This window comes from Halichoerus grypus, chromosome 2, assembly GCF_964656455.1.
Source record: "Halichoerus grypus chromosome 2, mHalGry1.hap1.1, whole genome shotgun sequence".
In the NCBI taxonomy this organism is placed as follows: domain Eukaryota; kingdom Metazoa; phylum Chordata; class Mammalia; order Carnivora; family Phocidae; genus Halichoerus; species Halichoerus grypus.
In genome coordinates, this window is record NC_135713.1 from 113,769,812 (window position 1) to 113,913,990 (window position 144,179).

The 144,179-nt window shown below is 40.3% G+C and overlaps 1 protein-coding gene, 1 long non-coding RNA gene and 1 pseudogene across 6 annotated transcripts; 1 reads left to right on the top strand and 2 right to left on the bottom strand.

Annotated features, from left to right (window-relative positions):
* Positions 1-428: 428 nt before the first annotated feature.
* TCERG1 (transcription elongation regulator 1) lies at positions 429-61,131 on the bottom strand. Of its 5 annotated transcripts, XR_013445815.1 has the most exons (24): positions 61,004-61,131; positions 54,388-54,613; positions 51,968-52,120; positions 50,672-51,077; positions 46,144-46,386; positions 41,752-41,814; positions 40,388-40,588; positions 39,560-39,672; positions 38,717-38,805; positions 30,479-30,639; positions 28,524-28,580; positions 28,112-28,178; positions 26,968-27,018; positions 25,485-25,620; positions 24,571-24,660; positions 16,177-16,295; positions 11,919-12,069; positions 7,438-7,602; positions 6,997-7,179; positions 4,874-5,053; positions 4,115-4,198; positions 2,685-2,785; positions 1,778-1,871; positions 1,365-1,501 (listed from the first exon to the last, which is right to left on the bottom strand). XR_013445815.1 is itself a non-coding variant. In XM_036070011.2 (23 exons), the coding sequence occupies exons 1-23, from the start codon at positions 61,060-61,062 to the stop codon at positions 1,300-1,302; spliced, it is 3,300 nt and encodes a 1,099-aa protein (XP_035925904.2). In that variant the 5' UTR covers positions 61,063-61,131; the 3' UTR covers positions 429-1,299. The 5 variants fall into 5 exon arrangements, 4 of the variants coding, with proteins under 4 accessions (XP_035925904.2, XP_077923464.1, XP_077923463.1 ...); XM_036070011.2 differs by lacking the exon at positions 1,778-1,871 and having other exon boundaries at positions 429-1,501; XM_078067338.1 differs by lacking the exons at positions 1,778-1,871; positions 41,752-41,814 and having other exon boundaries at positions 429-1,501.
* Positions 61,132-81,637: 20,506 nt separating this feature from the next.
* On the bottom strand, positions 81,638-81,747 carry LOC118521456 (U6 spliceosomal RNA; annotated as a pseudogene).
* A 38,332-nt stretch (positions 81,748-120,079) lies between these two features.
* On the top strand, positions 120,080-133,352 carry LOC118521454 (uncharacterized). Its single transcript, XR_004910144.2, has 4 exons — positions 120,080-120,290; positions 127,549-127,697; positions 132,436-132,660; positions 133,114-133,352. It is a non-coding gene; the product is annotated as an uncharacterized LOC118521454 (long non-coding RNA).
* The last annotated feature ends 10,827 nt before the right edge of the window (positions 133,353-144,179 follow it).

A 144,179-nucleotide genomic window follows, 5' to 3' on the forward strand; every position in this document is an offset into this window, starting at 1 on the left:
AATGAGAAATCTATGAAGGAAGGAGACAGAGGAGTCTTTAAACTGGGGAGGTTCAGCTAGAAAGAGCAAGTGGGGGTCAAAGGTGGGTGTCATGGTATGATGTGTAGGACCCACTGAAAGGATGCCAAGAAGGCAGTAATCAGCCACATGTAACATAAAAAGACAAAAACGAGAACAACAAATCCGCATCTTCTTGCTACGAAGCAATAAGATATTGCTAAGAGACTGAGCACCAAAGTGGTTCTTTACATTCCTTCCCTTTTATACAGCAAATAATTTATTGTATTCAAGCCTTTAAAAACTACGTGATACTTAAGATGTAAAGTCAACTTTCTTTGTGCCAAATTACATTTGCTACTGCTTTTAAGAACAGGTTTAAAAGAAGTTTTTTTAAAAAATTCTTTAACAATAATCATATACAATCCACATATATAAAAAGGGTTGGTTTATTGTAGTTCAAATACATAAACTGAACATTCAAACATCTTAAAATTAAACTTTAGAAACAAAAGTTTAACATTCAAACAGGAGTATAGTTTACAGGGAACACCCAAGAAAGGTAATTTGTTGTCTAATCCAGAATATTGATAAAGATCACTTAATGGTAAATAAAATGTGTTTAACCAGCAGTCCTATTCTGGCCAATATGTTAGTTATGACCATGGTTCCATACCTGAGAAGAAATTACTAAATAAATCTTCTCTTAGGCTAAACAACAAGACTTGGCCTCTAATTCTGAGGGGATAATCAAAGCACGTAAGTGAACAAACAAAACTAAAATGTTCTTTAGAGACAAAGGTAAAAGTATGTCCATTATAATAATCTTAGCCTCTGGAAGATAAGAATTCAATTTTCAGTGTTTTCTCTTTTACCCGCTTTAAAAAACAAAATCAAAACAGAACAACCCCCAACTTAGGTTTTCTTGGAGTATGTGGTATTTGCATCTTGCAAGTTCAAACCACAAATGCTCTTACGTCTTGCATGTTTAACACTGCTAGAAAGAACGTCACCAAAAGTCACTGACTTCCACACCTCATAAAAGGATGATTTTTAGCTTCGAGATTTTAGATTTACTAGAGACAGCCTATATTTGAGTATGTATGTCAGTCATGCCACACAAAGAAAAGCATAAATTATTTCCAAAGTGTTCTCTGTTCAGAAACGGTTCACGAATGCTTCTCCTTCTGTTCGTCAGATGGTTCTGCAATAGTTTGACTAATGCACATACATGTAAAAACCTGAAAATTGGCTCATGCAAGCGTTTTGAATGAAGATCCCCCTGTGGAAGAGTACTGAGAATTATTTTGTTGATCGTCTCGTGGGCTCTGATGCTGTGGGAGGCGGGGGTGGACCCCGGCGGTCCAGGTCGTCCACATATGCCACAATCAGTTTACGCCTCTCCTCGGGCACACAGTCTAGTACTAGATACCGTTTGTCGTTCTGCAAGATTTTTTCTACATCTTTCAGGTGCTGATCAGATTCCTGGATTAGCTTTTTGGATCTGAAATAAGAAAAGAAGTCCAAGAATTACTGACTGCTGTTCCTAGGTCTTTCAGAAATGAGCTGGAAATGTCCATCTAGTTCCTAATCGTGTTTCCATTTTATTTATTTATTTTTTTAAGAAAAATTTCACTGCAGTGGTCACCTTTGTAAGTCGCCTCAGCAAAGACTCCAAGGAGTGAAAGGGCCTCAGAAGCTGAATTACCCTCCCACCCCTACTGGTGGTCCCTCCAGATCAGGGCTGAGGGTGGGTGGGTAAATCTTGCCCGTGCTGTACCTGTTCTGTGGATGAACAGAGGACTTCAGTCTGCGGGGCTGCCAATCCCAGCATCTCTCACAAGCTTTCACTTTCACATCTTTCACTAAATTAACTATAAAAATGTAGAAAGAAGTCTTACTTCACATCTAATTTAAAAGCCCAAGCTGATGCAAAACATTAAGGATCCTGACCAAAAAAATCCAATGACAAAATACCTAAAAACCACACCCTCAGCACTATCTATCCTCCCGTGCACATACCCTTCATTAAGATGTTTCCAATTTTTCTCTTAAAGGAAGAAAAGCTGGAGCATGAAACAAAACTGTTTCCTGTGCACTGACTGCTAAGCAACGTTAACTTGTTTTCCTGATGGTAAACTGTTGGGAATGTGGAACTACTGGGCATGTTACAGAGAAATCTTGTTTCAAAACTCTGACTTTATCATTTAAAATTTTTAAAGTATCCAGCAAACTGCTATCATCTGAAAAAAGAAAATGTTTTTGCTGAGCTTAAGTAAGATGATTTTAAGCTTTCAAACTGTTTCACAACACTGAATAGTCTTCACAGGAAGCAAAGATAATGGATAGTGAAGGATTATTTTAAAAGTCTCTTCACGAATACAATTCTTAAATAATTAGGGGTACTCCTAAAAAAGCAGTGAAGTAAAAACAAAAGTGTGTTTAAAAAACTGGATGGGTGGGTAACACAAAATAAGAATTGACATCTGGGCCCTTTCTTTAAAAAAAAAAAAAAAAAAAGGTAACGTAGATATGGGCTGTATTTGGCCTTTGATAAAAGTTGGCTTCTTCTTTTCCTAAAAATTAATAATGTCAACATGTGTGTGAATGCAAAGAATGCTTTGGCCATTAGAGTAAGAACTAGTAAAGACAATGACTGCTGATATGAAACATTTCATTGCACACACCTATAGGTTATAAATTTGGTCTCTTTCAAAAGCGTCCTGAAGTCAGCTTTGGCTGTGATGTATTTGTCTCTGATGTATTCCTCAAATTCTCTTTGTTTTTTCTGCAAAAAGACATTAAGATTAGGGGAAAAAAAAAAAAGTCAAAATTAGAATCAATTATTTATTAAACCAGTTACTTATAAATATAAATTATTTATAAACCATTATAAATAATTCAAAAGAAAAAGGCACTAAGGTGCATTTTTGTTCATGTAACATTTACTAAAATGCAAAATGCACAATGTACATTTTTAAGGCCAAAAGAAACCACGAACAAGGTCCCATACACTGTATTAGCACTAGCTAAGACTCAAGGGGCTTGCTCGGTGCGACACGGCTGAGGGTTTGATGAGGCTATCTCCTTTCATGTTCCTAACAACCTCAAGTGGTAGACACTCTTAAAAATAAGAGATTAAGGGGTAAACGTGCCTTTCCTACAGACTGTATTTATCTCTTCCAGCACCAAGACAATAATGTGGTATGACTTTTGGAGAACCCCAACTAACAGTCATAACTTTACTAAGTGATACTAAGCATTTAGCTCTTCTAGTAAGGGAACAGGAATGACGGGTATAAACTCTTTGGACAAAAAAGTAAATAAAATTAAATAAAATTTAAAAAGACCTTATTGTCAATTGTAAACAATCAGTGAAATTAGAAACTGAGACTGGACCTGTCAGCTATCTTTCCCAGTCTACCACTCTTTCCCAGCCGTATGTACTTTGTGGTCTGCACATCTATAACCCAACTTATTAAAGTAAATCTATGGGGCTGTGCACTCTAGACTCAGAGAAACCAACCAGGCAAAGAGAATGATGGGGACAGGAAGAAATGAAAGGCAAAGGGCTAAAATAAGACAGCAGTCAGCTACGTTTCCCTTGGCCTCATTCACTATTTCAGAAGCCAGCTGAATTCGCTTCCCACACAGGAGGCAGAGTGCACCAGAACGAAGCTCGGCTTCTAAAACTTCACTCGTCTGATGTTCCTCTACTCCAGTTTCTGGAGCATACAGGAACAAGAGGTGGTGTTGCGGCGTTCTGCTAGCATGGCTCAGGGGCTCTGACAGTCTGGTACCAGCATTAATGTTATCTACCTAGTGGGACCTGACTATACAATGAATAAAAACTACAGCTTCATTAAAGCTCTAACATCCCCAAACACAGGCTTGACCCCAAGGATTAAATTTTTAAGTTTCTCCTGTGCTTTCTTGTTTATGTATCGTGCAAGACAGAAAATATGAATTTAAACTTCAGATTTATTTCTCATACACTTAGAAGTTATTCACTTAAAACCATCAATTTCATTTTGGTCAAGATCCTAGACGTACTGATTGAACACCCAATTAATATTTATAAACTGACAGTAGTAAATCTCAGACAAAATCCTCTTACCCTGTCACTGGAGGAGAACTTAATGCACCGAGGATCTTCTTTAATGATTTTTTTTACTTCTTTCCATGTGGATGTTAAGGTAATCTTTGAAAGGCAAGTGAATAAAAAACATAAATACAACTCACTTTTATTGAGAGGGTTAAACGGCAGCACATATGGTACGTGATATCACACACTGACCTGCCATCTCTTGTAATGCCCAAAAGTAACTGGACAGGGAAGCAGCTTTAATGCAATTTCTTTTTGGCTTGCCACAAGAGTTATTTTCATGGCCACATTTCAATGTGGCCTGAGACTATCACCTGCAAACCCTGTGTCTCCATAGGTAACACCATAACTTCTAAAGAAACCATCACCAAAAAGAGATTACATAATCAGGAGAAAACCTGAACAACAGAGGGTACAAACTGCCAAAGGAGGGAGCCATGGTGCCAAACTGAAAATGGAGCGAAAGATGGAATCTATTAAATATCTCATCAGGAGGGATCGATGATTACACAGCTTGGGACATTACGAACTACCACAGGAGCAGATACGAATGTTGAAACTGCAGAAGGAAGTAATCTCTACATAGTAAGAATGCCACGAACATTTTACTTTAAAAAGGAAAAATAAAATCAAAGAAGAAAGTGTCATAAAACTCATGAATTCTAGTAACGGATCTAAAGACCATGACGCTAATAATCACATCAGTGTTTTACTTTTGGAATTATTCATGAAGGCCCATCTAGATTAAAACAGGGAAAATAAGGGACTTACTGCAGAAGTTTCATCCAGAAGTTGCCTAAAGTGCTCCCTCTTCTTTTTGGTAAGTGCTTCAATGTGTTCATTAAAAAGCTTCTCTTTCTCCTCTCTTTCCAACAAGGATCCAGATTCCCAACGGTGATCTTTCCGCAGAGTCCTCCGAGTATCAGACCATGACACATCTGAAGAACGTACCTAAAAACGTACCAAAAAATTGTATCACCAGAGACTTATCTTCTCATATTTCAACAATAAAAGGCTTATTTACTTAATTTAGGAATGATACATTTAATAATAAAAGCAGCTTCTGGTGATTCCACCTTAAGCAGTCACTGAAAATCTTTTTTAAAGCCAGAAAGCCCACCACTCAGAGCTTCCCTAAGCTGTCAAGTATGGATTTACAGGTGGAGAAGGATGAAGAGAAGAACTTCTATTTAACATCTTACCAACTTTCAGTAGGAGAAATTCCTATTCTATTCCAAATAGAACAGGAAATATCTTACTGTAGTACTAAAGAGGTCACAGGAAAAAAAAAAAAAACACTCAACAAATCTTGAGCTCCAATGTGTACTTATCAACTACATATGGAAAGTGACACTTCCGAGTATAAGCAAGAAATTAACATGGCTAAGGAGAGAAGACATGGCGGATCAGGCTGGTTCAACAACCAGCAGAAAGGTACGCTTCATGGCTTCAAATGGCATCACCAGTTATTGCTAGTCACACTGCTGCCAATGCTAAAGAAATATGGAAGGCTGAAAAGATAGGTAAGAAAAAAGAAAAATACGAAAACATTTATTTAACCAACATTTATCAAGCATCGATCAATGTGTCAGCTGAACACGGAGCTTGATACTGGAAAAAATTAAGACACTATCCCTTCCTTCAAAGGACTCACTTTTTTAAGGGGAAAGAGGTCTATAAGCAAGTAATTGCAACTGCATGTAGTAAGGGCTGCAGAGGTGTATGCTGACCACAGGGTGGCCAAGGGGAACAGGAAAAACAAATCCGCCTTAGATGGGTCAAGATCAACCTCACAAAAGAGATCTGAGTGTGATCTTGAACAATGAGTTTCTAACTGCAGTGGGAAGCATCCTAGCTGGAGGGATTGGCCTGAGCAATGACAGGATTCATTAATGTTAAGTGTGGTTCATTAGAGGTAAGTTCAGAAAGGCTGGAGCATAGGGGGCAAGAGAGGAACCAAAGAGGGTAACATAATATGAAGGTGGGGGAGTCAAGAAATGAATAGCCTTATGTATTATGCTAAGACAGAGTTTTAAATGTAGGCGACCACTAGAAGCACAGAGAACCTTCTCTCTGCAAGCCACAGGGAAAGTGACAAAATCATTTGGTTTTTATGATGACTTCTATGACTGCGATAAAGAGGATGAACTCGGGGGAAGTAAAAGCAGGGAGAACAATCAGGGAACGACTGTAACTGTCCAGAGAACAAAAAGAGGAAAATGAAAACAGATCATCAGAAGAAAGGGAAGAAATCAGAAGACATGACAGTAGTAATGAAAAGGGCCCTTACAAAAGAAGAGAACAGAAACAGCAGGAGAGACGGTGACAGGGAGAAGGGATGAAAAAAGTAGAACAGCAGAGCAGCCTTGGGCACTCACTGTACAGAGAAAACCCTACACACCTCAACAACCCTGGGTGATGCAGAAAGGTTTGTCAAGAAAATTCCAGGGTATCTCCTGAGGTCAGTACACCTCCAGTCCTAGATCTCACACCATCTACATGTACAGTAATTCATCATCACAGTGATGACCCTAAATCATCAAGAAAAAGGTTTAATTATGTTCAGCACATTTTATTACTATGGCATGTCAGTTTGTGATAATTTAAGATGACTTCCATCAAGAATAAAGAAGTTATCTTTGAGACTAAAAGATTACAAATTTTTATATATACGAAACATCTAACCTCTGAAAATGTTAAATAACTAGGGTTTTCCTATTCTAATGGTGCTAATGCCAAGAACTCCATTTTAAAACACCTTATAAAACAAATTAGCAAATTATATCTCTCAGAGTCAATCTAAATATGAAAATTTTCACTAACGAAGTAATATAACAGATCTCTCATGTCCAGTACTATAAAGGGGTGAGGGGGAAAGCAAGAGTAATATATACCATGTCAGACAAAAGAGCCTTGAAATTCTGGATAGCTTCTTCTCGTTTGTGTTGCTCTCTCTCTCGATCTATTTCTTTTGTTTGTTCTGAACGAGCCTTCTGAACCTCTCTTTCTCGTTCTCGAAGGCTTGCCTCAATGCGGGCTTGCCTTTCAAGCTCCTTTTCTTTTTCTGAGTCTAAATTCTGTAAAAGTAAAATTACAGGATCAAAATAGGTTTCCACAGAATAACTAGTATGCCAAATAGAAAATTTCAAACCTGGTTTTTAGCAAGAAAATTCCTAAACACTATACCTCGTTTCCATACCAACTACTAGAGATCTTATATTAAGAATACCAACAAGAAAAATTCCAAATCCCAAACAGGAGTGAATACCTTTATAATATAGCAATTAAGAATTTTATTATTCCATGCTTTCAGTACAAGTAAACACGATGGTTACCTTGGCTATTTTTTCAATATACTGTTTGAAAAGGTCTTCTCTCATTGATGAACTGTCCACTGCTTTGTAACGTGGATCACTTTCTACTTTGTCTTTCACTTTGCTCCATCGAGACTGACTGTCCAAGTGATGATTTGATAACAATTCAAAGAAATCCGATTTAATCTGTATTTCAAAACATGGAATGGGATGGGGGGAAATGTGCCATGAGAAATTCCTCCTATGCAAATGTTTGTAACCAGAAAAAACTATTCACTTACCTTAAAGATGGGAATAGTAATAACTTTTAAATGCATTTATTTAGAGTGGAATAATTTTTAGAATCGCTCTTTTAGGAAAAATATAAAGGACAACACACATATAAGCTCTCATTTAAAATCTACCAAGTTCAAGATAAATCATTTTCTCCAGTGAAATTATTCAAATGCAGAAAAAAATCTTAGGTTGTTTTTAACTTTTGCATTTCAGAACTGCCATTTTTTTATAAGAAATAAGAACTCACATTTATTTTTAGGTAAGATTCAGGCTTATGAACTGACAGTAAACTATACTTTAACATCAAGACACTAAGAATGACTTATTTTAAAAAGTACATGAGTAACATTTTTTGTTTGTTACAAAAAGGGGAATTTAGAGCTGAGCACAAATAAGTCTCATTCATTCGAAACTTGAAACTATACTGTCAAACGTCTAAAAACAGGTAAAAAACGGTAAATTTTTGTATTTTAGTTTAAAAAAAGCAATGTTTGCACCCTTACATGTAAATTACAGAATTTCTATGGTCATAATCAAGCATTACATAAACTATATTTAATTTTTTGTATTTAGCCATTAAATATGTATGCCTTTACCATTATACAACTCAAAATAAAAGTGTTAATGAATTTAACATTCTTAACCAATCAAGTACCAAGTTAGTAACATTATACCAAGGGTATGAAATGGTATTAATCCTTTAGTGTCAACATATACAATACTTAGAATCCCTCTCCCAAACTGTAATTCTCATTTTTTAAATAGGGAAGAAAGGGATAAAGAAGGCATTTATTTTTATGCACCTTTGAGGACCTGTTTTAAAATTCAGTCTCATTTAAATTATCTTGTACTCCTACCAGGGGGGATACCTGAGGTAGCAGTCAATTCAAGAGGATTCTGGCCATGTCAAGAACCTCTCCTCCCCATAGGGGTTAAACATGCTGGCTTCCCACCTGACCAAGGGAAGGAGAAATTAGGAATGGAATCATTCCTTCTGCCTATTCCAACCCTCATTTCCCCTATGAGAGGATTAAAAGGGAGGATGATGTCCTTTCTGGAAAACATGGTAAGGTTGTGAAAAAGAGTTTCCCTATTAGAGATTTTTTTTAAAAAAACAAGAGCTAACCAACTGTGGATTTCTTTACTACTGAACTTAGCTCTTGCCTTTGTTTGGAATAGTAAGAAATACTCATAAACCCAGTATTTCTAGACAGTGAAAAAGAAACTACTTGATATAGTGATTTAACAATTTTTCTGTTCATCTTGTCTACTTTGTATCTGACATGATGAACACCCAATTCCTAGATGCATATAACTACAAAGCAAAATTGACAAAATTTGTATTAAATAAAGCATGCAAGCTGTATCAAATAGGAATCTTTCCAAGCCACAGGAATTTATATTGATTTAAGACAATTTTCACATATTAGACACGAAACCTATAAAGTAAGGATTATCATACAGGTTTTAAAAAATGTGTGATGTATAAACAAAGTGAACTTTAAATGAAGTTAAACTTCCTTTCACTATGGATACTACCATGACAGGCTATTACATGGCTTACCAAAGCTGCTATTTGTATGGGAATTATTTAACAACTGAGTAAATGTCAAAAAAAAAAAAAAATGTAAGTTACCACTAGCAGCAATTCAAGGCCCTGTATCCCCTATTTTCTTCTGTCTCCAAATGGAAGTACCTTACCATCTAGGCTGTTCAGTTTAATAGGGAAAAAAAGTCTCCCTAGACTAATAATGTACTGTAACAAAAATATTTAATTTGTTCAAAATGAAATTTAAGGGAAGGTAGAGAGAAAAATGCCAACTTTATGAGAGGATTAACTCTATTATATGCAACTTCAAATGTGTTGTTCCAAAAGGTATGTTACTTGAACCAGAATTTTATAAAAACTGGTTATAATAAAAAATTGTAATAAAATAAACAAAAACTTGAGGGTAGCTATTTTGGCAAGCAAAACAGCCCAGTAAAATAAGCAGAGTTTTAGGGACATTTTTTTATAAAACTGAAAATAACCAGTAAAACCTCCATGAAAATGATTTTACCCTTTAGCTTAAAAATGTCTACTGAAGGAAAAAAGCAACTTCACCAAAAATCAATGTCCTTCATAGGTTTCTGACTCAGCAAGTAATTACCTTTAAACCTTTACTATTCAGCTATTAATTGCATTATCTCAATGCTACAAACAGCAGCTAGAGAATCACAAGAACAAAGAAAGAAACTCCAATATACCAGCACCATGCTACTAGTACTAATCCTACCATTCAATTAGTTAAAATGTGATTTTTAAAAAACGGTATAGACAATATACTTCATAAAAATAAATATTTACTGTACAGTAAAAGTCATGAAGTGGTAAAACTTCATTAACCAGCTACTTCTCCGAATGTGAATATAAAATATACTATATTTAAACCCTTACTTTAAAGATTTTTGTTTCCATGGCCTAGTTAGTAATTTTGCATTCTTTAAACTGGCTGAGAAAGTTTCACTTTAGTAATTTCCGGCCTCTTTTTAAAAAATTAAGTAATGATACAAAACCAAACCTGTAATTTAGAGAATTTTATAATCAAAAAAAAAAAAAAGCTGAATATATTAGGGTTATTTAGATGTAATGTCTATTTAATTTATTTCAATTAACACATTGTGGGCACAACTCTCATCACTTCATAAGGAAAAAGACTAAAAAAATGTAAAGTACCGGAACTGTGGGAGGCTAAAGTCACCACAGAGAGATACCAATTCTTTCCTCACTAGGGAATCCCATAATACTTTGCGTATCAGTGATTGACAGCTGTCAGACTGAACTGATTGAAAGGCAGCACAGCACAAAACTGTAAAGTCTATCCACTTGTTATAAAACAGAATACACAAAAATAGTGACAAAAAAAGTGTTTAGAAAAAGAACATTAGTTACAAATGCAAAGACAAAAACATTCAATTTGTATAAAAGCAATCACACAGTAGCATTCATTTATTTACTTGGTTTTCTTTAATCAAATAGGTTATTACTAAAAGTCAAAAGTAGCAAACAATTCACTAACATGACTCTAACTGAACACTCAATTTTGCACATTTCCTGAGAAGCATAATCATTTGAAAAAGAAAAAAGTTGACACTGAAAAATTTCTGGAAGGATCTACACAGAAGCCCAATGTAGCATATAATCAGGAAGTTTCAGGTATTTCTGACAAAAGTCATTTCACCCAATACTATTACTATTTACAGTGAAAAAGGCTTCTTCTCGGTAAGAATGGTATTATTTCCCTAACAACATTTCTTAAAAGAAGTTGTGATGTTTTAACTTTCTGGAATAACGGGCCATTTTAAATGTCAAAAATGATTAGGCTTCAGAGGTTCTTTTTCTCCATTCACAAAGCACACAGGGACACTAAGGAGAGTGGCTGCATGTTCTGACGGTTCACGCACCACTGGTGCCATCTCCACCACTCTGCTTCTCCAGTGGTGGGCTCCCCTCCATTCCTGACACTGCTATCAAATGACATTTGGAATTCATTAATCTTTAATAGCTGACCTTTATTTCTGATAAGCAATAATTTATACGTAAGATATGTTTACTAAAAGATTAGAAAGTCACTAAAATGCTATCTTTTAGAAGGCAAAAAAGATAAGAAACCTTTTTGAAATTTAAAGGTTACTGCTTATTAAGAATCTTGAAATCTTAGCAGGCACCAGTGAATAAACAGACCTAATAAGTCAGTTCTGGGTTTACTGGGCATCTCAGTATTAATAAATTGTAAATGTAAAATAAAATATAAAGCAAATCTAAGTAGTTTAGTGAAGTTATTAAAATAAACATCATGGAGCACCTGGGTGGCTCAGTTGGTTAAGTGTCTGCCTTCGGCTCAGGTCATGATCCCAGGGTCCTGGAATGGAGCCCCAACGTGGGGCTCCCTGCTCAGCGGGGAGCCTGCTTCTCCCTCTCCCTCTTCCCCTCCCCTTACTTGTGCACGCTCTCTCTCTCAAATAAATAAATAAATTTTTTAAAAATGAAAAATAAAATAAACATCATGGAAATAAAGGGACAATTCACACATATAAACGAATATAAAAGTTAACTTATAAAGCTAAACAGTAAATGTGAGTCCTGTAATTTATGCCCATGAACAAGATTAGCAACACAGCCCCACATTAGTCCCTTCCTATTCACACTCCCATCAATCACACCACCGGAACTAAAACCATCTTACCTTCTCACCTCTGGTCTTCGAATCTTCTTTCTCTTTCTTCCTTGCAGCTGCCACAAATTCATTAAACAAGGCTTCTCGATCTTTCATCTTTTCAATTGCTTTGAATCTTGAATCTTTAGCATGCTTGGCTGCAAATTCACTAAAAGTAGCTCTGTAACAAAATGGCAAGTGTGCTAACTTTGGTAGAGCTATTTCTGCTTGTAGAAAGGTATAGCAGAAGATACCATTTTTCCAGCAAGAGTATGTGCCAAAGAGCCATTGAGCCCCAACATCTGCCCAAACAGTAAACAATGAGCAACAGAAAAGAGTAAAAAAGGGCTAAAGGGTGAAAATGTGGTTAGCGATTTGTATACTATCAGCAAACGGTGGGATAACACATCAGAGAGCAAAAAATGTATGTGCTCCAAGAGACTTCAGAGCTCATCTATTTTCACACTAAGAAGAGGTTCAGTCTTGCTTCCAGCTGTGGAGGAGTAACTTTATTGAATTAGCTCTCCTTCCAGGAGCAACTATGAAACAGGACAAAATACACGAAGCAACTGATTTCAAAACAGTAGACAACAGGGAGAGTACTAAGACTGAGGAAAGCCCCACTGCCCTCTGCGTCAGGACAATTTCCCAAGAAATTGTACTCCAAGCAGAGTACAGTGGCCTCAAAAGTCAGAAGCAGTGAAGATCAGAGTTTGGGTGCTAAAATGGCAGAGGAAAAAGCTATAGGAAGAAAGTACCCCATAAGTACACCAAAAAGCAATTCCCCGTGAGTGTATGGCCAAGGCTGGACTGCAACAGCACGCCCCCCACCAAAGTGCTACATGGTTAAGAGCAAAAAACAGATCTTAGAAGTTGATAGTACAGAAAAAGAACAGCATTAGGACAATAAAGTCCACAAAAGATGAACAAGGGAGACAAAGCTGGACCGCTGAAAAGCACCTTCCACCTTCTGAGATCCACACTAACAAAGCCTTAAATCAAAACAATTAAATTAACATAATCAGCCTGTAATAAAGTGAACTGCCTGTGAAAACAAAAATCCAGAATTTCCAATATTCAATCAGAAAACACTAAACACACCAAGAATGCATAATCCATACCAAAAAATTTTTAAATCAACAGAAACTAAACCCAAAATGTCCAGATGTTGTTCTAGGCAGAGACAAATCCTTTAAAATTATTATAATTATACCAAAAGGATTAAAGAAAAATAGGTTCAAAGAACTAAAACAAGGTCTTAATGAATGAACAAAAAAAGGGAGTTTCAGCAGAGATACAGAAAATAGAAAAAAAGAACCTAAAGCTAACTGAAAGTAAAAATTCACTGGATGGGCTTAAAAAAGGAGGAGACATAGAATAAAGAGCCAGTGACTCCAAGTTAGATCAGTAACAGTTATCTAATCAAAAGAGTACACAGAAAAAAAATTAGGGGGAGGAGGAGAATAGTCTCAGAGACATGCGAGATAATACCAAACACTTTAAAATAGGTGTAATTAGAATTCTAAAAGAGAAAAGAATGAATCAGAGCAGAAAAAATGCTGATCAAAAATTTTCCAGATTTGATGAAAACATCAATGTACAGATATGCAAAAAGCACAGCAAGCTGCCAAGCAGGCTATATGAAAAGATGAGGCCTATGAGGGCTAATGAGGCTCAGCATAAAAAAAATTTTTCTTCACAAATAAAAGGCATTTATATAGTCTTCATACGTTTGAATATACCTCAATATTTGAAGCTTTCCCCTTACATAATGATAATTTGCTCTTGTAATAAATACTCCCACATTTAGCATGTTTTTAGAGGGGAAAAATAAATCTTACTTTCTCCTTTTAAGAACTATTTAACTATTTCAACGCACACATAAAACTACATCTTCTCAGGTGTTAAAGGTTCTACTACAACTTTCATTAATAAAGAAAAAATTGGTTAACTTCGGAATTTAGAATTTAAAACATCAACTGAAAACTAGGAGTACCACTCCCAGCTAACATTTGTTATTTTTACGCTCCAGCAACCAAATCCAGATTATAAAAATCTTTTACATGCAACTGTTATTACTTAGAATACCTAATTTCATTAATTCAACATTTTTAACAACAGGATATATTGTAAACCTGGTCTGAATAATGGAAATGTAACTTTAATAAAATTTTGAAGTAAAAATTGCATGTCCCAGAAAAGGGATCACATGTAGCCCATCAAATGTTTCTTTTCATGATAAATTAAGCACCTTGCATTATAGTTTTAAGAAAGAAGAGCAATTACTACTATGATTAAAGAATAAACCTTTTTTTAAAATGTAAAATCAACTTATAAAAGTGAGAATTAAATAATTATTATTTTTCACCAGAAAAGACCAAGATGAAGTTTTAGCATTAGATTCAGATAGATTTTTATATGACTCCAAAAAGCACTGCTTGGTAACAGACATGTTACCCTTTTTTCTCAGGGAGAGTTGAGGGTGGACAGTAGTAGTAGTAGACCAGTAAGAGTAGAGTGACCAGGAGTTGACCCTAGGAGGAATGCCTTAAGATTTCCATCAAAATAGAAAAAAGACAGAGAATGGGTACTAAGGTAATTCTCCCCAGTCATTCTTTCCCTTAGAATAAACTCCAGGGCTTTTTATCTACAAATTCTACTAAAAAGCTTTGTTGATAGTAGTCTTTTTCCATTACAAAGTGGACTTAAGTTAATGGGCACTATTTTCTCCATTTTAAGTTTTTCCTCATTTTCTGCCACTCACTAAAATTGGTCCTGATCTCTATGCTAGTGTTGAATGTATTAATATAACAATACAGCACAATGTCCCCAGTGCCAAGACTTCTAGTTATGTACCTCATGGCTTTATTTTTTGAAGTAACCTGCGAAGTACAGATCACTCCAACAATTCTATGAGCCCCAAAAGAACACCAACAGGATACTGTGACACAGCAAGACTTTGTCAAATCCACAAAATGGAAATCTCTTCAGAGTCTCAGTTATTGCCAGATTCATACTGGTTTTAATAAATAGATATATTTTGCTGAATCACTTCAAAACAAGCTGCAGACATGCAGACATCATGAGACTTCACCTATAAATATTTCGGCATGTATCTCCCTCGGAGTAAACCTTTTCCCCTCCACAACCACAATACCCCCAAAAACTATGAATTCTCTAATATGTAATAACAAACCATGTTCAAATTTACTCAACTGCATCCCAGTTGCAAGTGTCTGACCCAAGAACTCACCCTTCTGATTAACCAACAGAAAGGCCCAAGACCCCTCAGAGTCTGAAACTCAATTACCCCCTGACAAATACTACATTCTTCAGAGCCACAAATACTCTGTTAGCTTTATTGTCTAAAGTGTATTAATGCCATAGGTTTCTCTTCATGTTTCAAACATAAAATTGTAATACCAAGTACACTTTCTCAAACAACATCACTCTTATCTCCAATGACAAAAGTAACTGTTTAAACAAGATGAATTTTTATAAAAACTACCATTTAACCCAGATGCTCCGCGATTCTACCCTATAGTTTTGGAAATTCTCCATATTATGAGGTGTTCACAGCAGCCTAAAAACACAACTGATAAAACTAAGCCACAAATAAGAAAGTAATTCTCCCTTGCCTAATCTGTGCTTAGCACCGGCATCTAATTGAAATCCCACATTCACTTGTGCAAGCTACCTAATTTACTCTTACTTTCCTTATCTGCAAAACAGGTATGAGAGGAGTCCGTTAATCATGCGTGTAAGTTTGTACATATATCTTTAAGTGCACATAAAATATCCACGAAATGATGCCATTACTGTTATGATGCTAGTCACATAAGTTTAAAATGTCTCATCTTCTTCGGCCCATTACACATACTCACTACCCATTAACAATCAATTGAAAATGTCAGACAAAAACATAATCTAGACAGAGAGGTCCTTAATCACTCCAATTCCATCAAAATAATGTCCCTGTGCTGCAAGTTATTAGGTGTAAAACTTTAAGATGGAGACAGATTTTTTTTTTTTAATCATTTACCAGTTTCTAGAGAAGGAAATTTATTCCCATAGGGAAGCTTTTAAAACAAAGGTACCCTTCTTGAAAACCAATGCCTCTCACAGGGCACAAGAGATTCCTCTAAAGGAAATATATTAAGAATGAAGATCAGAAATGCAGCCACCAATAATCAAATAATCCAATTATCCAAAAGATACGTATTCTCTTAGCTGGTCTTAGGAGAAAGCACATAAATATTTTGAAATGTTACAATAATGAACCATATACCTTGGATTAAATTTTGCTTCTTCCATCATTTTCTTGAAATCTTCCTTGGCTTGCATTATTTTGTTTTTCTTTTCCCTGCGTTCTTCCTCAGCCCTCGTCTTTACATACTGATCAAATACCTATCACAAAAATAAACCAATTTGACAAGTTAGTCTTTCATATAAATAATTTAATTACCAAACTACGGAATCTGTAAGAAAATACTAAGTCAATATCTTTGTCCAGAATGTAACAGAAAAATACACTAACTATAGATATCTCAATTATATGCAGACTATCTATAGCAAGTCTCAGAAGCCCTCTGTTTAGATTTCCAGAACAGAGTTAAAAGCCCCTGTAATTTTCATTTTCCCTGATTACAAATTGAATACATGTTTACTAAAAAAATTTCAGGCAATATAAAATGTATAAAAGAAATTACAGTCCTTCCAAATCTTTCTAGAAAAAAACATCAGCAGTATGGGTTTAAATTTATTTCAGTGGTTCTCTTTAAGGCATAACTATTTTCACCAAAATGTAATGCTTTACAGTTTAAATTTATTTCTGTGGTTCTCTTTAAGGCATAACTATTTTCACCAAAACGTAATGCTTTACATCTATCCTATAGTATTTTCCCACTTAGTAACATATAGACAAGGTAATAAACTGAACACGCACACCTATTTCCTGTTTTCTTCAAATGCCATAAAATGCCAATAGAGGATTTTTTTTTTTTAAATCACAAACCAACAAGAACAGGCCAATGGGAAAAAGAGAAAGAGCAACTCTCGATGGTGAAAAGCACATGGATAAGTAGTAAAGGACTTGGAGGACATGAGAAAGCAGACCCTAATTTAGCAGTCAAGAAAACAAAGAAACCAATTCTTTTTTTTAATTAGAGAATCCTCAAACAGCTCCACAGGTGACAGCACCAGATATCCATAGAAGTGAGGGTAGAGTATAGCTATAATAAGGTTCTTTAAGAATGAGTCAATCAGTAGATCCCCCTTGCCAACTTCATGTACCGGAGGGCACTGTCACTCCTGAACCTAAGTAAAAGGCAGGTGATTAGTCTCTAGAACAAGGGATGGCAACTCACAATCTGCCGGCCAAATCTGGCCTGCTGCCTATTTTTGCACAGCCCAAAAAAGTTTTAACATTTTTAAACGGTTAGGAAAAAACATACTAGAAAATTTCATGACATTTCATGACACATGACAATTAAATGAAATCCAAATTTTAGGGTCCGTAACTAAAGCTTTATTTGAACAGTCATATTCACTCCTTTACATCTATCTATGGATCCTCCTACACTAGAGCTGCAGAATTATACTATAGTGACAGGGACCAGATGGCCCCCAAAGTTACAATATTTATTATCTGACCCTTTATGTTAAAATTTTGCTGATTCTTGCTCTAAAAGGTAATGCGGTATCTCTGGCCTGAGTTGGGGAGGGGGTGCGGGGGAGGGACAACATGAATTAGAAATGGGGCATACCAGAGAAAACAGTGAATTAACCAGTTACATACCAAACATAAGACACAGTTCTCCCAGAACAAAAGCAGTAAGGACTCTGTCCTCTCATCAGGACACGAAAGGTTCTTATCAAGAATCTGACCAGCCTAAAAATTACCTGCACCAGGAGATCCTCAACAAACTGGCTTAAATCACCCTACAGCAGGGTTTTTCAACCTCAGCACTTATGGCACTTGGGCCAAATAATGTTTAGCAGCAACCGTGGACACCAGATGCCAACAGCACCCCCTCAGTTGTGACAACCAAAAATGTCTCCTGGGGCAAAACTGTCCCTGATTGAGAAGCAAGGCTTTACAGTAAAGCCAAGTCATGGGAGCCCAATTAGATGCTCAGAGTGCCCAAAGAGCATTTTAGTGCTTCATTCCTAATCATGAGAAGTCCAGGTCTCTTTAAAGACATCTAAGGAAACTCTCCAGCATGAAAAATAGAAACCAAAATAGAAAACAGAAACTGTGCATGAAAATGAAAACTTAAAAGAAAACAATCCTCAACAATCTCATAAAACTAAGATACTATAACCATAAAACAAGAAAGAAGAAATCCTAGAAATTAAATTATGACAGAAGAAATGAAATATTAAAGGATCAGACTATAAAAATGAGAAAGTCACCCAAAATGTTTTTTTAAAAAAGGGCAGAGGTAGAAAACAAGAGGGAAAAAAACTTTAAGGACAAGCCCACAAGGGCAAATTTAAACAGGTGGAAACAAATCAAAAAAGCAATACAAGAAAATCTCCCAGAACTGAAAGATACAAATTCACATACTAGAAGGGCCACCAAGGGCCCAGCACAACGGGCCCCTTCCACCAAGGCACATAATCACCATGAGATTTCAGAACTCCGTACACTAAGAGAAAGATCCTACATGCCTACGAAGGAAAAATAAACACGTCCATAAAGAAAGGAACAAGTAAAGATGGATTCAAAAACAATGAAAACTAGAAAAAGCAACATCTTCAAAATCCTGAAAAAGATTTCCAATTTCAAATATCTTAACCAAACAATTCCAAATTAAGGATATACAATAAAGGTGTTTTCAAATATGCCAGGCTTCAGAAATTTATTTCCCATGCATGTTCTCCCAAGAAGCTATTACAGGGATGAAATGCGTCAAAACGGAGTAAACCAAGAAAGAAAAGACTTATGATGTAGGAAACAGGTGAACCCTCCCCCCTCACACCCCCGGCCCACCAAAAAGAGAGATGAGGGAAATCCCAGGATGATAGTAAAGACTGGTCATCCTCAAAAATGACAGCAATACATCAGGTGTAGAGGGCAACCAGTCCAGAATGAAGCAAATCAGAAGGCTCTGGAAGAAATGTCTTCAGAAAGATAAAACTGGGGCAGCACTCTAATATTTTTCCTAGCATATCTTATAGAACTATTTGACTCTTTAAATGTGTGCATGCACATCTTCAGAAAAAGTCAAGCAAAAAATGTTTTCTTTAAAAAACTTCAAACTTCTTTCCAGGTCAGTCCATATATATCTACTAATCTTTAATAGCTAAAGAGAATTATCTACAATTATCTCACCAGTCTCCTGCTAGGCATGTAGGTCATTTTCAGTACCCTCTAAATATAGCACTGCAATAAATCCTGAAAGCATTTGCATGCTGACGGAAATGGGAAAGAGGGCTCTTTTCAACCCCTCTCTCCTTTCTTGGTACATACTTTCTTTTTCTTTTTTTCTTTTAAAAGATTTATCCATTTCAGAGAGAGTACACGGGGGAGGGGGAGAGGGGGAGGGGAAGCCGACTCCCCACTGAGCAGGGAGACAAGGAGGGTCGAGGGCCCCAGCCAAATGAGCCACCCAGGCACCCCCTTGGTATATACTTTCTTATTTGTAAAAGTAATAAATTAGAAATAAAACCCAAGTGAATTTATGTTAACTTTCTTTTCAGAAGCTCGAGAAAACTTCACATCCCCTCCTCTGGGATATCCCACACCAAGGTTAGGATTTAGGAGTTCTGTTATGCTTCCAAGTTTCTCCTAATTATTTGTGTCGTGCCTCCCAATACACTTGGGCTTTATGTTCCTACTTTAAGCAGTTATTTCTTACAACATCAACTTGTGAACAAAATGTTGTAATTAACACCATGACAGTTAGTAAGTTTTTAAAAACTTCCTAGTTGACTTTTATAGGTATAATCAAAACCATCCAAAATAAAGGACTATACTGTCTAAGCCAAAGCAGCTTCCAGGGTGCTGGTAATATTCCATTTTTTTGCTTTTTTTACATCACTTTATTGATGTATGATTGACATACAAAAAGCTATACACATTTAATGTATACAATTTGATAAGTTTGGAGATAAATATACATCTGGGAAACCACCACAGTCTATGCCAAAAACATATCCATCACCTCCAAAACGTTCCTCCAGCCCTTTTAATTTATTCTTATTTTATATGTGGTATTAAGAACACTTAAGATTTATCTTCTTAGCAAAACGTTGAGCATCCAATACAGTACCACTAGCTATAGGCACTATGCAATACAAACCTCTAGGACTTAGCTGTCTTGCATAACTATTTATGCGCACTTTGTGAAACTTGGGATTTTTAGACTTTATGTATATTTTTCTTCAAAATATAAATTTGTGAAAAGTATGGGTGTGATATTGTGTTGTAAGAAAACATAATAAAAGTAAAAAAAAAGAACAGAGAAGCAAAAAAAAGAAAGAAAAAATATATATATATTTGATAAAGAATGAAATATTGCCATTTGTAACAACACAGATGGAGCTAGAGAGTATTATGCTAAGCAAAATAAGTCAAGAGAAAGACAAATATCGTATGATTTCACTCATATGTGGAATTTAAGAAACAAAACAAATGAGCAGAGGGAAGAAAGAGTGAGAGACAAACCAAGAAATAGACTCTTAACTAGAGAGAACATGCTGATGGTTACCAGAGGTGGGGGGGGGGGAATGGGTAAAATGGGTGATGGGGATTAAGGAGGGCACTTGGGATGAGCACCAGGTGTTGTATGGAAGTATATATTGTGTACCAGGGACTAGTATTATACTATATGCAACCTAATTGGAATTTAAATAAAAAAGAAAATATATGTATTTGGTCTTCATCTTGGCTCCTGGCCAGAGTTCCTAAAACCCTTATAATTTCCTAAGTGTTAAGAACAATTTGATGTTATTCATAACAAAGCCCTTTCACCTATACCTAAGTTAGTGTCAGTGAAATGATTTCTGGAAAGCTTCTAGATAACCACAGGATGGCAGACAGTCGCCAGTGGAACCAACCATATCATTTGAGCATTGGAACTTCCAAGGGCTATGACTGAGTCCAATCACCAATGGTCAATGACTTAATTGATCACTCCTATGTCATGCTGCCTCCATAAAAATCATAACCAAAGGGGTTCAGAGAGCTCCCGGCTTGGTAAACATTTCCATGTGCCAGGAGAATGGCACACTCCCAACTCCACAGGGACAGAAGCTCCAGCATCCAGGACCCTTCCAGATCTCACCCTATGTACGTCATCTGCTGTTCAATTGTATCCTTTATCATATCCTTTCTTATATTGTAAACCAGTAAACGTAAGTGTTTTCCAAAGTTCTGTGAGCCATTATAGCAAATTATTAAACCTGAGGAAGGTACTATGGGAAACCCTGATTTGTAGCCAAACTCAACAAAAGGGTGCAGAACCTGGGAACCTACTACTTGTGATTGGCATTCAAAGAGAGGGCAGATCTTGTGAGACTAAGCCCTTAATCTGTGAGATCTGACCCTAATTCCATGCAGACAGTGTCAGAATTCAACTTAATGGTGGGTCAGCCAGCTACTGTCAGAGAACTGATTGATGTGGAAAAATACCTACACATTTGATGTCCAAGTATTCAATGTGTAAAGGAAGTTTTTCCTTTTCAACAGGTCTCTATTATTTGATTCTCACTTCAATTTAATTCAATTTATAATTTGATACTGACTCAGTAAACAGTGGCCAAGACGGCCAGTTGACAGTCACTAACTATCCTGGTAATGTATTACCATATTCTAACACTATCAATCTTAAAAAGCTCTCAATAACACATAACTATATTAAAATGTTTATTTTTGAAATAAGGTTAACAGACAATTTATTTTAAAGTGTTAGCCTAACTGGTCTCTACATCAGAGCCTAAAATCCTGCATGGAAATGCTATGATTCTGTTGAAAAATGTTATTCACTTTTAAACTTGTCAAAACAGGGGTGCCTGGGTGGCTCAGTCATTAAGCATCTGCCTTCGGCTCAGGTCATGATCCCAGGGTCCTGGGATCGAGCCCCGCATCAGGCTCCCTGCTCTGCAGGAAGCTTGCTTCTCCCTCTCCCACTCCCCCTGCTTATGTACCCTCTCTTGCTCTGTCTCGGTCAAATAAATAAATAAAATCTTTTAAAAAAATAAATAAAATAAACTTGTCAAAACAAATACAACAAAAATATTTGACTCCTTAAGTGATCTTTTATCAAAAACAAGATTATATAAAGAAAATCTTAAGTTAAAATTTACGGTTACAATTATATAAAATACTGCTTTTATAATGATGTAAGATATACATAAATCCAAAGAAAACTAGAAAAGGACAGAAGTGAAAGATGTACTTTTAGGTTATCAGACATTTTCAATGAAATTGTTAGTTTTTTTTAAATCAAAACACGTATTTCAGAAATGAAGTTATAAAGTGCAAATATGTAACCTAGCACTTAACTGGTTTCTCCCTGATTTTATACTCTTATGCAAATAATAAAACTAAGTACTGAAAAAGTACATGGATTAATGCCAAATGTTAGCTTCCCCTTTCATTTCTTACACTGCAGTTGGAAGAATTCCACTCAAACGGCATGAGAACCTTTAAGTAAAATTTTTATTTAAATAAAACAATGCTTGGTATTTTTCCTCTTTTTAACTATTACTCCTATAGGAGTAATAGGAGTGTAACACCATCAGCTTACAAAATGCCTCCTAAATTGGGAAAGAATTTTAGCTCTCAATACAAGCTTGTAATTTAACTCAGTAAGAAACTATAACACTCAGTAGCATGACGAGAAAGTCTCAAAAATTTTAAAGTACACCTCCAGAGATATTTAGGTTAAGCATTGTTCCAGGCATTACACATACAACAATGAACAAAACAAAGTTCCAGCACTCAGAATTTATATTCTGCAGTAGGAGGAGACAGAAGATAAGATAATTTTAGATAATCAGAGCTATGAGTGCTATAAAGGAAAGAAGGCAAAGAGATACATTGATCAGAAGGCATTTGCACAAGCACCTGAATAAAATGATAGAGCATATACAGACACCTGGGGGAAGAACATTCCAGACAAAGAGAAGTACCAGAATATGCCTTACTTGTTCAAGGCATAACAAAGGAAGTGTGGCCAGAATGAATAAATCTAAGAAAAGAGCTTCAAGAAGTATGCAGTTAAGAGTGTTAACCATAAAGAATTTCAATTTTATCCTAATGAAATGGGAAGCCCTGGACATTTTTTAAGCAAGGGAACAGTAACAATACCTTAATCTGTCACTTAAACTTTAAAATTAGTGTGGCTGCCATGTGGAAAAAGAACTTGACTATAGAGAAAGCAAGAACAGAAGGAAGCAAAGATATCAGTCAGAGGCTACAAGGATGCTGAGAAATGATCATGGTGCCTTGAAATACAGTAATACTGGGGGAAATGGTGAATAAGAAGTTGTATTTACAAGCTTTTAGAGGCAGATTTTGCTGACAGACTTGAAATGTGCAATGGGGAGAAGTAAAGAATCAAGGCTGATTTATACTTCTTGATAGGGCCATCAACCCAGGAGAGAATGAGACCATCACACAGTTTAAAACAAACAAAACCAAAAAACCCTACTATGCTTGAAATGCAGATGCAAATATATCTGGAAGTCATGCTTTTCTATTACACATACAAAATACATGTCTGGCACACTATAAATGTCCTCTCATCATAAAAAGTTTGTGATGAGACCTACATGCATAATGGCACAAGCAGTGCAGAGAATTATTCCAACTGTTAAATTGTCAATATACAGGACAGACTACCAAATGAAATCCTGTAGCTCAACAGCCCTATAGCAAGTGGTCAACATACTCACCATTCTAAAGACATCACTGTCTGGGTGGTCCAGGTAATTCAGAAACTATGTAAGTTGAAAGTGTGCAATGCTTTAGAGGAAGAAGCAGTCATTGTGAGATGATACGTATTGCTGAGTCACCATGGGAATCAATGGCAACTCAATAAGAGGCGACTCTAATTCATGTTAACTCTAGTTCAGCAGACACCCTCAAGTATCCATCAACTCTTTAAGTGTATAACGAAAAGACATTTAACAGTTGCCACTTAGATGTAGAATGTACCCATAAAACGTAAACATGTCTTTGAATGTTGTCTATCTACAATATACACACTCTCATACATATATATACACTCTCATACATATATATTGGCACTAACAGGAAGGTTATTAACACCAGTATCCAATCATGGTCCCATCAGTTGGGTAAGATTGTAGGTGTTTCTTTTTCCTTTCCATTCATCTGTACTTTTCTTTTTCTACTCTAAATTTGCAGCATTTGCCCAAGAAAAAGTAAATTAATAAGCACAATGAAATGCATTTTGAAAACTTTAGATAAAACCTCAGCATGTATGAGGCATAAAGACAAAATGCTGATGAAGCAACAGCCACATCCATAATAAAGGCAAAACTAACTATTTAAATGTCCACATAGTCGGTAACTGTTTCTAAGATATAAGACTATGTTTTTAAAGTACTGTGTTACGGGGTGGGGGGAAGGATGGTATTTTATTCCTTACATTTTAAAAATTATGCTGCTAAGGGATATACATTTCTTAAATAATTATTTTCCTTTTACCTGTTTTCTCTCTTTAGGATTGAGAAGTAAGTACCGAGGATCAAAAACTATCTTGTGCAACTCCTTCTCCCATGTTGAAAAAGCAGACACCTTTAAAATAAAAATGTATTGCCTCATAATTAAGTTGGCTCTAAAAACATAAAGGTCATATAATTTTCCTTGAAATCTACAGGACATCTGCTTAAAAAGGAGACATAATAAAAACCATACTGAAGTTTCCATCACTAATAAATGACAAGCAGTGGGAGGCTAGCAACAGCAAATTTCCACACTAATTGGCTCTGAACATTTCTATATTATATAGAAATAACACACACTTAATTAGTCATTAAAATAACCACTACTGTGTGACATTTTAAAAATCAGTACATCAAAAAAAGCCTTGAAGATTTGCATTTTGATTTCCCAGGCTTTCTCCAATCTTGTGAACAATGTTGTGATTTTAAATTGAACAAATATACTTATTCAAATGAATATGTGAATATGTGAACCAAAAGGCTGAAAACCCCTCTCAATTAAGCTTTATTAATAATATCATAAAGTACCAGTTCTCCTTTAACCAAAACCATTCTGGGAAGTATTAAAGAATTATATATGCCTTACCTATCCCACGTAGTCCGCCATTCTGTAATGTTAATACTCTGTTAATACTCATCTTATATTACTCACCAAAATGTAATGACCCAATAAATGTTAAATGTTATTTGTATTTAAAAGGATAGTAAAATGGCATTTAGTTAAACATGATAGGATGGGCCAAGAAAAAGGCTGTTTGAGAGAGTACAGTAATTTGATAGGCTTCCCGTATCCCCCCCCACAACATGAGCACTAACCTTAGACTTGACCTTTTAGCAAGACATATTTATATTACTTATACAAAACAGAAATATCTCCCCCAAAGATTGTTTTCTGACCCCTCTCTCTAGCAGCATGTCCTTGAACTGCTTCATTCTGGCCTCCAGAGGGACAATGGCCCTTTCTCGGGCAGCTTTAATTTCAGCTTCCATCGCAGCTTCTTTCTCTGAATCAATGTCTTTATTATCGTCTCTCCTATAGAAAAAATAAAATATAAGGCATCAACTGACAAAATATTAATAAGGAATCTTACTAAAATCTTTACATCAATGGAATATTCAAGACTCACTACTGAGCAGCATATTTTTGGCAAAAAAAATTATATTGAGGGTTTCAAATGAACTCTAAGGGATAAGCAACTTCCATTATAATAATAATAATAAAGTTACAATGAGCTTCTAATGATGTTATAATGGCTATATTGTTGTGCTGTCTCTCCCCCTGATACACAGAATAAACTACCTTACTTTCAAAAACAAAAACAAAAAACTAACATTGCAGTAAAACTCTTTATGTGTTAGAAACAAACAGCACAAAATGTAATTTTTAGTTCTTGAAATGATATAGTATTTTCCAAAATGTTTTACATTATAGATGCATAAAAGATTTCTTAATCTAATAAAAATTGGATAAGTCTTAGTAATCTCAAATATTCATAATGAAAATATCTGCAAACTTGGCCATTTGGATATGTGAGATATATACCTTACCTACCTGCCATCTTTTTTACTCACTTTCTGGGTGGTAAGTTGAGATTTAAGTTGAAGGACAGGTCCCAGAGAGCAACATAGGCCCAGGAGTAGTTAGATGGAATTACAACTGTTCACCAATGACTAAACTACTTCTTTTTCCTCAAAAAATGCACCTCAGGGCTAAGGACAACGTTGCTGTTGCTCTCACTCAAGTGAGATTGTAAACATGAAATCGAGTCACCTCTCAAACATCTGCACTATGAAGAAGGCCCGTTCATGTGAATAATCCAAAACAGTAAGTAACTCAATAATATTCGGGTGTGTTTGAGCAGATCTTCCTTCTTAAATATGATCTGCTAAGTATAAAAGTAAAATTGGTTCATATTCCCTACACAAACTTAAGGGAATCAGGAAAACAAAACATCATCAATTTCAAAAGCATGCTATATAGGGAAGTGAAGGTAGCCCAGCAGATTTAAATGGAACTAAGGCTAACCCACAAATACATGTTAAGTGAGAGGTAATTAGCAACTTAGAGAATGCATCAAAAGAAATAGAAGACATAGTCCGTGACCTGCAGGAACTTAGCGAGATAGTCTGTGACCTAAGATATGCACAAAACAAACAGGTAAAAGTAATTTGCCAAACAATATACCCTCTTATAATAATTTATTTAAGAACTATTTAAATAAAGAATTAAAAGACATCCAAGAAATATAACTAATGAAAACAAATAACCTTTATAGAATTACACTAAATGGAAATGTCACAATACAAACTATCACTATCTATCTCAATAAAAGAAATAAAGAAAAACTAAGCCAGGAAAAATAGGCTTTTAACTTTGTACCTAAATAGAGAAGCTCGGGCAATCCACATAAAGGACTTCTTTGACATTCTCCTGATAAAAGCAGTTAAAAACCTTACAGAGTTGTCTATAAGAACAAACAATTAAAAACAACCTAAAAGTTTAACATTGTAGGAACATCCAAAATTATGGTTATATAAACAGAATGAATACAGTCATTTATAACTATTAAGAAAACAAATGTCTTATTCTACATTTTATTTAAGGACTCAAAATCAGTTGATTACAACTAATATTTACATATTTGGTCAAGAACTAAAAAGTCAACTGCAAAAATGAAAACAGCTATGTTACTTCGGTTGATTATGAGTGACTCTCTTTAATATCTTAATTTAACATTGTTGTTAACGATTTTTTAAAAACAACCACCCTTCCGAGGGGCTGTCTTACTGATTTCTTTGCCATAATTTGGCTGCATTCAATCTGTCCTTTTTAGATAAGGACTACGGTTCATCCAGTTCCTAATAATGTCGTCAAACTTTCCTTTTTGCTGCTAAATAATGGTCCCATTCCTCCCCCACCCACACACAAATACCGTCTACCCAAGCCTTTCATCCCCCATAATTAGAAACATTCATATTTTACCCAATTACAGAGCACTGGCCAACCTAATGCTCCTGCTTATGGCAATCTCTTTCTCCCAAAGCATTTTCTAAGCTCACAGGTTCCCTCTTCACCAGGTAGTAATGACACAGACTCAAGGACTGGCTAAGTGACAAGTACATAAAAAGAGAGAGAAGTCTGTGTGTCTATATTTACGAAATTTCTGGAATGGTGTCTGTTGGGGTCTATATTAAGGAGGAAATTCATTTTTTTATAAAATTCAGGCTTAATGAATGTCTGAAAATAATTTATCATCTAATTCCTAAAATGTCACTTGGCTTTATAATACTTTTTTAAGTAATCAAGTATTGAAGTAATCAAGTATTCTGCACATCTAGCAACAGAAGGGACACCATTTCTACATTCTAAAGAAAAGCTTTCTAATATTAGGCCTTAGGAAATCAAGACTTCTGTCTCCTAAAATACACATTACCTGTCCCGACCACAAACTGACTGGGACCTAATAACTTTTAAAATAGTATTATAATCTACCGGAATTACATGAACTATAAGTATTACTTACTTCCGTTTTTTGGCTTTAACAGGTTCATCTTCATTAAGTTCTTCCATTAATTCTTGTTCTTCTTTAACTGTAAGATCAAATTTAATTAAACCTTGTCAGAATAAAATTCAGCAAGCAACAATTTAAACATTTAAGTCTGAATCCTTCTAGCAACTACCAGAACACTTGCTTTAATAGTATTAAAAAGTAGCTACACGGGCACCTGGGTGGCTCAGTCAGTAGTTAAGCATCTGCCTTTGGCTCAGGTCATGATCCCAGGGTCCTGGGAATGAGCCCTGCATTGGGCTCCCTGCTCAGTGGGGTGCCTGCTTCTCCCTCTCCTCCCCATTCATGCTCTCTCTCCCTCTCTCCCAAATAAATAAGTAAAATCTTAAAAAAAAAAAAAGGTAACTACAATCTATAGTTTACTCACTTGCACTCATAGAGAATTGCCATTTTTGGATGGACAGCATTGTGGGGGTCGGGTGTCCTGGCAAAAATATATCAAATATTATTATGAATAGTTACATGCACATATTACACAATATTTTCTTTTTAAAAAGGTACTGTTTATATAAAATACCCATCCCATAATACTCTCTCCTTTATAAAATATTAAACAATTCTAAACTTCCTAAATTAATCTTCCCTTTAAATTTCCAATTCACTTTGAAATGTTTATTCATGAGACATGTATTTATCAAAAACTGAATTGAATATTTGAAAACAGTCATAAAAACAAAAGCAAATCTCATACCTCCTTGGCATAATTCAATACTAGGATTATAAAGTATCATCAATATCACAGCTATAAAACAGATACTGCTGAAGGGAAAAAATGGTGCCTAGTGACTTTACCACTAGGCAGGCAAAGTTTCACTGATTTGCAAATGACTTACAAGCAAAAAATGTAGCGAGGCGCCTGGGTGGCTCAGTTGGTTAAGCGACTGCCTTCGGCTCAGGTCATGATCCTGGAGACCCTGGATCGAGTCCCGCATCAGGGTCCCTGCTCGGCAGGGAGTCTGCTTCTCCCTCTGACCCTCCCCCCTCTCATGTACTCACTCTCTCTCATTCTCTCTCTCTCAAATAAATAAATAAAATCTTTAAAAAATAAAAAAAAATAAAAAAATAAAAAAATAAAAAAATGTAGCACCACATATATATAACCCATAAAGACTGCTCAATTATTAGGACATATATTTGGATTGATTTCATTGGAAGTATTAGGTGATTCATTTATGCTGCTACAGCACACGGGGGGGGTTCTATAAAAACACAATCATGTCAATATGAGGGCAAATTACCAATAAAAAATATGCAATAAAAATTATGTAAAAATATGTGTCCATTATATCTACTGAAATGCTGTCTGAACACAAGGTACCTTAAAAGATAATTTTTTTTTTTTTTAAAGATTTTATTTATTCACTCGAGACACAAGGATAGAGAGAGAGAGAGAGAGAGAGAGAGAGAGAGAGAGCACGAGCAGGGGGAGAGGCAGAGAAAGAAGCAGGCTCCCCGCTGAGCCAGGAGCCGGACGTGGGGCTCGATCCCAGGACCCTGGGATCACGACCCGAGCCGAAGGCAGATGCTTAACCATCTGAGCCACCCAGGCGCCCCAAAAGATAATCTCTTAATAAAGTTTGTCTATTGTCAGGAATAAGGCTTTTATTCCCTAAATTTCATCTACTTGAAAAGAGTACGCTTTTGGGGCGACGGGGTGGCACAGTCAGTTAAGCGTCCAACTCTTGATTTCAGCTCAGGTCATGACTTGGGGTCATGAGACTGAGCCCTGTGTTGGGCTCTGCACTCAATGGGGAATCTGCTTGGGATTCTCTTTCTCCTTCTCTCTCTGCCCCTCCCACCGCCACCCCCCACCACCACTGCATACACACTCTCTCTGTCTCTAATATAAATAAATCTTTAAAAGAGTAAGCTTTTATAACTTTACAAAATTTTGTATTTTGTAAAAACTTAGTAAACAATATTTTTAAAATACTCTGTATAGTTCTGATTATTCAAAAAATATATTACTAGTTATAAAAAGTGCTGAGAGACTCACTGAGGAGTGTTTTAATATTTTAAGTAAGCACAGAGCAAATGTTAAGCAGAACCAACATAACCTGGACTAACTAAAAATCTTGACAAGGACAGTAAGTTAAAAAAAATATACATGTAAATATTTTACAAAGAAATAATTGCCCAAACTTTCTAATTTTTAGTATCTCTACTACTGAACTCAAACTAGCATAACAGTCTATTTCCCATTTCTCAATTTCTTATATTCCTTGAAAACAGCAAGTCTTCTTCCTAAGTGGCCTCAAATTTTCTGTAAAAATATTAAAATAATAATAAAATTAGAGGATAAATTCCTAATTTAAAACTTACTTAGTTTCTTCACTTCTTCCATTCCTTTTTTATGAGGAGGCTCCTGAATAATTTTGTCAACATCTGCCCTTCCAATCAGATCATCAGGTCGGTCCCACATAGAAAGACGGGTGGTAGGATTATAAAAGAAGACCCGCTCATCACCAGTCCAAACAACACACCTACGAATTGATTCAAATATCAGTTTCTTCTGTTATGGAACATATTTGATAGGTAAGTCTTTTACTGACATCCTGCCTAAAGGAGAGGTGGAGGGGTGGTGAGGACACCTTCGTATTTAATAATAGTTACAGAGCCAAATACAATTTCTGGAGGAGAGAGCTGAGTGGCTAAGATTAGAACAGCAGTTCAATATTTTAATGGAGAAAAACCAAGAAAAGCAAAGTAATTCATAATCAGTGGTTAGAGTGCTCAAGAACTTGGTGTAGCTGGCTCAGTCTGAGAGTGTTATATTTTAACCTATCACAAAGGATGAATTCAATGGCAACAAATAAGAATGCTATTTAGCAGTTCTAAAACTAAAGAAAAGATCACAGCACAATACCTATTATGTAATACTTCTTAGTATTTCTTACCAAATCAGAATTTTACTTACTCAAATGCAACCTGCTATGAAGTCTTTAATATCTTACTATATCTGGTATAAAAAATAAGAAATATTGATTGCACTATGACACCAGAGCCCACTAGAGCTCATTGTTCCTGTTCATTACAAGAAATTCAGACAAAATAGAAAAAACGAGAATGTAAGGACTGTATACAGTTTTTTAAAAATAAATATAAGTATGGAAGAGAGTTAATATTTACAGCAGCAATTGCGAGGGTGTAAATTTCCCATTTTTCCTCCCTTACACCTCTGCCCTAAAGGCCACCAGTCACCCGGTACATGATGGTGGCAGCACAGGCAGTGAAAACTCCCGATAGAAACCAGGTACTTATGGCAAGATAATGACAAGTTCAACAACAGCTGCCAAGCCAAGCTGATCTAGATGTTGAAAATATCAGATAAAACCTCTATTGTTGAGAAAATCGAAGACTTTAAGGCAGCAATTATAACTAGAGTTCATGAGACGAAGAAAAAAAAATTTGAAATGAAAACATAGTTCTCATTAGAGAAACAGAAGCTGCAAAAAAACAAAACCAAACTCTTTAGATGAAAAACACACAACTGAAGCAAAGGAAAAAAAAAAAAAAGGAGACAAGCCAAGAAACAACTCTTAACTACAGAGAGCAAACTGATGGTTACCAGAGGGGAGGTGGGTAGGGGGATCGGGATTAAGGAGTACATTTGTCACAAGCACCGGGTAATGTATGGACGTGCTGAATCACTATATTGTACACCTGAAACAGTATCATACATTAAAATAAAATTAAGGGGCGCCTGGGTGGCTCAGTCGTTAAGTGTCTGCCTTCGGCTCAGGTCATGATCCCAGGGTCCTAGGATCGAGCCCCGCTTCAGGCTTCCTGCTCAGCGGGAAGCCTGCTTCTCCCTCCCCCACTGCCCCTGCTTGTGTTCCTTCTCTCGCTGTGTCTCTCTCTGTCAAATAAATAAATAAAACCTTTAAAAAAATTAAAAATTAAATTAAAAAATTAAAAAGAGAAGAAGAAAAATACACAACTGAAATTAAATTTCTTTAGATTGGCTCAAGAACAGAACGGAGATGACAGGGAATTATCAGTGAACTAAAAGTACATCAGTAATTATCCCACCTGAAGAATAAAGAGAGGAAAAAAAGAATCAAGAGGCTTTCAGGAAACCTAAGGGACTATATCAAAACGCCTTACATAAATGTCACTTACGTAGATGTTTAACTTTACTTAAAAAAAAAAAAACCTAACCTAAATTTTCTACGCCGGTTTCTAAATATGTCACACCACAAACGGGGGAACAAGTCCAATGACGTTGGATTTCTTACCAGAAACCATAGAGGCAAGAACAAAGTAAAACAACATTCTTAAAGTTCTGGGGCGTGGGGGGATAAGGGGGGGGAATGGGAATGAAAATGGCTAATGAAAATGTTCTAAAACTGAATATGGTAATGCCTGCACAACTCTGTGAATCATCTCAATATACTTGTCATATTTTTAAAAAGCAGCTAGACAAAAAAGTATATATGATTCTTGACATAACATTCTAGAAAATACAAAGTAATCTAAAATAACAGAAAGCAGAAGGATCCTTAGGGATGGGATTAGAAGGAGGGATGCATAACAAAGGGACACAAGAAAACTTTCAGGGTTACCGGAAATGTTTATTTTGATTGTGGAAATGAAGTTCAAATATTTCTGCTCATCATTCTTCAATTTTACTTAAGTAACACAAAAAAATGAGAAAACGGGGGCTCCTGTCTGGCTCAGTCGGAAAAGCATGCAACTCTTGATCTCGGGGATCTAAGTTTGAGGCCTAGGCTGGGTGTAGATATTACTTAAAAATAAAATCTTTTTTTAAAAGTGAGAAAATGTATAATGTACTACTAAATCAAAATCTTTTATGGAAATGGGACTAGATGCGGTTTTTTTGTCATGGAATCCAACAAAAAACCAAGGCTCAGTGATCGTCGGGAAAACAAAACACTTCTACTTTGGACCTCTCTTTACAATTAATTTTAAGCGCAGGTGTGGGGGCCCCTGGGTGGCAAAGTCAGTTAAGTGTCCTGACTCTTAGTTTCAGCTCAGGTCGTGATCTCAGGGTGGCGAGATCGAGCCCCACGTCCCGCTCAGTGCTCAGCACGGAGTGTGCTGGGGAATCTCTCTCCCTCTCCCATTGCCCCTGTTGCTCATGCTCATGCACTCTCTCTCTCACTCTCAAATAAATACATCTTTATAAACATAAATAAATAAAAGCAGGTGTGGGGTAAACATATGTTATATACTATGTTCCATCAGAATAATCCTGAGAGGGGTACATGGCTGGCTCAGTTGGGAGAGCATGTGACTCTTGATCTTGGCGTTGTGAGTTAAAGCCTCACATTGGGTGTAGAGATTAAAAATAAAATCTTAAAAAAAAAAATTAAAAAAAGAACAATCCTGAGATACTTAAGTCATCTTGACAGATGTTTAACTTTACTGGGGGGGGAAAAAAAAATGACCCTAAATTTTCTATGCCAGTTTCTAAAACACTATTTAATTATTAACAACAGTAACTACTTTAGGAAAGAGATGCTATTTTACTAATTCATGCGGGCTTCAAAACACCAAAGTGTGCTAATATACTCCATCAGTCCTAACGATAAATGTGGAGTGAGAAGCTGTCAGGACATTTCAGAACTAACAGAAAAATTATGAACAAAGAATTCTTGTACCAAAAAACTGCCCTGTGCTGGGGCACCTGGGTGGCTCAGTCCGTTGAGTATCTGACTCTTGATTTCAGTTCAGGTCATGATTTCACACGTCATGGGATCGAGCCCTACATCGAGCCCTCAGCAGAGCCTGCTTGTCCCATTCCCTCTCTGCTCACTCTCTCTCACTAATAAATAAATAAAATCTTAAAAAAAAAAAAAAAAAACTGCCCTGTGCTAATATGCATGTATGCATGAGAAAATGTTTAGGGATGAAGTGTACTAATATGTGCAACTTTTAACCTATCAAAAAAATTATTGGCAGATGCACTGAGAGATGGTAAATAAATAACGCAAATAGAATAAAATGTTAATTGTAGAAGCTAGGTCAGTATATGGTGCTCACTGTTCTAGAAAACGTTCTTTCAACATTTCTATAGGTTTCAACTTTTTCATAATAAAATACTGGAGCAAAAAGCTCTGGAAACAACAACAAAAACCTACAGAAACACGAGAGCTAATTAACTAGTGGTCCTGTGCCATTCTCAGTATATGCAAAAGTGAGTAAAACTTGAAAGATCAATTTTCCTAAGTTAAAAGCCAATACAGAGTATACACAAGGAAAGCACGGCAAATACAGGCAGCCCTCACTGTGCACTCTGCAGGACACTGTAAAAGTAACTGCAAGCTAAAGCTCTAGGATGCAATCTCAGTAAGCAATGGAAAAACCACAATTAGTCCATAACCTTTATTTTTTTTTAAAGATTTACTTTATTTATTTGTCAAAGAGAGAGAGAGCACAAGCAGGGGGAGCAGCAGGGAGCCTGATGCGGGACTCGATCCCAGGGCCCCAGGATCATGACCTGAGCCGAAGGCAGACGTTTAACCGACTGAGCCACCAGGTGTCCCAGTCCATAACCTTTAAAACTTTTCTCAAAACATTAAAAACTCTCTTAGACAAGAAACTGAAGTTTACTGATCCTAAGGAATAAAAAATGCTTCTAATTTTGATCTCTCTTTATTTTAAAGAGTCAAACTAATGCTGTAAAATACCAGGAAAAAAAAATCCCAATATTGGTAAGGAAAATATGAAACTTCATGTTTTACACTCAGCTTCTTAACTCTAAAGAAACAGTTACTTCAAGAACAACATTTAAAGCTATGAGGAGATAGAAACACTAATAAAAATCTGATTATCCAAATGAAGTGGCATAGCCTGCTTATTAGCTAAGAAATTTGTTGTGCCTCCTTTCTCTTTTTTTTTCTAAGTAATCTCTACACCCAACACGGGGCTGAAACTTATAACCCCGAGATCTAGACTGACATGCTCCACCGAATGTACCAGCCAGCCACCCCGAGTAATTTGTTTTGCTTAAAGTTAGCATTTACCCATTTTACGAGAAATAGAAAAAAATTAAGGAATTAAAGTTCTACTGACAACACATTTTTCTCTGACAGAACCTGGAAAATAATTTACACAAGCAGTTATCTTACATGTATATTCACATGGACTATAAAAGCACCAGGAACATATAGTTGCACTGGGGGGTGAGGGACAGTCCCTAAGAAATACCTAGAACCTAGAAGCTATAAATAAAAGATCAATAAATTTGATCTCATTGAAATACAAAATTTATGTGCGACAAGACATCAAAACAATAATCAACAGGTAGGGAGAAAGTATAATGTATGTAAAAAATCAAAGCGGTTAATAGCATGCATAAAAAGGTCTCTTCTGGGGCACCTGGGTGGCTCAGTAGGTTAAGCACCTAAATTCAGCTCAAATCATGATCTCAGGGTCGTGGGATCGAGCCCTGCATCTGGCTCCACACTCAAGAGGGAGTCTACTTATCCCTCTCCCTACCCCCTCCCCGAGCTATCTCCCTCTCAAATAAATAAAATCTTAAAAAAAAAAAAAAAAAACTCTCTCCTATCATTAAGAAAAAGACAAGTCCATAAAAAAGATGAGGGAAACTGTGAAGGAAGCAATCCACAGCCAATGAACATGAAATAAACTGAATTACACCAGCATTCTGAAAACACGTAATGGGAATCTTTTTCTCAAAAGGTTACCAAGGATTTAAATAGAATATGCCACACTGGTAAGAGGGAGAGAAAACTGGTACTGAGGCTACTGCTGGGAATATTAACTGGCACAGTCCAGCCTGCCCCACCCCGCCCCGCGCCAAAACCTTTCTGAGGTCAACCTAGCATTATCTACGGAAATATTAAATAACAGTATCACTTGATTCAATTTCACCTCTAGGAATTAATCCAACAGAAATACTTGCATGTGTTCACAAAGAAATATGTACAAGGATGTTCCAAACAGCAACAGCAACTTTTGTTAATGTGGGGGGGATGGGAGGACAACCTCATCATCCACTTATAGAAAAACTCTGCATTTACAGAAAACTATGCTATCACATAGATTTATATTTACAAAAATAGCAAAATTTGAGACATATTTAGTAAAAACCACTGACGAATACAGTTTTTGAGACACTTTAAGATGCATGCACACCACACATACAACTCATACAACTCTGTACACGTGTACACAAAACAACAAAGGGTCCAGAAGGCATATGTAACCAAACTTTCATTAATGAGGCTTGGGGAAAGTGGAATTCTTTAATTTTTTCCTCCATATAATTCTTTCATATTGTATGTTTCTATGGATTCACATATTCTTTTCTAATAATATCAGATTAATGAGAAAATAAATGAAAGCAGGACACAAAAACCATAGATATAAAATATACAGAAAGAGAGGTTTAGAGGGTGATAAATATAAGAGACTTGACATGCAGGGGCACCTGGGTGGCTCAGTGGTTAAGTGTCTGCCTTCGGCTCAGGTCATGATCCCGGGGTCCTGGGATCGAGCCCGGCATCGGGCTCCCTGCTCAGCGGGAAGCCTGCTTCTCCCTCTCCCTCTGCTCCTCCCCCCTGCTTGTGCTCTCTCTCTCTCTCTCTGATGAATAAATAAAAAATATTAAAAAAAAAAAAAAGAAAAAAAGAGACTTGACATGCAAATAACAAATGTCCCAGAAAAGGAAAAACAAACAGATAAAGAGAAGCAATAATTAAACAAATTCCAAAAGAAATTCCACTAATCTGGGGACAGACTCAAACCTGAAAACTGATGAGGGTCCACAAAGCTTCAGACTGGTGGGGTTTGGAGGTAATTACCAGCTTTTCATGTACAAAACTCAAACTCAGAAACCACAACCTAGGAACATATTCTTTAAATAGACTGTTTCCATAACTTTGATTTTGGATCCAGGTAAATATTTTGCTTACTTATTTTTTAAAATGAGGCTATGTATCAAGTTGGTGGAATGAAATATACAGAATACAATTATTCCAAATGCCTTTAAAACATAATATTTGACTACAAATCCCTGGAGTGACATACCCTGAAAATAAAAAAAAAAAAAACGGGGGGGGGAGGATAATAAAGGTTAAAAAGTATCTTCAGTATCACACTGTTAGTGACAGTGCTGGTACTATAATTCTGTGACTTGTGTGTGAGAAAAGCAAATGAGTAATTATGTTGCTATCACTCAGCAAAAGATTTTGAGCAGGAAAGGGGATGCTGAATTAAAATAGATAATGAGGTTCAGTAAAAACCTTGTAAATCTGAACTGCAAGTAATATGAACACATGATGTATCTTTAAATGTGTGCATCTTCAATCTGTGTCTACCAAAGAGGTCTAAAAATAATGACTTAATTCAGTAATAACAACTATCCCTAGATCCTATAAATGCCACGTCCCACAAAAAGCAAAATGGCCAAATCTAGGTCTGAGACAGGAAATACATGAGAAAGCCAGGAACATCTTTGTCAGAGTAGAAAACAAGAAAGGTATCAAAGACAGGGTTGCAACAAAAAACCCCAGTCAACCTTAAGAGGCTTCACCCAGGCCAAGATGAAACAACTGAACTTCAGTAATGATAATAACAGATGGAAGCAAAGAAAATGTATTTAAATCTATGAATTTGTATTACTCAAACCAACTCATTCTTGTGAAAACCTCAGCACTACTGACATTTTGGGCCAAATAATTAATTCTTGTAGGGAGCTCCCCTGTACCTGGTAGGATATTTAGGAGCATCCCTGCCCTCTAACAACTAGAGGCTACACGCTATTAATCCCTTCCAAGTTATGACAACCAAAAATGTCTCCAGACACTGCCAAACATCCACTTCTGAACTAGTCTTGCCAAAAAGATCACATGTGAATCTGATCAGGTCTCTACATATACTTGCTAGTTTGCAAGAAATTCAGGAACAGGAGACTGAAACAATACCAAGGGGATGCAACAATAACATTCAGACTGAGTCTCCATGTAACATATTTATTTTTTAAATAACAAAAACAGAAAGGAAAAAGCAATGAAAACACAATGAAGGGAAACCAATAGATCACAAGATGTAAGGAAGAACTCCCTGCAATATGTGGACTGTATACGGATTACATGGGCTGGAGCAGGAATAGGAGAGAGCACTGACACAGGGAGAAGAAGAAAAGGGAAAACCAAACCAAAGAAGAAAAGAAATAAATTAAGTAAATGAAGACTTAATAAAAAAATAAACTTAAATAGAGACTTTATACAGTTCTATAAATATAATCATGTATGTGGGCATATGTACAAAATTAACTTTTAAAATTTCAGTAAAAAGGAAATTCAGGATCTCACAGCAGTTCAAGTCTATAATTATGTACAATAAACATTAATGGACAGTACCATGAAAGGAGAAAGACAATGTAGCAATTGAGTTTTAAGAAATACAAACCAAAATATTCACTCATTAGATAAAAACACCTACTTAGCATGTATTTTTTTAAAGCACCTTTTCTTTCTAATATGATAAACCATGTAACAATCAAATATGGCAATAAATAAGCAAACAAGAATGAAATTAAGTAACTCACTAACTGAGCCAAGTACATACCATGGAGTACCAGGAATAGGGGTAGTAGCTACTGGCTTTGCCTTCTGGGCAGCCTTTTCTTCTTCAGTCATCTCCTCCTCTTTGGGCTCCTATGGGAAATGATGTTACTCCCATTTCATTAGTATCATAACACTATACCTGAATCTTACACAAATACAAGTAAAACTGTGAACACCTCAAAGTGCAACCAACATAAGGTCTGTTACTAGCATAGTGAGGACACTGAGTAGGAATTGCTAAGAAAGTTCTAAATCCTTGCTCCCTAGACAGAGCTGAATTCTACAACAGCCGACCCCAGCAACAGCAGATGGTCCTATCTTACAGACTCACTAACCATCTGCTTAGGAGCAGAAATGGAGAACTTAGGATAGAAAATCAGATGAGACCTCTTCATTTAAGGTTATTTCTTTCTCCTGCTAACTTCCTTACTAATAAAACATGACTACCATTAGTCCCTCACTGAATAAAGAAAGCTTCCAAAAAGCAGAGCTCTTTTAGTGCTCTATAGAGATCATTCCATGCCAGGAGAAGACAGATAAAACATCCCCCAAATATAAAATTGTACTTATAATTTTTACCATGTGCCAGTCTATAATCAGGAGGTTGGGATTGGATGCCCTGGTCCAAGGCCCTTTCTTTCTAGGGGCCTTGGTTTACTGTAAGAAGTAATTTAATGAAACTTTCACAGGAAAAACTGAATTACAAACTTCAAAGAACCCCAAAATTTCAGAAATCAGACTAAGGACAATTATCTAAAACTGTATCAGATGGGTTTTCAATTACAAGTAAATTGTACCCAGCAATTAATGCTGGCTCCCAGGTTAACAGGTCATGGCCCTTTACCTCCTTTATCTCCTTTATTGGCTCTTCTTTAGGGTCCTCCTCCTCCGTCTCCATTGGAAGAGGTTCTTCAGAAGGTTCTTTAATTGGCTCTTTAATCTTCTCCTCTAATTTTTCTATTACAAAGTTAAGACAATGTCACTCAATGGTCTTTGGTGTAATTTTCCAAGAACGTTCAAATACTAAGCAATTAAGACATTCCGTAACTAGAAGTTACTAACCACAAAGATAAAATGTTCTTCTTTGTATCATCAATTTCAATATAACATACTGGTCAACTTCAAATACCCTGCTATACCATCAGAAAACTGTCACTAGAAAAGAAATCACTGACTGCAGAGGGACATAGTCTTTCAAGTCACTCACGTATCCTTTGTAGCAATGATTCATTTTGCTCAAAGGGACAAGATACTACGATACTTAGAAACAGGAACTTGTGATACAGAAAATTATGAGTTTTCTTCATCCAAGACTCCAAGGGCCTACATTTCTTTCTTTAGAACAGATGCAATACAGACATCTCTTCCTGAGAGTACTATCAATCTCAGTAATTACACAGGAGAATAATTATGCAATTCCTAACACAAAAATATATGTGTACAGATGTGTAATTTAATTTCTCCAGATGGAAAAATCATGGACAAATATGTAAGTGGAACTGGCTTTTTAAATACATACGTATTTATCAATTTGATACAAATAATCCAACAACTATAGAATTAGTAAATCCTTCAAATGTGTTAAAAAAGGAATTAACTCAGAATTTCAAATAGCATTCTATTTATTGTATCATAGCTTTTACTACGTCTCAACAAGTCATTAAAACTATACCTTTTTCCTTTAGCTCTTGGGGTTTTTCCCAGGTTGATTCTAACGTTCTATTATTATAGTAATACGTCTTTCCATCCGCTGTTTTATACTCAGTCCACTCAGAAACTGCCGTCGCTCCAGCTAAGGTAGCAGGGGAAGCTGCAATAGCAACCTGGGGGTGTATCATAGGTACGATAGGAGGGGCCATGCCTGGCAACACACCTAAAAGAAGAATAATACAAAGTTAGGTCCAAGTATCAAATTGTATAGCAAAATGAAACTTTAAAATATGAGCTACATCTTTCTATTAAATATTAATAAAAGAATGAGCCAGTTGGAACAAAAACAACTTATTTAAATGTGATTTAATTAATTAACCCTATTTCCCTGGTTTAGTTCTAAGATCTAAATTCAATTAGATTCAGATATTCAACCCAAGAAGTACCTTAAGAACAGTCAAAAATTTGGATTGAAGTTATGATGAAGTCCTAACAATAATTATAAAAATCATGACACATTCTGTACATGTGATGAGAAATATATCTTTATAAAGAATTTCTCAAATTCTAATGAAATCAAGACAACAAACATATTTCCTGAGCATATTTCCTGAGGCAAATTACTTTCTAGTTCTAAGGTACCTAAAAGGGTATGAATAAAATTCTCAGTTTTAAAGTAAATGACTGAGTTTATTATCAAATCCACGTTAATATACTAAGTGATTAAGTTAGATGTCCCTGTTAACTCTGTCAGTTTAGTCTTTTCCTTAAAAAAAAAAAAGGCAGTTTCTTCTGTTTTTTAAAAGATAAGCCAAAATTAGTATTTTTTTTACAAGACAGCTACACAAGCTGACATTATACAAAAATAATTAAGGATATACGAATCCAAATTGAAAAAAAAAAAAAAACCCTCATATCCTATTCCAGAATTTAAGTTTCAGGTAGCTATCTTCAGTAGGTTTCAAATGTAAATTTATACTATATACACAAATATTCACACACATATACTCACTAGCATGCAAGCATAATCACATCACTTTACACATGGAAATGATTTTTTTATATTTAACTTAAAAACACACATCAAAAATAAAATTAAATGTTATGAATATGAGAATGAAGTTGTTTACACTTATTACAAAAATTAAGATATAAAGTGATCTGACCTTATTTGCTTTTGTGAACCAAAGAAGCTAATACTACAGGCAATTGGGAAAATTAAGTGTTGGCCAAATATGACAACTGCATTTATACTGCTCATTAAAAAGAAAAATATAAAAAAATCCACTCACTTGGGCAAAAATAAATAAATAAAAGGATAAACAACAACATTCACTACCATGCCAACTTACAGACAAAACAAACTAAGATGGTTTTAAAAATTACCGGTCTTGGTGGTAGCGACTGTCTTTACATACGGGCAGCTGACTATTTGCATCATTGCTACACCTGTAAAATGGATAAGCAAGCATACGTTGGAAAGCTGCCATGGTATGTCGGCTACCACTGGGATTCAGGGAAGTAATTTACCACTACAATTTAGAATGCTATTTCCAATGAAAAAGACCAGGAATGGAGTAGAATTTCTTTTTGTTTGACATTTTGTGGGAAGTGGTGCCAAATCCAATGATAACTAATTCTAAATTATAGCATCAATTACCTTTTTATCAAACCAGCTCTGATAATATTTGAAGGAGTCTTGAGAGTTTAAATTCAATGAAGGAAGCCCCTTCATTACAAATATATAACAAGTTCTCATGTGGGACATTTTCCCACAGGACATCAAACCCATGCTGCTGTTGCTTAGATACCAGTGAAAGGCGGATGCAGCATGACACTGACAAGACGCTTTCTCTGTGCTGCTGCTAAGTGGGAACTACATGCAGAAGCTGAGGCATGGAGCATAACCATGCAGAAGGAGAAAAAGAATAAAATAGGACAAAGAGGGGTACGAGAGAAAGGAAGAAAGTAAGGTATGAGATGGACTCAAAATTCCAACGCAAATAATATTTTAAATAAAAGGGCAGAGATGAAAAGAAGGGTAGCATTCAACTAATGACAAAATATCCATGTTTAGGACCTGCTCTATGGAATGTCACAGGCCTGAAACAGTGTGGAAGCAGGCTAACATGTGAAGAAAAATACAGCCCCTTTAGTAGCACTAATGACTACATGGGCTGATTGTTCAGAAACCTCTATTATTTAAGCCAACTAAAGAAGCAGCACTTGTATCAAAGAATGGAAATTACGTACAGTTCTTAGAAGAATGAAGACTCATCATGATGCATTACAATGGTGATAAAAAGGGAATGAAAGGAAAAGCTGGAAAACTAAGACTGATTAATTGAAGAAATCCAAAATTAAGTGTGAATTAGAAAAAAATTTTTAAAGGAAAAGGCTGAAGGCTGAACGCAGGAAGAAAAGGAGTTGGGGGACTTAGTTTTAATTTCTATTTGTTTGGCTGAAAAAACTAAACCTAGTTTAGTACCAATGAAAATTTAAAATAATATACTATTTTCCCCACTAAAGTATAGGAAAAGAAATTTCTCTTAGAGTTAAAAACTGAAATTAAACCCCTGGGTTTGTAATGTACCTAAGTTCACGCACACACACACAAAAATACTGCCAATTTTTGAAAAATGCCTTTAATTTCTTATTTACTATTTTAAGTAAAGAATATTAGAGCTAAACTTTCTATTACCTCTGAAACTAAAACAAAAGCACTGGATCATAAAAGCATGCTGAGTTAAGTCATATGTATGGTTCTGTTTTCCCTAATGTTAAAAGAAAGCAATGGAAAAATTCATTTGGTTAAAGAAGTTACACCACATATTAGGTTTAAATTAGTATAAATACTGCCATCTGCAGGACCACTGAACCTAGTAAGTCAGCCCTGGAAATTCAATTCTTAGAATACATGAACTTTTTTTCCCTCAAACAATGTTCTCCAAAACCACCCGCCAAAAGGTAATTTTAACTATTCAACTGAAACAGAAGAAAATCAAATCTATTCATATTTAGGCCTAAGTGCCATTGTTAAGGATCAACTGGGCCAACACAGAACTCCTATATTTGACTGACAACAAAGAGACCATACTGAAAGGTCATGTGTGTTTCTTCTCAAGCTAAAAAGATAAACTTAAGGTTTTCTTTGAGGGTAACTACATACATAAGACTCACAAAACTGCCACACATCCAAATTTTTAAACCTCTATTTAAAGGGAGCATCTGGGACGTCTGGGTGCCTCAGCTGGTTAAGCATCCAACTCCCAATTTTGGCTCAGGTCATGATCTCTGAGTCGTGAGATCGAGCCCCATGTCGGGCTCCATACTCAGCAGGGAGTCTGCTTGAGGATTCTCTATCTCCCTCTCCCTCTGCTCGTGCTGGCTCTTGCTCTAATAAACAAATTTAAAAAATAAAATTTAAAAAAATCCAAAGGGAGCATCTATTCAATCTTCCTGTAACTTTATTCTCAAGTTATGTTCTACTAGGAAATTAGAAAATTCCATTTAGCATTCTGAATAGTTCTGATGTCAATAAGTTTCTTAAAATTCCAAGTAAGATTTTATAGTCTTAGACTTAATTCTTCCACTCTTTTCCTTCATCTTATTTGATTATCCTTTCCTTAATCATCCTCATTAGAGCCATACACTGCTATTACAGAGAGAACTTAAAGCTCCAGGATAAACCACATCCAAATCTTTCCTGTTTACCTCACTGCCAAACTGATAAAAAGAAACAAAAAGAGCTGTGTATAAAAGATTTGGGGAAGAGAAAAACAAGTTGTCTTTTCCTTTTTTTCCTCCCACTAAAGCACCTTGGAGAACTGAGTTAAAAGGGAAAATGAGAAAATGAATTCATAATATCAAAGATGCCTTACCATATAAACAAATATTATTATTATTTTCTATAAAACATTAACTCTTTAAGGAATCTTGGCATCTTGGACAAAATTTTACAGATTATCCAACTCAAGCTCTCTTCCGAATGACCTACAAAATGACATTAGTGACTGTCATTTATTAAATGCCTTTTACTACTAAACTTCCTAAGTACCACCTCACTTGATCAAATGGTCACCACCATCTGTTTTAAAACTTAAAGATGGGGTGAGGGTCAGAGAAGACCATATCAAAACAGACCTATAAGTAAAGGGATTTTATTGTGATAAAATTCAACAGTCTATAGAAATGAATTTTGCTACTCTGTACCTTTCACCCACTGGTCTCTATTAAGAACCTCCAAAGCAAAACAAAAGTCCATTTACAAAACCTCTCAAATACTTCGGTAACATCACCATGCTATGCCTCAATCTTCTCTCTACAGAATTCACAACCCCAGCTCCTTCAGATGATTCAGAATCCAGTATATGGTCTGAATACTGTCCTTGATCCCAAAGCAGAGCAAGACTGTGAGAGCTTATGACCAGTGTCAACCTACTCTCCATGTATCACCTGGTTTTCTACCAAAAGTATATCCAGAGGCAATTATCCAGCAGCTTGGCTTAAAATTTAATTTAGAAAAAGGATAATCCCTAGTACGAGGAAACATTTTTGGTTTTCTGCTTACTTTTAAATGATCTGAGTTTCTTAAACATCACATATTGGGTATTTAATTATCTAACACTACATCAACAATATGCGAAAGGTTTTCCTTAGGGGAAAAAACCTCCCTAATTCTTAAAATTTTTGGTTTCTTTCTTGCTAAGGTGCAATACCTAAGTGGCTGCTTCTTTTCCAAGCAGTCACAAGGAAAAAGACAATTAGAACAATAGCGATATTTAAAATATGTACAGATCTAAGAAACAGCTGTACTACAACCCTATTCTTACATAAAAACTAGTACAATAAAACAGCAATAATAGATAGCATGAGGAATATGAAACTGGGAGACGAGAGGCCTACATTCTATCCATCTTTGCTACACACTAGCCCTGTGAACTTGAGCTAAGGTATAAAAGCTTCAAACTGTAATACTAGGAGAACAGACCATGGATTAAGGGTTAAATGTGTTTGCCAAAAGCATTCAAATTAGGATGCCCAACACTATCACTGTTTAATCCCTACAGGAAAAATTCTACGCCACAATCTCACTATACCTATTTAAATACTTAAATGATGCAAATTATACTTCACTTCACTTCATGTTACAAGGAAAAGTTCTGGTTTTGCTTTAGATGAATTTCTTACAGTTAAGTGATTCACATTTTCTTCCCAGTATAGCACAGTTATTAAAAGCATGGTATTCGGGTCTGGAGTGCTCAGCTCATATCCCAACATCATCACTTATCAGCTATGTGACCATGGGCAAGTAATTTAACCTGTCTGTGTACCTACCTCATACGATGGTTGCAAAAATTAAACTGAGTTATTACACGTAAGGTGCTTAGAACAGGGCACAATATATAAAATCACTCAATTTGTATTAGCTAGTAATGACTTGTAAAGTTCTCAACTTCACAGACTCAATCCTTTAAAGATATTGCATTTGAACATAGTTACATGAAAAGATGATCATTTTTAATTCACTGAGGCCATTATCCAAAAATGAGTGTAACTTCAAATGTGGCTCTAATTTTAAGACATGTAAACAACAACAAAAAAAGGACATTTACCAAAACTGAAGAGAAAATATTGCAGTTAGCCATGAATCTTTCAAAAAACATTTCAAACAGGTGAGATTCAAGGCAAATTTCAAATGCAACAGACACATGAGAACAAACTAACTGACAATATGAAAACATAGCTGGAAAGGACTATTAGAATCTATTGGTTTACCTGGAAGTGGAATTGGCATGCCAGGAAGGGGAACACGAAACGGAGGTACCATTACTGGTGGAAAAGCAGGTATTGCTGCTGCTGGCTGAGGTACTGAATGAGGAACAGCAGGAGGTAACGTCTGGGGATGCGGCTGGGGAACAGTTTGCACAGGTGTGGCTGTAGGAGCAGGAGCTGAAACACTAACTGTAGGCGTGGCAACTGAAACAGCAGAACTTGGGGTCTGATCTTGTGTTGTGGGTGCTGATAAAAGATAAAACAAAAATATGTATCACTCCTTCATAAACCATTTCGCTATATTCATTCATCATTCACTCATTCAGTAAGTATTTAAGGGCCCATTCCATGCACTGCAAGAAATTTGTAACAAGGTCTCTGTCTTCAAGAAGCTTGAAAATAGTCGGTTAAATGAAATACAAAAAATAACTAAAATACAAAGTGAAATGGGATAAATGTACAAGAGTGTAAATCAAGACGCAAAGACCATTTCTAACTGTGAGAGGGTACAGAAAATTGTATACTGTGATGACAGGCCTTGAAAGATTAGGATTTCAACAAGGACAATGACAAAGTAGGAGGAGAAAATAAGCAAGTAGTGGGAAAAGTGAGTAAAAGCAAAGAGGAGATAACAACAAGGAATTATTCAGAAAATACAAAGCAAGCAGTCAACTAGTAAAAACACTAGGCATATCAAAAGAACCAGTGAGTTATGGCTGGAAAGGCAGGCCAGAGGCATAAAGTACAAGGTTCTGGCAGAAGACTAGGGTTTCAGCACTTTACTGGGTAGTGAAAGGGAAGAACTAAGGTAAATGTACAAATCTGACCTAACAGAATGCACACCAAAATGTAGGTACTCACTACATCTGTGTATGCCTTTCACATTTTGCTACATATCCTTCATTAGAGCTTAAATTTTTTATAAGAATGCATTCATGTGTTATTCGTGTGACTTCGTGAGCATAAAAGAGGTCTAGGGGAGGCAAAATGAAGGTTTCTGTATGGAAGAGAATTAAGTAGTGTTCATTTGATGAATTAATCTGACAGACGAATGGGAAGAAAAGGAAGAACAGAGGTGGGAAAATCAATTTCAACCTATCTGGAACTATCCAAGCAAGGAAGAACAGTGAGAAAAAGATATGCAATAAATGATGACTGAGTATGAACAAATGGAGTAAAAAACAAGTTGCGTTTCTCTACAATTATTTCAAAATAAAAAGGTAAAAAAAGAAAAAATAAAAATAACTCATGTTTCCAGTGTGAGAGACCAGGAGAATATGAAATTCGGGATAATTTGATTCTAATACATTATTTTTAAGTACCAAAAATAAAACATTTCATCTCTATTTATCACATTTAAAATCAAATTGTGACCCAAAAAATAAAATTTGTATTTTATACTTTGTAAAAAGTTTCAGTTCTCAAGTATTATAAAAACATTTTTGTTATTTATTTATAACCCACTTAGTTCCAAAACAAAATTCATTTTGGTAACTCATTGGTAACAAATACTGCATTTTTAAACTACCTATACTGGACTAAGAATGAATTTATCAAATTAAATGAAAAGAACAGTGCATTCCCAATCTTTATGCCAATTTTATTCTAAGGGAAAGCACGCTATTGAATACAAGCCACCCAATAATCCACCTGACAAAATTTGTATCTTTTTTCAGCTCCTAATAATGAAAAACTCACTTAGGCTGGGAAGATGTGAGCAATTTCATACTTGTTAATGAGGGACTCACCTTGGCTAAATAGACAGCAGGGCCAAACAAGTATCTTCAGGGGCCCAGGAATGAATTGTTGGTCTAGCATAGACCTAGCCTTAGGGTACAGTATCATATTAATATAATTTTATAACAGTGTGAAAAATACAAATTACATGCAACATTTGCCCAGTCCCATAAATATACCACTTAGCATCTGTAATCTACTGTAATGGCTGAAAATATATCTAGTTATTCTTCCCAACTTCCCTGAGGAGGAGGATTTCATCAGCATTTTTCACAAACTTGCACAGGATAAAATGAGTTTATGCTGAACTGGGGCTAAAATATAAATTTTCTTAATTTTTATTTCCATTTACCCACAGGACTATACTGCAGTTCATACAATTACATTTTTTTTAAATGTTATGGTAATAATATTTAGATATAATCAGAAGTACGATAAAAAGTACTATACTCAGGAAAAGAATAGGAGTTACAAAATCATCAAATTTCAAATGGAAAGGAACACCAATGGAGATGGCAAAAAGTTATTCACTCAACCCACTCCTCCTGCTGACACAGGATTTTCTAAATCTGATTAGTGGCCATGAGTCATGAGAGGAAAGACATAAAGGCAATGAAAGAATTCAATGGGAAACTGGGAGAATGGGAGCTAGAACTTAATGGTCACTAAACTCCTACTAACACCTTTTGCTAAAATAACTAGTGAAAGGCTAGGCCCCAAATATACTCCTAATCCAGTCTCAGATCTTAATTAAAAAAGACAAGTGACTACAACAGATGGAGAAATACTAAGACTGTCGTATGACAACACTTCAGGATACTGAATCAAGTGAAATAAAAACAGACATCAGGAATACTCAGAAAGAACATCAAAAGTGATGTTTAAGGGCAGTAAAAAGAACATGTTTTTGCTACTCTGTTCTTAGAATAAGGGCCTCCCAATCAGTGAACGGCAGTGCAAAAAATGACAAACCAGAGTTCTGAATAGAATAGTTCATAGCAGCAAGACAGCTATGGACCTCTGGACAGACCACTGATACAGAAACGGAATACATATACGACAGTTAAAGTATTCTGCTACCAACCTTCTTTAAAACAAAGTACTACTACTTCTCCTTCCTAAGAGGGAAGGGAACAAAAGCATAAGCAACACAGAGCCTCCACACAGAACTGCAATGCTTTTACTAATCTCCTTCTGTCATTACCAGCACAGGTACCCCATAAAAACTGGTAGTTTCCTGCCTTACCACACAGGTTTTTAGAAACACTAGCCTATGAGAAGGGAAACCCCTCAGCCAGCTAGTAACTGTCAGTTATACTTCCATATCAGAATCCACCTTAGCTAATCAAGATGTAAAGCATTATTTACATCTTCCTACTAAGTGCATTTTCCCCCAACCTGTCTAAACTATATCAAGCACAGCTGTTAAAAAACTGTCTCTGTATTAGGTGTACCTTACTTCTTCAGTTACTCCAATCCAATCTGAATCTGTTATGATTTAATCTCTCTCACATATTTCTTATAGGATAAAAGACATTAATAACTCCCAAGTCCCTGAAGCCATCTTTTCTTATTCTCATCTATTATCCAGGTAGCAAAATAATCCAACTTCTAATCACCTATAGGGTTAACTATGTATCTTCATACCAGTATCAAAACAAAATAATCAAATCAATAAAATCCTTATTTAAATATTTTGGGGCTCAACCTCAGCCTAAAGATTAAGCAGTACCATATATATAAAAATACAAACAAAAGCCTCCCAAAACTAGTAGTGTTAATATTAATGACAATCTTTTAAGCAAATTAATAATTCTCTTCTCATTCCTAAAATCTGCTATAATCCCCTCTCATCTTTTTAGGAAAGGTCTAACCCTGGGGCCTCTGTGACGTTATACATGAAAATTCTCTTTCATTTCTGACTGCTTCTATCTCTGCTCCTCATACATCTGCCTGTATCCCATTCTAGGACCTACCTACCTCTACACGAAATTACTAAAAAGTTCCTAATAACTTTCCCTATTTCAATAACTACCCCCCCCAAAAAAAAAGAACGCCAGAAAAATGTTCCAGAACACTGCACTTATACTGGACCCCTGGAACCTACCTGCCTCACCCATATGGCTAGTTCTTAAAACTCTTCGTAACCTGGTCTCACTCTGAATAATGTGTTAACCAATATAAACCACCCCCCACCTCAGAAGACTTTCTTAACAATCCCATAAATTGCATTTATCCTCACCTCCTGACCTTTGTTTATGCTGTTCCCCTACCAGAAAGATCTCTCTTTACTTTGAAATCTACTCAAATCCTACCACACATCCTTCATGGTCAATCTCAATACCCACATAGTCTGTCCACCCATTACTCATCTCTCCCTTTTCTTAAATTCCTACCACCTTCTATTTTCACTGTATAACTGGGCACACTACTCCCTAATTGTTCCACATACATTATTCTCGCCTCAATTAGAAAAACTGAAAGTCCTGTAAGGCAGGAACAAAGACTTACACTTATTTTACAAACCCCACAGCACCCAGCATTACTGTTGGCCGAGATGGAATAGCTACCTCTGCACTTCCCACTTTAGCTTCATGAACGCCAACAGGACAAATAATTTCTTCTACTAATTTAAATTCCTGTTCTTTTTTTAACCCAGAAGTCTTAGTGTCAAAAATGTATTTTAAGTAACATCAAGGATCACACCTGAAACACTAGGATCATTTTGCAATGCAGTCCCTACTTGTCCATTTCTCTAGCCCCTAAATGAAAACACATGCTGGCTGGTACTCACTTGATACTGTCTGCGAAACCGAAGAGGCAGTTGTTGTGGTAGAAGTGGTAGAGGATGGGGTGGATGATGATGTTGAAGTGGACACTGCAGGTGCTGGGCTACTGGTTGTAGGGGTGGAAGCTCCTACTGCTTGTGCTTGTACTTGCGCCTGCACCTGGGCCTGCGCTTGGGCCTGCGCCTGAGCCTGTGCTTGTGCCTGAGCCTGGGCCTGCGCCTGGGCCTGGGCCTGCGCTTGAGCTTGTGCTTGTGCCTGCGCCTGTGCCTGGGCCTGGGCCTGGGCCTGGGCTTGGGCCTGAACCTGAGCCTGGGCTGCAAGCATAGGTGTCAGTTCTGACTGCTGAATAACCTTAACTCCATCTGGTTTGGTCCATGCAGATTCACGTGTCCGAGCATTATAATAATAAACCTGCAGAGGAAGCAAAATCGTTGGTATCCCAGAATCTGTCAACTATCATTAAAAAAACACTAATGCAACTATATCCTGTCTTAAAAGGTATTAAAAAAAAAAAAAACACTTAGAAAAGAGAAGTACATGGGAATTGGCTGTTGGTGTATTGATACTAGAGGTAATTTTCCCCTCCTTTCTCCCCTTCCCCTAATTTTCTATAATGAGCGCTCTGTATTTTTAACACAAAAAGGAAAACCAAGGTTGTATTTTGTGCACAAACTTAACTGAGAAGGCCTCAGACTGCTCTCCTTAGAAAGCCTTGCTTGCAGAGTTGGCCCTGACTGGCATTTGGACACCTGAATTTTAGAAGGGCTCCCACCATTCCCTGGAAACCCTCAACTCCTTGGCTCAGGCAAGCTTCCTTGGTAGACAACACTTCACACGTATTCTCACAATTCCATGCTGGAGGAATTAAATTGTTCAATGTGATTCCACTGAGGGGACTCTTGGAAGCTTATGCTTGGTTTCCTCCAGTCTTTGCCCCATACACCTTTTTTTCTTTGCTGGTTTTGCTTTGGATCCTTTCACTGCAATTAGTCTTAGCTGTGAGTACTACTATATGCTGAGTTCTATGAGTCGTCCTAGTGAACACCAAACCTCATTGACACTATTTAAAATACAAGCTTCCAGAATCACAGGTAAACATACGTAAGCACTCCAGGCAACCCTATGTCCGTGCAGAAATCCAATCCAGTGAGCCTTTCTTGGAGTTCTACCCTATCCGGTGCTTGTCTGAGACTCATTTTCATTGGCAAGGATACTGTAACTTATCTCCATTTGCCAGAACTCTTAACTTTTACTCTCTTGTCACCACCAAGATAACGACCTAAATACATTTTATAATTTACCTTCCCATCTGGAGTTTTATTTTCAACCCATATCTCCTCAGTAGGAGGCAATGCTGGAGTACCAGGAGCAGTCACAGGAGGCATTCCTGGTGGAAACATCATACCCGGAGGAGGAGGCATGGTTCCCATGGGTGGAGGCATAAAAGGTGGTCTCTGTCAATTAACAAACACAATAATGGTCACTTGTATTTATCTTTTTTTTTCCCCTTCAAATGACTAAATTCTACCCAAAAGTAAAGTACTATAAGAGAAACTAGTTTTATAGCCCATTCAAATACATTCACCTACATTGTATAAGACAAGTTTCTCTTTAACAAAAATGATACTCAAACAGACTAGAAAGGAATACATCAAAACACTAACAGAAGTCCTCTCTGTGTTACGGCATCATGGATGAATCAATCTTGCTTTTTCTTTATACTTTAACAGCATTATTTCATACACTGGGCACTGGATTATTTTCAAAGGGAAAAAACTGATTTATATATCTTGCTGAACACCAAGCACACCAATGCCTCCATACCTCACCTACAACAGGAACCAACCATAAAAGAAACATTATTTTATAAATAACACAGCAATAACTGAAAAACCAGCTATACATAACCCTTTATTCTCTTTTCCCATTAAGTAACTATAATGTAGGAAAATAGTCATCATTTCCTTTTTTTTCAAGTAATACTAATAATGTAGCTCAAACATACAAACATCAGGAAGTTTAAAAGACACGGTAAAAGAGTTGTCCATTTTACTTTTAGTGAAAATAAAAATTTAAATGGTATGTATTACAATTTTTAAACAAATTTCCTGGAACCATTACTGATCTAATCCTCTCTCTGTCCTTTACTGTCACTCTTTACTGTCACTCTTCAAAGATTGCTGACACAAGACCCCAAACCAAACAATTTAAGTGAAACTGCTATTTCTTACTTACTAAAGCCGAAATGTGGCCTGACATTTTAAAAACAGATTCTGAACAGGAATTAAAAAGATTTCCTCTATAATCTGTAAGTTACTTTAAAATTCAATTATCCAAAGCACCTTAATCTGTATAATGGTACACTATGCTAATAATACAAAATTGCATTTCCTTTTCCTAAAACTGTCTTCTTCCCATATTCCAGGTTTTTCTGGATTCAGTTTAGTCTTTCCAGCAACAGCACACAGACCCTCATTCTATGAAATAACTACCCCAAATATGTCTCATGCACCATTAGGTGGAAAAAATTTGGATTTAAAGTAAAACTACACACTTATCCATCAAGACCAAGAAAAGTATCAAAACATTAGAAAATATCACATTACAACAACTGATTTATTTCCATTCGAGGGTCACATTAGTCCGTTAACATTTTATAATATTCTACAAGTAGATTTAACTCTTAAAGGCACAAGTTAGAATAAATCCACCTATTATTACAAGTTATACCAGAATCAGTAGGTCAAAAACCTATTTCTTATTCTAATCTTCAAGGAAATATAAAACCATTTAACACTTTGTTGGGGGGGTAGGAACTATCCATTACTTGGAAGACAATATAATTATTAAGCAAAATATTAAAACTTTGTGTCTCTTCCATAAATATAACCCTGTCTAAACTGAGTTAACTTCACTTAAATACTACCTCATTACCCTTTTCTATTTTTAGTAAGTTCATTCTTGATTAAGCTAATGGAGGGCAGATGACAGCACTATATTTATTTGGTTTCAGAGGTATGCAGGCTGGATAAACATGAGAACAGATACATACTCAAACAAAAAGAAAGAAAACAATCTCAAAAGTAGACATTTGAGAGTTGATACCTTCATGACACCATTTCAGACAATAACTGAGTCTACATAAATGAGAGAGGAATATTATGCCTCAGGTTAAAATACCAGAAAAGTATTTATTTAAAGAAATCCCACAATAATTCCATTTCTAAAATTTTAAGATAACCCTTTTTTTTTCCCTCAGGGAGAGAAAATCCAAGTATTATACTTATGTCTTTTTTGTCACTTTCTAGATTCTATCCTAAGCATCACTTCTGGGGAGAATTGCTCAGAAATATATATACATATATTTACATTTATTGGCAACATGTATCACTGAAAATAAATTTCACCCACTCTATATATTAAGATTTCAAATTTCATATCCCATAAAGACAGATTACTAAACTCTCAAGAGATAAAGGCATGTAAGAAATACCTTGCTGAATCCTAATTTTATATGTATGGTTTTCTATCACCATCTAAATTCCCATTCTGAATTTCTATACTAATTATGCTTCCACTGCTTTTGGACAAACACATTAACAGAAGGATGTTCTCTTCAGCTCCCATTTTCCTAAACAGTGAAACGAAGAACTAGTTTTTAAGCAAAACTCATATAATACTGATACTAACACTGACAAACAGCAACCTCTACATTCTTTACCTGGAGGTGCGGAGGGCCCATAGGTGGAGGAATCCCTCCTGGAGGAGGCATTGGCGGCATATTAGGATCAAAAGGAGGACGTCCAAAAGGGGGCCGAGGTGGTGGTGGAGGGCCTCGCATCATACCAAAAGGTGGAGGAGGTCGCATAAGAGGTGGTGGGCCTCGCATCACTGCATTTGGTGGGGGAGCCGGGCCTCGGAACCTCAAGGCCTGCTGTTGAGCCATCCTGTGTGGGAAAGCAATGTATAAATTTTTCCTTCTCAAAATTACAAAATGTAGCTATTGATCTCTAATTAAAATCAAATTTAAAAGGCCCTTAAGAGCAAGTGGAGTTGGAAAGTCATCATTTTGCAAACATCATGATAAAAAGTGCATCGGTAAGAATGATAATTGGTCACCCAGGAGGAAATTTGGATGAGGATGATTATTTGGATGGTCTTAAAATGTCTCCCCACATGCTATTTACAATTGCAGGGTAGGATGAAGAACTACTAACTACATATTAAGGAAATTGGGCAACAGCCTGACCAAGTGATCAAAATTACTATCATCTCTAAAAAGGATAAATGGGTATCATGTGATGGAGAGGGACACAGTATCACCTATTCTGGGCAAGAATGTATAACCTCAATCTAATAATGAGGAAATATTAGACCAATACAAACTGAGGAATGTTCCATTTTTAAAAAGGGAGAAGAAAGGAGGGGTGCCTGGGTGGCACTGTCAGTTAAGCGTCCGACTCTTGATTTTGGCTCAGGTCATGATCTCAGGGTCGTGAGATGGAGACCCGCACTGGGCTCCAAGCTCAACACAGAGTCCGCTTCAGATACTCTCTCCCTCTCCCTCTGCCCTTCCTGCTCATGCATGTGCTCTCTCTAAAATAAAATAAATAAATCTTAAAAGAAAAAAAAGGAGGAAAGGGAGTGTATTCTTTACGAATGTCAATGTTATACATAAAAGACGAAGGAAGGCTGTGGAAATGTTCTAGATTTTAAAGGAAGCTAAAGAGAGGACAACACAATACTAACTCCAGACTGGATTCTGTACTAAAGAGATGAAATGTTATACAGGACATTTTGAATTAATGGACAACACTTGTGATATGGAGAATAAGTACTGTGTCAGTGTAAATTTATGAAGTTGATAACTATGTTGTAGTTAAGTATCTCCATTCTTAGAAAATAGACACAAGTATTTAGGGGTGAAGGGCCATGGTGTATGTATGTTACCCTCAAATGGTTCAGAGTAACAGAGAGCATGCATGTGTACAAATAATAAGGAGATAAAATATTAACACTAGGTGTATTACCTTCATTTCTGCACCTTTTTGAAATTACTTCCAAATACAAAGTTTTTACGGGAGAGGTAGGTAGCAGTTTAAGTGATCACAAGTATTCTTTAATTAAAGGAAAAGCCTTTTGCCACACTGCACCCCACCCCATCCCGCAATCTCTAAACACCCTGGTTTGTTTTCTCCATGGCACTTAAACAGATAGGTAGTATCACCTAAGATGGTATTATCTATCTCCTCTCACAAGTGTTTTTTAAAAAAATTATTAACTCTGCTTACTATGTGTCAGGCAGTGCTCTAAGCTCTTTTTAAGTCATTTAACCACCATAACAACCCTATGAGATAGATGCTATAGTTGACCCTGGAGCAATACAGGTTTGAATTGCACAGGTCCACTTACAGGTGAATTTTCTTCAATAAATTCAGTACAATATTAACTTATGTTCTCTTCCTTATGATTTTCTTAACATTTTCTTTTCTTTAGTTTACTTTATTGTAAGAATACAATATATAATACATATAACATACAAAATATGTGTTAATCAATTACTTAGGTTATGGGTAAGGCTTCCAGACAAGAGCAGGCTATTAACGTTTAGTTTTGGGGGAGTCAAAAGTTATATTCGAATTTTCAAATCACGGGGGGTTTGGGGGTCAGCATCCCTAATCCCCACAGTGTTCAAGGGTCAACTGTATGATCAACCTCATTTTAAAGATGAGGACAGACGAGATCGGGCATGTTTAGGGTGGTATGATCGTAGACTTAAAGATGAGGACATTAAGGCACAGGAAAGTTAAGTATCACTTGCCCAAGACCTCACAGCTGGTTCAGTAGTAAAACCAGGATTCGAACACAGGCAACTGGCTCTTAAACACTACACCATACTGTCTATATAAGGCCCTTTAGAGCAGGAATTCTGTCTGTCCTGCTCTCCTGTATATTCCCAGCACAGAGTTAGGTCTGCACACAGTAGGTCTCAGTATGTGTGGAATCAACCAATAAATACCTAGGTGATATCGTACCTAAGCTACCTTACAAGTAGGGTATGTAGAGTATTATAAAAATTATTTTTAATATAATTTGCCTTAGTCTTCCCAGTAGCTACTTCAACTCTCTATTTTATATATGAAATTTACATTTCTGTGCTCACAAGATTAATAGTTATATTCCTTATATATATTTGAAAATAATCATTTTTATACTCTCCTCACCAAGCTCTTCCAACTTTCCTACATTTTCAACCCTCTGCTTAAGATTATCCTTTGAACTTTCTCTAATTTTCCACAATGTAGTTCAACTGTCACAAAAAATCCTAAGAACCAAGATGGCTTCCATGAGAACACTAGGATTATAAACACATCCAAGAACTACTATACCAAGTGTATTTAACCAAATTTGCAAATGATCCTGCACTCAAGGTTACAAAGTATGATGTAAAAATGGTGACTACAAAAAGAAGTAAGGATTTTCTCAGAATGATCAGTCTTCAAGTTATATGCACTCCCCAAAGACAGATAGCCACTGTTACTGAAGGAAATCTTAACCTTTGAGCAGAAAAAAAGTTAAGCACCAAGGAAAAATACTCTGTTTCAGCACTGAGTTAATAATGTGCCTTCATCTTCTGATTTCCTTGGAGTCTGCCTCTCCCTTTTTGAAAAATTTACAGTAATTCTTTCTTTAGAATTTCACTTCCTAGTTATAGCTTGAAGTTAAGCATTTAGGCTCTAGAATGACAGAACAGTCAAATTAGGGCTCTGGCTCTTGTTGTAGGCTAGTTACATTTTTTCTGAGCCTGAGTATACTCAGATGTAAATTAGCAGGGGAAGAGAAATAAAACTTATCTCCTATCTCTCTGTTCAACGAGATAATGCCTGTGAAATATTTAGGATAGTTATCTGGTACACACTAAACTACTTTATCATTACTTTCCTTCCCCCACAAAACCTAGCAGAGTGCTCTACTTGAAAAGGCACTTCACTGTCAATTTGACTCAACAGCTTAGCTATGAAGTCTGCCACTAAAAATGGTGACAAAATTCACAGAATTTCCTCCATCAACAGCCTAAAGTTGCCATCTTCTGATGTCAGATCTGTATGGCACATGTGCTGAGCTCTCTATACCACTCTTTCATTCCAACAGCCTTACTAGAAACTGCAAGGTGGAATAAATGAGCTAATAAAGCACTTGGAACAGCACCTACCACCTAAGTCCTCTGTTAAGTATTAGCTATTATAACTGTGGCTATAACGTCAGTATAGTAAGATTAGTAAGTGTTAAATGGCATTAATATTAGAAAGTTAGCTATACTATAGTGTTAGCTATATTATTATAATTACTATTATCAGACTCCCTATAACCTGACCCCTCTATAATTGACCTCTCTATAGACTCCAGTCTTCTTTTTTGATCAAATAATTCAAAAGTTCATTACCTTGAAGCCTCTGCCTGGCATGCTTTTCCCAATATGTTTACGTAACTGGCTCCTCATTATTCAGCCTCAGTTCAAATGTTACCTCAAACTCTTTCCCCATCCCAAACCTCTCCTAGCCCCTCTCTGGCTCATTACGCAGTTTGAATTTTCAATTATGATAAATGCTATGAAGAAATTTCTCACTTGTTTACTTTTGTATTACCTCTACCCACCAGTATGTAATTTCCCCTTAGTATACTGCTGCAACCCAGTGTTGATAACTGTTCAAGCATTAGTCTTTTAATAATGATATTATTATGAAATGAAAACTGGATACTTTTTACATACCAGGCAAGTTATATGGACAGTATTTGTACTAACTCTTTTATTCTCACCACAACCCAATAAGGTTATAAGTTTGGCACCATTTTTACCAATTTTTTTAAGGCAGCTGGCCAGTGGTAGGACCACTGTATTCTTATTCACATTTTACAGTTGAGAAAATTGAGATTGCAAGTACCTTGTCGTAAGACATAAAGCATTAATAGGTAAGTAAACAAAGGCCTTGGATAAAGGATCTATACAAATACAACTCTATAAAAGTTTTCTTAATGGTCCCAACCATTAAGGGATGGATGGCATTTGGATCTCTGAATAAATTCTGTCTATTGTGGGTTATTTGTACCCCTATCACTTTCAACCTTTTTGGAACAGAGAAGGCTACTTACATGAATAGAAAAGCAATTTTTTTTTTTACAAGAACAAATGTACTTCCCTACAAGTATTCTACCCAGATATGCAATGTCCCCAGTGGTGAAGACAATGCTGCAATTCCTTTAATAGGAGCAAAAATAGAGAGATGCTATTGATGGGAGTCAAATTAAGTAGTAAGACTGTGAGGAGACCTAGACCCTGCCGATTACTCAATGACCCTGCATAAGTCTCTTCACACTTGCAGGCTGATCATCTGATGAGGTTAGTTCAATTAGGATTTAGATCAATCTTAATTAGCATGGAAGCTCCTTGAGGACAAAGGTTTCTGGTCTGCTTCAAGGCTCTACAGTACCTGCCAGCAGGTACAGAGGTCAATGACCGTCACAAAGCACACACTAAATATAGGTCCAAAAAGGAAACCATCTCTCAATCTCCTTTATTCATTTATTTACCATATATCCACTGAACACCTCATTTGCCAGGGACTATGACAGACACACCGTGATATACATAAAGGATACCAATACAAAAACTAAGCCTCAATTTCTACCATCAAAGAAGCCATAGAAACAGGTAATTTCTCTTAAACCCTGAGAAATACTAAAATAAATTATTTAAGTGAAATAGTTTTTACAGCACACTCTGGAAGCAAAACTTCCAATCCAAGAGGCCAAGGTATAAAATATGTGCAACAGAACACCTAATTAAAAACCCTATTCAAATCAGTTTTGCAACATCTAGCTATTATTAATAAAGTCTAAAAGGCTACTCATTGTAAAGCTCTAAAATGCAAAGTAATGTTCCCAATATGACTAGCTAAGTAACTAAGTAACTCGAGATCACAATCAGGAATAAACTTTCCATCACTAATATTGAACCACCCTGACAATGCACTTTGATCACTCATTACTAAAGTGTACATATGGGGTTTAAAGGATTTGAAATTCATTTCTGAAAGAAAACAAGATTTTATTCCTGTCAAATAAGGATTTTTGTGTGTGACAATTCAGAATTTAGAAGACATTTTTCCTGAAAACTTGGGTAACAATACCCATTTCTTTACACAATTTCATCTTGAGCTCCAGACAATACTAAAGAGTCCTCATAACCTACACTGCTCTTTTTCATGTTCAAATGCTGACAATGGCACAATTCAGAATGAGAGCTGAACATCTGAAATGACATTTTTCCCATGCGGGGGGTGGGGGGGGATGTACCAAATATACATAAAGCTCGGGACCTCTTGTCCCCAAATATCACTGACTGAAGAATTTTACTTTCTCAAGACACTTTTACTGTACCAAATCTTAATTACAAATTCCATAGGCACTGAGATACCAGAGGAAGAAAGGTCACTGCACTCTTTAGGGCAATGGCGTAAGCAGAAGAATGGAACAGCGATCCAGACTGCAGGCTCTGGAGCCTGACTGCCTTGGTTCAAGCCACTTCCTGGAGCCACAATTCCACCAATGCGACCTTGTCCCACTTCCTCAACCTCTACGGGGTTCAGTTTCCTTACCTGTAAGATGGGCAAGTAACTTAACCGAGGAGGGGCCTGCAAAATGACAATAGCAACTACTCCAAAGGCACACAGAAGCACGTAACAAACGGCTGTTGCTACTGCTGTGATTCACAAATGCGGCATGAGGAATAAAATGAGAGAAAGGAAGGAAACACACAGGAAGTTCAAAAAAGCAAGCGATGTGGGGATGAAGGCACAGGGCAGACGTGGAGACCCCCGAGGGCCGCGGAGGGCGTGGGGAATGCTGAACCAGAAGTGGCGAGGGGTCCCCGGGAATTCAGCGCGGAGTGGAAGGGGTCGATGAGGAAAACCGGCCCCGCGGCGGTGCAAAGCCCAGAGGAAGCTGAGAGGGGCCGAGGCGGAGGCGGCACGCGGCTGAGGCGGGGCCCCAAGGCGGGAACGCCGGACCCCGCCCGCAGGCCGCAGGCCGCGAGGGGCGCTGGGGACCCGCGAAAACCGCAGGGAGCACCCGGACAAGGCGCAGGAGGCCGCGGCCCAGCCCCGGGCCGGCTCTCTCATTCAAGCCACCTTCCCCTTCCCCCTTCGCCAACCCCATGCGGTCCTGGCCCCGAGCCGCCGCGGCTCCTCCGTCCACCTCCCACCGCGGATCTCCGCGCCACAGGCCTACCCCCTGGGACTCCACTGTGCTGAAATGTAAGGGAAGGCAGCGCCCCTTACCTGAGCTCCCCCGGGTTGAATCGCTCACCGTCCCCCCCGTCCCCGCCACGCTCCGCCATTACAGAGGGCCGCGTTCATCCACCCGCCGACTGAGCGTCCCCTATTGGCCGGACGGATCGTCAATCCCGTGCGAGCGGGGCGGAGATCGCGGAGATCTATGAGATGATTGGTGAAGCTTTCCATCAATCCTCAGGCTGGGGGCGGTATCTGCCTTACGATTGGTGAAAGGGCCCGCCGACTTTGAAAGCGGTATCGAGACAGCCAGTTGATTGGTCACTCGGAGGCTTTATGGGAAATGAGACTTGAGCACCGAGGAACCGCTGGCGCCCTCTCGCGGTGGGGAAAACTAGGTCCTCCCACGTCGTCCGGGCTGCGGTGGCCACGTGTCCGCCGGCTTCCAGGAAAGCCAATTGTGGAGCCATGTTGGCCCCATACTGGCAATACTGGCTCAGGCAGAGTCCCTTTCCGTGCGAGAGCCAATCAAAAAATCGACCTGGGTCGCGCCTAAGCCAATCGCAGAGTGGCTGTGGAAATAAGCTATTTCCCAGCTTTTCAAACTCGAGTCTTAAGCGATCACGCGATTATAGCCGCGTTATTAATAATAGATTACTAACTACAAAAGTACCTCCTAAATTGTATTGCCGGCTGATGAGTGTTATAAGTTGCTGTATTAAGACAAGTTGGAGGTGGCAAGCCTCTGCTCAGTTTACAGCATATAAAGCATCTGTCCTTCAGTTTGAAATAGGCTTATCTGAAATCAGCACACCCTGATACCCCGAAGGAATTCTGTTTATTTCTCTTTTTTATTAAAGGGGAAAAATCAAAAATAAACCTTTAGACTCAGATGTCATAGGCATAATGAAGATGAACCCTATCATTAAGGAACTCAAAATATTAAAATAATAGATAATTTTTATTCACACCCAACAACACGTACCAGGTACGGTCCTAAGTACTTTACATGTATTAGCTCTTTGAAGTCTCAGAAACACTGAGAGGTGGGTACTATGAATACCCACAGTTTATAGGTGAAACTGAGGTACAGAAGTAACTTCACAGAACTAGTGAATGGCAGAGCGTGACCAAGGCAGTGAGGGAGCAAAGCCCCATTCTTAAGCACCATCTCCAAGAAAATTGAAAACATACTCACACACAAAAACTTAATACAAAGTGTTGATAGCAGCATTATCCATAATAGCCAAAAAGTAAAATTACCCAAATGTCCAATCAAGTAATGAACGTATAAAAAAGTGCTGTATCTAATCTATACACAGGAATATTAGTCAGTCATTAAAAGGAAGTACTGATACATGATACAACATAGATGAACCTTGAAAACCTTTAGCTAAGTGAAAAAAACCAGACAGAAAATGCTACATAGTGTATGATTCCATTTATATTAACTGCCTGGAATAAACAAATCCAATACAGACAGAAAGTAGATTAAGGATTTCCAGGGGGTGATGGGAGTGACTGCTAATTGGTATGGGATTACTTTTTGGATGATGAATATGTTCTGGAATTAGATAGTGATGATTGCACAATTTGGTAGTATACTAAAATGCATTGAAATGTACACTTCTAAAGGGTGAGGTTTATTCGATGTGAATTATATTGCAATAAATACCTGTCATATTGAACCCCAGCAAAATATTCAAGATCAATTATGATAAAATGTAATCAGGACTGAACCGAGTTCCGAGGGAATCAACTGGTGAAGGAAAGAATGGTTAAAATTTCACTAAATATGTAACATTCAAACAAACTGGAGTCTAAGAGTGAGAGGTCAGGTCCCTTTTTCAACATCAGCCTGCATCCCCAAATCCTGGCAAACTATTCTGAGAATAACACTGGTATAGATGGCTGAGGACAAACTAATCCCCACTGCTGGGGGAGAAATAAAACACCTCAAAATAGTTACAGAAAGCAAATCACTGGCATGTATAAAAAGTGAAAACAAACTATCAGCTTGAATGAATGGAAGAAACTCTTTGCAGTTGTAATGAAAGTTTTGTCATTTGAGAGTTTTATTACTTGTCTATATATAGACATTAAGATATTTATATCTTACTGGATTATTCTCTTTTTAGATATTTAGAGCAGGCATACATGCAGATGTATATGTATCATATGTACATGATTATTCATATATATATTCATACATAATCATTTCATTGTTTCATTGCCACAGCTTATTCAAATGAACATGAGCTTGAAATTCAGTTATTTTGCGCTCAATAGTTACACAAATCATACTGCAAATATCTGATCTGAGCTGAAACTACAGTGAACCATTTTATTGAATCAATGTGAAATAATTAAAGGGACTCATTGCATCTTTCAAGAGACAAAATGCACTTTCCTATAGTCAAAGCTTGATAACTCAGGATACTGAAAATGTACATAGCTACACAGAACAGAAAAACAAATACCACCCTTGCCCAATTGGCAGCAGTTGAATTATAGACCCTAAAACTTACTATATCAAAGTGAGGTAAAGAGACAGTGTTTGTTTAAGACTAATTAATATCATCAGGGCTTTAAGTTTTAGCTATGAAGTCACTCTTCAGAAGTGACTCTTAAAAAGTGGTTCCAGGGCGCCTGGGTGGCTCAGATGGTTGGGCGTCTGCCTTCGGCTCAGGTCGTGATCCCAGGGTCCTGGGATTGAGTCCCACATCGGGCTCCTGGCTCAGCAGGGAGTCTGCTTCTCCCTCTCCCTCTGCCTCTCCCACTGCTCATGCTCTCTCTCTCTCTCTGTATCTCTGTGTCTCAAATGAATAAATAAAATCTTTAAAAAAATAAAAATAAAAATAAATAAAAAATAAAAAGTGGTTCCAGTGCAGAATCAGGCTTTTCTTTTTAATAACTACCGTTTTGGAACACCCGTCTTAAACCTATGGTAGGTACTTTGCATATACTCTCTTTAATCCCCTCAGCGGCCCTGCAAGGCAGACCTATTGTCACCATTTTACATATGGAGAAACTGAGGCTCACAGAGAGTATAGAACTGGCTCAGAGTGACATTCACACAGCTGATAAGAGGTTAAGCTAGGATTCAAGCACAGACGTATGCCACACCAAAGCCAATTGGGGACTGCTAAATCCCACATCTCACCCAAAGCAGAAAGATAGCAGAGCTAATAAACAATTTCTTCCTCTCTCCTCTAGACTGAAATACTTTGAAAGGACTCTGTTTTCTTCACCGAATCCCCAAGTCCTAGTAGAGTATTCATTCCGCTATAAGGTCAGTGGTATCTACCGTGCTGACAGCTATATTATTCCTTATTGGAAATACTGCTCTTGGAAACACTGAAAGAGAACTCAGAAATGGAGATACAGATTCTGAGTACCTACGAGGCCACATGGATAGCAGTTGCTAACAGGGTTCCCATCCTGGCTCTACTAACTACTGGCTGTGTGATCCTGGGCAAATTACGTGACTTCCCATAGCTTCAGCTTCTTTTTTTGGGAAAGGAAGAGTTGCTGTGAGGTTTTATAAGTAACCATTCACCATATTTATTGAGGCAGCAACTAACAGGCCTCAATAAATATTTGTTAACTGAGTTGCTCTGGGGTATTTTCCTAGCTAACGCTTTACCTAAATGGTTAAAATCAAGATAGACTTCAGCTTTTTTGCACCCGTACATGTGAAGACGTTGAGCTCTCAGCCAAGAACTAGAACAATATTAGTCTACGAATAGTAAATATCATACTAAATCAACATAAGGATCAGAGCAGAAAATAATCATAGTAGGTTACCTCTGCCTTTTTCCAGCCAGGTAACTCTTTCTTACCTGTATTAGTTATCTATTTCTGGGTATAACAAATTGTCCCACAATTTAACAGCTCAAGGCAACAAAATTTATTATTTCATGGTTTTCACAGGTCAGGAATCCAGGCGCAGCCTCTGGCTGCAGAACTCTCGTGTGAGGAGAATGCCAGGCTGTCAGCCAAGGGAGAAGACTCACCTGAAGTTCAAGGATCTGCTTCTAAGTGTTCTCATCTGGTTGTTGGCATGTGTCCCTTCCTTGTACATTCTTAACAGCTGAGGACACACCCATGGGTCTCTCCATGGGGCCGATGACAACGTGGCAGTTTGCTTCTCCTAGCATAAGCAATCTAAGGGAGAGAGAAAGAGAAATGGAGAGAAAGGGGGGCGGGGAGGGAGAGAGACAGAGAGGGAGGGTGAGAGAGAGAATGCCCAAAACAGAAGCCACAGACTTTTTGTAGCTTAATGTTGGCAGTGAAATTTCATCACTGCTGCCCATATCCTGTTCATTAGAAGCAGGTCAGTAAGTCAATCCAGCTCACCCTCAAGGGGAGATTACCCAAGAGTTGAATACCAGCAGGCAGGGAGCCCCGGGGGCCATCTTACCTGCCACACTATCTTTTTCAGGTCTCAGCTTCCACGTTACTTCCTCCAGAAAGCATTCTTCAGAGAGAAAATCGGACCTCCTGCTATGCCCATCTTGGTAATTTCCCCTATTCACCCTTCATGTCTCTTAACATTCTGACCACTCGTTACTACATATTGTAACACTGAGCATTATGTACATGACATGTTTTACATATATTGTCTTATTTCTTTTCCTGTCAACTTTTTTGTTTTTAATGCTGTGGTACTGTAAATGATGAACATCCTAACATTCCACGACTAAATACATCAGTATGTCTCTCTCAAAACAAAAAAAACCAGTTTTCTACATATCAAGAATAACATTTTCACACTTAACAAAACTAACAGTAATGCCAAATCCATATTCACATTTCCCCCACCTGTCCCTAAGATGTCATTTTCAGCTGATTTGTCCAAATTACGATCCAATTCAGAACCATGCAATGCATCTGGTTGCCATGTTGCTTACGTCACTTTTAACCTAGAAGAGTTCCTTTGGTCAGGACACTGACTTGCTGAAGATCCCAGGCCAGTTCCACCTCCTGGATCTGCTTGATCGCTCCCTCTTACCCTGGTATTTCTGTAAGATGGAACTTAGATCTGAAGACTTGGTTAGATAGAAATTGAACATTTTTATGAAGAGAACTTCAGAAGTCATACTGTTTATTTCCGTTATAAAACACCAAGAAGTACACGCGTACATGATGATCCTATCCTTAATGATGCTGAGATTGACACTGGGTTACAGTAATGACAGCTCTATCTTTCCACTGTAATCAGAATACTATCTGCAGTATGAATAGTTACATCTGGACTAGAGTCCAAAACCAGGACTATTTCTGGCAAAATTGGATGAATGGCCACCCTGCCTATCAACCATTAACTTAAATGGTTTAATGGTTTTGTCTTTTCCTGAATCAGTATTCTCCTTAGGGGGTGGCAAAATAATGAGTTTCTAATTATATGTTACCTTCTACATTTACTAGCTAACAATCCTGTAAATTAGAGATTTCCCTGAACAATAGTGGCTATTTAGTTACCCCAAAATATAGTTTCTATTTTAAAAGGTAGATAAATGCTTAATGCTTTCCCTTTATTTATCAGCTTTCAAAATAAAAAGGTGGTTTGATAGCCATCTCAACTAGAGACAAATTAGTTTTTTTCCCCTGACTCCTTTCTTTAAGTATTAGCATGGACTTGCAGGTTTTCAATAGATTGAATCCATTTCAATTAACTAAAATCAATAATCATTTTCGATGCTCGAATTTCCATAAATTATCCATTTGTTCTTCACAAGGATCTTTTAAGTAAGGTATCATTACTATCCACTTTTACATACCAAGAAACTGGGCCAAAGAGAAGTTAAGTAACTAAGAAGTGAAGTCACTAAGGTGGCTCGGTTAGTAACTTCAGTGTGCGATTGAATCTAGACTCCAAGAGAGCAGGGAATGAATTCATGTTTTTTTCTATTCATTTCTCTTGAATGTAGCTCAATGCCAGTCAATAAATAAGTTGATGAGCAAATTAATTAATTGATTATCATTTCTAGTTGACACCAAAAAACATTCTAATACCTACTGAAGACTTTCAGATTAAATAATGTAATACCTGGGATTAGGTTCAAAATAAACAAGAGTAGGAAGCTGCAAGGCAGGGGAGAGGGTTACAGATGAAACAAGGTTGACTGTACGTTGAGAAATGTTGAAGCTGGATCATAGGTACATGAGAGTTTATGATACTATCCTTTCTACTTTTTAATATTCAAAATTTTCCATTAACAAAGAAAATATTCTTTTTTTTAAAATTTTTTTATTGTTATGTTAATCCCCATACATTACATCATTAGTTTTAGATATAGTGTTCCATGATTCATTGTTTGTGCATAACACCCCGTGCTCCATGCAGAACGTGCCCTCCTCAATACCCATCACCAGGCTAACCCATCCTCCCAACCCCCTCCCCTCTAGAACCCTCAGTTTGTTTTTCAGAGTCCATTGTCTCTCATGGTTCTTCTCCCCCTCCGATTTCCCCCCCTTCATTCTTCCCCTCCTGCTACATTCTTCTTCTTCTTTTTTTCTTTCTTAACATATATTGCATTATTTGTTTCAGAGGTACAGATCTGAGATTCAACAGTCTTGCACAACAAAGAAAATATTCTAAGTCTTTGAAACATTGAAATGTAGGGAACTACATAAAAGTACTTAAACTGATACACAGCAAAATGTATCTGCTTACATTTTTAGTCTGTAGTCTAACAAAAGGTAAGAAAGTAAAGTGAACAGGGTGCCTGGGTGTCTCAGTCAGTTAAGCATCACACTCTTGATTTCAGATTAGGTTATGATCTCAGGATTGTGAGATCGAGCCCCGCATCCTGCTCTGTGCTCAACGGGGAGTCTGCTTGAGATTCTTTCTCTCCCTCTCCCTCTTTCCCTCCCCCCCCACTCATGCTCTCTCTCTCTTTCTAAAATAAATAAATAAATCTTTAAATAAAGAAAGAAAGTAAAGTGAACTGATGATACCAGCTATCCCAACACAAGCTAAATTAGATATGCAAAGAGTAATATGCTCCTTAAAGTTATAGATGGTAACTACACTTAACGTAACGAACATTGTATAATGTATAGAATTGTCAAATCACTATATTGTGCACCTGAACTAATGTAACATTATATGTCAACTATACTTAATAAAAAAAATTTTTAAGAGTAAGAGCATCCTATAAAACAGATTAAGATAACAGAAATCTCATGTTTGACTTTTTTGTTGGAAAGCTGACAACAATGGTATGTGTAATATTGTTTAAATGCCAAGACTTAGAGAAAATCTGATCACTACAAAAGGAATGGGGAAAGAAACCTGTGAATCTCTCTTCTAGAAGAAAAGATCTCAAGACAAGGACTTATCCCTGGTGACCAAGTTCAGAAGCCAGATAAAAAGATGCCAGGTCACAAAACACTCTGGGGTACAAATAGATATCCATTAAAAATATTGTTTCTAAGAAACATAGAAAGAATGAGAAAAATAAAATTACCATTAGAATACCACAGTAATTATGCTCTAGGCAGGTTCGTCTGAGGCATGCTAAAATTAGTAGATGAAACTGTAAAGAGAAACAGGATATTGTATAGGCTCAAAATATCTCCACCCAAAAGTTATAAAATAGTGTGGTGGTTTTAAGATACACCAATGAATTTGTTGATACTCCTCCCTCCAAAAGATGGAGCTCAATGTCCCTCTCCTTGAGTGGAGGTTGACGTTAGCGACTCTACCTAACAGCATTTACACTTACAGTGGAGAAATCTGGCACACACCATTTCAACCAAGTGCTGGGTTAATATCTTCAGTGACGGCATGCACTCCTGATACCACGTGACAAGGGCTCTTCCCCAAAATCCATAACATCAGTCTAAACCCGAGGAAACATTAAACAAATACAAATTGGGGGACATTCTACAAAATACCTGATCAATATTCTTCAAAAGTATGTAATAAGTCATCAAAGAAAGGTGAGGACTGAGAAACTGTCACCAATTTAAGGCAACAAGGGAAATGTGACAACTAAACGCAATGTGGTATGTATCTTGGATTGCATCCTGGAGCAGGAAAAGGATACTAGTGGGAAAAACTGAGGAAATCTGAATAAAGCTTATAGTTCAGTTAGTATTGTACCTCTTAGTTTTGATAAATGCACTATGGTTATGTAATACATTAACATTAGGGGAAGCTGGATGCAGAGTATCTCTGTACTTTGTGTTTCTTGTGTAAATCCGAAATTATTTCAAAATAAAAAAATTTTCAAATTACATCATAAACTTGCAGATAGCTAGCTCTCAGTGATGCCAACTAAGTGCAGAACATAAAACCACAGTCATTTTGTGATGTATGCCTTAGTTTGTCCATCTACGAAATGAGAGGACTGGACAAGATGCTTACCCAGTGATAAGGGCAAGCAGTGCAAAATGTCCCTAGAAAAGCCTCAGCTCCGTGAGTGCCAAGTGATCTCCCAAGGTACCCTTGGGAAATACTTGTGGTTAAGGATGGTATTCCCAGCTTTACAGTCTCCCAAATAGATTTCCTTGGCAGAAGAAGACCAAAACTGAAGTCAATAACACTCACTTTAAACTGAGCACACAAAGATCCATCTCCATAAACCAGAATGCCAATTTATTTACAGAGAATTACAGTAGTCAAGTGAGCAAGATGTCCCTGTCCTCTCTGTGGGCAAATTTACAGAGCTAGCAAAATTATCAGAAAACAGCTCAATGAGACCGGATGCAGAACAAGGGCAGTAAGTTGATTTGAATTTTTAATAACATTGGGTCATGACAGCCTGATAATTCACTGTTCCAAATAGAGAAATACCTTCCATTTAGACCATCTGCGTCTGCCCTTGCAGTGGGGACCTCTCTGCCCTACCCAAGAACCTCTTCTTCCCATGTATACCTAAGCTTACTTCCCTAGCTAGAAGGACATTTTTTTTCTTTTTTTTTTTTTAAAGATTTTATTTATTTATTTGACAGAGAGATAGAGAGAACAAGTAGGCAGAGAGGCAGGCAGAGGGAGAGGGAGAAGCAAGCTCCCCGCTGAGCAGGGAGCCCAATGCAGGGCTTGATCCCAGGACCCTGGGATCATGACCTGAGCCGAAGGCAGCAGCTTAACTGACTGAGCCACCCAGGCGCCCCTAGAAGGACATTTTAAAAAGAGATGTGTTCTTTTCTATTCTGCTCTATAGGAAACAAACAGAAAGGAAGTCATTTTTATCATTAACATCATTGGTTGATTCAGTCAACAGACAATAAATGGTTAATGAGCTCATGAATTTGTAGACCCTTAAGATAATTCCATGGACCACCTGGGATCTGTGAGCCACAGAGTGGAGTAAACTGCTTTAAGACAACCATCTACATTTTGTTTCCACAATTTTTCCCCAGTAAGATACCATGTGATTACTTAGGCCTCTACTCATTAAGTGATAATCACATTCCCTAAGATTACCCTAATTTGGATTTGTCCTGGAATAGCCACCCACTCATGTGTGAGCTTTTAGTTTATAACCCAGATGACTAGATCTAAGTCCACTATGTATATTCACTGTACTAGTTTAACTCTCAGAACCTTTGGATTTGTCCTCAAATACTCAATGACACATTTACAATATCTTGGTTATTAACGCAAGTTCGTCAAACCCATTGTGTAAAGTAAACATTATTTCTTTTATTGGATTGGTGGGAGGGAGCCTTTCTCTTTCTTTTATGAACAACAATCATGTCTTTTATGGCTCATTCCAGCTCCAAAATCATACTATCAAAATTTTTGTGTTTCTCAAAATTAAAGTGACATCATATCAGGAATCATTGAAAGATAATATTTAAGATTTTATTATATTGCATTTGTTTTATATACTACCTGTCATATGCAATTTCCCCAATTACTACTTTGACAAGTTACAAAAGAAGTTGATTGGAGAGCTGAAAGGAATCTCTGATATCATCTGGCCCAACATTCTTTGTCTACAGAAGGAAACAGAGACCCTGGGACTTAACTTTCTCATGGTCACATATCCAGTTAGTGGCAGAGATAGGGCTAGAACCCCGGTCTCCATGACCTTATGCTTCCTTAGTTAAATCTGACCAAAAGCTCTGTCTCTTAGAATTTATGAAATTCAACATCTGCAGTGTGTCATTAAGCAACCCACCAGTCTCGGGACAGAGTGAAGTAATAACTCACCATTTTAGAAGTTACTTGAACTCTTCTCCATTACACAAAATGTATCAGACCAAATGATTCAGAAGATAATTAACTTGTCCATTTGGCAAATCCACTCATTTGTCCATTGAGCAAACATTTAATGCACATTCATTTTGTGTGAGAAATTATCTTAGTTGCTAAAGATGCAAGAGTCATTGTACAGTCATGGAGTACACAGTCTAGCAGAGGAGGTAGATTAACCAAATCTCAGCCAAGACAACGACTAGTATTTACAAAGGGATTACTATATGCAAGCGTTTTACGTGGAACTTCTCATGGAACTCCTCATAACCATCATACATAGCAGCTACTTATTATCCCCACTTCACAGATGAGAATTAGAAAGGTTAACTGAATTGCCCAAATGCCTATGGTGTAAGTGGGCCACTCAGGCAATTCCACACATCTGCATTTGCTCCAAATGTCTATGCCATACTGCTTGGAACTCAGGCAGAAACACAGAACGGGGGTACTATATTTAGACTCCACTGTGGACACAGAAACTGAAGCCGCAAAAGAACTAGGAAAGGATGCATTAGGGACAGTGTTTTGGAAGCAATTTTAGGAACTCCATGATGAAAGGACCAATGTGCAGGGGAATGGCAGGATCAGATTTGCTTGGTAAAATGATCACTTGGACTACAGGGAGAATAAGGAGTTAAAAGAGCAAGACTGAAGTTAGGGAGACAGTAAAAAGCTTTTGTTATTCACCATGATGAGACTTTAAGCTAAGACAACGACAGGTAGATGGAGAAGAGGGGACAGGCTCAAGAACCATTTAAAAGATAGAATCAGGGCACCTGGGTGGCTCAGTAGATCAAGCATCTGACTCTTGATTATGGCTCAGGTCATGATCTCAGGGTTGTGAGATCGAGCCCCATGTCTGGCTCCAGGCTGAGCATTGAGTCTGTTTGGGATTTTCTCTCTCTCCCCCTCCATCTGCCCATCCTCCCCCCCCCGCCCCCCCCCGCCCAGAAAAGGATAGAAACAACAAAACTAGGTGATGGATTGGATTGCAGTGTGGGACAGGTGGGGAGTTTTAGGCAACGTTAGGATTTCTGACTTGGGCTGCCTGGCTAATACATAGGGATAACTTCTCCAACATTATAGATCAAATATAGAGTACAGTATGTATGTATGTATGTATCTACACACATGCATATATATACACGCAGTGCAGTACAGATACATATTTAAATAGACTTGTTCTGGTTTTAGACTTTAATTTACTCTATTACATTCAAATTCCCTTGCTAATGAAATCTGTTATTACCAGATACCCATAGGATTTTTAGAACAAAACAGAAAACAGTGGAAATTAAATAATTTCTCCCAGCCCAGTCACTTGCACCACAACATCAAAACTTCATGAGCTTTTAGTTAGGAAGTTTCCAGAACTGCCATGACAGGTCACAGGCCCCTTTATGCAGAAGAACTTGTCAGGCCAAAGTAATAACACTAAAAAGTAAATAATAAAGCAAATCACTATTAGTGGAATTCAGTGTTAGTGAAATGACATATTCATTCATTCAGGAAATTTCATAGCCTTTCTAATAATCTGTACCAGTCTGACACTAGGACATGGGAAAACATATAATGAAACCCAACTCCTGCCCTTAAGGAGCTTGTGGTCTAAGGAGGAAGATGAAGAAGCAAAAATTGCAAAATAGATGATAAGATCTCCAGCAAGGATTGGCTCAGATTCTGGGAAGCCCAATAGAAGGGCAGAGCCCCAGCCCTCCCCTGTGGGCAGTGGGCCCCTCCTCCTGCGGGCCAGGCCAGCTCCTCTACAGGAAGCATATGATTGCATTAAGTACAGACGGTGTGGGAGGGCATTTCAGGTTGCAGAAAAGCATGGTGTGAAAGAAGGACATTTTGACTCATGTCACCATTTTGTTCCAGAGGACGTTTTGATGCTGCAATACTGAGAAGACCCTTGTAGCTTCTCTGTCACAGACTGCCTAGGTTTGAATCCTGCATCTGCCCTCTAAGTGCTGTGTATTTGGGGACAATTGATTTCCAGTCTTTGTGCCAAAGCTTCCCCATCTTAAAATGGAAATAATAATTATATATCTGCAAAGAGTTATTGTGAGGGTTAAATAAATGTAAGCCCATTTAAAGTATTTAGAACAGGGCAGCTAGTAAGTGCTCAATCAACAGTAGCTATTACCATTACTGTAATTTTATTCTTTTTGCTTGATCTCAGCTTGTTTTATTTATGTCTCCATGTCTGGATCTTTCTCTCTGTTTTACCTCACTCTCTTGGTTGCATAAAATGCTCTCAACGTTCTCAGGGGTGACTAAGAAATAAATACAAACTATTAGTCTGGTGTCCAATACACAATGGATATTTCTGGTAAAAATAACCAATACGAATTAAAACCAAAAATGACTATGACTGCATGTGGTAAGACGTGGTTGCTGACTAAGAATTGCCTGAAAATCAGTGCGCCTGGGTGGCTCAGTCAGTTAAGCATCGGACTGTTGGTTTTGGCTCAGTTCATGATCTCAGGGTCGTAATCTCAGGGTCATGGGATCCAGCCCCACGTTGGGCTCTGTGCTCAGCAGAGAGTCTGTTTCTCTCCCTCTCCCTTGCCACCCCCCTCCTGCTGAAATAAACAAATTAATAAATCTTTTTTAAAAATTGGCTGAAGATCAAATCTTCCAGTGCATATTTGCAGAATTTGTCTCAGGAGAGTTGGATCTGGTAGAAACAACAGTCACTGAAGAACCCTCACAAAAACAATATAAAAACTGGTAAAATCTGATGCAAGCAAAGCTGCAGGATGATTCAAATCTTCACTCTGCAATTTAAATGAACACTTAATTCTGTCAGAAAGACAGAATTATTACTTTACTATTATTATTTATTATCATTACCTTAGTAAATAAAAAAGTATAGCAAAAATTGTAAAAAATATTTTATAATATAGAAAATTGATCCATAAATTTGTTGATGTTTTGGGAGGGTTTATTATTTGTTGGAGTTTATTGGAAGTTATTGGGGCTATTGGTGTTTGCTCCTGAAAAACTTTTCTCAATGAACATGTAATAATGTTGGTATAATTTTGATTCAATGTCAAAATGCACTAGGGTCCAAGAGTTGGGATGGGCATATAGATCAAGGTGTGTGTGTGTGCATGTGTGTGTGTGTGTGTGTGCATGCACATGCAGATGTGTAGAAGAATTAGGAAAAAAACAAAGGCAGCGTGGGACACCTGGGTGGCTCAGTCGGTTGAACGTCCAACTCTTGCTTTCTGCTCAGGTCGTGATCTCAGGGCTGTGAGAACTGAGCCCTGACTCTGGCTCTGCGCTCAGCAGGAAGTCTACTTGAGATTCTCTCTCTCCCTCTCTCCTAACCCCCCCAAATAAATAAATAAATCTCTAAAAAAAAAAAAAAGCAGCATGGCTTCAGAGCTGGAGCAGCATGCCGAATATCCCCCATGCCATTAGGAATCTCCTGTCATCCCAACTGATGGGCCAGAGACAAAGCAGTGCACAGGCTTCAAGATCAGGCCGACTTACATGGAGAAAGGGTTCCAGCACTCACCAACTCTTACCCTGCAATAGTCACCACCTCCCCAAACCTCCGCTTCCTCATATGAAAAGGAAAATAGCAATTGTACTCGCCTCCTCAGGTTATTCTGACGCCCCCCTGAGATAAGGCCCTTGGGCAGATGCCTGGCGTGCAGTTGGGCCTCAGTCCGGACGTTGACCACCATTATTCTGATCCGACTTTCTCGGTGTGTATGTGCTCCCCGAAGTTACTCGGCGGGCAGTCAGCTCGATGAGTACTTCCTTCTGAGCAGGGCCTTCAGATCATATTGCAGGCCCCTCAGCCCAGTTTCCAGGACCTCAGCACAATGCCATGCTTATCATATGATCCCGGGGATGTTGAGCCGTATGTTGAACTCGTAGTAAAGACAGAGAAATAAAAGGGGGGAAATAAAGGGCATTGGGGTCGCGGCTATTCGACATATGGGGTCCATCAAAGGGATGTCAGGCAGATGGTGAGCAGGGGAGTGGCTCAGGGCAGGAAAAACACCTGGGTAACGAGTACTAATTAGCTGACAGGTGGGTTGAGGACTGGAGGAGGTGGGAAGCAGTATGTTGTTTATTCCCCAGAATCAGAGGCTGCCCGAGGCCAGATTCCCCTAATACCCCTCCTGCTCCTGGCTGAGTTAGTAAGAACAGTTACAAAGAACCACTAGGAAGATTAACTCTAACTTCAGACTCATCAGTTAAAAAGTAAGAACAAGTTAAGAATGTGTTCTACTTCACCTTGAAGAAGCCCCAGGCCAGGTGCACGGAGGCTTTGCTGACAGGTTTGATAACTGGGCCTTTCAAGAGAGCCTGGGAGCCACTCTGGCCTCAGCCAGCACTCCACGGCCTCCGGTCATATCTTCCCCGAAACTAAAATACAGCTTGCAAAGACAGCTCGGTGCCCTCACAGTTGCTGCGGCTTCCTCAAGTCACGACACGCTTTCTCTTTTATGAGGTTGCGGGGCTGTAATTCTCATCCTCTGACATTTATGGGAGGCTTCATATTAGCAAAAGGCTTTACAGCCATTTTTATGAGGAATGCCTCCCTGAGACCTGCCAGGTATAATCACCCGGACTGAGCCAAAGGAAAGAGAGCAAAGCACATGAGGGAATGGCCCTCACCTGCTGGCCCACAAGGGGTGAGGGGCGGAGGCTTGCAAATGCCACTTCTCTTCAACCGCATGTCAGAGCTGACTTTTTTGCCCTCGTAGCCTTGGCCGCTCGCTCTCTCTCACCCTCTGCCACCTGCGACCCATCCCCAGGTCCTGCAGGTGCAACTCCCAAAGGCACCTTGGGTCCATCTGTTTCTGCCCACCTCCACGGCATCGCTCTGGCCCAGCCTGACTCCCACATAGCCCCATCCGGCTCCGCATCCTTGTCTTGTCCCCAGCCCTACCTTCCGTTATCCACACAGGAGACAAAGTATGTTTGCTCATTAGATATTCACTTATTTACTTAACGTATACTCCTTTGTAAACTTTCTGATACTTCTGGAAACATCTTTATTGATATCGCATAATAAATATGTTGCATCAAAAAGAATAATCTTTTAGGGGCACCTGGGTGGCTCAGTTGTTTAAGCGTCTGACTCCTGATTTCAGCTCAGGTCTTGATCTCAGGGTCATGGGCTCAAGCCCCGTGTTGGGCTCCACGCTGGTCATGGAGCCTACTTTAAACAAAACAGAACTAAACAAAAGAATAATCTTTTAAAAACAAAAATAGCAACCTTCAATAGCTCCCTCTACTGAGTAAGATTGATTCAGAATAAAACCCAAGTTCCTTTGCAGACTGCAGGGTCCCATCATGACCTGGCCTTCCCTCCACTCTGTCCCCTGCTCCACGCTGGGTTCAGGACCCACCAAGCTCTTTCCTGCATCCTGAGTTTACAGCCACTTCTTGATCTTCCTGGAAAGCCTTGGGTCCCGTTCTCAGCACTGCTGGCTTTGTCTCAGCCTTCCATCCTCAGCTCCTGTGTCCCCTCCCGACCCGTCCAATCTTAAATTGTCCCCTCTTCCCCAGTTACCCTGTTCATTACTTTCAGAGCATTTTGAACGTCCTTAAAATATTTCTTATTTCTTGACTAACAGTCTATCACCTTTGCTAGAATGTACATCCCATGAGAACAGGGACTTAGTGTGTATTTCTCACGACTGTATTTAATGCCTAGCCCAGCATCTGCGCAGAGTATAAGCTCCGTAAATACGTGCTGAAAAAATTCAATGAAGGGATGAAGCACTCTGCTGAAAAGCCTCTCTCCTTCCCTGAACCCCCTGCTAGTCTTCACTACTATCAGTAGAGGGCAGCAAAGACCCTGAGTTATCTACCTTCTGCCGTTTATGCTGGAAAAACTCCAGAGAGCGTATTTCCCTTTGCCAAAGAGTAGACGTGGTTTTATCAGGAATTTCAGGAAAATGTCCAGCCTTACAAACTCTTTCTTCTCCTTGTTCGTGAAGCCTTCTCCACTCTGTACCATTTGTAGAATTTTTTTTTTTTTTTTTAAGATTTCGGGCTGACAACACTCCTCAGGAAAGGAAAGCAGATGTTATACCGACTAAGCCAAAAAGAAACCCAGTGGCCTGGAGCCTCTCCCTTTCTGCCTGACAAGTTAGTGTTAGCTCTTTGGGACTTAAGGATTTCCAGCTCTCCCTTATGGTGTGTGGGGAGGAGCAGGTACCAGCTAGGCAGCTGCTGTTTGTGTTTGGAGCACTTGTAAGAGCCAAGTGTGTGGGTTTATACTTCTGTCTTCTGCTTGTATGTTTCTGCTTATTCCAGCTCCTTTTTTTATTGAACAGTCCCCCCATCCAGGGCAAGAACCTCACGGTCTCTTGCCTTTGTGGGCTCCTGCACCAAGAGTGCCCACTGAACCCAGGTAATCAGCCGCAGCATCAGCAGCCACACACATTCTAAGGAATGGTGTTTTCATTCACTCTCTGCCCCACAAATACTGCCTGAGCCCTATGACTTACCAGGCCTGGGTCTGTCCTTGGTGGGTACAGATACTCCGCTTGATTAAAAGAATAGTTGCTAGAATCAAAAGGGAGGCAGAGGTTCTCAATCTCGGCAATACTGACATTTTGGACTAGATAGTTCTTTGTTGTGGGAGCATCCTAGGATGTTTCACAGCATCCCTGGCCTCTGCCCATGAGATGCAGGTAGCTCCGACCCCCTAAGCTGTGATAACCAAAGATGTTTCCAGACATTGCTAAAAGTCCCCCTGGGGGGTGTCCAATTTCCACCCAAAGCTTGAAAACCACGATCTTAAAGATCATGATGGATAACTTTGGGGATATGTTTCCAGCCTGGGTCAATGACCCCTTTCTCCTAGCACTGTCTCTCCTCCCTGTCCCATGCCTGGCTGCTGTGACCTGAAGCCTATGGACTTGGTACATTGGTCATCTGACCCAACTTAGGCCTCTCAGCTTCTCTCCTGTGGGAATTTGAAACTAGGACCTAGGGGCTGACTACCACCTGGGTTCTTTTGGGGTCAAGACTTGAACGCAAATTTAGAAGAGTGGAAGAATGTAGGCTACCATCGGGCCAGCAAGCAGAGATATCCTACTGCAGAGATAAGAATGAAATAACTCCAGAGAAACACAGAGGAAGAGGCAGAAAGGAGTCACCTAGTTCTAGCATTTTCCAGACAGGCCAAACTTCCTGCCTTTGGGTCATTTAAAATATGCCTGTACAATTATAACTAATTGCTCTTTCATGCTAGGGCAGTTTCTTGTTTGTTTGTTTGTTCTGTAACTGGCAAATGAGTCCCAACTGGTATGTTCTCTGTGGCCTGGAACTGAAATCATAACCAGGAAACAAGGGATCTAGGCATCTGAGGGACAGTTTCTAGCCCTCAAGGCAGCCCCACCCTTCTCGGCACAAGTGCTATGTTCTCCTTTCCCTACCAAATGACGTCCTCACCCTCTCTGTAGAGTTTTCTCTCGTCCTAACCTTGGTCTGTACACAGCCTGGCATGCCATGGCCTAGACTCAGCTTCTTGTCCATTCACCAAGAGCATGAATGCTAACACCAAACCCAGGCCAGGTTCTTGGCTCAGATTCCTGGCCAAGTGAGTCTGACGGGCTCGTGTGGCAAACACGGTTGGCTGCCCATCCAACAACCATCCCTCCCAGTCAGTTTTGTTCAGGAGAACAACCCCAAATGGTGAACTAAATTGGTTTGGAAGGGCAAAGAGATGTAAGAGGAATCTTCAGGAAGGGTGGGGAGGTTTAGGGGAAAACATTTTATACTTGATCCCGGAGGGCAAAGCCTATGGAAGAGTCAGCCCGAGCGCTTCCTGCCGGCTTGGGACATGTCATGTGAGGACGTGATACTTGAAGCTGTGGTAACCATTTTGCAACCATGAAGTAAAGCCAAGAGAACTAGAGAGGAACTGACAGAGGGCTACAACATCCTTGGGCTGACGGATTAACCAACCCTGTAGCCATTTACTTTTAGACTTCTTGTTACATGAGATAATTAGATGTCCTTACAGTTTTAGCAACTTTGACTCAGGTATCCTGTTACTTGAAGCCCAAAGGATCCCAGCAGATACAGTACAGCTCATCTTTTCAGGCCAGGTCACTCAGGTCCTAGGTCACTAGCTGGCTACCCTGCAGATTTATTGCCTTGGAGTCATGCATCTATACTTCCAGTCCATGTGTTTATCCCCCCACCCCAACCTCTTATTATGAAAACTTAAAAACCTACAGAAAAGTTGAGAAAATCATACAATGAATGCTTATATAGGATTCATTCATCAGTTGTTAACATTTAGCTACATACGCTACATACATTGTACATATTCCCCTATATAAGGACATTTTTTTTTTTTTTTTACTGAATCATTTCAAAGTTAGAGACTTAATGAAGCTTCACCCCAAAGAACTTCAGGATATACCTCCTAAAAAACAAGGACATTTTTTTTTTTTAAAGATTTTATTTATTTGACAGAGAGAGACACAGCGAGAGAGGGAACACAAGCAGGGAGAGTGGGAGAGAGTGAAGCAGGCTCCCCGCAGAGCAGGGGATCCCAGGACCCTGGGATCATGACCTGAGCTGAAAGCAGACGCTTAACGACTGAGCCACCCGGGCACCCCAACAAGGACATTCTTCTAAATAACCAGTAATATCCTTTGGAGCTTTTCTGGGTTTGTCTTTTGTTCTTATCCAGGATTCATCAAGAATTAGACTGTTTTAAAGTCATCCTACAGTCTCTCCTTTATTCCAAAACAATTCTCCTGGTTTTTTTGTTTTGTTTTGTTTTGTTTTTGTCTTTCCTGTCATTGACTTTCAGGGCCAGTTGTTTATTTATTCATTTTTTTAAAAAGATTTATCTATTTATTTTAGAGAGAGAGAGTGCAGCAGGGAGGGACAGAGAGAGAGGGAGAGAGAGTCTTAAGTAGACTCCCCACTCAGTGCAGAGCCCGATGTGGGGCTCAATCTCACAACCCCAAGATCTTGACCTGAGCTGAAACCAAGAGTCAGATGCTTATCCAACTGAGCACCCAAGTGCCCCAGTCCAGTGTTTTTATAGAATGTCCACAATTTGGGTTGTCTGGTTGTTTCTTCATTATATCCAATTAAAGATTTTCAGCAAAAACTCTGCAGAGGTGAGGCTGGGTCCTTCTCAGTGCATCACAACAAAAGGCACACGATGCCATTGTGTTCTTTCATTGGTCACGCTAAGTTTAATCAGTTGATTGGGGTGCTGTCTGGTAGAACTCTCCGTCGTAAAGGCATCTCTTTCTCCTTTGGATTAATAAGTAACCTGAGGGATTGTACTTTGAAAATATGAGAAGATCTCATGCCCCCACAACTTTCAGCCACTGTTTTAATTAATAAGGCTTGCCTGAATCAACTATTATATTAGTGACTGCAAAAATCACAATTTTAAAAAATTCTATCATTTTTTTTCTACATTCATTACCTGGCACTCCACTGTTTAAGAAAGTTTTCTCTTCCCTCACACACACTTTTGCAATTTTCTTGAATATCATGATGAACTCAGAATATTCATTACCACTTTCTTTTTGATTTTCAGTTTGTCCCGAATTTGTCCCCTTCAAAGCGGGAGCCCTTTAGAATTGGTTTCTGTATCCTTCTGACACATCCCTATCTGTTTTTGAGCACTTCTTTGCTCTTCTAGCAAAGGAAGTCCCAAGCTCATCTTGTACTTTCCTTGACCCAGACCTGGGATCAGACCTGGTTCTTTTCAGTGAGAAACAGTTGTTAGAAACCAAGAACTGAGTGATAAGGGTGCTCATGGCAAATGGGGTGTCACTGGTTCTAAGCCGTTTTAGGGGACAGAGCCAGGAAGTGTATTTTATTTTATTTTATAGATTTATTTATTTGACAGAGAGAGAGAGAGTGCACAAGCAGGGGGAGCTACAGGGAGAGAGGGAGAAGCAGGTTCCCCGATGAGCAAGGAGCCCAACGTTGGGCTCTATCCCAGGACAAGGGGGATCATGACCTGAGCTGAAGGCAGACGCTTAACCAACTGAGCCACCCAGGCATCCCGCCTCTGTCTGTCACCAACATTAGTATATTTGCTCATTTACTGCTCTCTACAATACACTGAATAGTATCAGAATTACTATGTCTATACCACAACAAACTTACTGATAAAGTACAAGATTATTTACAGTTTTTATTTTATCCTGAGAATATAGCTCACTAAAGGTAATAGTGTGTCTAAAAGCCTCTAAACCTGAAATAAGTTCATTTGTTTCTCTTCACATTAGGGTTTTCCTCTCCATGTTGATTTTTTTTTTCTTTGTGGTAGTGGGCTTTTTATTATTTTTATTTTTTTTATTTTATTATTTTTACTTTTTTTCCCAATTTTATTGAGGTATAGTTCACACTGTGTTAGTTTCAGGTGAACAACATAATGATTTGATATATGTATATATTGCAAAATGATTATGACAATAAGTCTAGTTAACATCCATCATGAAAATATGGAACACCTCATGAAGTTACATATCATGTTTGTACAAGGACCACGCTATTCTTCTTCTCTGTATCATTCCACTGTTAGTATATGTGCTGCTGAAGGGAGTGCTAATATGATTTTTTAATATGTAAAACAGTACCATAATTCAAAAGTCAAAATCATACGAAAAGGTAACTCAGAGAAGTTTTCTTCAATCCCCATACATAACAAATTTTATTAGTTTCTGGTTTATCCTTTCTTATTTGCAAAAATAAGCAAATACATATATATATGCATATACATACATATGTCCTTATTTTGCCTTCTTTTTTATTCAAATGGTAGTGTATGGTATATACTTCTTTGCACGGTATTCTTTTCATTTCCTATTGTTCTATATTACATATATGCAAGTCTTTCATAGCACTAATTTTTCTCTGTGTGATCTATTTTATTTGCTTTCTCAAATATATTTGTACTTACTTTAATGATGAGTTTGTTGTTGTTGTTGTTGTTAAATAGATTCCACATCCAGCCTGGAGCCCAACACAGGGCCTGAACTCACAAGCCCGAGATCAAGACCTGAGCTGAGATCAAGCGTTAGGTACTTCAACCAACTGAGCTACCCAGGTATGCCTTTAATGGTTAGTTTTGTATTAAAGCTAAAATAACCTTAGTTTCTCCACACACACACACCATCTTATTTTTGTTATTATCTATTGGTTCCCCAACAATATTTAATTAGTTAATAATTTCTTTCCTGTCATCCCAATTTACCAGCTTCTCACTTGAATAAATATCCTTTTACCCCATCAGTAACTATAAAACAATCAACAAGTATATTCTGTTTTTCAAGTGGACTGGGCATGTACTTTTCTTATAACCATCATAGTTTTATGGGTAATTACATATTTATGCTCATCAATAGTCCTTTAGTCAATGTCTTTCCCTTTTGGTTGCCTAAAAAACATTTCCTTACGAAGGGCACATGGGAGCTATGTTCTCTGATTCTCTCATGTTCATAACTTTTAACATGTTGTCTAGATATAAAATCTTTGCCTTATGTTTCCCTTCTTTGAATATTTTCAATATGTTGCTCTATTTATTCTGGAATAAAGTCCAAAGACAATCACTTAAGTCATGATATTTTGACTAAATGCCCAAATGATTTTTTTTTTTTTTTGTAAACTCCAGATGTCTTTTAGGATATATCTTGACAATGATCATTCAGTACTGATTTCCTAGGTACTAGTGTCAAATCTCTATTTTTCAGGAAAGTTTTCTTAAATGTTACCTTTTTTAAATTTAAATTACTTTTTAAGTTTCCATTACTTTTTATTTTCTTCTTTGTAGGTCTTCTAATAGGTGATTATTCAACCTATGTGTATGTGTGTTGATATTCTTTGCTCACCTTCTATATCTACCACTTTCTCTTAAATCTCTTTGATTTGTTGAAATTCACTCCTTTCACCTCCTATTTATTTTAAGTCATTATCTCCTATATTTATTAACCTTTAGATGCCATTTTAGTCTCCATTTCTCAAATAATATTAATTCTGAGTTCTCCTACCTCATTCCTGAGATTTTCTAATTTTGATTATAGTCCTTTCTTATTTAATGTTTTACTAGTTTTTAAGCTCATCTTGAAATAATAAGTTATATTTTTCAGCTGTTTTATAAGCATGTCTTTCTGTTATGTTTTCATTGCTGGGCTGTTATGTTCTGTATTTTTTTTTTCTATGATAAATTAGTGTTAGATTTTTTTTACCAGTTTGAGATACAATTGACCTATAATATGGTGTAAATTTAGGGTATACAATTCAATGATTTTATGTATGTATATATTATAAAATGTAAAAATAATGTAAATGTAAAAAAATTTACAAAAAACTTGTAAAATGTAAAAAGTTAACACAACCAGCTTCATGTTGGATTTGAACACAATCTAATGCTATTGTTTCTTTTTATATGAATTCGGTTTTTCTTTATGAACAAGGGGTGAGTCAGGACAACTTTTCTGGCTTCAGTGCTCTAGGTCTTCCTCTTACAGCATCCTCTTTTTTAATGGCCTTACGCTTTCTGACATGTGGTTCCTCTGCTCTTTCATTTAGACTTCCTTTTTCCTTTCTTCTACCCTGTCCTTCCCCAATTGGATTCTACTCTCAGAACTCTCCCCTTGGTGTGAGACTTTCTCCTGAAAAGGAGTTTTGTAATTTTTTTTTTTTTTAAAGATTTTATTTATTTATTTGACAGACAGAGACACAGCGAGAGAGGGAACACAAGCAGGGGGAGTGGGAGAGGGAGAAGCAGGCTTCCCGCGGAGCAGGGAGCCCGATGCGGGGCTCGATCCCAGGACTCTGGGATCATGACCTGAGCCGAAGGCAGACGCTTAACGACTGAGCCACCCAGGCGCCCCAAGGAGTTTTGTAATTTTGAAAGTTCACAGAGCCAAGACTGTACCAGCTCCTTCAGATCTTACCTTGGACCCCACCCAGCCACAGCTTTGTTGGAGTGTGCAAAACTCCTCCTCATTCCAGTTGTTCTCAAACTGCTTCACTCTGCGTTTCATTGAGTCCTGTTGTCAGTTTTAGTAGTTCTCAGCTACCCCGCTGCTTCCTCCTGCGACATGGATAGACACTGTGTCCTTAGTTGTTGGTAGTTTTCCTTCACCTGCTCGTATTTTGGGGTTCATGAAGATACCGTGTTCATCTAGATTTTTTAAGATGTTGACATTGGGCCTTGGATTTTGCCATTAGAGTTTATGTCTTTTTTTTAAAGGGGATTTCGGAAGATTTAAAAACCTCACTGTCCCTGCTACCATCTTCCCATCATTTCCATTGATTTATTTGTTCATTCATTTATTCAACAAATAAGTTTGAGCCCTGAATTGTAACCTTATGCCTCTTCCTATTCTCTTGGTGCCATTAACTTCAGGATCCTGCTGCTTGTAATTACCTGATTCCACTTAAGCCCAGAGGTATCTGCCACCTTGGGCTGATCATTCATTACTGAGAGAAGTCAAGAACTCTCTTCCCCACTACCTGTGCAGCCAAACCGGAGAGCTACATGTCCTGTGTCTCTTGCTTCTCTTGCCACATCTGGACTTTACTATAAAAGCATAGTGTAGTGGGGCACCTGGGTGGCTCAGTCGGTTAAGTATCCGACTCCTGATATCAGCTCAGGTCATGATCTCAGGGTTGTGAAATCGAGCCCCACGTAAGGCTCCGAGCTCAGCGTGAATCTGCTTCTCCCTCTGATGAGTCTAAAAGTAGTAAAAACCTAGAAGGGTGAGCGTGCCAGGGGCTGGAGGGAGGGGAAAATGGGGGAGGTGCTGTTCAACAGGTACAAAGTCTCAGTCATGCAAGATGAAAAAGTTCTAGATCTGCTGTATGACATTGCACTTGTAGTTAAGAATACTTAACTATGCACTTGAAAAGTTGTTAAGAGGGTAGATCTCACGTTATGTGTTCTTACCACGATAATAAAAAAGGGAAGGGTATTAGTGGAAAATTTGATGAAATCTGTAATTTAGCCAATAATGTTGAATTAATGTTAATTTCTTAGTTTTGACAAATGAATGCTGGTTATGGAAGATGTTACCATTCAGGGAAGCTCGCTGAAGGGTCTACAGTAACTCTCTGCACTGTCTTAGCAATGTTTCTGTAAGTCTAAAATTATTCCAAAGGATAAAAGTTATTTTTTTTTACGTAATGAAAACCAAGTCACCCACACAAGGGTATTCGCTGTACGATTTTTATAATGGCAAAAATTGAGGTAAAAACCAGGGACACCTGAGTGGCTCAGTGGGTTAAGCGTCTGCCTTCGGCTCAGGTCATGATTTCGGAGTCCCGGGATCAAGCCCCCGCATCGGGCTCCCAGCTCAGTGGGAAGCCTGCTTCTCCCTCTCCCACCCCCCCTGCTTGTGTTCCCTCCCTTGCTGTGTCTCTCTCTCTCAAATAAATAAATAAAATCTTTTTTAAAAATTGGGGAAAAAACCATTTAAGAAGTATGACTAAAAAAAATTAGTGTGTATCATGTAGTTATTAACAAGATAAAGTTGATGCTGAGTATTATGTAACGACATGGAAAGCAGTGCATATTATATTGTTAAGTAGGAAAAGAAGCTTACTAAAGCTTTTATATTATGATCTCATTTGTGTATATGTGTATTTTCTGTCTTATGTAAAAAATACATATATCTATGTAGGTTAGTATAAAAGATGCCTAGAAAATTAAACACCAAACTGTTTACACGGTACTTTATTCAGGTACTGGTCGTGGAAAGCTATATCTATTCTATACACGTGGGTTATACGCGTAAGTTGTGTTGAATATTTTATCGAGCTCAGGACAGCCCTTACACCTGGCCAAGAGAGGCTCCTACCTCAGACCTCATGGGTTACAGTGTGTAAGTCACAAGCACACAGTGCAAAGGTAAATATATTAAAGAACCTAAGGGATCAGGTACTCACGGCTGACACAGAGCAGTCACACACTAGAGTCCACGCTGGGACTCACACCACATAGGCCACAGGAAGTGTTTCTCTGCATCTCTTGCCCTCTATTCTCAAAACAATTGGTGACTTTCTCCAATGTCGTGAGGACTTGTAGGTTGTTCTGCCAACAGCCAGGAAGGACATTGCTTAGGAGTGTGAGGAAGATTTGAGCTGTGGAAGCACTTAGGTAAGAGAAGAGACAAATTAATTAGCTTGTCAAATCCTTCTTCTCGCATATCATCAATGTTATAGATTCTTGCATAATAAAGTATCTTTTCCCAGGAGTACTTAGCATGTGTTTTCTTGCTTTCTTTAAGTTCCAGTTGACAGACCTATTAGTATTCACACATTACTGCAGTCTTAGCAATAGTACATATAGCAACCAAAGAACAGTTTGCAATATTAAATAATATCATTCTTTTTTTTTTAAAGATTTTATTTATTTGATAGAGAGAGACACAGTGAGAGAGGGAACACGAGCAGGGGGAGTGGGAGAGGGAGAAGCAGGCTCTCCGCTGAGCAGGGAGCCCGATGCGGGGCTTGATCTCAGGACCCTGGGATCATGACCTGAGCTGAAGGTAGACACTTAACGACTGAGCCACCCAGGTACCCCAAATAATATCATTCTTAATTCTTTTTTATGCATAGTCTAGACCTGGCATACTTGAAGCATGAAGCATAATCCCAATTTTTTGCATTAGCAACTGATGGTCATGCACACAGGAATTGCATGCAATTTTATATTTATAAAAATATTTTATAAAATATAAGTAAATTTTTTAAGGATTTATTTATGAGAGAGCGGGAGGGGTAGAGGGAGAGAATCTCAAGCAGACTCCCCACTGAGTGCAGACCCCCCCCACCCCCAGATGGGGCTCAATCTCATGACCCCAAGATCATGACCTGAGCCAAAATAAAGAGTTGGAGGCTTAACTGACTGAGCCACCCAGGTGCCCCAAGATATAAATTTTAAAACAAGTAACTAAGCTTTATTCGAATAATTTTTGTTCAGATTTTACTCTTCATTAATTATTCTTTTTTGCTCTTTAATAACTTTTTGAGACCATACAGGAAAAATAATTTTAATTTTTCAATATTTTAACATTTACTTTAATTACATTTTTGATGAAGTACAGGCAAAGTTGGAATATTTGACTATGATTACATTTAATCTCTTAATCCTATAGATCATAGAGAATGAGAACAAGCTGGTATTGGGATACAACCACACATAATGAAAGGGGAGCTCAGAAGAGGAAGGGCTGAAAAGAAAATGAACGAAAAAGTGGGCCGCTTCAATGTTTTTAAATTGCAGACAATGAAAGTAAATAGACTTCCACTAAGCATGACCCACATACAATTTACAAACATTACAAATTATTTACTGAACAAAGACTTACTGACTGAGCAAAACAAAATAAGCAAGGAAAGTATTCTTAGCAAATCTACAACCTGAACAGTCAGATAAAACGACTATGACTTTATGTTCTTTACTAAAGGGGTTTTTTTCCCTGATCAAAAGATGACAATGAAAAAGATAATTTTTTATATAAAATTCACAACTTAGAAGAAATAAATGCAATTCTGGCCTGCCCATTAGACAATAAAGAAATTACCAAAAAAAATTGGCAAATTGGATGAGAAAAATAAAAACTTTGAAACTTTTTTCTCACATTTTTTTATTTTATTATGTTATGTTAATCATCATATATTACATCATTAGTTTTTGATGTAGTGTTCCATGATTCATTGTTTGCGTATAACACCCAGTGCTCCATTCAATAGGTGCCCTCCTTAATACCCATCACCAGGCTAACCCATACCCCCCGCCCAGAACCCTCAGTTTGTTTCTCAGAGTCCATAGTCTCTCATGGTTCATCTCCCCCTCCGATTTCCCCCCCTTCATTTTTCCCTTCCTACTATCTTCTTTTTTTTAACATATAATGTATTATTTGTTTCAGAGGTACTTTGAATCTTTACCGTTTACAGGAAAGTGACCCTACAAAAAGTCTGTCGTGATCTTTTTAAATCATGAGGATGCTTCCAGAACAACATAAGCTGATTCAAATGGTTGCCTAATAATTTTCCATTGGAGAAAGATGGGGAAAATGTAATATTTCATATTATTATAAAATATTTTTTTCAAATGGAGGAACTGTAGAAACTCTGTTAAATTTTAAGTTCAAAGACAAAGTATTTTGTTAGCCAGTCTTCATAAGCAGCTCTGGCCAAGGAAAGTATTTGGGAGTGGAAATACTTAGGTTCTCAATTAAAAGAACACACAATGTTACTTACAACCAAAAATACATAAAGAAACAAAACAACACAAAAAAACCTGCCTATGCAAATACAAGAACTGTAAAAAAAGTCTAAAGTAACAGTAACTGAACAAGAATAATCAACAAGGAAACTCATAAACAAATAAATAGGGATATAAGATATTGCTGTGATATTATTAAGAGAATAGATGTTGTGTATTTAACCAACCTTGTGTGACAATAGCAGCACAATATTCATCGAGTTTCTTTTCTTTTCTTTTTTTTTGACAGAGAATGAGAGACAGCGAGAGAGGGAACACAAGCAGGGGGAGTGGCCAATAATAACTAATACTTATTAAGTGCTTATTATGAGCTAGGCACTGAGCTTGTTACCGCTTATACAATGGTTCACAACACCTCCATGAGGTAAACATTCCAATTTCACTTTACAGCTAGGACTATAAACTGAGGCTTGGAGAGGCAAAGTTGCTTGCCCAGATGCTGTCAAAGCTGAATCAAGTGTACATTCACTGTGCCCATCCTGATGGGGACTGGCTGCTAAGGGCTGATGGAACTCCAGGGAATGCAGGGCCTCTTCTGGGAAAGATCAGTCTCTCTACCCCTGGAAGGCCATCATTAGGCACTGATGGCTTTTTGTTTCAAAGACTTTCCAGTCTACAAAAGAAACCAGTGAAACCAGAAACACTTCCAGGGAGCCTAAGATGATAACATGCGAAGCCCGTGGTATTTCTCGGACTTTTTCCACCAAAATAACCCATCAGACCAAGAATGAATTCTTAACTCTTTGGGTTCAGCCCAAAAGATTCTGATCAATTTCTTGTGCTGTCTCTTTAAAATCATACACACAGGGACGCCTGGGTGGCTCAGTCGTTAAGCATCTGCCTTTGGCTCAGGTCATGCCAGGGTCCTGGGATCGAGCCCCGCATCAGGATCCCTGCTCCACGGGAAGGCTGCTTCTCCCTCTCCCACTCCCCCTGCTCGTGTTCCCTCTTTCGCCGTGTCTCTCTCTGTCAAATAAATAAATAAAATCTTTAAAATCATACACACATTTTTTCTCCATACTGTGTGTGTGTATATAATGTTTTTCTTCCAGATCTTCAAGTAAAAATGACACTTCAGAAGGGATTCTACATTCATCTTAGAGTTTAAGGCTCTTTGGCATTCTGTCTGCTCCTCTGGTTTGAATAGCAGAGCCCTCAACCGCCATCAGTGGCTACCTTGGTAGGGTTTACTTGGCTGTTAGGTGAGCTCAAAGCCCTGCAGGTAAAGGGGAAGCTAGATTAACTCCTTCCCAATTTAGTCCAGGACCTGTCCTGTTTGCCTTTTACTTTAATCATCCTCCTAGCCTGCCTCTGACAGTTTTGAAGGGACGTGAACTCCTTGCCGTTACAGTTGTCCAGTCTGCTTGCTTGGAGAGCTCTGGGGAGTAAGACATTGAGCAATGAATGAAGGAAACTTTCAAATTTGATATCCTATGATCCTGTAATTTTCTAAGTCTTCTACAGCAGCAATTTCAAGAATCAGTAAATATTTATTCAGCTCTTTTTAAAGGGCCAGATACTATATGAGGTAGTGATGAACAGCACAGTCTTCTTGAAACTCAGTTTCCTAGGAGAGATATAAACAAGCAGGGAACTATAATATAGCTCTCACAAGAGAAGCATGGAGGCTCGGGAAGCTCAAAGGAAGGTCACCAAGCCTGGAACAGTGGAGATGGATCTTAGCAGGCTTCTAGGAGGAGGTGCCAAGAGGTTTGAAGAATGAGCAGAAGTTGGCCCAGGTCCTTCTGAAAGGCCCTGGAGTTGAGATTCATTTCCGCGAGTTTCAGGTCCCTTCCCTGCCCTCCTGCTTTTGTTCACCCATTCTACTTGGCTGCTAGGATATTTAGGAACAAAAGTGCTAACTTTTTAATTATCAGTTGTAACCATGGACGTGAAGAGAGAATAAGGAGCCCATCCCATCACGCAAAACTACATCAGAAAGGGGGACTAGACTCCAGGTTTTTGGCAACAAGGTTACCGGGTAGATCCTACACTCGCTTGAGCCGGTCACGGCTGTTAACCGAGGGGAAGGGAGGGGTGAGTCGTGCTGCACGTGCCTCCTGTGAACACAAAGAAGATATCGTTCCGGGAAGAAGCAAGCTTCTCCTTCTAGTAGTACGTGTTTTGGTCATCACACAGTAGATAGCCAAGCCAATAATGCAGCCTGCAAAACTGCCAGCTCAGAAAAACCAAACCCTTTGAAGTGGCTAATGAATACACTCTTTTTAACTTACTCCCATCTCATTGCCCAGAGCTGTGCAGTTCCTCCTGGGCAGAAGCTTCACTAATGCAGGGATGTTGACTGGCCACCGCATCAAATATTTATCAAGTCACAGATGGGAATCTACAAAGAGTTTGCGCAGAGGTTTAGTGTCTCCCTTCGGTTCTCGGGGAAGCACGTCAGCACCGCAGAACGCGAGCCCACAACACACACCTTCCAGCCGATGCTGGTGGTCGCTGACCCATTTTAACCAGGTTAAATGAGGCCCCACTTAAAGACATCACTGTTTTTTCTTAAAGTAAAAGTAGAATATCTTCACCGTCACCATACGCACAAGTGCGTCTTTTAAATAAAACAAATGATACTGTATCCAACGTTTGAAAGCATTTCTCTGTTTCGCTTTTCTCATTTAACAATAGATTCTTAACATCTTTGCAGGACATTGAGTATTTTTCTACAGCGTATTTTTATATATTTACACAATAATCTAGTGTATGAATGTGCCATGATTTACCCAACCAGTTTGTTGGGGTTGGCTATTTAAGTTGTGTCCAGCTTTCCACTATGTAAGCAATGGTTTTGCTGAACATCCTTATAATTAATTATTTGCGCCCAGTGAGGATGTTTTCTCAGGCAAATGAGTGGAAAAGGAATTGCCAAGTCAAAGAGTTCATCTGTTATGCCAGCGTACATTTCCAAGATCAGAGTCTGAGAGGGGGTGGGGCTGGCACTTTTGGGGGCGCTGTCAGCTCACCCATCCTAAGCGGGTCACTGAGAGCTACAAATTAGTCCAGGAGTTTGGGGGTCGGTTGGTTTTTATATTTGTTTGTTTTTGTAACAGCCTCTTTGAAACTTGAACTTTTTTTCCTCTTTAACAGCTATCTTATTTTGCTATCTCCCATCTTTATTTAGTGACACTGGAGAGAAAGAAGGATCTCTTCAATGATAAACAGCCGCAGCTGGGCTCAATAAGGAGTTATGGATTGCTGTTCTGCATTACTATCAACCACAGTTATTATGCCAGGTCTATCAATATCTTTTTCCTCTAACAATAGAAGGCAAGCTGTTTCCTGCAATTGAAGTCTCCTTAGACCAGAGGTTCAGTGATATGTAGAAAAAAGATGAAGGAGTAGTTAAAATAAAATTGCCATCCTTTTGTTTGGCCAAAGATATTAACAATAAACAATGGCCATTTACTATCATCAAGTAATCACGAAAGAATGAGCATTTAACACACAGGCACTTGAACCAAAAAAAGGAGGAGGAGGAGAAGGAGGTAATTCCAGAATAAACGCATTCTTACCTAGGACTGAACAATTGGCATTCTTGCACTGATACTCACATTGTTCTTATTTTTCTTCTCACCAAGGATTTGGAGACAACCTTTTGGACTGGCATCAGCCTGTGGACCCTGGCTTGAGAATCGCTGTCTGACAGGCTGGCGACCATGTCTGCTACACGGAGCCCTGTCCTCTTCCGCCCTGGACAAGAGAGAAGTGAGAGAAACCCTCTATTCCTTCCAAGAGTCTCTTCCTCCTTGCTTGGTCTATATGGCATTTCCAGATGGCAGTAATTTGGGTATCATTTCCATAGCTTGTGCATCTCCACAAACCACCTATCTTGTTATTTATTTAGGATTTGTTTTAAATCAATACTTTTTTAACTTCAAAAATAAAATTTTGGTAAAGAAACTTTACAAATGTTAAAACCATTATCCTTTGTCTTAAATAAAGTGAAATGATGTTATTAGATTCTAGATCTGATTTACCTGCCAAAAATTCCAAGATTGAGTCCTGTATTTTCTTGGTTTCAAAAGAGAGAGAGCGATGAAAAAAGAGAAAGAGCGAGCGAGAGAGATTGATTAGCAAGTGAAAGGTGTTAAAGATACATTAGCACAGATATGAGACCCTGCCCTTGGCACAACTACAAGGATTGAAGGAGAATTGGAATGGAAATAAACTTCTCACCATGCGAGGTCATGTATTCACAGATGCTCTATCTGTGTGCCCCTAGTAGAGGTCCCACAGTTTGGAAAGTAGAAAGAGAACCAGACTTGGTTTGGAGGCCTGGCCTGGCTGTTTGCAGACTCTAAACCCTCAGGCAAATCACTTCACCTCTTCTTAAAACCTCAGCTTCCCCAGCTGTAAAATGAGATGATAATAATCTCCATCAGGGATATCTTGAGAATAAAGCATTCTGTAATCTCTAAAATGCTATACCTGTCATGGAGGATTAGCCTCACTTGTGAGAGCACTTTTATTTATGGGTATCAAATCTTTTCTCCAGAGGCCCAGAATACATTTCCAGGCTAAACATGTCACTACAGCCTAAAAGAAGTAAGTGGATTAAAACCTTTAAAAATGAAATACTTGATTCCGTATGATGTGGGATAGTCCCTAGTAGGACTGAACTAAGCATTTTTAGGAATTCTGATTACTTGCTCAGTGACTCTAATCAGGAGGGCAGGGACCATGCCTGTTTCTTTCTCTTCTCTGTCCATTGCACCTAATTCAGTGTGTGGCACATCAGGAACGTTCAGTACATGGTGAGTGCATGAATGAGATAACATCCCTATGTTGCACCTTGGTCTTCGTAGTAGATATCTATGGCTTTTTGCCACCCAGCGAGGTATTAATCATGTTTTAGTTTTCTATATTTTATGATGCTTTGCCATCTTGGGGCCTCACAGACCCAGCAAGGGACTGCCCCTCCCAGGGGTACCTAATTCCTAGAATTAACAAACAACTTGCCTGTGAGCACCCTTTTAATATGCAAACCAATCCATACCCCCCCCCCCATCCACCTCCTTTTTATCAGGCTCCTGCAGTGGACACTATCCCCCTGCCCTACATCACCCTAAGGCCAGGTATGAGATAGCTAGGGACCCCCCCTGTAGCCCAGAGCCCACTAAAATAATTCCATTATTTGAACTATCCAGTCCTAAACCTGGCCAGCTGTTGACCCTTTCTTGCCCATTCCTTCCCATGAAAACCACAACAAAGGCTTTGGCCCTGCTTTCTTTTCTTTACTCTTGCCCCTGCCCCCTGGTGCTTCCTCCATGTGGCCCTGCTTGGTGTGGCTGGCCCCCTCCTCTTGGGAACTGTGGGTAACAAACTATCGTTTCGGTGGCAATCCTCTCTCCCTGTGTTGGCCTGGCCTTATCGGAATAACCAACTCCAAGTAGACTTTAAAACAAGGATCAACCTTGAGAACACCCCAAGTGTTCTCAATTCATGGTTAAAGGGGAGTTAGTCTCCCCTCCCACTCAGCGGGGGGAGTATAAGGCTCAGGTCTGAGCCAACTGACTCATGGCATCAGGATAGTCTCAGAGATGAACACACGAGCACATTAAAGTTGCAACGAGTGTTTTGCTGGGACAAAAACTCTTGATTTTTTTTTTTCCTGCTGGTTTAGAAACTGGGAAAGCTTTAGGTCTGGAGCTATGCAGCCATTTTGCTAGCTGGAGGCAAACAGCCTGTTTGAAATGGAGCCAATCTGGGAAAGCAGTGCCAAGAGAGGAAGAGAAATCAGTTCCTCACAGCATCATTTGAACCAATCCCACTCCTGCACTTTCCAGTTCCCTATTTTTAAGCCAATTTAGTCTGGGTTTTCTGTACTTACAAATAAAAGCATCCTAACTTACAGGGCTTTCTTTCTCCTCTTCTTGATACCCAAAGCCACATTTGGGGATATTTATAATTGCAGTTTTAATTAATTCAGTTCCATAGTCAGTGCGTGCCAGGCGCTGGGCTGGGCCATGGTGACACATCTACTAAAACACTTGAAAGAGCTTCAGTGTAGAGAGGTGGAAAGACATGCAAACAACCAGCGGAGAGTAGGATAAGGGCTTTCACGGGGGCTCATGCAAAGGCTGCGGAGCAGGCAAGGAACAATGAAATCCGCCCGGACGTGCTCCCTCTTCTGTCCTGTATTAGTCACAGCCTTGACTCAGCCGTCTTGCGGGGTATCTCTCCCACTCAAGGAGCATCAGCTCTATGGAGTGCTAACACTGAGCGAGGGCTTCCTGCGCCACTGTGCCGGTGCCCATGTCATTCTCTCAGTTCCCTTCTAGGGCAGACAGGATCTCCATTTTAGAGACGAGGATTCCTCTCTTAAGGGGCTTAGCTAGGGTGAACAACCCTAGTCAACTCCATGGTAGAATCCGAACTCACATGTGGACTATCTGCCCCCTGAAGGCCATGCACTTCATTATCAAGCTGCTCAGTATGTGCCCATCAGGCTCCACCCCGTAATTATAGAAGAGCCTTCCAAAAATGTTCCCTATTTTGCAACAGAATTTGCTATAAGATTATTTTATATTATAGTACAGGGCAAAAGGTAGTCAATGTAGACAACTCTTTTTCTCCCCACACAAGTTATTTTGAGAACCCCAGCGAGTGAGTAAAACAAGGTGCACTTGTGTATGGGCACATCCTTGCTCAAGACCCCAAACTCTCATTTGAGATGTCTCTGTGCCTGGTGGTCCTCTGAGAGGTGGAGCAGCCAGATGCAGTATTAAGTGGAGAAGAAGCCCCTGGGCCCCAAGATCAGGACTGCCTGCGGTTGGAAGGGCGAAGCAAGATTTCCGACTGACACAGTTCAGCCAATGGTGTCTTTGCTTCCAGCAGAGCATGTGGGGCTTTGGAGAGTTTCACTGCGCCTGATGGAGGCACCGGAGGCGGCCGGAGCCCCAGGCATATTGGCCACCCTGGCAGATTTCCTTTTTAAGCTTCATGTTGGCTTGTCAGCCTCATCAAACCAGTTAAACAAACAATTTATTAGACTGGCAGCCTCTCTGGATGCTGCAACTTTTATTTAAGGGACTGTTGGCTTTTCCACTTTCAACTACACCGTAACAATTTTCTTTCCAGAGGAAACAGGGTGGATCCTTCAGCCCGGGTAAGAAATGTCTATTATACGGATGTGGACGTGGAATTCATATGCAGGCTATGAATATTCATAGGCTTTCCTAGACATATCACATCAAATCTGTGTAAGGGAAAAAGTATTTCACTTTAAAATCAAAGCTGAGTAGGATGTTTTTAAATCATCATTAGGTTCTTATTATAAATGAATGCATTTATATTAAATCTGGATTCGAATTAGGAATAATTCACACAATGCATAATTAGATAACTTGCTTTCTCCCCTTCGTGGTATATTCTCAAAGATCTTTTTATGATCATTTAATTTTGAGCCTTTTGAAATAGATGTGAATAGACACACTGGATTTTGTAACACATTACTGCCTCCTTGATTTCAAAATTGCTATTTTAGGTTTCTTGACAACTAAGAATGGCCTTATTTCTTTCTGACAGTTTTTCCAGTGATTGGTCAGGATGACTGGGATTTCACTGCCCTGTTTTGTTTTACTTTATGTATTCACAGATGTCCTTGCAATTCAGTTTTTACTCCTATGAAGTCCTGATTTTATTGTTCATTTTATTATTCATAAGAAATGTACAAGTCTCCACAATAGCAGTAACTGCCATCTGCTCAAGCTTCCTCCGGGCCATTCACTGTGCGTGTACGTCACAGCTTGTCTACCCCTCAGAACGACCCGGGGAGCAGGATTCCATCTTTTTCTCACGTTAGAGTTGAACAAACTGCAGCTCCGGAAATTCAAGATATCTTGCCTAAGAAACCCTGCTCATGAGAAAAGGAACTGAATTATCAGCGCATCCCAAGTCGGCACACTTATCCTGCCACTGGTTCTTTCTCTCCACACCGTCCGGAGCCCCTTCCAGCTCCAGCCACCGTTCTCAACAGTGGGGAGGAGGGCAGACAGAGCTCCCTGACACCGGCTGGCAGACTCCCCAGCATCCCGATTGAGGCCAAATCATAAATGTGGACTTCGGTCCCCACGGGTGGTACAAGGGCCAGGTCCTCAGCATGCCTGCAATCCCTGGCCGGTCTCAACCCACTGCGGAGCCTTTCTCCGTTTGGGGCTGGGATTTATGTCGATGTGGACATTCCGAGTTCTTCATAAATATTTGTAGTTGCTGTTGGACATTTGGGGGCTCCAAAAGAGGGAGAGGGAGAGTTGCTTCAGAGGAAAACAATTCATTTAAATATACCTTTAAAAGAGTTCCCGCTTTGATTTTCATGATGACCTGAATTTGCTCTCCTTCTGCAAGTGCCTGACATGACTCAGGGTGACTGAGAAGGCCCTGACATCTCGCCCCGCACACCGGCCTTTCCATCTTTTCTGAGGCCCAGGGCTACCCTCCTTCTGGCCTGAGCCCTCCCCTTTCACCGCTGCCACCTTCCAGGGGCCTGGTTGGCTTCCCAGCCCTTCGGGTCTCCAAGAAACAAGAGGGGAGAGAAAGAGGAGGGCTGCTACTGTCTCAGGCCTTGCCATCAGATGCATGCCCTGCCTCTTGATCAGCAAAGAGGGGCAGATGAAAAGACCCGTCAGCCCCGCCCACCCGCTCCTGTCTCTGTCACAACTGCTTTTTTAGCCTCCAAAGCATTTGGAGCTTTCCCACGGCAGGAAACGAAAATGCTCTTTTCCCAGACATGAGAGCCAAAGTTCTTCCCAAGCCATGGGACCTGTCTGTCTTCCGTTGGAATCTTTCATCTTCGCTTCCATTCCCTCCTTTCAGAGCTTCTTCAATAATTGATGGCGTTCTGAGTGGTACAGCCGTGGCATCTGCGTGGCTGAGTCAGGCTGGGCAGGATGGGGAAGAGGAAGGTGGCGCTGCCGCGGGCTCCTGCTCAGCGGCAGCCCATGCCCCCTTCTCCGCACCCCTCCTCCTCTGGCTCCCAGGCCCAGCCCAGTGGCGGACCCCGAAGAGAGTCCACTCGGGTCAGGTGGTCTAGACGCAGAGGCCGAGATGGGGATTCTTGTGCAAGTGCCTTATTGAGGGACCGCCTTCAGGAGAAACCTGTCATGGGAAGTGGGGGAGAAACAGGGCAGGGCGGCGGGGGGTGGGAAGTGTTGGACAAAGATGGGACTTAGGAAAATCTAGCCTAGACCTGATCCCCTTGCCCCACCCGCACCCCCCCCCCCGGAGCACTGCAGGATAAACTGCACCTCAGAGGTGGTCCTGCCCAGGGGAAAGGGCTGGGCTGTGACATTCCCCCCATCAGTCAGCCAAATGCCACACCTGCCCTTGGGATGCACGTGAACTCCCAGGCATGTCCCACCAAGAGGCTCTGCAACCAAAAACAGCCCTTTGGTGACAAGTCCAACAGGTGCAGCAGCAGGGGGTGGTGTGTGCGGACCTGGTCAAGGGACCCAGGCTGGGTACCACCAGCAGCTGCTCCAGGGCTCAAGAACTAGTTGTGAGGATGACTGAGCAGTTCTATTCATGCTAGACATACCTGGGCTCCCTCTCCCCTCCCTCCTTCCTCCCTTCCCTCCTCCCTTTCTAATTTCCCTTCTTCCTCCCCTCCTTCCTCCCCCACTACTCCCCTTCCTCTTCCACCTTCCCTCTTTCCTCTCCTCACTCCGTCCAACAGATATTTATCAGTAAACCAGTCCTGGGGCACCTGGGTGGCTCAGTCGTTAAGCGTCTGCCTTCAGCTCAGGTCATGATCCCAGGGTCCTGGGATCGAGTCCCGCATCAGGCTCCCTGCTCATCGGGAAGCCTGCTTCGCTTCTCCCACTCCCTCTGCTTGTGTTCCCTCTCTCGCTGTGTCTCTCTCTGTCAAATAAATAAATGAAATCTTAAAAAAAAAAGCAAACCAGTCCTCAGGGAGCTTATAGTCTCTGTGAGGAGACACATAGTGGACAAGCAAATGAAGAAACACACAAAATAATTCCAAACTGAGATCACTGCTCTGAAGGAAATAGAGTAGCACGAGAGAGGTTAACAGACAAGGCAGTGAGGGACCCATTTTTGGTTAGGTAGTCAAGAAGGCTTCTCTGAGTAGATGACTTGTAAGCTGAGTCCTGAAGTTAGAGGAGGCCCCAGTAGTGAGAACACAGGGCCAAGAGGGCTCCAGGGAGGGCAGGCAGCGATGCAAGTCCACAGGAAGGAGGTTTGCATGCTCTAAGAGCTGACGCAAGTCCAGAGAGGAGCTGGGGAAGTGTGACTTGGTCCAGACAATGCCAAGCCTTGTAGGCCATGGGAAGGGACCTAGAAGTGACCTACTTGCAGCTGAAAACCTGACTCAGCTGCATTCGGATGTGTGAGGAGAATGTAGTCTCTTTACTTCCTCTCATGGATCCAAACCTTAAGCTTCTCCTAACTCCAGGAGAAAGCTGACTTTTCAATATTTGTATCTCACACTCAGAAAATGCCAGAACACGTTTGTCCTTTTCTTCCCCAAGATGGCCTCTAGGGTATGGGGAGCTTACACACGATCCTCGTGATGGCAGGGGAGGGCCTTGGACCTAATGTGGGTCCTTCTGTGGCTCTCAGAGTCTTTTCAGCCCCTGCGGCACAGTGCTTGCTCTCCTCATCTGACCTCCCTGCTGCAGAAGGCCGTAACTGCTGAGCATGCCTGTTTTAGCCCTAGTTGTGTTCTCCATCCTCCAACACCCCAGCCTTGATCTTGCTGGTGCCGCAGACCAGCAGCCTACCCTTGATTCCCAGTCATCCCCAGACGCGGGGGTCAGCCTTGCATCCTCAGCTTTTCCAAGGTCAGTCACCTTTCCAAACATCTCCACCACATCCCTCCATGGCGTCCATGGAAGCTTCTGGACACCTTCCATGCTGTAAGGAGCCAATGCTAGATTTTTTACGATTTAGCTCTATGCATGCCATGACATCAGTTTTACCCTGATGTGACAATTTCATATTTGCCTGGATGGTACCCTGCAAAGTAGGGGCCCTCCCAGGGTCCAAATCAGAATCAGGAAGCCAGATGAAAATGTCCCGTCAAGCTACTAACAGGGGAGATCAAGCACACATGTTTCACCATCTCTGCCCCCTAATTCCTCCAGTGTGGATTTCCCACCTCACTTTTTCTTTCCTCCAGAATTGACATCACCATTCACTCTTACCAGACGCTGCAGTAACAGATTAGTTGTTGGAGACTGCTCTTGACAGGGAAAAGAATGATACCTTGGTTTAATATCTTCACATTATTATTCCTGTTATAAATGGTATAAAAAGAACCCAACACTTGCAGTATAGAAATTGAAGGGGCCAAGGATAGAGACAGAGACCGTCGGAAGCCAGAAGCTGGTATGTAGTTCTCCAGGGCAGATGTTAGCAGCTTGAACTGGAGTTGTAGGCAGGGAAGGGAACAGAAGTGATACATAGTTTGGGTGTAGACCTGGCCGATAGACTATGTAACAAGCATTTATTGAGCACATGCTCGAGGAAGGCCCTGGAAAGACACAAAGATGAGGAGGACACAGTCCCTGCACTCAAAATTCTTGCAAAATAATAGATAATAAGAAAACACATGGAAGCAATGAATGTCACACTAGGTTAGCACTGGAATTGTGGATAGGGGAGATGAGAAATAGGAATCCGTGAAAGTAAACTTCGTAGGTCCAGTACTGGTTAATGCACTTCAATACCATCATTCCCATAATAGTCGTGTGACCTCGAGTAAGTCACTTAACCTCTCTAAGCCTCAATTTCCTCAAGCCACAAAAAGACAAAATCAAACAAAGCAAAAAAAAAGGATGCAACAATTAAGTCTACTCCATAGGGGTGTGTGAGGACTCGATGAGATTGTATGTAAGGCACTTAGGATATCGACTGGCTCATAACATATATTTTTTATCATCCAGCAACTTAATCGAGCACCTGTATTACTTCACTTCCCTGAAATGCACTTCCCTGACTGTATACCTCTCTACATCCATGGGAGGGCTTCCCGATGGGGCAATCTTCCATGGCAGAGATACTGTTAATCAGCCACTAGTGTCCCCCCCGACACTGTCTGCCTAACACTTGTATAGAAGATGAGAGCGGCCCCACACCATTGGAGTCTCTGGTCTGATAGGAAAGATAAGGCATAAGTGTGTGAATAAGGCATAATACAAGACAGCATTTGAGTTAGTGATTCATACAACATATCACTTTTAAAGGTACATAGAGTGATAAGAGACTTACTCAATCCCCCCAGATGCCCTCCCAGGGAGGCATTATCAATCTATTTCACAGATGAAGAAACCAAGGCTCAGGGAGATCACACCTAAGATTAGTTGGTAATTCACCTAAGATCACACTGCTAGTAAATGGCAGATGAATGACTCCACAGACCACACTTGTATGTAAGCAGCATCAGCCGGTCAGTAGCTACCCCTTGAATGCCAGCAACCGAGACATTGTGCTGAGCTCACCATACTCAATTTGGGCTGGCTGCAGACTGCAATATAGACTTGCAGAAAACAGAAAGGTTAAATGCGTGCCTCCGTTGCTAGGAGGAGCACTGGGCATTGAAGAGGAGGCATAGGAGGAGCACTGGGCATCGAAGAGAAGGCATAGGAGGAGCACTGGGCATCGAAGAAGAGGCATAGGAGGAGCACTGGGCATTGAAGAGGCACAAAAGGACCTCCTCACTGTATGAAACTTCAGGTAGGTCTCATGACTTCTGTTTACTCTTCAGTAGCTTCGGTCACTTTAATTTATAAAACGGTGCCCCAATTTGGTAATTAAAATGGCCAGCCCCCGTGTTTTAATAAATATGTCTAGTATGACTTAAAGTTAAATGTTGTTAAAGGTCCCCCTTTGTCCTGGAGCTGGGGAATGGGATGTGACAGGCTTCATTCTCCACCCCCCACCCCAGCTCCTGCAGGGCCAGGAGGGCTGAGGAAGAAGAGGTAACATAAGTAACGTTCTCACTCTACAATGCTAATGTTAGACTTGGCAGAAGCGTAAGGCTGACTCTCTTGAGGGGCCTTCATGTGTTCTTTGGAGACTCCATCAATGTAGATTGCTCCTTCAGTTTCCTTGACGTGAATGAATGTATTCCTATTCTGTTTGATTGCTTACAGCTCCATCCATAGCCCTGGGTATCTTGGATTCCACTTCCTGTACCAAGCTCCCATTGCCTCTTTTGCTGGTCCTCTTGGCCAAAATCTAAGATGGTCCCACACTGATGCTCTCTTAAATGTGGTCCATATCTGATCACGGAAAACACTCACGAGCTCCACTGCACTCTAGCAGAGCGATGACTTCCCACATTTCAGCCCTCCATTCAGCACCAGAAGCCACTTCGACCAAGCTCAGGCTCTTAGATTTCTTGGGCACAGCTCATACACATCCACTGTACATCAGAAGCAGCAAAGGACTCATTTTAAGCTCTTTGAGTGGTCTCCTTTAAGTCTTTTTCCTCGTGCTCAGATGAAGTGTAGCCCCCCCTCCCCTAGGGGTGAAGAAATCCTCTTCAAAAATCCTCTAATCCCCAACTAATGGTGCTCATACACCCCTGAGATGAGCGAGGGGTTTCTCAGACACCTACTTTGAAAATGTTTGTATCTGGTTCCAGCACCTTACTTTAGAATGTACCTCAGCCAAAAGTTTCCTTTTAATGTCTTATTACACTTACAACTCGGTGAATGAGCTAATGACTCATTCTCCCTTGGGGTGGGTGGGAAGGCGCCCTTAAACAGCCATTACAAGCCCTTGGTTCTTCTCCTGACCTCAGCCTGGTCCCTCCAGGTGACCTTGGAGCAGCCCTTTCGTTGCTCTGGGTCTCAGCTTCTCCTCTCAGTGAAATGGAAATCAAATCTCTGTTCTCGCCCTCTCTCCAGGGAGGTATTGTGAGGAATAATAAGGCAATGCCTATAAAGTGCTTTAAGTACTTCGGGGAAAGACGTTGGCTAAATACCAAATGATAATAATAACACCGGCATCATCCTCCACATTATTATTCATGGGTCGAGAGGAGAAAGCGGTTGCTGATGGTGTCTTTGCTCTGTGGGAAGGAGGACTTGAGGCCCCAGGATGCGCTATCAATAAGTCAAAGCCAATAAACCCAGAGCACGGGAGGTGGGAGTTATCATAAAGGCTGAATGTACACACCCATTTATATTTGAAATGATAACCGGCTCCATTTCTCATTTTTTTATTTTTATAGTTAGAGCTCAGAGCAGCTAGAATTGAGAGGAAATTGCGCTCCTTTTCTGGGAGATGGGGGAGCAAAGAGACATTTTTTTTTACAGCTTCAATTTTGCCACTCATCCCTCTTCTTAACGTAGCATACACACACACACACACACACACACATACACACACACACACATTTCCCTCAGCTCTACTCTCCATCCCACTCATTTCTGCATCGAAGTTTGAACCAGCAGGCAGGATGTCAGTCTGGTGGGAGATGAGGAGCAGAGAGGGAGAGAGGACCAGTGGTGAGCCTTGCGGACAACCAGACTCAGCATGGGCAAAGGGAAGAAGGTTGTTCCCTAAAGTTCCCCTAGAGCTGATCAGAGTTCATTCATTCTTTTATTCCTCAAAAAAAGAGTGTCACAGTGTATCAGACATGTACTCCGTGCCACAGCCAAACCCAGAACAAGGGACAGCCAGTCCCTGCCAAAAGTTCATTCCCTTAAAATCCTGCAAAGTCTTCATGGAGGTCTGGTAGGACAGCACAGTTTGGAGAACATCAGCTCTTTACCCAGCAATGCATCTAACAGGGGTTGATAATGCATGACCTTCAGAATCCTTTGCGCCAAATGATTCCTGAGTTTACACTTCTGGTCCTAAAGGAAAGTTCCCCCCCCCCCCCAATTTGAGCAGGGTATGGTCAGGTTTTCACAAGATTGTTCCCAAATGCACACGTATCTTCAAGTATGCAGCGCTAAGTGTGGTGGACTTCAAGTCTGAAGACAAGCTTTCAGTCCAAGGCTACCACCTACCTCCTAAATGTCTCTGAGCCTCAGTTTCTTTACATTGAAATCGAGGGGAAAAAACGTGGCTGCTCTGTATACCTCGCAGAGTTGCTATGAGAGCACATGGAAGGACGAGATCGCTGGTGAACAGTGCAGCTCTATTCAGAGGGAAGCTCTGGTTACTGAGCTCTCGCTCACAATGTGCCCAGCACACTGCCAAGGGAGCTGGTCCCTGAGTCCTAGATAGTTGGAAATTTGAGCAATCAGCCCAGCTGCCTAGGCATTTGAGGACTTGTTACTTTCAATTCTAGGAGTCTGTGGGCACTGAGAGCACAGGAACCCATCTTTGTTACCTTTTTTTTTCTTAAGATTTTATTTATTTATTTGACAGAGAGAGAGACAGCGAGAGAGGGAACACAAGCAGGGGGAGTGGGAGAGGGAGAAGCAGGCTTCCTGCCGATCAGGGAGCCTGACGCGGGGCTCAATCCCAGGACCTTGGGATCATGACCTGAGCCGAAGGCAGACGCTTAAGCAACTGAGCCACCCAGGAGCCCCGCTTTGTTACCTTTTTAATTTTTGAATTTTACTCAAATAACATTTTTGTGTTTATGAAAGTAGTATGTAGGGTCTTTGCAAAAAAAAAAAAAAATCAGACAACAGAGAAAGACACAAAGGAAAACTTTAAAATATGATACAATCTTACAACTATGAATTTTAGGGGTATAGACTTCCAAACTTTTTGCTGTGCATTTACACACATAGTGTTTTTCCAAAGATGGCACCTTTTATATACATAGTTTCACTGAGCTTTGCCCTGAACAGAACTGGACAGCTGTCCACCTGCCTTTGTTTAGAAGGCTCTCTGACCAGATCTGGAGGTCTCTTCTTGAGACATAACATCCCCTTTGAGCTCTTTCAGCATCCCTGAGGGCCCCTTTCATGGGTAGAATCACTTTCAGTGGCCACAAAAAATGAGAAAGTAAAAAAACTTCTCCCCTGCTCAAAGCAATCCAGATTGGGTACATTTACAAGCCCTACTTGCTAGGTTCCGAGACATTGACATCTTGTCATTTTCCCCTCTTTTTCAAATTTCAAGTTGAAGCTTGATGTTGAATTAAAAATGTTGCCAGGGGCTGCCTGCAGGGCCCTCAGGCTAAAACAGTGGCAGCATCTGCCAAGGGAGACCCACAGGTCCTTCTTCGGACCATGGCAACCTGCAGTTGTCATCTGAGCCCAGCAGAGGCTGGGAGAAGTGTGCATATGAAGGGAAATTCAAGGATCACTACTTTTTTTAAAAGCCAACCTTGGCACATGCTTCTCCACTTTATTTGGTTTTTAGGACTAAATACCTGTGAGACATTTCCTGATTTTTCCAAGAAGGTGGAGAAGGAGCAGTAACTTGTGGGACAAATGCCAGACCTTGTTAACTGTCTCAGGGCCCCAGAGGAATGCTGTGAAGGGGACACGCATGGGGCTGATCAATAGATTTCTTCCATACAATTGGGCTGTTTGCTGAGAGATCAGAAGAGAAGGGCAGGGCGCTGTGCTCTGGAAACAGGAAAATCATCTATGGATGGAGCCTTAAATCTACCTCTATGCCAGTTTAAGCTGAGAACAGAGTGCAAGGACTCAGAGAACTCAAGACCAGAGTTGCCTCTAGAAAGAGGAACAGGAGACTAGAGAGGGATGGAAACTTACTTTTCACTCTACATCTGCGCCCCCCTCCCCTTTTAAATTTTGTACCATGTGCCTGATTTGCCTTTCGCCATCATAAACAAACAGACTCAAAGGAATCTTGGCTCCTGGGACCCATCCATGAGCAAAAAATACTCGTTGGTAAAGGCAGCCTTTCCTTCTCTCTCAAATTATGCTAAAGTCCACTGAGTCTTTTCACTAAACAGAACTGATGGCCTCATTCCTTCCTACAGAGTAGTCTTCCTTTGAAAATAAAAAAAGAACACTCAAATCAAAGAACCAGCAAAAAGTTTTTAATTATTATTGTCCTTATGATTTGGTGTGCTCTATATTTTCTGATTGTGGAAAAAAAAAAAAAAGAAGTATAATGGCCTCAGATGGCATTGATAGCTCTCAACTAATGAGACTGACTTTTGCATGGGTCTGTGATTGTACTATCTTACTATCCTTATTATTTATAAGTAATGTTATGTGTAATATACTTCTAATATACTTAAATTAATATGCTTACTATATTGTTTCAGCTCATTCTCAATCCCAGCTGTGCTACATTGGACAAATTACTTAACCTCTCTGAGCCTCAGTTTCTTCATACGGAGAATGGGGGCTAACAATAGGACCTGCCTCCCAAGGTTGTCATGAATTAAATGACAGCACATTAGACCTGGCACGTAAGTGCTCAGCAGACATTATTCTTATTATTAATATCTCCTTTATTACTAGTATTTTAGAGAGAACCAGATGTTGAAACTGATTCCTAGGTATACTGAGAAACAAAGATGGCTATAAAAAGGAAATGGAAGCAGTATGGGAAAGTGCTAAGTGTCCCAAGATCTAGAAATCCCATTGAGTAAATCCACACGACTCTCATAGGCACCATGCCTCTCAGTGTGACTTTCTTCTGATGCATAATTTTATTTTACTACCCTTAACTTTACACCTTTCTCCCCCACATGCCATCTTGCACAAAAACAATAATGGAGCCAGCCATTGAGTCTTTTGAGTACCTAAGATTTAGCTTTCCCTGCTCTAGGGTGAAAGCTGGTCCTGGTGATGACCATGGTGAACTATAAATGCTGGGAGAATCCTGGAGAAATAGATGGACCTAAAATTCCTCATCTTTTTTTTTTTCCTTTCAACAAATAATTATTAAGAGTGGCAGGCGCTCTTCTAGAACTGTTGTTCTCAGCTAGGGACTATTTTGTCCCCCAGGGGATATTTGGCAATGGCTGGGGACATTTTTGATTGTCACAGCTAGGTGCTACTACTGACAACTAATGGGTAGAGGCCATGGAGTCTGCTAAGCATCCTACAGTGCACAGAACAGACCCCATGGCAAAGTTCTACAGCTCAAAGGTCTTAGTGCTGAGGATGAGAAACCCTGCTCCAGAGGTTTGGGAAAGTTACATCCCCAAAACAGACAATGATCCTTGCCCTTTAGAATGTAAATTCTACAAGGAGTCAGAAAATAGACTATAAAAGTAATAAATAAATTGGAAAATTATTGATACTATTACAGAAAAGACAAAGTTGAGCAAGGTAAGGAGAATGAAGAACACTGGGTGTGGGAGTATTGTATAGGATGGTCAGAAGGTGAGTGGATGAAATTTGAGTAAATTTCAGGGAGGAGAGGAAGATAGGCAAACAAATAATCATGGAAAAAGCATTCCAAGCAGAGGGAATAGTTATGCAAAGACCCTAATTCAGAGAGGCCTGGTGTTTTTGCCTTACTGTGGAACAGTGAGCGAGGGGATAGTAGTAGAGGATGAGGTCAGAGAGGCAGCAGGAATCTAGATCATGCAGGGCCCTGTGGGCCACTATGAAGACTGATATTTACCCCAAGGGAACAGTTTTAAGCACAAACGTGACGTGAGCTGACTTATATTAGCAGTTTTGTTGAGAATGGATGACTGAGGGGCAAGGGTGGAAGCAGGAGGACCCCATTTGTCAGGAGGCTGTTGTAAGATGTAATGACAGCCTGGATTAAGGTGGTAGCTGTGGAGTCAGTGAGAAGTAGGCAGATAGACTTTGAAGGAAGAGCTAACTGGATTTGCTGATGAATTAAACTGAAGAATGACTCTGAGGTTTTTGGCCTGAGCAACTGGAAGGATGTAATTACAATATACTGGGATGGGGAAAGCTGGGCTAGAGAAGATTTAGTGAGGAAGATCAGGAATTCAGCCTTGCACAGATAGTTTCAGGTGTCTATCTGACATCTGAGGGGAGATGTCAACCAGCAGTTGGACATGGAAGTCTTGTAGAAGCTCAGGAGAGAGATGAAGGCTGGAAATGTACATGTGTGCATCACAGAACTGAGATGGGATTCAATGAGATGACCAGCAGAGTGCATGTCAATGGAGAAAAGGTCCAAGGCACTGCAATGAAGAGTTTGGAGAGAAAAGGAGAAACCTGCAAAGGGCACTGTGAAGGATTAGCCAACGGTATAGGAGAAAAACAAGAGGACGTGTCATCCTGAAAGCAAAGTGAAAAAGTCTATCAAAGAGAAGGGAGCAATCAACTGGTCAAATACTGCCGATATTAAGACTTAAGATGCTGAGGACTGCTTAGTAACCACTGGATTCAGCCAAGTAGAGGTCACTGATAAACCTGATAGAGCAATTAGAGTGGAGCTTGACTGAACTGGGTTCCAGAGAACTTGAGAGAAGAGGAATTGAAGACAGGAAGCATAGACAACTCTTGAGAAGTTTTTATGAAAAGGGAGCAAAGAAAGGGGGCCTTAGTAGCTGGTGAGGGGAATGGGGTCAGGAGATTTTTGTAAGACAGGAACAATCTGTTATAGAGAGCAAAAACTGATTGTGTAAGGAGACAGGACAAATTCGCTGGAGTTATGTCTTGAAGTAAGTGAGAGAAGAAAGGATTTAGTCCTGAAGCAAAGGTGTTGGCTTTAAGAGCATAGAAAGTTCATCTATGGTAACAAGAAGGAAGGCACATGAGGTGGGTGAAAGCGTTAGGAGGTTTAGGTTTGGTTACAGATGACTTCAGTTTTCTTACTGACTTACCAGTTGAAAATGGGGATTGTAGAGGGGGTAGTAGAGACTTTGAGAGGACATGTGTGAACAAATTGTCTACGTTACAAGAGGATGAATGACCAAAGACAAGTACCGTGGCTGCCTGAGGGCCACTTGAGTTTCAAAGTCACTCTTTTAAAGCGAGACTTTAAAGTGTGGTTATGGGATTTTCTCCAGCACATTCAGCTACATGGATATGGGCTCAGAGTAGGTTGGTGTTAGAAGGAACCAAAATTATGGTTTTCACTGGGTATGATGAAGTGAAAGAAGAGCAAAGGAGTTGAGGATATATGAAAAGGAATAATTATAATAATTCCTCTTAGAATTTAAGCTACTCACCTTCTAATAATACATGTTTTTATAATGTGGGTGTAATTTTGTAACACTTTGTTGAGCTAGCCAGATCCCAAATTTGGCAAGTTTTTTAATGAATTCGAAGGTCTAAAGACATCATCGAGTCCCTTCTTCTGCCTGCTTTTCTTAGCAGGTGAGAGACTTTTCTATTTTGTGTCTCCCAAGGAGATGCCACCATTACCACAGAGGAAGCAAAACTAATGTTTACTAACCCAAGCTTACAGAAATATTTCCCAAATAGCTTAATCAAACTCCCCTTGCTCCCATTTTCTCTTCTTGCGTTCTTGGTAGTAACAATGATTTGCCCACTTTTCTTATTCTCTTTTATGTTATTACTTCATTCATTCATTCATTCATTCAAGAAATGTCTAATGAGTACTAACTATGATGTACCTACTTGGTGCTGGTTGTAGAATTGTGGGAAACCATGGTCTTTTATCTTCCGACTATACAGTCATGGGCTAAAAACAGATGATTTCAATACACTGTAATAAGAGATATGATTGAAGAGAAACAGAGCCTTATATGAACACAGAGCACTGAGTTAGAGGCACTAACCCGGTCATTGGGAAGGAGGAGAGAGGAAGCTCATGGAAGTTCTTCTTCCAAGAAGAGATGTGGAAGTTGAGTGGGAGTTAAGTGAAAGTAGGAGAGACAAAAAGCATTCTAGGCAGTGTGAACATGTGTGAAAGGCTGATAGAGAGAAGGAACAGGATGCGGGAAGTTCACTGTGCCAGGAGCATAGGGAGGCAGGAAGAAACAAATAAGGCTGGAGAGACTGGCAAGAGACTCAAAGGAAGCGCTCGCCATTTATATCAAGAATTGGGGCTTTATCCTAAGGGAACTGGAAGCATTGATGGGTTTTAAACAGAGAGAGAGATCATCAATTTGTACTTTGGAAGGTTTTCTCTGGCTGCCTGGCATGGGTAAAGAGCTTCAGGATAGCATAACTATCTAGAAGCTATTGTAGTCAATGAGTAAGAGATGATGGTGGACTAGACTAGGGACATGGCAGTGGAGCAGGAGAGAAATAGATGGATTTAAGAGATGTTTTAGTTGGTTGAACTGATAGGTCCCGGTGATTTATTGGCTTTGGAGAATCAATGAAAGGGAAGAATCAAGGAAGAGGCTCCAGTTTCTGACTTTGAAAACTGGTTTGCTAGTGTTGCCATTTGCTGAAATATGACACACAAGGGAATAAATCAGTTTTGGAAATGTTGGGTTTAAAGTGCCCATGACATAGCCAAAAGAATATTCTTGAGGGATGTTATATATGAGCATCTGCCACTCAGCGAGTGCTGACAGAGAAAGACAGAGAGAGATGCACATTTAAGAATTATCTACAAATAGATAGTGATTGAAGCCATGGGAGTAGATAAAATAGCAATCGCCTCTGTGGAAAATAAAGAAAGGAACACCTAAGTCAAACCCCTGAAGAACACATACATTTAAGGAATGGGCAGAGGAAGGGCCTCCAAAAGAAGCGGAAAATAATCAGCCAGAAAAGTAAGAAAAAAACATCAGGAGAACGGGGAGTCATGGAAGCCACAGCAGGAAAGTACTTTAAGAAGGAAGGGGTGGCCAACAATGTCAAACACTGCCAAGAGGCTGGATAAAATAAGATTAAAAGGCCCATTGGATTTGACTATGGCAGCCATGAGAGCAGCAACCAGGTTGCAGTGAATTGAATAGGAGATGAGGAATTGTAGACGATAAACATAAACAATTCTTTGAAGAAGTTTGTTATGTCTACATGCAAAAAAAAAAAAAAAAAGGAGAAGTGGGTGCAAATCTTCACATGAATTATCTCTTAAAAAATACATTGGTCCAAGGTGTCAAAATATTTCAGGAGAAACATTTTCACATGAGTTTCCAGGATAATGTCCTCAACTCTCCATCTTTTTTTAAATTAACATATAATGTATTATTGGTTTCAGAGGTAGAGATCTGTGATTCACCAGTCTTATATAATACACTGTGCTCATTATATCACATGCCCTTCTTAATGTCCATCACCCAGTTACCCCATCCCTCCACCCCCCCTCCCCTCCAGCAACCCTCATTTTGTTTCCTATGATCAAGAGTCTCTTATGATTTGTCTCCCTCTCTGGTTTCGTCTTGTTTTATTTTTTCCTCTCTTCCCCTATGATCCTCTGTTTTGTTTCTTAAGTTCCAAATATCAGTGAGATCATATGATAATTGTCTTTCTCTGATTGACTTATTTCACTTAGCATAATACCCTCTAGTTCCATCCATGTCATTGCAAATGGCAAGATTTCGGTTTTTTGATGGCTCAGTATTATTCCAAGAAGATGTGATATATATACATCACATCTTCTTTATTGATTCATCTGTCAATGGACATCTGGGCTCTTCCCATAGTTTGGCTATTGTGGACATTGCTGCTATAAACATTGGGGTGTAGGTGCCCCTTTGGGTCTCTACATTTGTATCTTTGGGGTAAATACCCCGTAGTAAAATTGCTGGGTCATAGGGTAGCTCTATTTTCAACTTTTTGAGGAACCTCCATACTGTTTTCCAGAGTGGCTGCACCAGCTTGCTTCCCACCAACAGCGTAGCAGGGTTCCCCTTTCTCTGCATCCTCATCAACATCTGTCGTTTCTTGACTTGTTAATTTTAGCCATTCTGATTGGTGTGAGCTAGTATCTCATTGTGGTTTTGGTTTGTATTTCCCTGATGTCGCTCAACTCTACATCTTGTGTAAAAGCATAGACTCAGTCAAAGACAACTAACTCAGCTCAAATTTCCTTTCTTGGGACAGAATTGTATTTCTTTAAGAAGGCCCCACAAATCTATCATGTACTAATCATTCTTAGGACTATCCTCAGAATGCCTTCCAAATTCTTCAAATTTCTCTCCAGCCACTGAAGCATCATGAAGTGAAAAGTTTATATAGTAGGAAGTCATCAGCTAGGTGAAAGAAACTGACTGGTTAACTTAAGAAAAAAATGGGGAGGATTTATCAGAAGACTATGGAGGAGCCCACACAAACACACAAAGCCAAAGAACCAGGAAGGACAGAAACCAAAACAGCTTGGTATATGTCTATGTAGCAGGAAGTGATAAGAACTATCTCTCAAGGGTAGCACTCTCAGTGTGCAGTGTGGCCCACTTTTGGCCAGGAGAAGGAAAGATACCTTGATTGACAGTCCCATCAAGAGGGAGAATGGATGCCCACCACCACCACCACCACCACCCCACCCCAAGGAAAACTGAAGTGCTGGAACAGGAAATAGAACCTGGACAGTCACCACAGCCCCTGGAGTCCCTAGCTGTATGCAAGACCTCTTATAGTTGAGCCCTGAATAATAATCATTCAACCCGAGATTCCCTACAGTATAACTTTCCCCACCAGCAATATTCCTTCTTTGGCTATGCTTTTTTTTTTTTTTTTTTAGATTTTATTTATTTATTTGAAAGGAAGAGAGAGAGAGAGCACAAGCAGGGGGAATGGCAGAGGGAGAGGGAGAAGCAGGCTCCCCACTGAGCAGGGAGCCTGATGCAAGTCTCGATCCCAGGACCCTGGGATAATGACCTGAGCTGAAGGCAGATGCTTAACCAACTGAGCCACCCAGGCACCCCTTGGCTATGATTTCTATCTGGCTCTTCTTTCTCTAACTCCTTCATAGGCTTAACCATATAGACAAACCTTCATGCACTACAATAGAACATGCTGTTGCGATCTTTCTAGCCAATCTTCCCCCTTCCTCTGATTTAGAGTTTCAAATACCAAAATTCAGCCTAGGACATTGATGGATGGAGCATCTGAGCTCTACACCTCCCTTACCTGGCCCATTTGATTAGTGGCAACAGCTCAAATAGAAAATTCAGACCCCAAAGTATGTTTTGAGTCTGGATGATTCCATTTGGCTGAATCCCCAGACAGAGGAACTGGAGAGCTATCAAATACCCACTTTCCTTTGTGCTGGGCACATGCAGCAGGCTGAGAATCCTAATGCCTTTACAGGAAGTACCCTCACACACTTCATCGTTATCCCAGGCTACAGTTGTCCTTCATGCATCCCAGGCATCATTTCATCATGTGTGAAAAGAAGTATCAAGATCTTTCTCTTTTTAACACAATCATGGAGAAATAGTTGCTGACCAAAAAGGTTATAGGGAAATATGACTCTTCTTGAACAGGAGTCTTATTTTGCAAAACAGATGTGTTTTTGGAAAGATACATGTAAATAATTTGGGGATTTGTCTTGTTTTATTGTTGTTAGATTACCTAATACCCATTTCCCCCACTGGCAAATGAGTTCAGAATAGCTTCATTTCCACCTAAGCTTCAGTCTTTAGAAGCATGATAATGTGGCAGTTAAATGTTCTTGGCTCTTGAAGCAGCCAGCCTGAGTTTGAATTCAAACTTAATGTTTTCAAATCCCCCTTTTTTTTAACTGTTACACAGAGTCTGTCCTCTCAGTGAGTAATGCATGAGCGCTTGGCACAAAGTAAAAACCCCATGAATTGTAGCAGTTATTATTACTTTGAGCTCTTTAAATTTCTGTGCTCTCCAGCTATGTTAAACCCCACTTGAAAACAATTCTCTAAAAAAAACTTTCTACTATAAAATTAGAAAATGTTTGTTGTAGAAAATTTGAAAAATGCAGAATAAAAATAAAGAAAAACATACACACAAAAAATGACCCTTGGAGGTGCCTAGGTGGCTCAGTAGGTTAAGCATCCAACTCTTGGTCTCAGCTCAGGTCTTAATCTCAGGGTTGTGAGTTCAAGCCCTGTGTTGGGCTCCACACTCGGCATGGAGCCTACTTAAAAAAAAAAAAAAAAAAAGACCCTTAGTCCCACCTCTGACAGATAACCATCCCTACCATTCTGATGTTACATACGCATATAGATGCCTTTGCTTGTACTCAGTTCTTCAAAGTACTACAAGAACTGTTAATTAAAGGGACCCTGCTCATAAAGGTGTATCCTTTTTTAGATTGAGATATAATTCATGTACCATAAAATCCACCCTTTCAAAGTGTACTCTTCACTGGTTTTTAGCACATTTGTAAAATTGCGTGATAATCACCACTATCCAATTTCAGGCCATTTTCATCACCCCCACAAGAAACCCCACACCTATTAGTAGTCATTCCCTATTCTTCACTCCCTCTAGCTCTTGGTAGCCACCAAACTACCTTCCGCTATAAAGATTTGTCTACTCTAGACATTTTAAATAATGGAATCAGACAATATATGACCTTTTGTGTCCAGCTTCTTTCACTTAGCAAAATATTTTCAAGGTTTATCCATGTTGTAGCATGTATCAGTACTTCATTTCTTTGTATGACTGAATAGTATTCTGTTGTATGGGTATAATATAATTTGTTTATTCATTTGTTAGTTGATGGATATTTGATTTCACTTTTTGACTATTATGAATAATGCTGTTGTGAACATTCACGTACAAGTTATTGTCTAAACGTACGTGATAAAATCTTAAAAAAATCTAGATCTCTAAAATGCTTTCTAGAGAGCAGTTTAAATTCATTATTAAATATTTCAGGGGTGCCTGGGTGGCACAGTCAGTTGAGCAGCCAACTCTTGGTTTTGGCTCAGGTCGTGATCTCAGGGTCATGAGATCGAGCCCCGAGTCGGGCTCTGTGCTCAGTGTGGAGTCTGCTTAGGACTCTCCCTATGGCCCCCACCCTGTCTCTCTCTCTAAAGTGAATAAATAAATCTTTAAAAAAAATTTGATCATAGAGAAAAGTATAGAGAATGATATAATAAAACCAAGGACCTATCACACAAATTAATAAATTGTAGTATTTTAACATACTTGTCCCAGACCTGAATATTACACTGGGCATGACCTTTGAACTCATCTCACATCCCATTTCCTCCCACTCCCCCCCGAAGTGACCACTGAACTAAATTTAAAAGGTAGTTTTTCTATAAAAGTATCCTCAATGCTAGATTTTTAAAATTTACCTGTGTTGTACAGGTTGCGGTGGTACATTTTATTTAATCTGCTGTGCAGAACCCATAATAGATTTATCCATTGGCCTACTGCTGGAGTTTTAGGTTGTTTCCTGGGTTTGTTAACATAAATAATGATGCAGTGAACATGCTACATGTCTGCTAGTGACTAGACATGAAGTGGCTGGACTGTAGAATATGCACATCTTCAGCCTCAACTGATTCTGCCAAACTGCTCTCAAAGTCAGCTTTTCTGATTCGAGGCACACTTGTATATGGTCTGACTGTGTCAGTGTTGTTTATATGGATTGTAAACCCCTTGACTGCAGGGCCCATGCGGTCTTTAACACACTGAATGGGCAAAATTGGTTTGGGTATTGTGGGAAAGTATAGAAAGAACACAGATGACACCGTGTTATGGCTTGATTTGGGCCCTCCAAAAAGAAGTTGAAGTGCTAACCCTCTAATACCTGTGAATGTGACCTTATATGGAAACAAGAGCTTTGCAGATGATCAGGTTAAGAGGACTGTGTTCTTACTAAAAGGGAAAATCTGCACACAGAGACATAGACACAAGAAGAACACCAACACGAAGGCAGAGATTGCAGAGAAGCATCTCCAAGCCAAGGAACACCACGGATTTCCAGGAAACCACCAGAATCTAGGAGAGAAGCCTGAAACATATTCTCCCTCCCAGGCTTCAGGAGGAATCAACCCTGCTGACACCTTGATCTAGGACTTCTAGCCTCCCGAACTGGGAAGACAATGAATTTCTGTTGTTCAGAACACCCAGTGTGTGGTAGTTTGTTGTAGAAGACCCAGGAAACGCATGGGAATGAGTCATCTTGGCATCCAAACTAAATATCAATGATGCCAGGTTAGCACTGGATGGATATCTGCTTTGACATCAATTTCTCTTCCTCTTGTCACCCTACATGGTTGCTTTTTGATTTTTGTTTTGCTTTGTCTTTTTTAGCTCTTTCCTATAGCGATTTTTGTTCTTAAGGCCTAATGCCACACACTGAGCCCTTGAATTTCCTTTGATCTTAAAACATTGGTAAAGCTCTTTCGTGATTAGCTAATATTCAATTTAACTGAGAGCACTTCCTTTTTCCCCGCTTAATATGTAAGATCTGTTTTCCAGTTTTGGTACTCAATGATTTATGTTGCTTATAAGGAAGATACATTAGGCTTAAGAGACACCCTGATTCTGAGGTGCTGCTGAGTTCAAGAGGAGACTCTTAGAGAAAACTTGCCTGCAGAAAGTGTGTGGGAAGAAAGTATTGGTCAATATTTTTTTTCTTTTTTACTTCCCATGCTTAAAACATGTTGATCCAGTGGGAAAGATACTTCTGGGGGTGTAGCATGGGCTCCTTACTAGAAAGTTGATTGGAAAATCCATAAAAGAAAGAGTGGAGGGGAAAACAAATTGATGGTTTCCAGAGGGGAGGGGGGGACACTCAAGGGGATGGGGGAAATAGGTGATGGGGATTAATTAAGGAGCGCACTTGTGATGAGCACTGGGTAAGGCACGGAAGCGTTGAATCACTATATTGTACACCTAAAACTAATATTACACTGGATGTTAACTAACTGGAATTAAGATAAAAACTTAAAAAAAAAAAGTAAGAGTGGAGACAAGTTCAGACAGAGTAAGGCCACGCAAAGCAGCAGAATAGAGAGGCCTAAATTATTATACATTTTGAATAGCTATAGAAGATTGGAAAAATCGGTTATGGGATTCTGTATGGCAGTTCATAAATGAGCCAGCAGGGCATGGAGCAACATGGACAGATCTCAAAAACATAAAGCTGTTCCCGGATACTTACGGTACATAGCAAAAACCGTGTTTGTAATGTGCATGGGTAAAATTCAGATACCCGAAGCATAGTGACCACTTCTAAGGAACCCCAAGAGCAGACAGTGAAGGTGGAATTTGGAGGCACCCGGAAAGTGTTAAGGCTCTGTGCTGACCAACACACCACATATTCTGTTGGGTAAGTTTATGTACATTATTCCGGAATATCTCAATAATCTCAAGAGGGAGATAATTTTATCATCTCCATTTTATAAGGGAAGAAACTGAGGCACAGAGTGAGTAGTAAGTAGGTGTGTCCAAGATCTCACGGCTGCTGAGTCCCAGCTCCAGAGCCTGTGCCCTTAAGCTCTGCACTGCAGGGCCCTCTACAAATGTTACAAATACCGAACCGCCCAGGATAGGACAAGAGAACGACAAGAGAACGGAGCCGGTTTCATTCTTCTGCAGGAAACTCCCTGGAAAGAGCAGGCGGCTTCTCGGGAAAGATCAGATGCCCACTTGACCCTCAAACAGTACCCTTGGCTGACAGGACAGCTCAGCCCTTCCATAAAGCTGGGAGAGGAGGGGTAAATGGCAGCATTTAGCTTTTGTGACTGAACTGGCGGGGGGAGCCTTGGAACCCTTCCACCCACTTGAAAAACGGTCGCCCATCTGACATTAATAGAAAAAGACCATTAAAAAGCTTTGTGCTATTCTGTTCTCGTGGTTCTGGTCCCTCTTTGCCTTTGTTGCTGCTGGCATTTTATAAATTATGGATGCGCCTGGGTGTTGCTGTTCCCCCATTTCCTCTGTAGTGCCGCTCGCTCCCCGCGCCTGCATCGCATCCTTCCTCTGAGCAAAGGACCGCGCGGCCCAGACCCCACATCAGTGTAATTAGCGCGCCGCACGCGGCTCGGGTGTCAGGACCGCTTCCACTCACCGCCAGCCCGCCGCCAGCCCCTGTCACTCACCACAGAGTCAGCCAGGCGGCCCCCAGGCCAGCCGCACGGGCCCGGGCCGCAGAGAGGGGACGCTCCAGGGGGAAGCTCGGGGTCCCCCCACGGCCAGCTGGGTCTGCGGATGTCTCTGGGGTTCGGCAGCAGCCTCGGACAGTATCTGATCTCAAAAGCAGACAGTGTGGAGGGAGAGGAAGGGCCGTTCATGTCTGCCCCTTGACTGGCTACAGAGGAGCTTGCGGAGCAGGTGACGGAAGGTGGGTGGCAGGCTCCTAAGGAACCGACAGCTGGAAGGGTTTTGGGGGGAACCACTGGACCAGTGTTTTCCCAGAGACACCGCAGGGGAGATGTGTAGCGTGGTAATGGAGAGTATCTGGGGTGGTATGCTAAGGAGACCTTTATTTAACAGCTTTGAGGGTTTTTTTTTAAGTAGATAGGTAAGTAGAGAGAGATGATAGAGAGAGAGAGAGAGAGAATCTCGCTCCTCAAGCTCACACTCACAATTTCATAGAGAGTGTTGCTAAAGTACATATACTCTTACATCCAGTTTTATTTTAGAGAAAAATTGTGCTCAGGTGAAATGCAGATATGGACAAAGGGCACACAAGGGACCGAGGTTTGAGAAGAGGTGCAAGAGGGCCAGGGATTCTTGGTTGTTTGGAGGGCCAAGGATCCCTGTACAAACTTGGTGAAAGCAAAGAACCCACACCACTCAAACACATACATAGCCTCACAAATTTAAGGTGCAAACGCAAGGGTTTTTTAGGTGCTCTGAAGGCTGTTCCTTGACCTTGAAGGGATACATGGACCCCAGGCGGAGACCCTCTCGGCTCCACTGTGAACTCCTCACAGGCAGGAACCAACCTCTTCCTTCACTGTATCCCAGGCTCACAAGAACTGCTCAAAAATGGTTACTGAAGATGTCAGTGAGCTGTAGTACAAATCATTATTCCCCCCAGAGCCAGAGAAATCAATGGATTTGCCCAAGATCACAGAACTAAAGGCACAAACCCATGTCTCCAGAGCGTCAGTGGCTTCACTACATGTTCCTGTCTCCCACCCACCTCTGTTCTCTCCTTAAGCACCCCACTACTTCTTCTGCCTCTTGCCTATATCCACTCCCAAGAATCCGATACTTGGGGATTCCAGAGACAGAAGAAACAGTAGGAGGTAAGGAGGAAAGCAGGAAAGGGTCAAAGATGGTGTCAGGTTTGGCCCCAGGCCCTGCCCCATCCTCCCTGGCAAGCACCCGAGGAAGGGCCTCAACGTGAGGGTGGTGGCCCCAGGGCAGCCCCGTGTGCCATTTGTCAGTGGTGGCAGGGAGGAAGGAGACAGGCAAATAGATTTAATTTCCTGGGAGTGCTCTACCTAAGCCCCTTTCCCGGATGGTTATGAGATGCACAAAGTTTACATAAGAGACCCGTTAATGCTCTGTCTCTGGGGTTAATATTTAATTAGACAGTTTTAAAAAGTGCACACTATTACCGAGGATACTGCTTCACTGCTTGTCTCTTTCCTCTGGGATGCAGTGTGCAGACATAGAATTCTGAGCCCCTCGTGGTTTCCATGGAAACCCTCACCACTGGTGACTCTGGGCCCGGCACAGGGGCCAGCGAAGGCCCAGCGAAGACCCCAGACGTGGAAGACTTACGAAGCTCTTGAATCTCCTCTGAGGGTTTGGTCAGAAACCATCCGGTTGACCACACACACCCAGGGTCAGGGACCTCACTATTCCAAAGGCAGCCTCTACAATTTGGGGGGCATTCTGATGGTGACAGAGACCTGACACAGACTGGGATCAAATCCGTACTGAACTAGTGGTCTTCGTTCGGTAATTCGCAGCTATGGAGACCAAGTCTAATTCCTCTTTTCTGTAACTTTCTAATTATCATCATAATTTGAGCTCTTATATGTGGGTAGGTACCGCGTTACGTAATTGATATACACATCTCATTTACTATACACACAACCATGTGACGTAGGTATCATTAGCATTTTCATTTTACACACGGCCTGACCGAGCCTATACAGCGAGTTAACATCAGAATGGGATTCCAACCAAGGCAGGTGTGTCTCTCTGTACCATCTTCTCTCTACCACATGCCACACCACCTGCCACTGCTTCCCCTCAAGAGCCTTTGAGACATTTGAAGTAAGCACTCATGTTCCCCCTTCCCTCCTGCCTCTTTCTTGGCTAAACATCCTCAGTGCCTGTAGCCCAGAGTACATGATTTCTGCCTCCTCCCCACTGGGGCCGGCCCTGGGTGATTCTCCTGTACCCACGTTCCACTCGGTCTATGCCTCACTTGAAGGGGGGTGCCCACAACCTAGCCCAGCCTCCCTGCTGGCTAGTTCAGAGTACATGGGCCTTTTATCCTGCTTCTTCAGGGCACACGTTGCAGTGCAAGATGGAATAAAATTTCTGTTGGTTCCTATTTTATGTTTAGGCTTAACTCAAACCCAAGTGTATTCTATTGCATGAGATTTTCTCTGGTTAAGTCATGGTTTCCAGTCCTTTTCCTTTGCATTTGCTTGTTTGGAGCGATGTATACATTTTTAACTTTCATTTCTCATTGCTTAAATTCTGTCTTTAAGTGTGATCTGTCACTCCAACCTCTTGAGATCTGTAAGAACTTGGTACTCGCTGCATTTGTTCTCAATTCCCAATTCTCTGCTGTTCCCAATTATGATAGACCTGCCTTCTAGGTTTCTGAGTTGTTGATACACTCTGAACAGAAGTGGGGAGAGAGCCTGGAAGTTGAGGCATGTTTGAATATTGCAGCTTTGCGTGGCCAGCCCATGCCTGCTTGCACCTGATATCAGTGTGGTGTTGGATAGCTCAATGCTCACAGTCAGCATCTAGCAACCCCTCTGGTGTCTCTCTGCTATTCTGCCAAGGCCAAGGACAGCCACTTAGTCCTGGCATAGCCCAGCCAGGACGTTGGGGAGAGTCCAAGCTTCCAAGAGCAATCCTCAATTACTGGGGAAAGGAGTCAGTGGATAAGTGGCCACCTTCCCTCCTATCTTTCGGAGGGACAGTTCAGCTGAGGCACAGATCACGTGGTTCTGCAGAGGATCCCCAGGGAGGCTGTGCTCCAATCGCTCCATGGTAAGCAGCTCACAAGGGCACCCCATGTGTTTTGGCTCTTCTTCCCGGTGTCTCATCTTCCTCATTCTTTCAGCCAGCCTTCCTAGGGTCATCTCCCAAAGAAAACACCTGCACCCAAGCTCGTGTCTTGGTTGTTGCTTTCGGGAAACCTAAACTGAGGCGGATATGAAGCTGGAGGTAGCAAAGAGATAGAAGATGGATCATTTCTGTTGTATTCCAGGATATCTTTTAAGATGTTTTATGTTTAAATTTTTCATTAAGAAAATAATATATTAAAAAAATAGAGGGGCGCCTGGGTGGCTCAGTCGGTTAAGCGTCTGACTCTTGATTTCAGCTCAGGTCATGATCTCAGGGTCATGAGATCAAGCCCCGCATTGGGCTCCATGCTCAGCCGGGAACCTGTTTGAGATTCTCTTTCTCCCTCTCTCTCTCTGCCCCTCCCCTGCTCATGCACACACGCACGTTCTCTCTCTCTCTCTCAAATAAATTTTTAAAAATTTAAAAAAATAAAAAAGTAGAGAAACTTTGGGAACTAGAGAACAGAAGGGGAAAAATCTAGCCATAATACCATCACCTTAATAAAATTATAGCTGTCATTTTTAAATACTATATTTCTTTTCGGTCCTTTCTGAGCATATTTTAATATCAAGAGGAATTACACTCTCTTTGCCACTTTGTAGTTTACATTTTCAACTTAATAATTCTTCATTTTTTCAATTTTATCAAATAGTCCTAAAGCCATTACTTTCAATAGTACTATTTAATAATTATCTCTATTTGTCAGTCTCCCCAGGGGTTTCTGACCTCTGAAGGGCTGGGTCTATGTCTTGCTTATCTTCTTCTTCATAGCATTGGCTCAGTGCCTGGCACACGTTAAGCGTTCATTAAGGCTCATTAAATTGATGAGCAGACACACCATAGTCTACTTCGGCATTTTTGTATGGTTACATGTGAATTGTTTTCAATTTTCAAGATTGTCATTCATGCGATTGTGAATATATGGTATTTAGAACATCTTGGGTTTTCCATTACCTCTTCTCTCCCTGCATCTGTGTTGGCCTTATTCATATAACAAACTCTGGGAATCCAGTTCACATGAAAAGTTGTGGAGGAAATGTTACCTATTTCATTGGCCCTGCAGCTTACAAGCAGGAGTTCAACTTGGATAAACACGCCAGGCAGGTAACACTAAACTTAACCATCCTTATTGGAAATTTCCATTAAGGTTATTCCATGCTAAGTAGTACTCCAAGGGAGAGGACACGTTTTAATTCCTTCCGTTGGTCACAGACCTGAGCATGTCCAATTTGTTTACCTGCTGACATCACCTAGTTTTCAAACAGCTTCTAAACACTACACCAATGAATAAATGATAATTCAATAATAGTAACAGGTTGAATTTATTTTTCACCTCTAATGTACCAGATACTTTACACATGTCATCAGTCACATATAATCGTCAAAGTACAATTCTCTCAGGTGGTTACTACTACTATCCCTATTGACTAAAGAAAAAAATGGGGATTCAGAGAGGTTAAGTAGTTAGCCCAGGGTTACACAGAAGAATAGAGAAAAAAATATCATTCCATTTCATAGAATAAAATTATTTTTTACCAAGAATGAAATATTAACTGCTGCAACTAGTTCTGTGCATAGGTGGAAAAGTCACCTGCCTGAATGGTATAACTTTATCTATCACTTTATCTTGCCGTGGGGCCCGAAGATGCAACTATGAATTTGCTTTTTGAGTTATGGCATTGCTATTTTCAGGCAATGCCATAACTTAATAATAATAATAATAAAGGCACTTTATTAAGGTGATGGTAAGCAAAAATAGGATTGCCCTAGTTGGGGCAATATATTAAGACATTTGCACCCATTGACATATGAATTCAAGTTAGACTGTCGATTTAGATAATCCTGTGGTTCTCAACTCTGGCTGCACATTATAATTATTGGTTCTGGAGAGCTTTAAAAACTGCTGCCAAGACCTCACCCATACCCCCTGAGATTCAGATTCATTTGAGCTGAGCTGAGGCCCAAATAGGCTTGAGAATTCCTGAGCTAGCTAGCCATTTTACAAGACACTGGAAAAAATGAGATGTAGAACAAACAAGGTTTGTAGAGAATGTCTATAATGATCCCAAGTAAAAGAGCAACTGGTTAAGTTCAATATTTAAGTGGGAAGTACTTAACAACAACAAAATGCGGGTTGGAAGACATTGAAGATAAATTTTCTCTATGTATTTGCTTTAGACCAGCCTGTTTGGTTTGAGCTTTATCTTGGAATTCCCAGTACTGTCTTCCAGGTTCTACCTAATAATAATTTCTTTGGTGACAAGTGCGGTCTTAGGCTCCATCCTTAGTACAAGGTTCTAAGCCTGGGCTGAGTGTGAAGTGGGTACAGTATGGGTCAGAGATGAAACTGAGACCAAGCCAAGCAATTCATTCTATTGAGGTCACACTATGACAGAGGCAATCAGAGAAATCGAAATCTGGCCTGAAGGAACAGAATGGGAACTATAGAGTCCAGAATAGAGAAAGAGGGGTTTGGATGGAAAACAGGAGGAATGGCCTGGAAAGGTATCCTTGAGCACTGACAGATGGGCAAGGAGGGCTTCTGTAGATACCTGGGCTATGACCTCAGGTCACCGAGAGGGAGCCAATGAGACCACTGAGCCAGGTGGAGAATTCTCCCATCTTCACAGGAAATTCAGCCTGGCACCTGAAGAAACAATGATTCCCTTTGGGTCTTTTTAAAAGATGAAGCAATGAGAGTGAAATAACTCAATCAGAGAAAGACATGTATCATATGACCTCACTGATATGAGGAATTCTTAATCTCAGGAAACAAACTAAGGGTTGCTGGAGTGGGGGGTGGGGTGGGAGGGATGGGGTGGCTGAGTGATAGTGGGGAGGGTACGTGCTATGGTGAGCGCTGTGAATTGTGCAAGACTGTTGAATCACAGATCTGTACCTCTGAAACAAATAATGCAATATATGTTAAGAAAAAAAAAAAGAAGAAGAAGAAGATAGTAGGAGGGGAAGAATGAAGGGGGGGAAATAGGAGGGGGAGACGAACCATGAGAGACGATGGACTCTGAAAAACAAACTGAGGGTTCTAGAGGGGAGGGGGGTGGAAGGATGGGTTGGCCTGGTGATGGGTATTAAAGAGGGCACGTTCTGCATGGAGCACTGGGTGTTATGCGCAAACAATGAATCATGGAACACTACATCAAAAACTAATGATGTAATGTATGGTGATTAACATAACAATAAAAATTTTTTTTAAAAGATGAAGCAATGAATCTCACTTTGGTAGCAGTGTTTGAAATAATTAATTTTTTGATTGTCTACTTTTCGCTAGATAGCCTTCAAATCATTTTATTATCTAATTTAATCCCACAATAACTCCATAACATAGTTACTATTATTATTTTCTGGGCTGGATATGGTTAGTCAGGACTCAACATCAATTTCCATCTTCTTTGAGGTACCTTTCTGCTTTTAAGAGGCCAGAAAGCTAATAGGTCATTTCCAGAATCCCTTGCAGCTAGGGTTCTAGATGTGAGAGAGATATCATGAAGGAGATGCACTCGAGCAAGATTTGGAAGGCAGAAATGAAGTGAAAGGTAATTTCCTGCTATGGTTGCTGTTTTCAAATGGGCAAGAAAAAGTATAGAGATGCCAATGTCTCATCTCCAGCTTCCGGAGGCAGGGGTAGTGGTGGCGGTTTTAGTGGTCCAGTGTTCAGACTGGACACTGCACTGGCAGGGGAGACCTTCCTGGTCTCTGGATAGCAGCCAAGATGGTATTTTCCAGACCTCACTTTTTCCAGAGGTGAGCTGTCTGATTGCTACATAGCTCCCATAATATTCTGCGAGTCATTCCTACATGCTCAACTACAGCCCTCACAACAATTCTATAAGTACTTAATTCCCAGTATTAAATCCCTGTGCTTCAAAATTGCTGGGGTGATTTTACTTTGTACTAAAACTTTTTTAATGGATAAGGAAATTGAAGGGATAAGAAAAATTATACCCTCTTAAGAGACTATAAATAGATGTACAAGACTGCACAGCTAGTAACAAATAGATCCAGAATTCCATACTTCATTAGACAAAAAGTGCTCCAGAATTTCGACCAAGGGTGAGGAATTCACGGGCTATATTTCTAATAGATCTGAAAAAGCAAAGTACTGCAAAGCCAAGTTCACATATACTCTCTTCCCACTTTTAAACCTATGAGTTGCACTTGTGATTGCGGTAAGTGCTTAACTTAATTGGTTTGCATCCATGCCGGGACCTCTGGGATGCCACTTACATAACTCATCCACAGGAGTCTGTCTTGCCAATAAGTACTTGCAGAGGCCCTCACTCAATAGCCACATTAAACACAGAGCTCTGTTCTCTGTAACTAGCTACATGCCTACCCCAGTTCTTGGGGGTCAAAGGAAGTAAGGCCAAAGGAGTAAGAGTAGTTGACACATATCGAGAGCTAACCCTGAGCCAGGCATTGCTCTGCTACAGTACATTATTTTCCAGTGGAATCCTCACAGCCACCGTGGGTGGTAAGCTTGATGATCATCTGTGTCTGGTGGGAAACTGAGGCACACAGAGATGACAGCCCCTGCCCGTGGGCCCACAGCCAGCAAGCGGCAGAACCTAAAGACTAACCCAAGTGCTCTCTTATCTATAACGCTATTCTGCCTTCCAGTCATGCTCTGAATGCTTTCTTTAATTCTATGGACCACAGCAAACCACCTGAAACCCTCCCTGTAGTAAAGTCAGGTCTACACAAAACCACCCCCAGAGTGATGAATTGATTCCATCCTGTGGGATCAGCCCTCATGCGTGCACCTTGCCTCACCCCATCCCTGTCCTCTCCCGGTGCAGCGTCTTTCAGCTGTTGTTGAGCTTATGTTTCCAGCTGCTCCAAACCAGCCAGACCAGGCATGCCAGCCGTACTAGGAGAGTTAACGGGGCTACCTTGGCTTGCTCCTCCATTCATCTTCCCAGTAATATGGGACAGTTGCCACATGGGCAGTGGCTGTCCTCTTCATAAGCATACAGGAAACAGATGTGTCTAGTTAGAGCACCAGTGTGCGGGTGCAGAGAAAGAAATCAGAGACAGTACTAGAAGCTGGTCAGACCTCACCCTCGGCAGTCTCATGAAAGTTTAAAATCAGAGTAAACACAAGGCTCTCTAATTAGACAGCCCTCTTTCTCCTGACCAGCGTTTCTACCCGACTCTCATTTCTCCTAGAAATAGATCATCATGAAGGCGAACATCTTTTTAAAATTCTGTGCTACAGAGAGCTAGACTAAGATGGTTCTGTCGAAATTACAAAACACTATACTTTCAAATAGCTGCTGAATTATTTAGTGACTTTACACTGTCCAAATGCTAGGCTCTTTGGGTAGACAATGTCTTGGTTTTCCTCCTATCTCTTTTGTTATGACATTCAGTAAATGGAGAGATATTGCTCTTCTTAATAATTTATAAAATAATAATCCACATTAAGGATCAAGCTCCTCTGATAGATTTGGGGTTTCAAATCGGGGAGTCAGGAGAACGAGCAGCTCAAAATTCTCTTCTAGTTAAGTATTTGGTCCTGGCATGCTCAAGCTTAACTTTTCAGTATTTGCTTCATTCTCATGTCAACTTTTTCTCCTTCCTGTAACTTTTCCTTTACCTTATTGCGATGGCTTGGTCTGTAAACTGTACTTGCTCTCACTTCTTCTTCACATCTATCTGATTTGGTCTTAGAGTGGAATATGTCCTCTTAGAAGCAGAAAGCAGGACAGTGTGTTTTTGTCATGTACCTGATATTTCAAAGCTTCCCATTTACTTTGGCAAAGCCATTTTTTCCTCACCTGTTCCTAAAAGAAAGGAAGAAAGGAAAAGAGGAAGGAAGGAAGGAAGGAAGGAAGGAAGGAAGGAAGGAAAGTAGGAGAGAGGGAGGGAGGGAGGGAGGAAGGGAGGAAAACATTCAAGATGGGAATGGGCTTGTGTGTATATTGTCTTCTCTCAAGGGCACACACACATTCCCTCACTCCTGTTCACTGCAAGGTCCATGTGACAGCTATAGAAATTATTAAAATGACCAAGTACCCACTTTTCCAGAGTCAGAGAATTCTAATAAATTCTGCAAGTTCCTTGAGAGCAGGAATCCTGCTTTTTTTTCTCATTGTTTCCCCGACAGAGTTTAGTATAGTATCTTGCACGTCCATCCAGTAAATAGTAACTCAGAGCTCCTAGTTCTCACTGAGAACACACAGATGAGTGAGCCCTGAGTGTAAGTCCATAACCAAGTATGACCTGTGTGGTAGCCCTGTGAAAACGGTGTGCAGTGTGGGGGAACAGAGGAAGGAGCTACTGACCGAGTCCACCTAAGGAGCACAGGGAAGCGACCCAGAAGAAGTGGCATCAAGCGAGGATTTGAAGGATGATGGCCTTTCCCAGGCAGAGTGGCAGTATGTGAGAGTTATGGCTGCCGGGAAATGGGATGACATGATGGGAAACACTGATACTTCTGAATGTTTGGGACAGAGTATCCATGCAAATGCCCTGGGAGTGTGGGCCAGCGTGGGGGAAAGAGGCACTCTCTCATACTACTGCCGGCTGCATTCAAGGCATATCCTCTATGAAGAGCAAATTGGCAATACCTAACAAAAGTAAAAATGCACATCTCCTTTGACCCAGCCATTACACATCAAGTAATCTGTCCTAGAGATGTATTGTGAAATTACATATGTACCAGGTTACTCATCACCACGTTGCTCGTAAAAGCAAAAGTCTGGGGAAGAAAAAACCCAATTCCACTAAGAGGGATCAGTTAAACAAATTATGGTACATCCCTAGAATGGAATACAGTGGGCAGCTGTTTATAAAAAGCAAACTCCTTATCTACTGACAGGGAAAATGCACTAGGATATATTAAGTATAATAAGACAAGTGAAGAACTACGCATAGTCTGCTACCATCTTGAGAAAAAAAGAACACATGAAAATACATATACATAAATATATATTTACGAGCAAATATATACAAGCTTATAATTAATAAAACTTCTCTGGAAAGATATAGAAGAAAGTGATACTAGTGCTGGGGGGATGGGAAAAGAAAGCAAAGGAGGAATGCTCATGTCTTCAACTTGACCCATGTGACCGTACCACCTAGTCAAATAAATTGAATACAATGAAAATTGATGACAACAACCACAGAAAGGGCTGACATCATCCCACATGTCTTTCAGAAAGGTGACAACTATGAGGAGCAACAACCAAAGAGACATGAGGCCAGAGGCAGGAAGACTAATTAGGAGCCACGGCCCCCATCCAGTCACGAGACAACGGAAGTCAGTGGAAGTGAGCAGGCAGCCCAGATTTCAGCTGTCATTTGAGGGTGACTCTACCTACCTTATTCTAAGCATTTACTGTAGGCCGGGCATTGTATACACATTGTATCCCCTCCTACTAGCTATTAGAGATTTTGCCTGCCCCATTTTACAGATGAGGAAACAAAAGCTCAGAGAGGTTGAGTGACTTGCCAAGAACCACACAGGTAGAGCTCACGGTGGAACCAGGATGCAAAGCCCTCTCCCCATGCTATTCTGGGGGCTTTGGTCACACCAGAGCCAGTGACCAGCTCTGGGGGGCAACTTGCTGTGAACAGAACAAGGGAGGAATCTCAGACAGAGCATGGCCGCATTTTGGCATCTCTGAAAGACCTCTGGAGCTCCTGAGGCCAAGGACAGCTCGGGAAAAGAACCAGGGCATGCACCCTGGTCTGTGGGCTGGAAATCAGGCTGATCCTTGAGGGACAGATGGTTTCAATGCCATGAGACTGACTCTGAAACTTTGGGAGAAGCCCAGATCTCACTAAGACCCAGGAAAGCCAGAGGCTCCATGAGACACTGCGCTCCCGGTACCTTCTCCAGGGATTCAGTGGACTGGCTCCCGGGGCCTGCGAGGGCAAGATGTGCTTCTCCCTCCCCAGCAGGAAGTGCTAGGAATGGGTTCCCCGGGGGGCCGTTTAGCTGGAAGAGCCTCCATATTTTCCTCTCCCATCTCCCTGCGGTATCAAGTGTGTGACTATTGATTTCCTCCCTGCATTTGTTTTTGTTATCCATTATTTATGGGATCATTTTTCCATCCTTCGTGCATGAAGGCAAATTTTGTGTAAAAATCAATTGAGTGAGCGCCGCCGATGGCTTGTTGCATTTTCTTGGCTTTCATCTCTGAGGCACTGGTTCTCGGGAGATGCCGAGCAGGATATTAGGGAGCACACCAGAATGGGAAAGGGAGCTGAGGGGCAATGCAGGGTTCAGAAACCTGTCTTAAGAGACCTAGCCCAACAGTTGCTTTTGGTCCCTGGAACAACACGCTCTGTTGAGCTCACCTGAGAATCTAGGGAGGGATTAATGTCTCCCTGCCCTGATCTGATCTCTGTTTCTCTACTTCTTGCCCATTTGCTGGGCTGCAGTCAAGAAAGGGGTAGATTCTTCCATTTCACATAGATTTGTTTCAATGTAGAAATCCACAGCATTCTCCAGGATAAAGGCTTGGGGGCCCGCTCTCTAGCAGCTTAACCCAAAGATTCCAGGAAAGTCACCCTGAAGGATTCGACTCGGGGGAGTGGGATTAAGGGCAGGACTGACATTTAATAAGCACCTGCTATATGTCAACTGAGCATTTCACTTATATTCTTACTTGAGCTTCAGCGTACCTGGCAAGGTAAGTAGGGTGTGAAGGAAGGAGCAGGGGATTTGGTGTCAGAAAGTCCTAAAGTCCCTACGTGGCCCCTTCCTAGCTGTGTGCCTTTAGGTAAGATTCTTAGCCTCTCTGTGCCACAGTTTTCTCTTTTTTTTAAAGATTTTATTTATTTATTTGAGAGAGAGAGAGAGCATGAGAGGGGGGAGGGTCAGAGGGAGAAGCAGACCCTCCGCTGAGCAGGGAGCCCGATGCGGGACTCGATCCTGGGACTCCAGGATCATGACCTGAGCCGAAGGCAGTCGCTTAACCAACTGAGCCACCCAGGTGCCCCTGTGCCACAGTTTTCTTACTTATACAATGGGGATAACAGTGCTTATTTCCAATGACATCGCACATTTAAGAGTAGGCAACCGGCTCATGGTAAGGCTCCAACAAACAAAAATGTCTTCAGTTGAAGTATTATTTCCACATTTTACCCCAAGTAAAGGGATACTTCCAACCCTGGCAGTTACTGTCTGTCATACTTTTCTGTCTCCATGAGGACCAACATCTCACCGGTCTGCCCAGGGCCTGGTAGAGTGCCGGCACGGCACAGAGTGGATATTCCATCAATGTTACTATACTAGTTACTATTACCATCATTCTCGTTTTCCAGATAGAGACAGAAGGGCTAAGCCACAGGACCTGCCCAAGGTCACATAACTAGCAATAGCACAGCCGGCTTTCACGCCCACCTTCCTGACTCCAAAGCCTATGCCTTTCCCACTCTCTCCACTTTCAAGGTCATGAGGTCAAATTCAGGCTAATGGGTGGCAGAACTAGACCCTGGCAAGGTATCTGCTATGGTGCTGCTTCCTCTACCCGGAACGCAGCCGTGGCCACCTGTTGATGTGCGATCTAAGGCTGCCTCCGCACAGTAATGGCAGAGTGAAGTAGTTGCAAGGGAGACTGTATGGCCACAAAGCCTAAAATACTTACTTTCTGACCCATAGAGAAAAACTAGGCCTCGTTTCCAAACTAGGCTCTAAGGAACATGAGCATCCATCAAAACAATGGAGGCCCTGGAGGAAAAAACAACAGGACAGGGGTCCTTCCTTCAACCAATAGGTGTGAGAAATGCTACATTCTGGATTCCTTTCCTGGAGATTCCCATTCATTCCAACTTATAAGAGACTCTGAAAAGTTCCGCGGTTAAACAGCAACAACAACAACAAAGGTCTTTGAAAACTGCCCAAACTTATTTAACTTGTCAATGGGATACTTCTTATGGTGAAACAACATGAGTGACCAGTGCTATGTGGACCACAATTTGGTAAATATCTATAAAGTTCCTTGATTCCCAAACTTCAGTCATTTGTATGACCTTTATGATAACTGCCTTAAGTATATACCTCCTAAATACTATTTATTAAATATGTTTACTAAAAATGTTTCCTAGGGGCACCTGGGTGGCTCAGTCGGTTAAGCGGCTGCCTTCGGCTCAGGTCATGATCCCAGGGTCCTGGGATCGAGCCCCGTGTTGGGCTCCCTGCTCAGTGGAGAGTCTGCTTCTCCCTCTCCTGCTGCCACTCCCCATGCTTGTGTCAAATAAATAAATAAAATCTTTTTTTAAAAATGTTTCCTAAACATTTTTTCTTTTTTTTTTTTTTTTTAAGATTTTATTTATTTTTTGACAGAGAGAGAGACAGCGAGAGAGGGAACACAAGCAGGGGGAGTGGGAGAGGGAGAAGCAGGCTTCCCGCTGAGCAAGGAGCCCGAAGTGGGGCTCGATCCCAGGACCCTGGGATCATGACCTGAGCCGAAGGCAGACGCTTAACGACTGAGCCACCCAGGTGCCCCCCTAAACATTTTTCTTAAATTTACTGCCTTTTTTAACTTGATCCCAGCCAGGCAACGGTAGCCATGAAATCATGGGCTCAGTGTGTGTTGGGAGGGGGGCCAGGGGCCGGGAGGTGTGTGTGTGTAGGGGGTGGGTGGGTGTAGCTACAAAAATAGACATGTTTTTCTGTCGTAATTATCCACATGCCACCCATGAAGGAAAACGTAATACATGTTGGGATATATTGGTTCATCCTGCCCTGCCCAGTTCAGTAGCCAGTAGCCACAGGGGGCTTTTTAAATTAAACTAAAAACTCCCTTCTTCAGTTGCATTAGTCTCATTTCAAGTGTTTAGTAGCCTCATGTGGCTAGTGGCTACCATACTGGACAGTGCAGATACAGAAAACACTTTCATTATAGAAAGTTTTATTGGACAGCACTGGACCTTTTTAAAATATTTCACAACTCTACTCAGCAGTGTTGCCCACCCAATCTCCACCCACCCTACCCCCCAGTTTTGTATAACTCTTCCATCACACTCGGAGAAGTATAGCTGCTGGGGCCAAAGCCAGCACTGTCTCTCTTCATCTTATCTCTTCACCAGAGTCTTCCCTTCCTTCCCCCTATACTGCCTCCTTTTCTCTCTCTCTCTCTCTCTCACGCACACACACACTCCAATGCCACCAACGTCTACCCTTTTAAACAGGAAGGACCCACAGCTACCCTCTGAGATCCAAGAACCAGTCTAGATCCTTCTCTTGGGCAACAGTGACATGGAAGCATCCTCATTCTGGGCTCCCAGTATGCAAAAGAAGATTGGAGCAGAGGAGATATCACAAATTGGTGGTCAGGGAGCTAAATCTGGCCTACATATGTGTTTAATTGGGTCTACCTGATTTTTTTTTTTTTTACTTTTACTTTAACGAAGAAGAGACAAGTAGGTGTCACATAGTAGAAACCTAGATTTCCAGCTTCTCTTGAAAAGTCAGAAGATTTGCTTATTTTGGGCTCATTTTCCCACACAGCAGTCACAGGCTGATGCGGGGTACCTTCTGCCCCTTGTAGGCCAGGCACGTGCCCTCCAGTTCACCACCATCTGCACTACTCTCTGCCACCCTGTGCATGGCTCATTGTTCTCATTTACTTGACCTTCTGGCATTTGGCTCTGTTACCCTGAAAGGATCATCTCAAAGGTTTCATCAGTTACTTTCCACCTGTGATTTCAAACATGTGAGTACTCTCTCCTCAGGCATAATGCATGGTTCTGAGGACCTAGACAAGAACTATGAATAGGAATGAATTGGTCTTCAAGGATTGTTCAGTCCTAGTGATTAAAACTTCAACTGTTAGCAGGGTTGAAAAGTTGGAGGCTGGTCTGATATTTTCCTAAATTTGAGTATCTTCAAGTTTATGCCACCTTCTTCCCAATGTAATGTATACTTGGCCTCTGGAGAAACAGTGCTTAGATTTTGAGGACAGATCACTTTGAAAATTTGATAAAAGCTCCAGAGTTAGTAAGGGTGGGAATATACACATAAAGACACACAATTTCACATAAGATTTCAGGGGATACAAAGATGCCCTTCAAAGCACATCTGTGATTCTTCCAGGAGTCCTCGGACCTTTGTTCAGAATTTCTGCTCTGGAGACTTCCAGTTAAAATAGGAGACTGAACATATACATCAGCTCCCTCTCTCCCAAACCTAACCTTAAAATGATGATTAAAGGATATTTAAAGCATTTAAAGCCTAAACCTACAGGGACAAAGAGAACAAGAAAAAGGACAAATGCAAAAAAAAAAAAAGGTTTTTTGGAAACTGGAGAGCAAGTAAGAGGTAAGTGATAACAAAGTCAGTAAAGCTGAATCTGAAGTCAGCGATGGGGGAGGGGGGGCGGGGGGTGCTGAGAAGCAACCCAAAATGCACGGCAAATTCCCTAAAAGACTTGCAAAGTGACAGTACCTCATATCTCTGGAAGTGGGAGTTAAGACGCGGCTGCAAATGGGTGATTTGGCGGAGAGCTTGTTTAAAAAGCGGCTAGACCTTCAGATGAGCAGTTAGACTTACCTCAACCACTTGGCCCAGCTGGGGAACTGCCTCATCCAAACCCCACAGAAAGCTGGTAATTTATTCACTAGAAAAATGTGGGGGTGGGGGGGCTTTTTTTTAAGTGACTGTATTTGGGACACCAGCCACAGTTAAGGGTGGGAAACTAGACTGAAAACAGTGGAATTAAATAAAATTTTACATTCTAAATGTTGAAAATCACATCCCTTTTCTCTCACTCAGCACCCTGAACATGAACAGCCAGACACAGATGCTTCGAAGGGGAAATTGAGAGATTCTCAATCCCGTCTCTCTGGGAATTAACCAATCCAAAGAAGACAAACAAACAAACAAACTAGCATCAGAGAATCTTCAAGGAAGCAGCCCAACACGGTCACTCTAAATAGAAAACCCAAGTTATCAAAGCCAACTTTGTGTGCAGAGTTTCCAGTCATATTGAAAATAAAAACACTTTAAGGGCACCTGGGTGGCTCAGTCGTTAAGCATCTGCCTTCGGCTCAGGTCATGGTCCCAGGGTCCTGAGATCGAGTCCCGCATGGGGCTCCCAGCTCCGCGGGAAGGCTGCTTCTCCCTCTCCCACTCCCCCTGCTTGTGTTTCCTCTCTCGCTGTGTCTCTCTCTGTCAAATAAATAAATAAAATCTTAAAAAAAAAAAAAGAAAGAAAAGAAAAACACTTTGGAGGAAACAGACACTGAGGAAGGAAGAAATTTAGAAGACGTGATTAGTAATATTAGACATGTAATTGACTATAACTCAGAGCTACTATCACTAAAAAGATAGCATCCATGAAATCAGAAAAAATTAAAGAGCAAAAATATCTGTTAAAATTTTTTAAACATGGGATGCCTGGGTGGTTCAATCAGTTAAGCCTCTGCCTTCAGCTCAGGTCATGAGCCCAGGGTCCTGGGATGGAGTCCCACATCAGGCTCCTTGCTCAGCGGAGAGCCTGCTTCTCCCTCTGTTTGCCACCCCACCCCCCACCGGCTTGCTCAGTTTCTCTCTCTCTCTGACAAATAAATACATAAAATCTTTTTAAAAAAGAATTTTTTAAACAGGAAAACAGTAGGAGAAATTAAAAGAGAAAATAAAAACAAAAAGAGAAAAATAGAAGAGAAACAATAAATAAATCAGAGAGCCAATCCAGATGGCTCAATATCAAAACAATAGGCATTTGAGAAATACAGAGGGGGAAAAAAAAAGAAAGCTTCCAAGAAATAATGCAAGGAAATTTCCTAGGATGAAAGTTGTGAATTTCAAGATGGAAAGTGCCCAGCAGAATAAATTTTAAAAATATACCATACAAGCTTCCAGAGCGAGAACATAAATTTCATACACAAATCAAGAATGAGAATGGCCTTGAACTTTTCAACTTCCAGCATTTTCAACACCAAATGCTAGAAAGCAATGGAGCAAACTCTTGAAAAGGCTTAGGGAAAATTAATTCCAACCTAGAATTCTATAGCTGTCAAATAGCCATTGACACGTTAGAATAGAATAAAGACGTTCTTAGACCTGATGGTTTTCAAAAAAGCCTATCTTCATCACACTCTTTCTCAGGGAGCATGTGTGCCACTTAAATGAGGCATAAACCCAAAGAAAAGATACTCATTTTGGAAAACAGAGGATTCAACCCAAAAGAGAATCCGTAGGCTGATGGCAAAGGGGGCCCCTAGGATGAGAGCCGTGGGCAGCTATAGAGAGAGCTGATGCTTCTTCCTGGGGCAGGTCAGAAAGTTCCAAGACAGGTTCCTTCAAGGAGATTAAACTGATGGAACACCTGATGTGTTCAAAAGTCTTGAGACGAGATTTACGTCAATGGGGAGAGTCTGGGGTTCGTTAATAATAGAGAAAAGAAAACAGAAAAAGGCAATAATTACTAATGCCAAGAAAAATAAAATATGATGTGGAAAAGGAAAAGTAACTACACTGTCTTACATGGCTCAGCAGTAAATGTTGTTTGGAGTAAAACACACGAACACCGAATATTCATTTAACCAAAATTGAGATCTAACTATATTGGAATGGTGAGGGGACAGAAATTAGGGTAGGGAACAAGAGAGAGCTAAATCTTCACCTCATTACTGGAAACTGAACACGCAAGAGGTGGCAATATAAACATGATATTTAGAGACAGTGAAGTAAACAGCAAGGGAACCAGCTGAAGGGAGTGAAAGTGATGACCCTGAGAATCGGAGTGGGGGGAGGAGGACTGCAGGATATTTTTTTATCATACCAAGCCTTGCTAAATTATTTGAACTTTGAAATTATGGACACATACAACTTTTACTTTAAAAATAAATTTGAAAGAAAAGAAATCTTGGTCTGATTCCTGGAAGGAGAATGAGCATCACCCAATTCCTAACTAACGTAGTTTCTCACAAATTCTCCTAGACATAACCTGTGTTGCCTCATTGGCATCAAACTCTCATCCTTCAGAAAAGAAGCAGCTCTTCTTATACTCCCTCCCACCCCCTGAAATCATTTTAACTGGGCTTAAACTCTGAAGAGTCCAACTGCATACCAGTCAGTAGCTGGTTTGTTCTGGAGAAGATATGTCCATCTCAACGCATCATGTACACAGAGGGGGCCACATGAAATCTGGCTCCATGCAATCTGTCTCCCAAAACGGGGGACAGACGGTGGTCAACTGTGACTGCCAGGAGCCCACGCCATGCTCTCCCGCTGTTACTTCCTCTTGTCTTTGTTTTTTGAAAAAAAATCATGGTTTAGTTCCATTACTTGGTGCCAACTGATGTTAAGCTAAGTCACGAGGGTTTGTGGGTTATTGTTTGTCTCTTCAACTTCCATGACTTTTTTTTTAAAGATTTTTTATTTATTTATTTGACAGAGAGAGACACAGCAAGAGAGGGAACACAAGCAGGGGGGGTGGGGGAGGGAGAAGCAGGCTTCCCACCGAGCGGGGAGCCTGACGTGAGACTCGATCCCAGGACCCCGGGATCATGACCCAAGCCGAAGGCAGATGCTTAACAACTGAGCCACCCGGGAGCCCCAGACCTCAGCTATTTCTAATGAAGCCAGGCATACACACAGAAATCAGAAGAGACCCCCACTTTTCTTCAGCTCTTTGGTCAACCTGTGCTAGAGAATGAAAAAAAAAAAAAAGCACAGTTCAGAGTATTCATAATCATTTTTACAATTGTATTTATTTTATGTTGGGTCAAAGGAAGATCTCTAGAAGCTTTAAACACTTAATGGTTTTGTTACCCTTGGCCTGTACGAAATTAAAAACACTACCTCAGGAAGTCTAACACAATTCTGAACTTGACTATTAGGATGCTTTTTTAAAATATCAAATATTGAAGTCTCCCAAAACATCTTTTCTTGTTCTGGTGTGTCTTCACTTTGCATGTTTAGTCTGCCTTTTGGAAGGTGAGCCCTGGCTGGGAGCACAGAGAGCTTCCAGAGCCCGCTGCGTCTGTGACACGCCAGGGTCCGCAGGAGAAACAGGAAAACAGTAACCAGTCCTCCCAAGCGTGTGCACACCGCAACTGGGGCAAAGAAAAGGAGACTGGGAGGGGAAGAACTGGAGAAACAAAAGAAAAGAAGCTTTTTTTTTTTAAAGAAGAAAAAGATGGGAGAGAAGAGAAAGCCGCGCCAGTGGACGAAAGGCAGTCAGGGCCCTCAGTCTAGTCCCTACTCTACTAAACCAGTCTTATTTTTATTTTTTTTAATTAATTGATTGATTGATTTGAGAGAAAGAGGGGGAGGGGCAGAGGGAGAAGGAGAGAGAGAATCTCAAGCAGACTCGCAGCTGAGTGTGGAGCCTCTCACCATCTCACGACCCTGAGATCACGACCTGAGCCAAAACCAAGAGTCAAGCACTTAACAAACTGAGCCACCCAGGCGCCCCTCTACAGAACCATTTTTAAATAACAGCTCACCAATGACAGCTCCTATTTCCCTCGAAGTCTCTAGTGACCCTCAGGGATAACACTATAGACGGCTGGGTGACCCTGAGTTCTTCTAATATGGTAAGCTGGTAAAGGAGCCGAGCCTGTTTTTATTGTTATTGGCTTCAAGTATATGTTTCAATATTCCAAAAGGCAAATGCAAGAATAAAAATATTAAAATAATATTTCTTTTCCACGCTCCTTTAAGGAAGTTGAACATTTTTTTGGAGGAGAGAGTCCCTTTGTATTTTTCACCGGAGGTATCTAAGAATGAACAAACATCTAGAGCAGCAGTAGTTCTCAGACTGGAATGAGATGGGATCTCATTCAACCAAACATCTGATGCTGAAACCCACCCTCCACCCAATCCCCAGTGTCACTCCCTGAAATCTCGGCTTGAATCCTCCAGGACAGGGACTCACAGCACAGCCCACTCCTTGGACCGTGTTGAGAGCCACAGCCTCTTCCTTGTATGAAACTAAATTTTTCTTTCTGTGACTTCATTTCTTATCTAATTATACCCCCGTGGGGCCCCACAGAATAAGACTAAGCTTCTTTCACATAAAAGTCCTTTCGATTTCACCCCTAAAAATATAAGTACACTTTATTCTACAGGAGCAGACACGGCATAGTGGAAAGAGTACAGCTCTCGAGGTAGGTAACTCTGGGTTTAACTCCTAGGTTCTATCATTTATAGTTGTATGACCTTGAACAAGTTGTTTAACCTTTCTGATACCTCATTTTTAAAATACAGGTTAGGGACGCCTACGTGGCTCAGTCGGTTAAATGTCTGCCTTTGGCTCAGGTCATGATCCCAGGGTCCTGGGATCGAGTTCTGCTTCAGGCTCCCTGCTCAGCGGGGAATCTGCTTCTCCCTCTGCATGCTGCTCCACCTGCTTATTCTCTCAATCTCTCTCTCTGATAAATAAATAAATAAAATTTTTAAAAAATAAAATATGGGCTATAATATATGTACTTCACCTAGGTTTGTAAAACATCTTAGAAGGAGCAGTACTTTTAAGCTAGGAACATACTGTACCCTAAAATTTCCTCCTTTCCTGCCTTTACCTTTGGGAGGAGGGATGTGGTTGGGAGGATTATAAGCAAGAATAGCTCATTCATAGATTTAATTTCAAAATTTGTTAAATACTTGCTATTCTAAAGTGATCATCAGAGTTGTTGCTCGTTTTACTGTTATTTGCCATATACCTACTAAATTGTTTTGAGATCTCATTTTTGCCCTATAATAAAGAGGTTGCACTAGAATTTGCTGGCAATCTAAGCTACTTGTTCTTATGAGCCACATATCAGGGTGCAGTGTGTGGTTGCACCAAAGGTTCTGGGTGCTGCCCCAATTTATTCCTTCAGTAAACTAACGTTGCAATGGTTGGGAGAGCAAAATAGTTACAGATACATTGTGAAACGGGAGGCAAATTTTATGCCACCTTTAATGAAAAAAAAGAATTGAAAGTTGTGTTTCAGGCTATATACCCAAACTCCAGTGTGGGGCACTTTGCGGGGGGTAGGAGGGCAGTGTACAAGACATCTTCCTCAATCCAGGCGTGTAAGCAGAGTCACCTGGAGAGATTGTGAAAAATACAGATTCTTGGTCCCCTAGAAATACAATATCTTGTTCTCCACCCAGAGGATCTCCATGAACTCTTCTCCCTTCACATTCTAGGATTTCATGTGCCTAACAATGATAATAGAAAGCATTTGAAGAAATAGTATTACAACTCTTCTTGTGACGGAAAGCCCTACTGCGACAATCAAGAGATACAGATCTTCCCCTCAATGACCTAATAGCACTAGAAGTCGTAGGGCCATCCAACCCAAAGCCATAAACAATATTAAAATATTGGGAGAAAAACTCAAGAAGTAAAAACTCAAGAAGTAAAAACTATAGAACACAGGAATTAGGTGAAGGTTGTCAAAAGGCACAAACTTCCAATTATAAAATAAGTTCTGAGGACGCAATGTACAACCTGATGACTATAGCTAGCAAAACTGTATTATATATTAAAAGTTGCTCCGAGGGTAGATCTTAAAAGTTCTCACCATGAGGAAAAAAATTGTAATTATGGGAAGTGATGGATGTGAACTAACCTTATTGTGGTGATCATTTTCAATAGCTACATATAACAAATCACTATGTTGGGCGCCTGGGTGGCTCAGTCGTTAAGCATCTGCCTTCGGCTCAGGTCATGATCCCAGAGTCCTGGGATCGAGCCCCGCATCAGGCTCCTGCTTGGCGGGAAGCCTGCTTCTCCCTCTCCCACTCCTCCTGCTTGTGTTCCCTCTCTCGCTGTGTCTCTCTCTTTCAAATAAATAAATAAATAAAATCTTTAAAAAAAAAAAACAAATCACTATGTTGTACACCTTAAACTTCTGCAATGTTATTTGTTGATTATCTCTCAATAAAACTGGGGGGAAAGTCTATAGGACAGGAGAAACCTCAGGAAGCTGGAGGAGGAATAGTTGAAGGTGGCCGATGCTCTTATCATTTTACCTGAACCACGTGACCATACAGCCCCTCAAAGGTTGAGTGAGCTGGCAGCTGCAAGCATTGCCCAAAGTTGGGGGGGGGCGGGGATGAAGCTCTGAGAGCCAGAACAGGAGCCCTGGTCAGCATTCTCTTATCTGTGGATTCCAGTCACAGCTGGAATGGGCTTGGATGCTGGGGGCCTACCCTGCCCAGCCCACAACCACCCCCCCAGTCTCTCTACTCCCCACTGGGGCTCCCCAGACCTGCTACTGAACTGGCTTGGCTGAGCCAGGACTATTTAATCTAACAAAATGTTTTAATTTCAACCTGCCTCTGCCTTTAATTTTTAAACTTACAAACTGTTGGTGTTTTTATTTTTTCATTAGGACGTGGGGTTATGTTTCCACCCCATGGTTTTAGAAGCCTCAGTGCTGGGAACCCAGCGGACACCACACTTGGTAGCCTCTCCTTCCAATTCTACTTTGATTGTACAGCTATCCTTTTGAAAGCAAAATAGAAAAATAACAAGCTGAAACAAATATTAAATGTAAGACATGCCAAAGCCTACACATATCAGCTCATAGCTGGCAAATTCACACGTCATCTGGCCCGAACCTCTCGTTTTACCCATAAGAAAAGAGGGGGTCAGAGCAGGGAAGCCCCCAGCTCGAAATCTCAATTCTAGTTGTTGGCAGACTGGTTAAAACAAAAACAAAAACACTAGATCTGACCCCTAATGTAGTGATTTTTTCACTCCACCACACTGTCTCTTGGGAGACTACTGATCTGAAGAATAATTTTGCCAAAGCCATTTGGAGTCTTTATTGACAGTTGGCTCATACTCTAATTGGCACTTTATTTTTACCTTCAGTAAAGTTCTTCCCAGTTTGCTAAACTGGTTTCAGTGCTTATGGGTATTTGACCATACATTTAGATAGTCACATGAAGAGTAGCCTTTAGAGGACCTATTCCAGGGGGATCCTAACCTGGGACTCATAAACTCATGGGGTGAATCTAGCAGATACATGGTTAATCTTCAAGAAGTTAGCAAAAAGCTTGAGTGCACAAATGTACATTTTTCTGGGTTAGGGAAATAGTTTTCTTCAGATTCTCAAAGGAGTCCATAAATCCTCACCAAAATTGAACTACTGTCTAATTCAATTCCCTACCTTAGAGTAGGGAAACTGAGGCACTGAGAAGTGAATTGAGTTGCCAAGAACACATAGAACGGCGTGCCTGAACTCAGACCTTTCTGTGCACATTTCAGATTCTTTCCCACTGTACCCTGTGGTCTGTAAGGTGACCAGAGATTCTGATTCTTCTAGTTAACTCTTTCAATCCACGCTTTTCACTACAAGAAGAAATCATTGAGAGAGTATGCAAGGCTTAGTACAAATCAATCCTGCCCCCAAAACAATGGCTCCCTGTACATCACCCATCAGTCAGTCCGGATCACCACCTTGAACTTCTGTCAGAGATAGAATTTATGCTCTGAGGCTTGTAATTCCCTCACTTGGCTGGAATTTCTGCAGCCCTAGGCGGATTATTAAATGATGTCACTAATGTCTTCTCCAGTCCCATCATTGCTATTATACACCACAGAAAAACTCTTCTTACTGCAAAACTGGGCTCACTGATTCCATAGTACTTACAGATAGGCTGCTTTAAATTCTGTTCTGAAGGAGATGGGATAGAATGCAAATCAGTCCATAAACACTCTTTATGTTTGTGAGTAGGCAGTTTTTACACATCATGGAGTCTGCATCTTCAGATTACTTTTTAGCAAAAAAAAAAAAAAGAATCAGAATTTTCAAGGCCCATTCAGTTCATATTTTTAATTACTGATTTTTGTATAAAACTTCCTAGGTTTCGTGGTATGGAAAGATTATTCAAGATTATTATTATTCCTAGTTCTCTGATACCATAGCTGGAAATTAGTGCACAATGACTAAAAATGACAAGTCAAAAAATGACAGCCAATAAAATCTCTCTGGTGTATACACAAGAAATTGATAAGGTTATTTGCCTTCAACAAAGGGAACTAACTTGGGTCAAGGATGGAAGAAAGACTTTTCACTGCAAATCTTGTAGTTCTTTTGAATTTGAATCATGTATTATTTAATCAAAACATGAAGACACAGACTCTGAACTTTAAAAGAAAAATAGTATCAAAAATATATTATTTAAACATGTAATTAACTTCCAAAAGAAATAGCTAAAAGTGGATGAGGGTGGGGATTTGATCAAATTGTCTTTCTGTGTTCAATTTTTAACTATATGCATGAATTACTCTGACAAAATATAAAAGTAGGTTAAAAAAAAATCACCTCCAAACTACTAATTTTACAGGTAAAGAAACTGAGGCCGTAAGGGTGGAAAAGACTAGTTTTCCCAAGGTGGCAGAGCATAGATACGTACTCAGTTTGCCGTGTCTCAGGCCAGACCTTCCTTAACATGGAAAGAGATTCTTGGAGTGGCTGGTGTCTAAATGCCTTCTAATTATTGTTGTTGTTGTTGTTGTTGTTATTGTTATTATTATTAGATTAAGACATTTTCAGAATATTTTAATAAAATTGACCTCTCCTCATTCTGATCCTCTGTGCTAATAATTGTACCCTTTTTTATTCATTCAATTACAAGCAAATTGACAGGAGACATTTATATGAGGCAGCTTAAACCCCAGCTAATGGAGTGCCTAATGACTAATTGATCAGATCCCAACCCAGAGAGCAGCCCTGAGTGGCCTAAAGGAATTTATGCAATTAGTTTAGGTTTGGTAGAAATTGAGTGCATATGAAAGTAAGCTTTTTATGGTCTTGATTTATGAGGGCTGGACATTAACTATATCTGCCAAGAGGTGAGCTGCCTAGCAAAGCCCCAGGCATAGGGAGGCTCTGTCGCAGGAGGGGATGTAGGGGTTTGGGAGCTGGGCTGGTGTGTGTGTGTGTGTGTGTGTGCGCGCACGCGCGCGCGTGGGATGGGTGAAGGGCGTGTTGAGTGGAAGAAAAAAAATATATGATATTGGGGGGGGATTCGTCCAGAGACTTCTTGAAATTACGGTGATGCTCCCTCCCTATGTAATTCAAAGTAAAAACAACATCAATCCTAAATAGGTATCAAGAAGTCCAATAAAATTTTGATTTTCGCAAGATGAACACTAGGATTTTGTGTGTGTGAAATCCTAAAACTCAAATGTAAACTCAGAGAAAGAGAGTGCTGCTTCGGTTCCAGTTTGCCTCCAGTGCCAGGCTGGGCAGTGCTGGGCTGAGGGCAAGGGCAGAGAACGGACGCTTTATGGAGACAAGCCCTCCACGCGCAGGAGAAGGAAAGCAACCGGTGGGGAGGACTCCCCGGGAGGAGCCTGGGTCGGGCCGCGCATCCCTCTCTTCGCAACGTCTCCTCCCGCAGTCCAGGGGGCTCCCCAAGCCGGAACGACGCGCAGAGAAAGCCCCCCGCCCCCCGGAGGCACGGGGAGGAGCCGGGCGAACCCTGACCCCGCGGGGGAGCCGTGGGAGCCGGGCGAATGCGGAAGCGCCGTCGGGGGGCGGAGGGAAACCTGACCTGATTCGAACAGAGCGATCGAAGGGGCGCCTAATTCGTCTGCCGGGGTCCTCGCTGGCTCCGTCCGGCCGCCGGGGCGGAGTAACCGCAGGGGCCTCCCGCCGCTCGGCGGAAGAGAGGGAAGACGGGAAGGGGGCTTTCTGCGCGCGCAGAGGTCGCGGCCCATCTCGCTCGTGCACTTTGGGGTCAGTTTCGCGCCTGCGAGGTTGGAGGGAAGCTGAGAGCGGGTTGCGTGGGAGACAAGCAAACACACGGACGCCGATAGTGACGGAGACTTGGGAGGCGGCGCGAGTGGAGAGCCCCGAAACGCGGCGAGGACAGGGGGCATCGTCGGCTTCCACCACCTCTGTTGCTTGCGCGGCACCTTCAGCCAAATCCGACGCGCCTGCTCCGCCTCCACTCCAGGCAGCCGCCCCTGCCCTGCCCCCGACAGAGCTGGGTCTCGCTTGGGGACCAGTGAGGCCAAGAAGCCCGTGTTTTGCCAGCTCTCCACCAAATTGCTGTGTCACAACTTGTCCCTGGCAAGTTACATAAACACTCTGAGCCTCCAAGTTCTCATCTGTAAAATGGGGTTTAAAATGGGACCAACTCGTTTTGTTTAAGGATTAATAATGCATATAAAGAGCTTGGAACAGTACCTGACATACAGGAAGCCCTTAATACATGTTAGATTTTATTATTCGCTTATCCAACAACTGTTTGTGAAGCGCCCACTCTGTGGGTCCCAGGAGGGGGTGGGGGAAGGGTACTGTACCGGAGTACTTGCCCTGAGCGCATTTACCGCTAAATAAACAAACAGGTGCGGTCAGGGAATGATAAGGACTAAGAAAGAAATATAACAGGGTAGTAAGATAGCATGACTGGAGAAAAGAGCGATCTAAGGTAGAAGGAGCCGCCTAAGTCCCTCCGCCCCTCTCTGGGCCTCAGTCTCTCCTTCAGTATAAAGAGGCGCTATCGCCAGCGAGTGTCACCCTTAGCTGACACCTTCTGACACCAAGCCCAAAGGTGGAGCTGGACCCAGGAGACCGAATCAGGGACCCCATCCCGCTTCCTCTGCTCACTGGAGCCCACCCCTTGGGAGTAGAGCTGGGCTGAGTCTTGTAACAATCAAGACGTTGGTGCTTGCCAGGATTCTGCAAAGAAGAAAGGCGTGAGTTCGAGGAGCTGCCATTGGGGTCAAGATTCTCAGGGGGAACTTATTCACACCTTGGACTCCAGGAGAGCGAATTACATTGTCCCTTCCATGCCTGAGCCACACGGTGTGCAAGGAGATTACTTGTACCCTTTCTGGTTTACTCCTGATGACCCCAAGGAGAGCTGGTAGCCACTGC

Bases quoted from the DNA above. Each gene is read 5' to 3' on its own strand.
- TCERG1 (XM_036070011.2), bottom strand. From the start codon at position 61,062: ATGGCGGAGCGTGGCGGGGACGGGGGGGACGGTGAGCGATTCAACCCG. The intron at 41,815-46,143 runs GTAAACCAATAG...TCCATTTTACAG, and splicing joins CATGCCAATTCCACTTCCAG to GTGTAGCAATGATGCAAATA. The intron at 27,019-28,111 runs GTAAGTAATACT...TGCTTTTATCAG, and splicing joins GTTAAAGCCAAAAAACGGAA to GAGAATGTCAAAGAAGTCCT.